The sequence below is a fragment of the Cydia pomonella genome, chromosome 9 (assembly GCF_033807575.1).
Source record: "Cydia pomonella isolate Wapato2018A chromosome 9, ilCydPomo1, whole genome shotgun sequence".
Taxonomy (NCBI): Eukaryota; Metazoa; Arthropoda; class Insecta; order Lepidoptera; family Tortricidae; genus Cydia; species Cydia pomonella.
This window is the reverse complement of record NC_084711.1, coordinates 12,240,756-12,346,651: the sequence shown is the minus strand read 5'-3', so window position 1 is coordinate 12,346,651 and position 105,896 is coordinate 12,240,756. Positions and strand designations below refer to the sequence as shown.

General features: G+C 38.0%; 4 protein-coding genes and 1 long non-coding RNA gene across 8 annotated transcripts; 1 reads left to right on the top strand and 4 right to left on the bottom strand.

The window, feature by feature from the left end:
* Window positions 1-6,972: 6,972 nt before the first annotated feature.
* On the bottom strand, window positions 6,973-10,006 carry LOC133521403 (serine/threonine-protein kinase PLK4). Of its 3 annotated transcripts, none has more exons than XM_061856346.1 (3): window positions 9,724-10,006; window positions 9,329-9,421; window positions 6,973-9,255 (listed from the first exon to the last, which is right to left on the bottom strand). In XM_061856346.1, the coding sequence occupies exon 3, from the start codon at window positions 9,162-9,164 to the stop codon at window positions 7,128-7,130; it is 2,037 nt and encodes a 678-aa protein (XP_061712330.1). In that variant the 5' UTR covers window positions 9,165-9,255; window positions 9,329-9,421; window positions 9,724-10,006; the 3' UTR covers window positions 6,973-7,127. The 3 variants fall into 3 exon arrangements, with proteins under 3 accessions (XP_061712330.1, XP_061712331.1, XP_061712332.1); XM_061856347.1 differs by having other exon boundaries at window positions 9,753-10,006; XM_061856348.1 differs by having other exon boundaries at window positions 9,823-10,006.
* Window positions 10,007-13,965: 3,959 nt separating this feature from the next.
* On the bottom strand, window positions 13,966-15,444 carry LOC133521410 (uncharacterized). Its single transcript, XR_009799898.1, has 2 exons — window positions 14,567-15,444; window positions 13,966-14,402 (listed from the first exon to the last, which is right to left on the bottom strand). It is a non-coding gene; the product is annotated as an uncharacterized LOC133521410 (long non-coding RNA).
* Window positions 15,445-17,503: 2,059 nt separating this feature from the next.
* Window positions 17,504-66,460, top strand: LOC133521402 (protein phosphatase Slingshot). The gene is given in 9 exon segments (XM_061856345.1): window positions 17,504-17,922; window positions 28,568-28,629; window positions 50,791-50,962; window positions 53,150-53,313; window positions 54,066-54,131; window positions 61,636-61,830; window positions 63,465-63,734; window positions 63,963-64,795; window positions 64,798-66,460. Coding segments are annotated over 9 exon segments (2,973 nt in total). The 5' UTR covers window positions 17,504-17,868; the 3' UTR covers window positions 65,955-66,460.
* LOC133521407 (uncharacterized WD repeat-containing protein alr3466-like) lies at window positions 66,452-72,607 on the bottom strand. The gene is made up of 6 exons (XM_061856355.1): window positions 70,630-72,607; window positions 69,291-69,514; window positions 68,777-68,966; window positions 67,950-68,151; window positions 67,082-67,279; window positions 66,452-66,744 (listed from the first exon to the last, which is right to left on the bottom strand). Exons 1-6 carry the CDS (start codon window positions 70,845-70,847, stop codon window positions 66,562-66,564), a joined length of 1,215 nt encoding a protein of 404 aa, XP_061712339.1. The 5' UTR covers window positions 70,848-72,607; the 3' UTR covers window positions 66,452-66,561.
* Window positions 72,608-81,798: 9,191 nt separating this feature from the next.
* Window positions 81,799-99,383, bottom strand: LOC133521395 (protein nanos-like). 2 transcript variants are annotated; one of them, XM_061856335.1, is made up of 8 exons: window positions 99,002-99,383; window positions 94,866-94,968; window positions 92,604-92,708; window positions 91,953-92,111; window positions 88,975-89,127; window positions 88,108-88,262; window positions 85,139-85,319; window positions 81,799-83,913 (listed from the first exon to the last, which is right to left on the bottom strand). In XM_061856335.1, exons 1-8 carry the CDS (start codon window positions 99,056-99,058, stop codon window positions 83,726-83,728), a joined length of 1,101 nt encoding a protein of 366 aa, XP_061712319.1. In that variant the 5' UTR covers window positions 99,059-99,383; the 3' UTR covers window positions 81,799-83,725. The 2 variants fall into 2 exon arrangements, with proteins under 2 accessions (XP_061712319.1, XP_061712320.1); XM_061856336.1 differs by having other exon boundaries at window positions 85,139-85,316; window positions 99,002-99,382.
* Window positions 99,384-105,896: the final 6,513 nt, after the last annotated feature.

Sequence of the window (105,896 nt, the reverse complement as noted above, 5' to 3'; positions counted from 1 at the left end):
CGATTGTCATGTCTAATTCCGTCACTGTCTTAACTATGGCCCGCTTGAGGGAGTTAAGATTTGTGTGGGGTTTAGCACAGGCTTTCTCCTCAATAACCTGCTATATGGCATAATCCAGGGGGTTAAGGTCCGGGCTGGAGGACGGCCAGTCTTCGTGGGCAATAAAGTCAATTTTGTTCCTTCGAAACCAGGCTTGAGTTGTTTTTGCCTTATGTGCAGGAGCTGAGTCTTGTTCAAAGATCCATGGCTGGTTTTGAAATAGGGTGTGGCTTAAGGGCTTCACTATTGGTTCGAGAACGGTTTCCAGTTTCCGGTTTTCACACCTTTTTCACAGAAATGAATCTGTGTTAGCCCTGAGTATGACACACCCAAAATCATGTTTGGCGGGTGCCCACATTTGTGCAACGCAATAGGGTTGTTTCCATCTACAAATCTTAGGGCATAATTGTATCCCAATAAATTCTTTTGGATTATAAGAACACGTTAAACTACTTTTAGGGGACCTGTAATGACCATATTTTTGTAAATATTGAATTTAAAATATCTTTTGGCACACGTCACGTGACCAAACTCGAAACGTCATTGAAGATTCTGATGACGTCACAACTCTCGGATTGACACTGTTGACAGTTAGGCGATTAACAACAAATGACAAATATCAGTTGACAGTTCGTATCTTCTACGTGTGTATGTATAAACTGTGACGTCACACAATTTTCAAAGAGCGTTTTGGGCGCGAAAGCATCTATCAAAATATATTTTGTTAATTTAACATATTTAAAGCCGTTTTTAGTATAAAAGCTGAATTTTAAGGCAACTTTTAGTTAATATAGAAAGTAATACAAGCGTTTCAAAAAATTGGAATACGATTCTCTTTTAGGCCCCAATTCATTATAGATACGACGAGATAAGCGTTATGTGTGGTATATAATTATAGCTCACAAATCCACCACATTATTTCATTTTTTATTTTTTCGGTAGCATTTGTTTTAACGGGAATAAAGAGGTTGCAAATCGAGTAACAGAACTTCAGAACAGATATCATTTGATATTTACCAGTCGCTTTTCGGTGAAGGAAAACATCGTGAGGAAACTGGACTAATCCCAACAAGGCTTAGTTTTACCCTCTGGGTTGGAAGGTCAGATGGCAGTGGCTTTCGTAAAAACTAGTGCCTACGCCAAATCTTGGGATTAGTTGTCAAAGCGGACCCCAGGCTCCATTGAGCCGTGGCAATATGCTGGGACAACGCTAGGAAGAAAGAAAGAAATCGAGTAACAGAACTTCGTAACCAACTAGGTATAATAGTTATGATGTAAATGTCCATATATTAGTCAGTCATAGAGTCATATATTAGCCAACTAATTATTCAAGATCAATACACTTAGCTCCCTTAGGTATTCGCCTAAGTACAATCTCGGGCAAAATTGAGTTTTATAAGAATGAACTAGTTTCTAGGTCATATTTTCTATGAATTGGTCATTTTTGTAGACTCCAATTACAGTTACACTTTTCCTGGTTTTTCGCGGACCAGAATATCGATGATTTTTGTAACTTGATTTAGACGTTGCTATCATTTTCAATCCAAAAACACATAAAATCACAATTCAGAACATGCGGCAGCGTTGTTTTCTATCAAGTACGTCAAGCACCAGGGCGGCTACCGGGAAAATCGAAATTCGTCAATTTCGGGCATTTTTCTCTGTCACTCTAATTACGTCTTAGTGAGAGTAAAAGAGAAAGATCCCCGCAATTTGCGAATTTAGGTTTTCGCGGTAGGCCCCCAGGTCCTGTCAAGTTTCAGCAGTGTTGCCAGGTGAGCGGAAGAGAATTATCGTACTTGAGTGTCAATATTATTGTACCGTTGAAAAAAATATCGTACGCCAATCAAAAAGGCAGCCCCTAAAAATGTCTAGCAAAATAAGCTTAAATTTCCAATTAATAATAAAAAAAGACAATTTTCGTCTAAATTGCGCAAAAAATCTGTTTATGTTTGTGTATTTTTGGGATAGACTCAAACGGTATACAGGAAATTGAGACATTTTAAACTTTAAACTTACACCAAGGAGCCGAACACCCAAAATATACTAATTTTAGCCTATTTCTGAGAGAAAGTGTCATATTTTGCTTCAAATTACTAGACTTTTAAGGTGGCATCATCCAAGGGCTGAAATTATAGTACTTTAGTGTACGATAATGCTCTTTGGAACATTATGTCATACCGGGGCCCAAATTATCGTACATGTACGACAATTATCGTACGCCTGGTCACACTGAGTGTCAGTGTCGACAGAGTCAGCTAAAAACGCGTCAAACATCGCAACGTCGCGCCGATGGCCGTCCGAAGCATGGAGTGGCAACGCCGCAATGTATTTGTACACGACATTTGTCACACACACATGAGTAAAATTTATAAAAATATCACGTTGATTATTGCATGATTTCTGTACGAAACAAAGTTTATCTATTAATTTAGCGCAAATGAATATTCGAAAGTAGATAGATGCGCAACTATTTATGTAATAATATTGTGTAATTAATTAATAAATAGCGATTGTTTTTTGTATGAAAATCGAACCACCTTAAGGTAAATAATTATGTAGGAATCACAAACGTTGATACTGTAAACATAATTTTTTTATCCGGAGATAGTATGTCTGATTCTCATCTCACGGAAATATATGTCGGTCAGTTCCTAATATTGTTTCTGGGCAATCAATATTCAATAAATTAAGGATGTCTATTTTAAGGTGGTTCGATTTTCATACAAAAAACAATCGCTATTTATTAATTAATTACACAATATTATTACATAAATAGTTGCGCATCTATCTACTTTCGAATATTCATTTGCGCTAAATTAATAGATAAACTTTGTTTCATACAGAAATCATGCAATAATCAACGTGATATTTTTATAAATTTTACTCATGTGTGTGTGACAAATGTCGTGTACAAATACATTGCGGCGTTGCCACTCCATGCTTCGGACGGCCATCGGCGCGACGTTGCGATGTTTGACGCGTTTTTAGCTGACTCTGTCGACACTGACACTCAGTGTGACCAGGCGTACGATAATTGTCGTACATGTACGATAATTTGGGCCCCGGTATGACATAATGTTCCAAAGAGCATTATCGTACACTAAAGTACTATAATTTCAGCCCTTGGATGATGCCACCTTAAAAGTCTAGTAATTTGAAGCAAAATATGACACTTTCTCTCAGAAATAGGCTAAAATTAGTATATTTTGGGTGTTCGGCTCCTTGGTGTAAGTTTAAAGTTTAAAATGTCTCAATTTCCTGTATACCGTTTGAGTCTATCCCAAAAATACACAAACATAAACAGATTTTTTGCGCAATTTAGACGAAAATTGTCTTTTTTTATTATTAATTGGAAATTTAAGCTTATTTTGCTAGACATTTTTAGGGGCTGCCTTTTTGATTGGCGTACGATATTTTTTTCAACGGTACAATAATATTGACACTCAAGTACGATAATTCTCTTCCGCTCACCTGGCAACACTGCTGAAACTTGACAGGACCTGGGGGCCTACCGCGAAAACCTAAATTCGCAAATTGCGGGGATCTTTCTCTTTTACTCTCACTAAGACGTAATTAGAGTGACAGAGAAAAATGCCCGAAATTGACGAATTTCGATTTTCCCGGTAGCCGCCCTGGTGCTTGACGTACTTGATAGAAAACAACGCTGCCGCATGTTCTGAATTGTGATTTTATGTGTTTTTGGATTGAAAATGATAGCAACGTCTAAATCAAGTTACAAAAATCATCGATATTCTGGTCCGCGAAAAACCAGGAAAAGTGTAACTGTAATTGGAGTCTACAAAAATGACCAATTCATAGAAAATATGACCTAGAAACTAGTTCATTCTTATAAAACTCAATTTTGCCCGAGATTGTACTTAGGCGAATACCTAAGGGAGCTAAGTGTATTGATCTTGAATAATTAGTTGGCTAATATATGACTCTATGACTGACTAATATATGGACATTTACATCATAACTATTATACCTAGTTGGTTACGAAGTTCTGTTACTCGATTTCTTTCTTTCTTCCTAGCGTTGTCCCAGCATATTGCCACGGCTCAATGGAGCCTGGGGTCCGCTTTGACAACTAATCCCAAGATTTGGCGTAGGCACTAGTTTTTACGAAAGCCACTGCCATCTGACCTTCCAACCCAGAGGGTAAAACTAAGCCTTGTTGGGATTAGTCCAGTTTCCTCACGATGTTTTCCTTCACCGAAAAGCGACTGGTAAATATCAAATGATATCTGTTCTGAAGTTCTGTTACTCGATTTGCAACCTCTTTATTCCCGTTAAAACAAATGCTACCGAAAAAATAAAAAATGAAATAATGTGGTGGATTTGTGAGCTATAATTATATACCACACATAACGCTTATCTCGTCGTATCTATAATGAATTGGGGCCTAAAAGAGAATCGTATTCCAATTTTTTGAAACGCTTGTATTACTTTCTATATTAACTAAAAGTTGCCTTAAAATTCAGCTTTTATACTAAAAACGGCTTTAAATATGTTAAATTAACAAAATATATTTTGATAGATGCTTTCGCGCCCAAAACGCTCTTTGAAAATTGTGTGACGTCACAGTTTATACATACACACGTAGAAGATACGAACTGTCAACTGATATTTGTCATTTGTTGTTAATCGCCTAACTGTCAACAGTGTCAATCCGAGAGTTGTGACGTCATCAGAATCTTCAATGACGTTTCGAGTTTGGTCACGTGACGTGTGCCAAAAGATATTTTAAATTCAATATTTACAAAAATATGGTCATTACAGGTCCCCTAAAAGTAGTTTAACGTGTTCTTATAATCCAAAAGAATTTATTGGGATACAATTATGCCCTAAGATTTGTAGATGGAAACAACCCTATTGCGTTGCACAAATGTGGGCACCCGCCAAACATGATTTTGGGTGTGTCATACTCAGGGCTAACACAGATTCATTTCTGTGAAAAAGGTGTGAAAACCGGAAACTGGAAACCGTTCTCGAACCAATAGTGAAGCCCTTAAGCCACACCCTATTTCAAAACCAGCCATGGATCTTTGAACAAGACTCAGCTCCTGCACATAAGGCAAAAACAACTCAAGCCTGGTTTCGAAGGAACAAAATTGACTTTATTGCCCACGAAGACTGGCCATCCTCCAGCCCGGACCTTAACCCCCTGGATTATGCCATATAGCAGGTTATTGAGGAGAAAGCCTGTGCTAAACCCCACACAAATCTTAACTCCCTCAAGCGGGCCATAGTTAAGACAGTGACGGAATTAGACATGACAATCGTGCGTGCCGCTATTGATGACTGGCCTCGTCGTTTCAGGGCCTGTGTCAAAGCCAGAGGAGGCGATTTTGATGATATTGTCATATGTGATTCCTGATTTTGTGTACTTCATTTTACTTATTATTTTATAATATATACTTTATTAAACTTTCGTTGGTATATTTTATGTAGATAAATATTATTGCAGTAACAGAATTTAATAACCAACTAGGTAGAAAACAATGCAATACATAAACACATAAATTGGATATGATGTGATCCGTTGAATGAAATTGACAATAAATAAATAATTTTCTATCCCTAGGCATTGTGTGAAACTTCTAGTTGTGTCAAAATATCGGGAAATCAATAATATAAACAAACATGGTAAATATCTCATTTCTTTTTATAATGGTTATAAATAGAAGGCCATGCAATTTTGTAACTCACTGTAATTTAATTAAATGTATCGTAAAAAAAGTTTTAATTCTAACTGTAAAATAGTACCTATTTTTTTAAAGGCTGGGCAGTAAGGGAAAACAGCGTTTTTTTTTTGAAAAAAATACCGGAAAATCTGACTTACAAATTTGGACTTTCTTAGGTTCATTCTACTTAGAATCTTCTCCACCCTAGCATTAAAAAAAGATATCCTAAAATATCCATACCATTACGTCACATTTTAGTGTGAAAGAAATTTCAGTGTAAAACTAAAATTTCAATACAAATTTTCGGGTTTTTATAGCACGAGGATTGATTATGCTAGTGATTCTGAGTTGGAAGAACCCAAAAATATCATGATGTGTGAGAATCAGATTTTTAATATTTTTATGGAAAAACGCTCATATTTCTCATAAAATAATTTATTAATAATAGGTACTTGATAATACTGATAACAAAAAAAAAAAAAGAGTCTCGAACCCACATCCTCTTGCATGTATTTCCACGTACATACCGCAACGCTATTGAAGCCTACTTACGCTGTGCCAAATTGTCTACTACAAGGATCCCAGTACGACTGTTTGAATGTGTGAGTGATAGTTAGAAATAGAGTCAAGAAACATTCTGTCGACATTAAGGGGTAGTTTTTGTACAATGAAGTGTTCAATGTTTGTTTTAATAGTTCAATATTTATTTAAAGAGTGCGCTAAACATAATTTACAGTATAGAAATACCAAAGACTACTCCCCAAAAAAATTAAAACTCAAAATTTGCAATTGTGGCGCCATCTAGTGAGGTTTAAGCTTTGGGTAACCTAGTCGAACCACCTTAAAAATAATTAGTAGGTATAGGTACAAAAACTTGTCAAGTGACAACCCTGTGCCGGCACAGCTGGGTCATAAAACTGCGGTGCGCAAAGAAGATTCACGGTTCGTGCGCTGTTATAAGTTTCAATTTTGCTTGCAGGCGGCGAGTATAGGTATAATTTTATACCTAAATCTGACTTTTGTGAAGGAGTGAACTTTCTGTACGGTAGTACTATTAGTTATTCTGTGCCCCCACCATGCACTTCGCACGGTCCCAATAAAGAGGGCTTGTCACGAACCACGAAGTTTTGCCTCTCTGTGGCACTTACGTACGAATGTCCAAGTGCGATAGAGAGGTAAAACTTCGCTCGCGGTTCGTGATTGGTGTAATAATAAAGTAGATAACACAAAAATAATAACAATGTTACAGTCTAATATAGTAACTATATTTGTCGTACTAAAAATATATTGTTACAAAGGTGACATATTACGTGCAGTAAACTTATAAGTAAAAAAATTACGATCCAACTATGACATTATCAACATAAAAAAATTGGTTAGTTGTGTTCACTTGTCTAGTCATTTAATGTTGTAGTCACTTGGGGCTTGAGTTGTGCTAGTTCCAGTGCGGTGAAAAGACCCAAAGTTCCAAACCGGAGTGCTATAGGCATTAACCGAGCCTTGGCATGGAGATGCTACATTAGTGGCAGACTGGATTGGTCTTTTACCAATGATCAAAGGGAAACATTCGTCTGAAATGCAAGATAGAGCTTCCTGTATACGCTTCATCCTATTAGAGCACTCCTCGAAATGATCAGTTAAATGTTTAAGTTCTGGAGCTGAGCAGTGATGTGTTTTAAGATTTTTGTCAATAATTTTAAGACCGTCAGCAGAGTTATATGTTAATTTTTCCCCATTATAAAAAAATAGCTCAATATCTGCTCCATTTTCCATAAGCTGACATTTGGCTAATGCTGAATACAGTGTGATCTTTGGTGTTTTTGCCTTTACAAGATCTACAAAGCGCGAGGCATACAAATACTTCTTCCAATGTTTTTGAGGCAAATTGTGGTATGTGAATATTTCATCAGGCTTTGGGTCATGTTCCAGATCAAGTTTAGGTTTATCCTTATTATTGTCCACACTATAAATTACTATTTTCATACCATCCTTGGAAATTTTACATATTTCTACAACTTTTTCTTCTCTATCCTTTCCTTTCTTTTTTATAAATTCTACTATTACACCACCAGGCTCAATTTTCAGGATAGCATTTCGGGTTTTGTGTGAAATGATTGGCAGTCTATCTGCACATAGTGGCGGTACACTTAAAACATTGGAATTCATGTTGCATGGTTTTGATACATTTTCTTTATTCTCATCATTAGTTATGTGTTTGAGTTCATTTTCAACTTTTTTGCAATTAGTATCATGCTTCTTTATATTATCTAGAAAAGATGTACTATTCACAGCAGCAATTCCCAGTTTCTGGGCAAAATCATTATTTAATTGGATTTGGTTCCTAGCACCAATATGATTTACCAATATATTTTCATTTCCTTTATCAATGGCAAACTTATAACTATTGCTCTGAGTGGACACATTATCTTGCATTCCAGAAAATACATTCATCAGTGGCACTCTTGCTTCTCTGCTCATTGACGAGGCAGCATTATGATCTCTGCAAATGCCTATATAGTCTAATCCAGTTTTGTCTTCACTTCTTAACTTACTGCTATGTTGAGTACTGTGCAAAGTTGTAATGAAGCCAGAATCCCTTGACAAGTCCTGTCTGGCCATAGAAGGCACCATGACCATATTATTTACAAATGGATGTTCAGCAACAGATTTAAGAGTTATTCTTTTTGTAGGGTCTTTGCACAACAGTTTTTGTAGAATATCCTGAGCTTGGATTGACAGTTCTGTTGGTATTTTGTAATCAGCTTGAATAACTTTGTTGAGCGTGGTTTTAACATGCTGGGTGTGAAATGGTGGACTCCCTACTAATAGTGTGTACAACAGGCAACCCAAGCCCCAGACATCTGCGGGCAAACCATGAACTTCTCTGGAAGCTACCTCAGGAGAAATGTAGTTTGGTGTTCCACACATAGTAACATGTTTTTCATCTGGTCCATTGAGCTGTGTTGCTAACCCAAAGTCAGCAATTTTCACACTTTGGTCTTTAGTCAAGAGCAAGTTGTTTAGAGATAAATCTCTATGTATAATATTGTGGGAGTGTAAATAGAGCACCCCACTCACCACTTGCCTGAATATGTCAGCAGCAGCTTTTTCACCAATGCCACAGCTCCCTAACTTAAAATGTCTGGCTAATTCTCCATTATGTGCTAATTCTAATACTAAATAAACATAATGCACATCTTCAAAGAAAGTGTACAATTCTAAAATAGCTGGATGTTTTAAGCGAGAGTGTATGGTGACCTCTTGTCTCACTCTTCCAATCATCCCAGCACTTGCCATTAAAGCTTTGTCTATCATTTTGATAGCAACAAATATATTTGATTTGCGGCATCTTGCTCTGTAAACATGTGCAAATCCTCCTTTACCTAGGTGTTCAAATATTTCATAATCTTCAATCTTTTCGCCAAACACACTCATACTTAGTAGATTCTTTTATCATACACAAAATTAAATTGTTTGTCAATTCTATAAAGTGAATGGTTTTTAACATCCATTATTTCTGAGTGTACTGGAACAAAAATGTTTGTTATTGAAACTATACAGAATTAATCTTATACATACTAAAATGTGTGTACACTTACTTTATTGACTATCCATTTGGCGTCCTCAATACTTTTAGTTATCATTTGCTTTACCCTTTCTGGGTCCGGTTCCACTCTGTGTTGTTTATAACTCTGAAATAAATAAACATTGTGTGATAACATTGTCCGTGAACATATGTCCATTTCCACTTGCTATTCTTTAGTCTTCTTATTACAGGTAACATGGGTTGCACTGTACAAAAGGGGGCTGTAGGTAGTGTAGTATACCCGGTTTTATAAGGCACCACTTAGGTCAAGTGTAAACTTAGACTTTTCATAGGATCTCTTTGCAAGTAATAAATAAGTAAATACTGACATAGAATAGAAAGGGATTTATAAACATACATAAAAATATATTTTTTGAATGCATATATTAAATATATAGTGTAGTATACCTGTTTGATGGCAAATTTGTAATATTTACCAGCATCAGGCGGTAACTTCTCACATTGACGTAATAAATATTTGTATAGCTGTAAAGATGTCATAACAACCTTTGGATCGCCACAAAATTGTGAGTAACGACACAACATTTGAGTTGAATTTATGCGTGCATATGCACAGATTTATGTGAACTACAAATCCACTTTATAATAGCGTGACAAGTTAGTAACGAAAACTTCTAAAAGAACGCCAAGCTAAAAATATATTCCGATTCGGAACTGTCCAGTGTTGCCAGCGCATAACTCCAATTTCGGACGGTGTGTAATCTGAAAAGGGACGGTTTTTATGACAATGGGACGAAAACGAACTTGGAATATTTTATCATAGTGTATCTCAATATATGTTTAAAACAAATGTGTATTACTGAATTTGTATGTGTGTTAAAGTGTGATACTTATGATTTTATGCATTTGTAGATGTGCAGAGCCATAGATGGTAGGATCCTACAGATGTGCTATACGCGTGCGTCCGTGAGGGACAGAACATACGCAACACAGCATGATGATTGATCGGATATGGTGGGCAACAAATAATCCGACCAATCATCTTGCTCAATTTAAAGTGGGGAATTTAAAAAATTGTGAGAATGTGACAAGGACAAACAATATTATCGCTTTTTTCATACATTTTCATAAAAAACGAAAACAACATTAAATATAGACCATATTTAATGTTGTTTTCGTTTTTTTTTTCTCAGATTTTTATTTAAGTTTTTGGATATATAGAGTTCCGTTATCTGTACAACTCGAGCGCCACCGTGTCCTCAAAAATATTCTAGCGAAAACGTATAGAATTTCCGTAAATAAAAGGAAAATTACATACATATTTTTTGTCCTTAATTGAGATTTCGTGTTTATTCTGATCAGAATGGGAAGCCTAAACCTACCAATTTTCATATCAATCGAAACCTGAGAAGAAAATAAAAACTGACACATTTACTTACTCATTTTATACACGTACCTAGTTTCGACGGCGCTATTTGGGCTATGTATTTGATTCAGGAGGCCTACCGCGAACCACGTTCGACGTGTTGCCTCTCTGTCGCATTTGTAAATTCGTACGTAAGTCTGATAGGGAGGTAACACGTCGAACTTGGTTCGCGGTAGGCCCTCAGATACTATTAGTTAACTTTGTTTTCTCGCAAAATAATCTAGATATGTTCCTCTGAGATAATGTCACAGATTATCACCTCCTCTGTAAGACTAAAAGATTATATGCCCAATGCAAATGAAATTATAGCAGTTGTACCCAAATAATTACGAAGAAATAGACAATTATTTAATTTAATACTTACACAAATACAATAGGATTCACCACGTTACCGAAATTTGCCGTTTCTTTGACCGACCGATCAAATGGTTGTAGGAGAGTTTCTATACTTTCAACTGAATGAACGCTTTAAAACAAAATAATTTTGGAAAAGTTTAAACTTAAGAACGCTCCAAGGAATGAGGGCTCTTAAGTACCTAGATCACAGTGTTTCTCTTTGACTCTCACTTGTCGCTTTTCAAGTTTACAGTCCTCGACGTTACCACAGATAATAGCTATAACAAAACAAACTAAAACTAAACTAAGGCGAGATGTAGATTAGATACAAACGCGTATTGGTACACCTGTCAAACACTATAGGCTACTACAAAGTGAGATATGAAGCTTTATAAAACTATATATAAGCGAATGCTACACATTCGATATTCGCCGTGGATGGAAGATATTTATCGACCATGTAGCAAAGTAAATTGTCATTCGTCACTTTGAAATTAATTATTCTAGGCACTTGATGCCCAAAAGGGACGGTAGCTTGGAAGGGGCAGGAAAGGGACGGTGTGGCATTAAAAGGGACGGAAAACCGTCCCTTTTAGGACGATCTGGCAACGCTGGAACTGTCATACAAGTGTCAGTGCATTTGTGTACATAGCGTAAAAAAAAACCATAAAATTGCCAGAGGTAAAAAGACTTTTAGTTCAGCACAACTTACATTCTGGAAAAAAGGGCGGGAAACTTCGACCTGTGCGCTTGTCTTTTTTTACATTTAACAAATTTTAAATAATTTTTGTGTTAATAGTGGTCCACTCTGTGTAAATACTTTGTAAATATCATTAGTAGTTAGTTTATTATATTTTGTATATATACATTCATCACCTAGGTAAGTTATTTGTACATTTTTCACCGCCATGAGCGGTGACGACGATGATCCGCATGACCCAGGGGGAGGTTGTCCTCCGGTTTCCCATACAATCACGATCGACTACAATAATAAATCTGATAAAGAAATGATGGAATATCACAGCGTGGATACAGATAGCTCTATATCCTCTGTGGCTAGGAAACGAAGGACAGCATCAAGGAAGATATGTCGTCATTGCAATAAAAAAAAGCGACATAATAAAGATAAAAATAGGGATAGGGAATCTATCAAAGATGATTGCGATTGTCAGGTTTCCATAAACCATAATAATGATAGTAGACATTCTCACGCTCCACTTACAGCTCCTGCCCCTGCTCCTGCTCCGGCCCCGGCCCCGGCCCCAGCCGCGATTCCTGCTGATGTTATCACCTCACAGCCCACAGCTAGGAAACAATATATTAATTCAGATTGTTCACCATACATTGTACATGTACAGAAGCAACAAGAATCTCCCAGCGATGGCACTTCTATACATTCAGTTGCTTTTGGCAACTTTTTAAAACGCAATCATTTTAAAAACATTGTAAATGGCAGTGTTAAGCGTATAGGTCGCAATAGAGTCTCACTATCATTTTCCAAATATGAGGATGCCAACCAATTTCTGCAAGACAGTTGACTGAATGAGAATAGATATAAAGCATTCATTCCATCCTTTAATGTTATTAAAATGGGTGTAGTTAAAGGTGTTCCATCTGAAATGTCTTTGGATGAGGTGAAGGAAAACATCAGTGTTCCAGTAGGTTGTGGTGAAGTCTTAAAGTTGAGGAGGATTAATTATAAAGTCATGGTGGATGGTTCTCCAGTCTGGAAGCCATCACAAACAGTTGTTCTAACATTTGATGGCCAGGTTCTCCCAAAACGCATTTTTATGTGTTATAACGCTCTGCCAGTAGATTTATATGTATATCCAACCATCCAGTGCTTCAACTGTTGCCGGTTTGGTCACACACAGGCTCAATGCAGATCTAAACCCCGGTGTTACAAGTGTGGACAGAGTCATACCGGGTCCTCTTGCACTATTGAAGAGGATTGTGCTTCTTGTTGCCTATGCTCTGGCCTTCACTTTGCTACAAATAAGTCTCGCTGTCCGGAGTATGAAAGACAGAAAAATATAAAGCTTACTATGGCCACAAGTGCTATTTCATATACAGAAGCGATAAAATTGCATCCTCCTGTGACGAAACCTTATGCAGATGTGGTTATAACCACTCCAACATCTCTACCGACCCAGACAACTAGAAATAATAATAATACAGGCACAACTACTCATTCATATAAAAAAACAGTCTTTCTGAAGCCTCGCAGCTTGCCAAAATCCCAAAAAGGTTTTGACACTGCCTCACATTACAATTTAGCTAAAGATTATAACATGCCATCTCCCTCCGGAAATGGTTGTGCCATTGTGCCACAATCTAACAATAAAACTACCAATGACCTCATATTAGAACTTATTCAACTATTAAGCATTAATCTTCATAAAAATCATTCAGAACCGTCCAACGCTGCACACATTACCAGTCCTTCTCATGTTTCCTCCAATAATGGCCAACAATTCCAAAATCCTGCAATGGAATTGTCGCAGTATCAACAATAAAAAAAGTGATTTAATACATTTAATTAAGAAATATGATCCATTTGTTATTACCTTATCTGAAACATGGCTTCGGTCTGAGTCATGTTTCAGAATTCCTGGCTATGCATGCCTCCGTGAAGATAGGTCGGATGGGCACGGTGGTGTAGCCATACTTGTTAAAAAATCATTTCATTTCACTCATGTTCCATTAGCACATAATCATGATTTTTCCATAATTTCGGCACTTGTAGATAACATTTGCATAGTTTCAGTGTACATACCTCATCCCTCACTCACCATACTTAGTGAAGTAAGAAATATCATATCATCTCTTCCTACTCCATGTTTAATATTAGGAGATTTTAATTGCCATCACCCTGCTTGGGGGTGTTACAACTCAAGCAGTTTAGGAGAGGAAATAATAGACATAGCTGATTATTATAATTTATGCATATTGAATACTGGTGTTCCTACTCGTCGGTCTGCTCCCAATGAGAATCCTAGTGCCTTAGATTTATCCATTTGTAGCTCTTCCATTGCACACTCTTTACTGTGGGAGGTACTTCCACTCTCCTATGGTAGTGATCATTTTCCAATTGTCATATCTTTTCCTTTCAAAAACAAACCATTACTTAAAAGATCTCCACTGTTGGCATATAAACTTCAAAATGCAGATTGGGATAAGTTTCGCAAACATATGGATGAGAGGTTGGGAGAATTGCCCAATGTATCTCGGCAACATTTGTTCAAATCTTCTGATGCTTTTGCTAAATTTATAATTAATGTAGCTGATGAAGTATTTCCACGTAAGAAGCCCTCTAAATTTAACATTCCCAGTCCTCCATGGTGGGATTCCGAATGTTCAGAAGCTGTTAAAAAGAGAAAACAAATTGAGTTAATGTATAATAATAACATGAGCGAAGAGAACTTTAATTCCTTCTTAGTTACTTCAAAAGAAACAAAGCAGTTTTTGAAGAAGAAGAAAGTTGACAGTTGGAGGTCTTTTTGTGCATCCTTAAGCCCCAGTACTCACCCGTCAGAAGTTTGGAGGAAAGTTAGAATGTTTAGAGGAGCTTTTGTAGAAAATAGTGGCATCAAACTTGATCATGCAGTAGCTGAATTTTTTTTAGATAGACTAGCTCCTCCATTTGCCCCATTTCCCGTGTGTCTGGAACCGTCTCCCTCGTCTAATACTGATAACGATAACTTGCAGCGTTTTAACAGTCCGTTCTCAATGTCGGAACTAAAGAATGTGCTATCTTATGTGAAGGATTCTGCACCAGGATGCGACGGTATTCCATATTCCTTTTTGACCCATTCTAGTGACAATATTCTAGGTTACTTTCTTAATATTATCAACTCAATATTTTTGACAGGCGACATTCCACCAAATTGGAAAATACAGTTAGTGTTACCCTTTCTCAAACCGAATAAACCCCGTAATGATCCAAACTCTTATCGTCCAATTGCGTTATCTTCCGTTTTAATTAAGATTTTAGAACATTTAGTTAAAAATAGGTTGGAGTGGTTTATTGAAAGTAAGAAATTATTACCTGATATTCAATATGGTTTTCGCAAAAGTAGAAGCACATTAGACTGTGTTAGTTTATTAGTTTCTGATATTCTTTTAGCCTTTTCAAAACGCGAATATGTAGTAGCTTGTTTTATAGATATCAATTCTGCCTACGATAATGTAAATATATCAATTCTTGTAAATAAATTGTTCCTCTTGGGAGTGCCTGAACGCTTATGCAATATTATTGCTGCTATGTTTTATGAACGGTCGATCAAGTTAGATTTAGATGATAAAGTATTATACAGGACAGTTTGGAAAGGACTACCACAGGGCTCTGTGTTAAGCCCCTTACTTTTTAATGTATATACATACGACCTTAGTTCTAATTTGCCAGATTATATATCTATCTACAATACGCCGATGACATAGTTCTTTACTCTAGAAATAGATCAGTACAGAAGGCCTGCGAGCATATAAATGCTAGTTTAAAGGAACTAAATGTATTTTTAAATAATAATGGGTTAGACCTTTCAGTTCCGAAAACCTCGGCGATTCTATTTTCTCCAAGAAAAAAAACTGTTCATGAAAATTTATCTTATGGTGGATCTGCAATCTCCTTTTGCGAAGAAGTTAAATACTTAGGAATTGTTTTAGACTACAATTTGTCCACCAAGGGTCATTCCAATTATGTTAAAGGTAGATGCGAACGCTCATTAAACATATTGAGATGCTTAGCTGGTGTATGGTGGGGTAGCCATCCTTTCTATTTGAAGCTTATTTATAATTCAGTTATAAGAAGCGTTGTTGATTACGGTTCTTTTCTTTTAACACCGGGTACAGAAGAAGCCTTTAAAGCATTCAATGTCATACAGAATAAGTCACTTAGGACAATCCTTGGTGCTATGCGAACTAGTCCTGCTAATGCTATGCAAGTGGAGTGTGTTGACCCACCTACGCATTTAAGACGTCAATTTTTATCTGACAGATTCATTTTTAGGACTATGCAATTTTCATCACATCCTCTGATCACAAAATTATTGACTCTTTATGATCACATACAGACATCTCCATATTGGCGTAATAGAACTCCTCCTTGTATAATTAATAGCTACCTTAAATTTAAGTCTCTGTCTTCTCCTACTGTCAGATATATTTCCCTTCCTATATACGAGAAAGACTTTGACTCTTTGACTATCTCTCCACAAGTTATTCTAGACTCCAATATTATTAAGCATATAATAAGTGCAAAACCTGTATTTAACAACTTAGTGGGCGAAAATTGGTCTGGTTGGCATCACATATACACAGATGCATCAAAACTTTCTACAAATAGTTGTGTTGGGGTTGGTGTATTTCATCACCAGTATAATGTTGTAGAAAAAATTAAACTCCCTCCAGAGTCTTCGGTATTTACTGGAGAACTATTTGGTATTTATAAAGCTGTTGAGTACGTTTGCATGTTTAATTTAAATAAATGTGTAATTTTTTCAGATTCTAAAAGTTGCCTCCAACTTATATTAAAGTCACCTTTTAAAATGGCATATAATTTCCCTTTGTTATATGATATCCGAGAACTCTTGTTAAAATGCGAAAAGAAAGGGCTTACTGTAAACTTTGTATGGGTGCCAAGTCATTGTGGAATTCCCGGAAATGAGAAGGCTGATCGTCTGGCCGTAGATGCTGTTGCTTCTGGTGATATATTTCCGTATAAAAACTATTGCCATGATCTTCTGTTGCTCCCCAAAAGATATCTCAGGCTAGCCTGGGAGTTCTTTTGGTTTTGGAGCAGCCTGGAATCAGGAAGTTATTACTTTAAGATTCAAAGCGACATCCCTATAAAGCCGTGGTTTTACAATAAAAACTTTAAAAGACGTGAAATATCATGTTTAACACGCATGAGATTGGGCCATACATCTGCTCCTTCTGATCTTGCTAGATTTCAATTTATAAATGTGACTGTGGTGCTGATGAGGCTGATATTAACCATATATTCTTTTTTTGTCCCTTATACGATCGCACTGTTTTTATGGAAACTTTACAATCTAAACATATTCCCTTTCCAATAGACATTCCTTCCTTGCTTATTAACCCCGATTTATATAACATCTTAGCTTGGTTCATCTTCCATAATAACATTAAAGTATAGTATTTTATAATATTAAGTATATTTATCACATTGTATTTTTTTTTATTGAGCATACCTGACCTGACCACTTTTTCCAAATTCCGAATATCCTTTATTCCTTTCCGCGTTTATTTCCCACCCTTTTACTTGACGTTGGCTATGGGCAACACCGCCTTCAAGTCCATACATAGAAAAAAAAAAAAAAAAAACTTACATTCTATTTATTGGTATTTTTTTTAGTCTCATACACTAAATTGGTTTTTCTACAATGTATTTTACTCTGTTATTATCATACTAATAGTATATCTCTGATCATAAGTTGCGTCGATATTATGCTTATGCGACTGTTGCGGACGAAGCATAAGCAAGTTTGCGTTTAAGCAGAAACGAAAAAACGCTCTAGGTTTCTGTCTGTATCACGGATATTGCAGAAGGAAGTTAGTTCTTATTTTCAACATCGTATCATTAAATGACTCCTTGTCCTGCGCTAAACAATAGAACAAAATGTGCTGAAACAAGTCTCTTCTTTCTGTCGTGTTAATTTATCCAAGTGTATGTGCAAAATGTGACACATGTTTGGTTGTTATAGCATTTAGTGTTTCAAGTAAAGATTACTAAAAATTATGAGATGTAATTTACCTTTTATGTACATGATTGTGTTACTCTGATAATGATTCGTTAGCACTAATGTGCTATGGCACTGGTTACGATTCGACGTTCTACGAGTGTACAAACACCAAGAAAAACGGTAAGCAACAAAGACTAATACTGCACAACTTGAAGTGCACTCAATATGTTATTCAGTAACCCGCAAGTGTATGGCTATCTGAATATTCTTTTCAATTTGACAGTTGGGAAGCTTTCTTTCGTCCTTGATCTATATTTTGATTCATACTTAAAAAAGTATCCAGTGATCACCCTGTTCACTGTTGCAATCTGTACACAGCTGTACCTGGTATGTAATATCTATGTATATGTTTCAGTTAAAATGTTGTATTTATTTTTCGTGGTTTAACGAAATTGTAGGCCCTACCTTAAGTAACTGAAATCTATGTATTATTAAGTATTAATGTCAGTCTTTCATGGACCTGCAATTTAGTTACAAAAAATAGTATAAAACAATGGACAAACAAACAATTGCTCACAAGAATAGATCTTAAAATGATTTAAGATGTATTTAGCTATTTTCTGTATAATCCAAAATAGAACTGAATTTATTGGGCTATGTTCTTATGTTACAGTCAGACAAGTAATTCATGAAATAATTAACTGAATGTTTTTGCAACCTGTGGGTCGCAACGCCTGGGGTGGTTACAAAGCCCCCTCTCAAACGGGTAATGGAGGCTCAAAAAGCCAAAGTAAACAGGTTATAAACAGTGACAGTGTCATAAAAAGGTTTATTTTAGTACAGTTGGATTTTGAATGAGAATTTATACAGAGTACCTTCAAAAGTTACATTTCTATAAAAACAATTGAAAACAGTTTAGGGCCACTTGCATCAATTACTAACCTGGGGTTAACCGTTTAAACCTGAGTTACCATGGTTACTAGTACAATTTGACACTGGTGCAAGTAGCCCTTTGCAGTTTAACCAGTTAACCTTAGTACGGTCGCCAAATGTCAAAAGCCCTCTAGAAACACGATTTAATTGACTCGGCTCGGCCTTACCCACAACCGGTATCAATGTGTTCGGACAGTTCTCCTGATCACCGTACATGCGGTAGTAAAGCGGAAAAATGGTGGAGGGGATAGTAATGACGTCACAAAGATGGCGGCCGGACCTATTCTTTTTGGCGGTGTATCTCGAAAACCACTTAACCGATTTTAATCATCGAGGTGTCAAATAATAGCTTATATTATGGAGATTATTTCCTTTTCTACAAACATTTACGTGAAACCTATAGGAAAAAAAATAATCACAAAAAACAGTTTTTTTATAAAATTATTTTTTTTATTTTGTAAAAATCTCCGTAAATATTAGCATTTCGCAAATTTTGTTTAATATAAAACATATTGCTTCATTATCAAGGAATATAATGAGCCTTAAAACATACAGATCGAGTAATAAACAATGAAGCTACACTCATTTATTTGCGCATGGGTAACGATAACTGGCTTTTACCGGTCGAAACTGTGGTGACTGTTACGATACGTATTGAATGGAATTTATAGAGTATCGGTTTTAATTACTGAAATTATAATGACAATTATAAAAACCAGACACAATAATGTTACCTTACTTCGACGTTTAGTCTCTTTTTTGAACAACTTTTACTATTAGTAGTCCCCAAGCCGCTCCGAGGCCAGATTTCATTGACTCAGCTCGGCCTTACCCACAACCGGTATCAATGTGTTCGGGCGTTTCTCCTGATCACCGTACATGCGGTAGTAAAGCGGAAAAATGGTGGGAGGGGATAGTAATGACGTCACAAAGATGGCGTCCGGACCTATTCTTTTTGGCGATGTATCTCGAAAACCACTTAACCGATTGTATTCATCGAGGTGTCAACTAATAGCTTATATTATGGAGATTATTTCCTTTTTACAAACATTTACGTGAAACCTATAGGAAAATAATAATCACAAAAAACATTTTTTTTATACATTTGGTTGGTAGGTTTGTCTTATGTTTTAAAGCAGTAAAATCTTTCAAGTCGAAACACAGTATAAATATACATTTTGTTGTCTAATCTAAAAGTATGATGTTCATTGTTTAAGACTGATTAGTGATTACTGAATTAAATAACATGCTATTTGTTATTTTTGTTTTATTTTTTAAATCAGGTATTAATTTATTCACTATGTATCACTATACAGGCAAAATGTGTATCATAGTTGGTCTGTAAGTACATACTACTTGTGTCGAATATAGGTATAAGATGAAATTTTAACCACCAGCCATACTCTGCGCAGTGACTTTACAGGTCATACTGAACAACTTTTATTATGGGACCAATGCCGAATCACGCAAGAAAATTTGGATCTGGAATGACACCCACTGGCTGTGCCCTACCACACAAAGCGAGATGACATTCACAATGCCCATACCTCTCTTTTGGACGTAGTTTAAGGACGTACCCGGGTCCATGACGCATGCTCGCCACACCGCTGCTTAAAATAAGCTGACGCACCGTAAATTGAACTGCGCAAAAATCGCAAAAAATATTACACGGAGATCTTATGGCAGACACCGTACCGGTGACGTAAAAGACGCAACTGTTTTGCGAACAAAAAAGATTCGCGTGAAGCACGTCACTGCGATTCCGTACAGTCACCGTTTTTTAAACAGCGGTGTGGGGAGCATGCGTCAAAAACGGTACGCATACGACGCGTCACTGCGATTCCGTATCGTGACCGTTTTTTAAGCTGCGGTCTGGTCGCACCTTGTATTGTATTGTATTGTATTCGGGCGATTTTTCCGCAACTCGACGACTTGCGCCTATTTTGCGTGATATGTTGGGGGTGGGCTATTCCTGCCAGCCCAGCTCCTCGAGGAATCCTATCAAACCTTTGATGTTGAGTAGGACCTCGGGGAGGTCTCTCGGAGATCCGAGATGTTTAGCCCTGTATGGAGTCACTCCGCTGCATTCCAGCACCACGTGAGAGGCTGTTTCTTCTGTCTCCATGCAACCTCGGCACAGGGGACTGTCTGTGACACCTGTTGTGAAAAGATGTTTGTTAAATAGTCCATGACCTGTTATGACACTGGTTACCATACTCAGTCGGACCTTCCCTAGTTGCAGGAGCGCCCTTGTGAGTTTTCCGTTGATGCCAGGCATGGCTTCTTTTGCCTGTCTGCATCCAGTCTGGTTCAGCCAGTGTTCTGTGTGTAGTTTCCCTGTACGTGCCAGCAGCATTGAGCGTACCTTGCTAAATGGTATCGGAAGAATCGGTTCCGGACCAATCGCCCCCGCATTCGATCCTTGCCTGGCAAGCTCGTCCGCAGCATCGTTACCTCGGGATCCACTGTGTCCCTTGATCCATTGTAGGGTGATCTTGTTATTATGACATACCTCCATTATGTTAGAACATATGTAAACTACATGCGTCATAGACTTATACGTTTTACTGGTTGTTTACTATAGCAACGCTTTTATAATTTGCCTGTTGTCATCCACGAAAATTAAACACACTTATATTTAAATCAAGTGGTTTTTTTTTCTCTATTATGGTAGCAGAGCTTATGGTAACAGTCGCTTAATGTGAAGTGAGCGTCTGCGGAGTGCTGTGTGCGTTATTCTTTATGTCGTGAAAATTCTGCGCACGAAATTCCAAAATCGAAATGGCGACGTCCAGTTCGGGGGCGGCTATTGTTCCAGCTATTGAGAAATTAAATGGCATGGGGAACTACGGATCATGGAAATTCATGGCGAAGATGATCCTGATCCAAGAAGATTTGTGGGAGTGCGTCGAGAGCAATGATGGTGTGAAACCTATTTGCGACGATAAAAAGAAGCAACAGAAAGCACTGGCTCGCATTTGTCTGAGCATAAACCCTGTGGCCATCACGCACGTGCGTAACGCAACTACCGCACGGGAGGCGTGGGTAAGTCTTCAGACTGCATATGAAGACAGGGATCTTTGCCGAAGACTGGGCTTAATGCGGCAGTTGTTTGGGATGAAGCTCCAGGAGTATCCCGATATGGAATCGTATCTTACGAAGATATGTGATGTCGCACAACAATTAACCGACATCGAAGCTCCGCTGAACGACGAGTTTCTAGCTGTGATAATGTTAAGTGGACTCACATCTGACTATGACCCACTGATAATGGCGCTAGAAAACTGCAGTGTCAAAGTGTCGAGCGAGCTGGTAAAGCAAAAGTTATTACAAGAACATCAGCGCCGGGCTAACGGAACGGACACGAGTAGTGGTTCCGTGATGGTGGCGAAGCGACGTGACGAAAAGCCGGTCAAATGTTTCCGCTGCAAAAGGCTGGGCCACATTTCCAAGAATTGTCCAGAGAACAGGAAGGTGAAGGGACCCGTTGCCAAAGAAATGGCACAAATGCTGAGCGCACTGTCGGTAGATGTGCAGAAGGATTTCTGGTACGTCGATTCGGGTGCATCGAGCCATTTCTGCAACCGGAGGGACATCCTTGACGACTTCGTTCCAGACACGAGCTTGGAAGTCACCGTGGCGAACGGCGAAAGGCTTTGTAGTGCGGGTCGTGGCAGTACCGAACTGCATGTTAAAGACGGTATAAAAACTCTTTGTAACGTAGTTAATATTCCGAACTTGTCATGTAATTTGCTATCTGTCAGCGCTTTGACGTCAAAAGGTTTTAAAATCGTATTTGTTTCTGATGTTTGTAATATTTATTTTGGAAATGTTTTATATGCTATTGCAAAATGTGAGAATGGTCTTTACAAATTACAAACCGTCTCGAACACGCGTAATAGTAAACCGAGATCGTCTGAGTCTGTGTCCGCTGAACATGTCGCAGCGAACGTGGGGACTGGACGTAGTGTTATCTCTCAAGATGTGTGGCATCGTCGTCTATGTCATCTGAATTCAAGAAGCATGAACCTACTGAAATCAGGTATGGCCAACGGCATTGACTTTAATAACTCCGAGTTTAAACAATGTATTTCTTGCATAGAAGGGAAAACGCCTAAGTTACCGATTCCAAAGAAATCGTTTACGAGAGCGACTGAAGTCTTAGGGCTCATACATACTGACGTTTGCGGGCCTATGCCGCAAACATCGTACGGTGGTTCGAGATATATGCTACTTTTTATAGATGATTTTTCGCGTAAAACGTTTAGTTATTTTATTAAAACGAAAGACGAAGTTTTTGGTAAGTTTAAAGAATTCAAAACCCTAGTCGAGAATCAAACAAACAAAACTATAAAGATTCTGCGTAGTGACCGGGGAGGCGAGTTCGTAAATAAAAAGTTTGATGAATTTCTGAAGCAGCATGGCATCAGACACCAGCTGACAGTTCCTCATTGCCCAGAACAGAACTCTGTCGTCGAAAGGGCGAATCGCACGATTGTTGAGGCTGCGAGGTGTATGTTGCAGGGAGCTGGCTTGAATCAGAAATACTGGGCAGAAGCAATTAATACCGCGGTTTATGTGAAGAACAGATCGCCAACCAAGGCCGTGTTGGGCGCAACTCCAGAGGAGAAGTGGTCGGGATCTAAGGTAAATCTGAACCATTTACGAATTTTTGGTTGTGTTGCTTGCTCTGTCGTAGAGGATCGTAAGAAACTGGATCCGAAATGTAGATCGTACATTTTTGTTGGTTACTGCGAGAACACGAAAGGATATCGGCTCGTAGATCCCACTCATCCTACGAAATGTATATTCTCGCGTAACGTTGTGTTTGTAGAGGACAAATTCTACAAGGACCCGGTTCAGCAACCTGTGGTCAACGAGCCGACTCCGTACATGGTCATTACTAATGAATCTGAAAATGTAGGAGTGCAGACGGCGGAATGCGTTGACGTCGCGGACGAGTCGGAGCCTGCAAGTGAGAACCAGGACGCTGATGATACCGAAAACGATGAAACCAGTACTTCAGATGAAGAGTACGCTCCTGGGTTGTCTTCTTGGGATTCGGAGGAATCGAGAGGACGGAGCGATTTCGAGGAGGCATTTTGTTCAGTATTCACCACCAGCTCGAGTTGTGGCGCGGAAACCCCCACTACCGTGCGCGAGGCACTCGACGGTCCTGAGTCTGTGCAGTGGAAGGGAGCGATGCAAGATGAGTATCAGTCTTTCTTAGATAACAAATGTCTGGAACTTGTGGACTTGCCGAAGGGGAAGAAACCTGTCAAGTGCAAGTGGATATTTAAGAAAAAGAGAGGCATGAATGGAGAGCTCCTGCAATACAAGGCTCGGTTGGTTGCGAAGGGATTCACACAAAAGTATGGAGTAGATTACTTCGAAACTTTCTCACCCGTCGTGAGATACTCCACAATAAGACTACTCTTGGCACTGGCGGCGGAATATGATATGGAAGTTGATCATATGGACGTCAAGACAGCTTTTCTAAACGGTGACTTGAAAGAAGAGGTTTATATGGAAATTCCTGAAGGCTTTGGAGTAGAGAGCGGCAAAGGGAAAGTATTTCGCTTGCTGAAAGCTGTCTATGGGTTAAAACAGGCTAGTAGATCATGGAATGAGAAGATAAACGACGTTCTTGTGAAAAAGTTGAAGTTCAAGAGACTGGCGTCCGAGCCGTGTGTCTATGTTAGATCGAATAACAATGGAATTGTCATTCTCGGCCTTTATGTTGATGACATTTTGATATTCAGCAATAATCAAACTGAGAAAAAGGCAGTAAAAGAGGAGATGATGAAACAGTTTGTTATGAAGGATCTTGGGCCTGCGAAATGTGTATTGGGAATACACGTCAGCCGGAAAGATGGAAAAATCATTCTGGATCAGTCTGGTTATATCAGCAAAGTATTGGAAAGGTTTAAGATGACTGACTGTAAACCTGCCAAAACACCGATGGAAGTTGGTTTGAAACTTGAGAAAGCTGAGAAGACTGGAGACTACGAGTACAGAAACTTGATCGGTTGCCTTATGTATATCGCGGTCTGTACGCGTCCTGACATCGCGCATGCTGTAAGTATGTTAAGTCAGTTTAACGATTGCTACTCGGAAGCTCATTGGAAAGCCGCGAAGCGCGTGCTTCGGTACTTGAAGGGTACGATGAACTACAGCATCAAGTATGAGAAGAGTGGGTTGAATGTGACAGGGTCAGCGGACGCAGACTGGGCGGCTTGTGTAGTCGATCGTCGATCTTACACTGGTTATGTATTTAAGTTAGGCAATTCTTTAGTTTCTTGGGAGAGTCGTAAACAACGTACAATTGCCCTTAGCAGTACGGAAAGTGAATATATGGCATTATCTGATGCGTGTAAAGAGGCATTGTTTATTAGGGCATTCATGTCGGAATGTTTGAAGTTAGATGTCAAAGTGGTGGTTTACAATGACAATCAATCTGCAATTAAATTGTCTGAGAACCACATGTTTCATGCAAGGACTAAGCATATTGATGTTAGACATCATTTTATTCGCGAGATAGTTGAAAATGGTGTGCTGGTAATAAAGTATATGTGTACTGGCGACATGCTGGCCGATGCTTTAACAAAGCCTTTATGTATTGAAAGGTTCCAGCGTTTCGTTAGAGATTTTTATATGCTTAGTGCTTAGTAGATAATAGTAATTTGTATTTGATGTGTACTATGAACATATAGTTTAAGGGGTGCTGTTAGAACATATGTAAACTACATGCGTCATAGACTTATACGTTTTACTGGTTGTTTACTATAGCAACGCTTTTATAATTTGCTCGTTGTCATCCACGAAAATTAAACACACTTATATTTAAATCAAGTGGTTTTTTTTTCTATTACATTAGTCGTTCGTGGCATTCGTGTATAAGTTTGGATGTAACTATATGGCTATTTAGAGCCATATTAAGACTGCTCTACTGTCGGAGAGTATGCGGATGGAGGATCCTACTACCTTCCTTGCAGTGATGGCAGCCGCCGCGTTTATGATGCCCATGCACTCAGCTTGGAATACCGAGTTATGGGCTCCTAGCGGAGTGGTGATCGACATGTTCAGGTCTTCTGAGAAGGTTCGAGAGCCCGATCCGCTGTCTGTTTTGGACCCATCAGTGAAGATTCTCAGCTCCCGGGGATTGAGTCCTTCATGATTGTCGTCCTCATATAACTGTATTTTGTACCTTTTATCGATGATAGCTTGTTTGTGAATCCGGTCCGTGCCTGACCTAAGCACTGGAAATTCGTCATACACCTTTTCCAGGCATTTTGTGTGAAGAGCTCCTGTGATGTTAGACCATATCTTGAGGGTTCGCAACCTTACCGCTGAGAGACTGGCCTCTTGCTGTATGTGTAGGTGCAGCGGTGGAAGGTTTAGCATGACCTCCATGGCTGCAGTCGGGGTAGACCTCGTGCAGCCAGTGGTGGCCGCGCATGCGAGCCTTTGAAGTCTTTGTAGTTTGTCTCGTACGTTGCCTAGGTTTGTTCTTGGCCACCAAACCAGAGCACCGTAACAGAGTAAGGGGCGGATTATCGTCTTATAGAGCCAGAGGGTAATTTTCGGGTTGAGTCCCCACCTCTTACCAATCATCCTTCTGCACTGCCAGAAGACAACTCCCGCCTTGTCTATCCGTTTGTTGATGTGGTTGTTCCAATTGAGTTTATTGTCGAGAGTTAGTCCTAAGTACTTAACTTCATCGGACAGCTGTAGCTCAGTTTGGAAAAGTGTTGGTCTGGTAAAGTTGGTCGCACCTTTATATGGGACAGTCAAAATTTTTTTCGCGATTTCGGAATTGGTCCCATAGTAAAAGTTGTTAAGTATGACCTATAAAGTCGCTGCGCAGAGTATGACTGGTGGTTAAAAGTACACCCTGTATAAAAATTTTAAGTAAAAAGAAATATGTACCTACCTATGATTAAGACGAAAAAAGAGACTAAACGTCGAAGTAAGGTAACATTATTGTGTCTGGTTTTTATAATTGTCATTATAATTTCAGTAATTAAAACCGATACTCTATAAATTCCACTCAATACGTATCGTAACAGTCACCACAGTTTCGACCGGTAAAAGCCAGTTATCGTTACCCATGCGCAAATAAATGAGTGTAGCTTCATTGTTTATTACTCGATCTGTATGTTTTAAGGCTCATTATATTCCTTGATAATGAAGCAATATGTTTTATATTAAACAAAATTTGCGAAATGCTAATATTTACGGAGATTTTTACAAAATAAAAAAAATTTTTTTTTATAAAAAAACTGTTTTTTGTGATTATTTTTTTTCCTATAGGTTTCACGTAAATGTTTGTAGAAAAGGAAATAATCTCCATAATATAAGCTATTATTTGACACCTCGATGATTAAAATCGGTTAAGTGGTTTTCGAGATACACCGCCAAAAAGAATAGGTCCGGCCGCCATCTTTGTGACGTCATTACTATCCCCTCCACCATTTTTCCGCTTTACTACCGCATGTACGGTGATCAGGAGAACTGTCCGAACACATTGATACCGGTTGTGGGTAAGGCCGAGCTGAGTCAATTAAATCTGGCCTCGGAGCGGCTTGGCGACCGTACTACCTCGGGTTATTAGGATGGTGCAAATGGCCTTTAGTGTAATTAAATATCTAAAAACTCCACTATTTCATGATATGCCTCAGTAATTTGGACTAATGTCCAGGCATATCACAATGTGCCTTATAAATAATATGGCAGATTGATGAGAGCAATGTATTCATTTGTTAATATTCCTATTATGTGTATAGCATACACATCATAAAGTTGTTGCATGATGATGATATTAGCTGAGTTTTCAGCATGAAAAGTGTCACCAATAATTCTGTTTGTAAAATACTGAAATTATTGAAGAAAAGTGCATTTCCTGTAAAATAAACTATTGAGTATTGTTTCACAATTTAGTTTCATGATTTTTTTGGTATAATTACATAAATTAAATATTTTACCTAATTCTTATGAGTCTCTAATCATGAAATGGTGGTGTTTCATGATTTGGCTGATTTCACCTGGGATCTGACATTTATATAAAAAAATTAATATTCACCACTCATCTACACAAAACATAAAGGAAGACATTCCCTATAGGCATTATTACTCCATTGTATCTTAATTTCTGTTAAATTGCTCCTTGACCTATAGTGTGAAAAAAAAGTAATTACTACTACATGTGATCATCAAAGAAAATAGTAAAGGTTACCATTGTTGAATATGGCATAGGCCTCCATGTATAAAATCTGTAACAAACCAAAACATTCTTCGTTTTTTTGTTTAAGCAATTCTATTTATTATCAAGGGGTGAATTTTATTATTGATTATAATAAAATTCACCCCATGGTTTGTTTGATTAGTCACTTTGGCTTTTATTAGCTCTACACTAGCCTCTCCAATCTCCATTATCTGCAATTGTGACAATTGATCACCAATAAATTAGATATTTATTTTAATCTTGACAAATTAATGATCATGTTGCAGCTCCCTTAAGATATAGCTTGTTGGTTTTGTAGATACTCTAGGGTGTTTATTTAGTCACCTGCAATAATTTACGGGGTGAATATATAAGTCACACTGAGCAACTTTTACTATGGGACCAACTCTGAAATCGCAAAAAAAATTGGCTGTTTCATACGTTTTGGCTGTCTGACCTTGACATTTTCTATGGGAGAGTAATTTTTTTTGTGATTTCGGGGTTGGTCCCATAGTAAAAGTTGCTTAGTATGTTTTAGCTAGTTGATTGATGATAAGAACAAAATTGGTATTGTATAGCACACTACTTATTACTTTTTAGAGCTCCATACAAACAATTTATTTTACTTTTCATAACTTTACCTGATTAATTATATTTTATTTTCTATAGGATGAGGCAGCCAAGTCAAGCGAAAGCCCTGAGGACGATGTCGGAAACCATGTCAGCAAGAGGTAGGTAATAACAATTTTAATAATATTTTGGTGGTTGGTATCTAACTAATCTTATTTATTATCAAATGTTTTTATTCCATTTACTACCCTAAGTTAGTTTCAATGACATTGTTTACAATTTCATTCAAAAAACATTAAAGCAAATTAATGTCATCCATTATCTAAAAGTTGTAATTTGTTTAAATATGAGTTTATTGCTTATAGCTAGGGGATCCAATGAAACTGGTAAATAATTGCGTAGAAATATATTACCATTGGTAAATTACCGGTTTTTCTTATACTTAAATATTCGGTTGCATTCGCTACTTATAGCCCTTTCTTTAGCTATCTACCTCTACCTACCTATCTATCTAGTTATCATAACCATTATAGCAAAAATACCGGTCGAGTTTTTTTTATTGAATTCCGTGAACTTCGTTTAAATACTTTAAATGTTGCATTATATAGCGTTGTTGTAACACGGGCATTATCCACCAAACCATACTGTGATATATCAATGTCATTTCTAACATCGATCGTCCGAGATAGTACTTACGTTTAGTAGCAAATGTATAAACTCGTACTAAACACGAATCAATATGTAAACAGGTCCTAAGGCAAGTGTACACGTTCGTAGGGGAGGGGCATTATCAGATAAAAAATAATCTTTGAGAAAGAAACTTAATTTAAGGTCAGCATGCATAATTTAATTTAAGCTTAAATATAAATATCCGTATAACGGGGTATGCCCTGTATCTTTAAAACAATAATTTGATCTTTATTATTAGACTCGTACAATGACAATACTGTAGCATTTAGCATTTCATTTACATACCGCATTTTCGTATACAAAATCTCAGCTTAACCGGACACAAAAAGTGTTAAATTTTAAATTCAAACAGCACACAGACGGGCAGACACACCGGAGCGTGTGGAACTCTGGGGGCCTACCGCGAAAACCGAAATTCGCAAATTGCGGGGATCTTTCTCTTTTGCTCTCACTAAGACGTAATTAGAGTGACAGAGAAAAATCCCCGCAATTGACGAACTTTGATTTTCGCGGTTATAGCCCTGAAACTAAATAAAATTCAAAATGGACACAATTTGATAGGTATCACTTTGGACGTGTTTATGTGTCCTGGGTACACATATCTTTCGACAAAAAAATGTAGCATAGCAACTGTTATCTTGAACTACTTAACAATTAGCATTTGAAAGTTATGTAGCATTTAGTCAAGTGTATTTTTTGTTCTATCTCAAGGCGAATGTTTATCTACTTAGTTACTCGAAAGATGCGGTTCGTTGATCAGTGTTCAAAGCATGAGCTGACCTTTATCTGGCTGAAAAGGTGAAGGTATAAACTTTACCTATTTGCAAAGCTGCTCTAGTACTCTAGTGAGTTATTTTGAATTCTGTCGAGGCTTGTTTCACCTTAAGCTAAAGCGATTGTACGTTCAATTTAGTCAGGTATGTGTTCACTGTTCTTCATAGTTTCGTTCGATTTGCTACATCCGTTTTACCCGGAGCAAATTGGCTGTGAGACATTCAGAGATCCTATACATATAAACGTAAAAATAACAAATAGCCTTAAATGTAGCCATTTCGACATGGCCCTGGGAAAAAAATAGGTATACAATTTTGAGAGCAATGAAACCCTCTATTTAAAAAAAAAACGGCCAAGTGCCAAGACCAAGCATAATGGAGGGCTCCGAGTCCGACCTTCACATAATACAAAAAGCCGTACAAGTAAAAGGGCGTATCTTCACGGCAATTCCGTCGTTTTAATAAGAAGACATTTTTTTGGAAAATACCTACTCATTAATGGCTTATCCAGTCATGTGCATATTAATTTTCGTGGTAAAATTTGTATTTACTGATTTTTGTCTTTTTTAAGCACGCTCGGTTCAAAAATTAATACATACTCACAGACATACAATTTTGATCCGCACAGACACACAATTTATCCTGATTCGCCGCGCAGGATTCTTATTTCGTCGGATTCTTGATTCGTCGGATTCGTGTTTCGTCGGAATTTTTGTTCTATTGTGCAACAACAATAAGGTCAACTCGACAAAGAACGGATACTTTATTTAAAAAGAACTTAATTGACAAATTTTAGCTATCCTGTTGCCTGAAAGTAAAATCCCATCAAAAACAATACTTGTCAAAAAAACCAAGTCTCGCAACTCAGTTGTTCTGCGGTAAAAAGTTGTGAGATCCATGTAATACCAAGTCGGTTATTAATTTATTCAGTCTCTACTTAAGCGACTTTCTGTCTTAATACGTCCAGTCTCTCAGACCACGATCGTGGTCCATAACAATTGAAAATCAATTGTGTCTGGAATCTCCGTACTCGAAGCATTAAGTTGTTACGTAATAATTAACAGCATCTTATAGTGACGCATATCAATATTAAAATTCTTTAATGTTTTATATAAATATATTGAGACTAAACAGATATCGAGAATTAAACTTGCCAAATTCTCATTTAAGGCATCGGATAGTGAAATAAACACTCGTTTTTAAAACACGTCGCAATGGACGAACTCAGCGCCAATGTCGGCTAAGATCGTCTAATGGCGAATTTACCTACACATAGGCAACCTACGTAATTATAGATGTTTGTACGAGTGCGAACTCCAATAACAACTGAATGTAGACTCTAATATGTCAAGAATAGGGTTTATTATGGCTAATTTCATGCAAAGTTTCGTTTGTCGGGTAAGACCGGCATACATCGCCATACAGGGGTCGAAAACACGCAGGTAAGTATTAATAAAACAATGAGATCAAACATTGAGATCAATACAAATGTATTTTAATCAATACAATTCTTAAGTAAAATACTAAACGAGTATTGATTTAAGTACTCTTAAAAATTGAGGCCAAGAATACCACAAAAATAGCAAATGTATATTGCATTGAAATGGAAGTGATAACATTCATCAGTGAAATAAACTGCTGATTCATATAAACTATTTCGAGGTAGACAGACACAAAATGCTTAACAGCTGACCAAGGTTGGTCCCTTACTGTTTTCACCTTTAAGATATGGCATTTTTAGTCTCACGATCTTAAATTCCATGGCGACTGCTCTATCAAGAATTTTATAAGTATGTCCATTGTCCACGACCTTTTCTTGTCACATTTTGAGCAAGTATACTAGTTAACTATATATTATATACTAGTGGCTCTGTGAGCTGTTGACGCGTTAAGTTTAGAAAATGTAAAAATGAAAAATATCATTATCACAGTTAAACTCATAATAGTCATAAGCGCCATAGACATTAATGGCGCTTAAGTTCTTTATGAAATTCTACATTTAAAAAAATAAATCTAAAATTAGATCGACAAAAAAGTCTATTAAATCTTAAAATCTGGCCACAAAATTTCACGAGAGTCGGTTGAGAGTTGCGACCTGTAGAGGATGCAAAATGCCCGAGTCAAAACGTAGATCTTCGCTAACGCTACGGTCAATAATAAATGAAAAAAAACATATACAGAAAAGGTTGGTAACTTCTGACAACGGTGAAGACCAGCGGATTTTGAGGTTAGTTTTTTTCCACCAGAAATATCTTCGTGAAATAACCAGTTTAAGGTTATTGTAATATAATATTCATATAAATACATTAATAAAGAATAGACTTACCTGTATCGATCTTAAAAACACTTCAGTTTAATCACTTAAAAAATTTTTTTACGACAGCGTGTTGTACTCCCAATACGAGTTGCCAACCTGACTAAACTTGAAAGGCTGGTTTTTCTCTTCATGCTAGAGGTAGCGCCATCTGTGTAAATTTATAAGAACTAGAACTGTTTTATCATTACGTAAATTGTGTTGCCATCCTCGTAGCTGTACAGAATTTGCTGTATATTCTTGCCAGACGGCCTTCGCCGGCAGACGGTCTTCGCCGAGTTGACCTTACGGCATACAGTAATAAAATATAACCGAACGCTTAACGAACGAAAATATACCTAACTGATTTTATCATATTTTATGCCATACAATTATTTCCCACGAAACAAAAATCCGACGAAACAAGAATTCTGCGAAAAAATAATCCGGTGAAACGGGAACTAATCACTATTTTTATTTCTAAACTAAGTAGCGGCTTTAAATACACCTACGTTAATTAAAATATAAGTACCTCTACTTTCCAAGTGAAGAGGCTGTGACATACAGTATGAGTGTATGACGAAACAATAAGGGTTCCGTTTTTGCTGGCTACAGAACCCTAAAAACTGTACCTAGCCTATTTCATCCACACCGCAAAGGCGAATATTAGTTATAGTGGAACATAAGACAACTTACCCTGTTTGCGTGTATACTGTTAGTAGGTAATATTTTTTTCTATTGCCTTAGTCTTAGTAGGTACTTAAGTAGGGTAAAACTGAGGTAAACCTGGCGGTCTTTAAATTGCACACGTTCAATTGATTTTTCACGCCTTTACAGGCCTGCCACGCCGGACTCCACAGTTGTATAGCTGCCTAGTGTCTCGTAATGAAGATAGTATATTAGCAAATTAAATAAAGATGTTTCGTTGCTCTCACAATTGTAAACCTGCCTTTTTAACTGAATACGAAGGAAATGGATACAAGTTGCTCAAACAAAAATCACCTGCAGAACTTTTCTAAAACTCTTCCGGAAATTCGGCAGAGGCTTTATTCTTGAACTTTTTAAGTTATCTATATCTAGGCAAAATGCTTTGGTGGAAAGCTTCCTGTTTTAATTTTATATTCGTGTGGCGTGTTTATATTATGATGTTATTTATATGCTTATGCGATCCGTCGTATAAAAGCAATAATCGAGTCCCGAGGCGCGTCAAGCGCGGCGTTTTGTCGAGTGCGTCGTGTTCCTGTTCTGAGGCATCTGCGTCGAGTTTCTATATTTACGCGGCAGTTTGTACTCGAAGGGAAGGCATGAGGTCGTCCGTCGGGCGCGCAGTGCCGTGTCGCACACGCATCGGTACGCCCGGGACGCGAGCCTCCGGCTCCGTCCGTCTCATTTCGCTATGTTGTTGCAACGCTGTGTTTTGTGTTCATTGACAGTTTACTAGTGAATTGTGCCCTTCATTGTACTCTGGAGACGTAATGGTTGCATTCAGGTAATCAGTTCTTTAAAGTGTGTTTAAAAATTAGGTCTCTTTGTTTTTGTCATGAAAATATTACCTCTATTTTGTTATGTTTCTATATGGTTACGCTTGAAAAGACTAACGTGTTTTAGGTACTAGATAGAACTGTCTGACCGGTGGTGTTCGCAGTTTTCTAGGGAAGTTTTAACTTCCGTCCTGCAAGTTACTCATGGAGTTAAACCGTTTTGATTGCAACGTGCTGTGCTAACAGATATATTTCCTTAACTTAAACAAATCTTCCATACTTATCATACAGGGTGTGTTGCAAATGATAACAATGTTATTACAATACAATACAAATACTCTTTATTGCACACCTCAATACAGAAACAGTACACATAATACAACACATAAAGAAGATGTAAACAATAGGCGGTCTTATCGCTAAAAAGCGATCTCTTCCAGACAACCTTTAGGTAGCGGAATTAAAAAAAAAAAAAATGTTATGTCAGTAGGTGTTCCAGATGCAAAAAAAGAAGTCTAGCACAGAATAAACACAAAACAAAACAATATATCATATACAAATATAAATAAAAAAGATATATAAATAATGCATATCGTTTTTTTGCATGCGCTGGGAGCTCATGTTGTTATGTCAATTTGGTTTATTATTTATTTATTAGTATCCAAATCACCTGCCAAATATATTAATTATTTTGTGTATTTTTTCTAGAAACATATTTAAATAAAATTATGGGCGGGGTTAGGCACGTCATCCATACTGTATTTTACACGCTTTTACGATAAGTATAGTTCGTGTCATCCACGATGACTCGCGGATTTGTCAAATCTAACCTTTGTCGTCGTGAATGACACGATCTATATATAAATAAATATTATAGGACATTATTACACAAATTGACTAAGTCCCACAGTAAGCTCAATAAGGCTTGTGTTGAGGGTACTTAGACAATGATATATATAATATATAAATATTTATAAATACTTAAATACATAGAAAACACCCATGACTCAGGAACAAATATCCATGCTCATCACACGAATAAATGCCCTTACCAGGATATGAACCCGGGACCATCGGCTTCGTAGGCAGGGTCACTACCCACTAGGCCAGACCGGTCGTCAAACGTATATATATATATTAGGTACCTATCAATGCTTATTTAATCGATTACAATCTTTTGAGTTAAATTTGTAACACTTCTTGCTCTTGCAGCTGAAATTTGTTATACATCCGGTGTATTCCGTATTATTTCATTTAGAGCTGATCTGATTATACAATTGGCAGGGCCTAAGGAACTCCTTGACGAAAAAGGCAACCGCATCGAGTATAGGCTCACCCGAAAGGTCTCGATGTGGTGTTGCAAAGAACAAGTGTTACAGTCAGCAAAAAACATGTAGGTATAGAAAAACAAAAGGACAGGAAATTGTTAGTAAGTTTTGAAATGTTTAATAGAATACATTAAGGCGGGGCGAAATATGCCTATGGTATTTGGTGGTAGGTCCATAGAATACCATCGTATTTTCAATTGGATTTTCTAATGGCGAACTTAGTGTAAAGTGGGCTGGATAGATATCAGGCTGATAACGAAATTTCTATTTTCATTTTCCCGCTAGGGCCTCAGGTGCCTCAAAACTACGGCCCGAACAAAAAATAAGCAAAGGCCCTGACCGCGGCTCTCGGGTCAAAAAATTGGAGACTCCTGCACTCGATTAAGCTCTCATGGAACCTTACATGATTAGATGGGGATCGCTAGATAGAAATCGTATCGATAAATACCACAATTCGACCTAGGCATGTTGATGTGTTGCAGTCTGAAATTCAGACTGAATTCAGACTGTGACTCTGAATTGATTTTTATTAATTACAGGTAAAAATTGTATGCTGACTTAATGTTTGGCTGAATTTGGCTGTTGGTCTGGTAGCCAATTTTCATAACGACTTAACAAATATTTACTATAAAAAATAGCCACAACCGACTTCAATTTCATAGAAGGAGGAGGCCCTGCTATGAAATAGAAGTCGGTTAATAACGTGCGAAAACAACTCTAACGATACGAGTACATATAGTTTTCTAGGTTTGTAAGTTATGAAAATAATTTTGTTTAATATTATATAAAGGATGCATATCTAAAAATAATATGGGAACTAATATAATTTATACTTGAATACGTGTACTATACTTTGCTTGTTTACACTACAGCACGTTGCCGCGATCATGATCGCAGCAACCAGATCGAAACGTGATGGAAATTTAATCGCGTACATAGGTAGCCAACTAGCTTAGGTCCAGACAATTACGAAGTTCACGGGAGTTGTGTTGTGTTGCAAGGCGCTTGCGATGACGTGCAAACATATCGACTTTTACTTTGCGTGTAGGTTTTTAGCGCACATCATGCTAAGTAACCGACTGGGTAAACGTGACATTTGTATAAATGGAGAACTTGCATGAAATATTTTCATCATTTCTAAATAACAAAAATAGGTATCCAGTTTACCTATTTTCCTTTATTATCACACATAGTTTGGGGTTTATATTAGGTATGTTAATAATATACAATAAAATCAACAAAAAATAAGTTTGTTGTATACGCCCCTTGATGTATAATTGTTATTAATTGTTGTTGTACAAGCAACAAATAGACATACACTTATACACACATTATGTGTACATTTCCACCGTCTATCTATTTAATCGATTGCGGGTCATGCGATAGAGCAGGGGTCACCAAATAGCGGACCGCGGTCCGGATCCGGACCGCCGAGCTATATTATATTTATTACTTATTTAATAAACTCGAAGTAGAAGCGAACGGCGATGGTAATTTTATTTGAAAAACCGGACCCCTGAAGAAAGTAATTGGGGACCCCTGAGATAGAGCATGCTGACCGATAGTTCTTAAAAAAAAACAGACAAGTGCGAGTCGGACTCCCCCAACGAGGGTTCCGTACTTTTTAGTATTTGTTGTTATAGCGGCAACAGAAACATCATCTATGAACATTTCAACTGTCTAACTATCACGGTTCATGAGGTACAGCCTGGTGATAGACTGACGGACGGACGGACAGCGGAGTCTTAGTAATAGAGGGTCCCGTTTTACCCTTTGGGTTCGGAACCATGCCTAATGTTTTATTTCATTTTATGTTACGGAAATAGAAAAAAAAACAGATAATTTCAACTGCTTACCAGTTGTCGAGATCCTTGAAATTGAGACATACGGACAGACATCGAAAGTTTACTGATAGAGTTCCGTCACCCTTCGGGTACGGGTAAAAAGCTTTTCACTAGTCAATAAGTTTTATCATAAATTTTTATTGCCGACTTTACGCCGCCAAAGTATTAGACTTATCAGAAAAACCAAAATAATTTATTAAGTCCATGACAAAAGTGTAAAGCCGTTCGGTTGGCCATCCAAAATAGAAGACTAGCCGAGACCTTGTAAAGAGTTGCGAATTGCGTTATAATTGTACGTAAGCAGGAAGCGAACTTTAAGAATTTCTGGGACAAGTTTATAATTAAATGCTGATTATTAGGTATTATCTTACCCACTTCAAATCTGTTTATTTTGATTAAATGCTTTTTTAGTTCCTACAAGTAAAATGGTTATTGCATCGTATACATACACTGAGTTCCATATTCAATAGTCAAAAATAAAATAGTACTTAATTATAGTTTCGCCATGTCCGATTGTCCGTTCGTTATAACATACATTGTGGGAAATGTAACATGTATTTAACTCGTCAACTATCAAAACATAATAGGTAATGTAATATATGGCATTGTGAATGTAGGCGTACATTCTATAAGAGCGCTTACATACTTTTGCTGTTTAATTAAAAAAAAATACGCTTTGCAAAATGTTGGTACAGTCACGTCTGAAAATATCGATACGAAAAATGTGCCAAAAATATGTATACACTACCTTAATATATGGACAATAAAGACGTGTAATACATATTTTTGGCTTTTTTTGTATCGATATTTTCAGACGTGGCCGGTCCACCAGAGGGCAGGGGTACACTTTCTTAGGTAAAGGGGGATGTCTCTTTGGTATGCGCAAAAATCTAAGCATATCGCAAATCCAAACGCTGGCTGAGAAATCTTCTGGCAGGTTTCAGTTTAATTTTAAATATTCATGTCCTTTTATATTTTAATGGTGTCTATTGGTCCGAGAGCTACTAGACTTTTTAGAGTAGGTATTTGAGGCAAGCTGAAGATTGATCTCATCAGTCATACTTCTCCTATGACCTATCATACCCTAACTCAGAACTGCAGGTCTGGCTGCACGTTAGCGGGGCTAAATCAACCCTTATATTGTTAAATAATTTTTATAAAATATAATATCTTACGAGTAATAAAAAGAAAATACCAGAACATTTCTCAAGTCTTTAATCTTGCTAGACGATTGGTCAATTATTCAAAGTAAATGTATTAGAGAATTTTTGAGCAACTTGAAATTTTTACAGGGTTATTATTTATAATACTTATTGAAAGATATCCTCAAAAAGACAGCTCATTTTGATGGGTTTTTCTACCCGCCAGACGATCTAGAAAGTTACGTAATTATACGTATGGCACTTACATGCACGCATAATAAAGTTAGCAAAGGAAATCTGTAATTTATACAGATTTCCTCAGATTTCCTCTTTCGGGCAAATAAACAAAAACTTTAAAAATATAAGGGTTGATTTTGCCTCGCTACCCAGCAACCAGACCTGCAGTTCTCACTTCTCAGTTATGCCCGGTTCACAATATCTATTCCAGTGGCATTCCAGTCCTGTGATCGAATCCAGCGCTGGAATGTTACTGGAATAATGTGAACAGATTTTTGAAGGGTCGGCAACGCGCATGTAACCTCGCTGGAGTTGCAGGCGTCCCTAGGCTACGGTGACTGCTTACCATCAGGCCGTATGCTTGTTTGCCACCGTCGTGGTATAAAACAAAAATCATTGCAGTGACTGAAATGATGGTCTACTTTTGATTCCAGCTCGCCCAATCCAATGCCACTGGAGTAATGTAGACCAACAATCCAGTGCTGAATTAAACGTTAACGTTTTTGATAACAGTCTCCATAAATTCACTGGATGATGAAAATGCCTGGAATTAATGTAAACGATTCGATCCAGTTCAGTTCTGGATTCGATCACTGGACTGGAAAGCTACTGGAATAGATGTGAACGAGGCATCAGGGTATGATAGAAGAGGCATGAGAGAAATTTTTAGCTTGCCTCAAATATTTACTCTAAAATGTCTACCAGCTCTCCAGCTATTATAATTCAGATTCACTTCGCTGTGCAAATGCGACGTAAGCAGAAGCACCAATCGCCCCAAGGGCCTTTTTTACGAATCGACGCATATGAATTCACATTGTAGGTACACTGATTAATCATTATAGGAGTGTGTCTGCGTTATCTGCATCAAAAATATATTAGTCACTACTGGATTACCCAGCAAACGATTGTTTTATTTTTTAAATGTATTGCATTGTTTTTGGAATGTAACGTTTTATCTACTTTTCATTCATAGTTTTAATTTACGCACAACTACAGTGGCTCTGTGAGCTGTAGGCCTCGCGATAAGCTTAAAAATGCAAATTTCAAAATACTTTCTTCGTTGAGTCCTTATCACAGCGGACTTACAATGGCCTTAAATGCCATGGACCTACTGGCGCATAAGGCCTTTATGCCAATTTCCGCCATTTTGAACTAGTAATCTGTATACATGGCGTCGACTTCACAGCCCCCATCCATGGCAGTCAATATGTGATCCAGAAATTTACACAAATTTGTTTCAGTGGATCGTTTGTTAATAAAACCGTGCTGAGTTATCAATAAAGATCTCATCTTTAGGTATAGAGTATCATTAATAATATTATTAAAATAATTTGGGTAAAACTCCTGATTTCACAACACATATACAAATTACAATAGAGTTATCGGTAATGCTAAAGAGCTACTACAACGGTTGAGAAATACAGGATGAATACCATCGGGCTCACTAACTACCCTTTGACTCATTTAACGTTTTCTGATGCTTCTCGACTAATGGCGTAATGGCACAGTGATGTCAACGTTGTTGACACCTTACTTACTGGCAGATATTTTTCGGAATCAAGTGAGCACGACAAATTTACAATTTGTTCAAACAATGATAGTCAAAAGTCATTAAATAAGTTATATGTAGAGATTTTATAACAATAACTGAGTTAGCTATGTATTTTTGTATAAAATAACCTTCTTTTCAGTAGTCGGGTAAAGAAATGGCCATACAAAAGGATCTTGTAGAGGGAAAGTCCGAGTTTGATGTTATATACAATATATATCAATGCAAAATGGACATCAATGGACCTTACTACGTTCAAAAAAGTTTAATTTGAATAGGTACATTCAAATTGTTTATTAGTGTGTACCTTTCGAAATTCCTTCATTAGGTATTAGCGGCAAAGAGATGATTTTTAATTTCTATTATTTTACTGTAGAATTAAACCATTCGTCCTTATATCTAGGTATCTACTTTGCAAGTAATTAATATTACCTATAATCAGTGGATTTGATGCCGATTTGCATAATAAATATCAAAACCTCGCTTATTATTAATTTATTAGCAACTCATTCTCATTACTTATATTAACACCTTAGATTGTTTAGTATACCTAATATACTCGTACATATATTATTAAAAAAACAAGTAAGCGCTTAACAGTACGAGCGCTAGCTATATTAAGGTGAACAAAAATAACTCTGACTTCGAGATCTATAATAATTATGATTTTCGGCCACCACGCTTTGAGTTGTGGTCGATGATCATATTTCATTTATTCGTTGCAACCATGACGACGTTGACGTTGACCAGGACGTTGTTTTGGAGATTCCCACGCCATCACGTTCTAACTAAACGATCTGTTTCGGAGGGCGCTTGTTTCGGCAAATGTCCCAATCGTGCTCGAGCCCCCATTTAGCCCGTCGGATGGTAAGAGGCCTGACGTTTTGACGCTAGTGCCTTGGCAGAAAGGAAAGTGTCTAATCTAAATCTACTCAATCTTGCTTTGGGACGCTACATGCGTAAGCACTTTTGCTGCATCACACATTGACCGCACCGTGAGGGCAGCAGGAGCAGCTGCTGAGGTGGCGGCGCTGAGAAAACGAGAGAAGTACGCGGTGTTAGACGGCTAATATTTGTTTGTGCCTCTGGCGGTTGAAACGGTTGGCTGTTGGTGCTCAGAGCAGAGGCTAGAGAGTTCTTTAAGGAGGTTGACAACCGTTTGCGAAATAGAGGCCTGCATCCGCGCTCCGGGTCATTCTTGGTGCAGAGGTTATCCGTCGCGATTCAACGCGGTACTTCGGCGAGCGTTTTGCGAGCGTTGCGCCTGGGATGACGCGGGGTGGGATTTACGACTGACTGCTTTGTTTTGGATTTGTATTATAATCATAATCATAATACTTTATTGCGACCATGGTAATATAGATGTTACACAATATTATAAATAGTTTCACATGGGCCCTGTTAGGGCAAAGCAAGAACTTATGTACATATTAACACTAATAATATATAATATATTATATAATTATTATATATTAAGGGTTTTTTTATACACTTTATTTATGTAAAGTAATTTTTAGTATTGTAGTAATCGTGATTTTAATCATTTTATTCAATGTACTGTTTTAATTGTAATATCGTTAATTATGATTTTGTGTATTCGATGATCACACTTCCAGTGGCGTCAGATCCAACAGACGTAATTATTTCAGATAAACTTTCTTAAAAAAAAAAAACATTATTTTAATTTGAATAGTCGAAGTCGTACACGGAAAAAAAAATCTGGTTGTTGTAACGAGAATTCGGTAGACCCTACAATTTTTATCGTAGTATATGTGACAACTCTACAGATAGTAAACTCAACTATTCTCTTCTCGTAAAAGTTATATGGTATGAATAAGTATGTTACATAGTAAGCAGTAGGGCTTAAATTGTTAACAATGCTGGATGTGTATTGTTGAAATAACTACAGCCTTTTGTATCCGTTACCAATAATATGTTGTGGTATATACTATATTGCTTGGTAGTAACCACTATGTTACTTTGTAGTATCTACCATGTTACTTGGTAGTAAGCACTATGTTACTTGGTAGTAAGCACTATGTTACTTGGTAGTAGCCACTATGTTACTTGGTATTAACCACTATGTTACTTTGTAGTATCTACTATGTTACTTTGTAGTATCTACTACGTAACTTTGTAGTATCTACTACGTAACTTTGTAGTATCTACTACGTAACTTTGTAGTATCTACTGTATTACTTATCCCTTGGCATCTGCACAATAAATGAAATGCCTGATTATACTACTTCCCAAAACTGCTGTAAACTGTACTTATTGTTTGAATTAAAAAACAGAAACAACTTTTTCGACTTCTTTCGAAAACGTTGATTTTTTAAATAAAAACATAAAACCACTTAATAGCACTTTTTCATGGGAAGTAGTAAATATCTGGCATTTCATTTATTATATATTGTGCAGAGGCTGGGGACAAGTCGTGTCAGTCGTAAGTTGCAATCAAATTGTGAAATATTATAAGTAGACATAATTATGTACATATTATTATTATTATTATTATTTGGAGCCTGTCGTGTCCCACTGCTGGGCAAAGGCCTCCCCCCAATCTCTCCACTGATCTCTGTCGAGTGCTATGTCTGGCCACTCCTTCAAGAAGGAGTCCAGTTCATCCCGCCATCGCCGGTGAGGTCTGCCAGATCCCCGATTCGAGTTTTCGGGCTCCCACTCTGTAGTGACTTTGCCCCACAACTCATTCGGCATTCGGCAGACGTGACCAGCCAAATCCCATTTTATGTACATATATTAATTATTATGCGTTATAATAAATGCGATGTAGTTCTATACCTTTTAACTGTAGACTATTTTCTATACAATATTAATTTTATGTTATGAAAAGCTTAAATAGGTAATTATAATGTAGTCACCTTAACCTATTTCACAATTTGAACAAAACAGTGCCCCTAGTGTAAATTTAGTCGATAGCGAAACGTGACGTACGCGTTTGCGTTAAGTCTCATTTTGTATGGGTTTTTGAACAGCGCGCCAAGCGGGACGTTTTGGAAAGTCAAAAATCTCATACAAAATGACACTTAACGCAAACGCGTACGTAACGTTTCGCTGTCGAAAATATTTACACTAGGGGTACAGGTTCCTAAAGTTGGGAAACGTCTAGTTTAAAAAAAAACTTCAAATGAAATCAATCATTATTTTATATTAATAGGCAACAAAACTGATTGTGAGTCACATTTATAGAAAAAAGGTTTTACATTGTACAGTTGCCATCAAATATATCGGAGCGGCCAAGGTACCCATAAATATCTGGACGTGCACTCTATCGCTTTGACAATAAAGACGTTGTTTTGTGATCAACTTGGCCGCTCCGATATATCTGTTGGCGACTGTAATATAATATAACACCTCACTTGTCAACTGTTCGATTTCGTTGGTAACGTCCTTTACTGGTGGTAGATTAATTGGTGTTGACGCTACTGTCAGAAGGGGATCCATCTTGACTGCTTTGGAAGTTGGTAATATCCTTTATTGGTGGTACGTTTCTGTGTTTCTCACTCAACACATCGTCATTAATGTCCGATTTGCTCCCCTAAAAAAACACAAGTTAATTAGCCCCTTGTATAAAAAACATATTTACCTCAACCCTTTCATACCTAACCGTAATGTACCTAGGGAACTCACGGATCTTAGGTCGTTTTGTATAAAGATAGCATTGTTACGTTCATAAAATAATTCCAAGAATCTTTATTTATTTATTTATTTAATCTTTATTGCACAATACATGAAGGTACAAATGGCGGACTTAATGCCTTAAGGCATTCTCTACCAGTCAACCAATCTTTGATCTATACTGTTTAAAAAAAATTCACCACTCCACCTCGGAACGTTCTTTATCCCTTAGAAAGCGGAGGAGAAAAACGCATTTTATCCGCATGATGTGGGGAAAGTAAGTTTTGACTTGTTTCTTTACATTATCTGGTAGGATGGACTTTAAAGAGATGATTTTGAATTATATAATTTTGAAAGCATGAATTTGGCTTATATTTTTAATATTTTATAACTTGTATTTTTCGCGGTGGCGCGGTGAAAAATGTTGTATTATATACTCGGCAGTAAAATTTGTTCCTGAGTTATGGTTGTTTTCTATGTATTTAAGTATTTATTTAGGCATATCTATCTATTATAGATAGATTAATAAATGCTGGTGGCCTGGCGGTAAGACATCAAACTTTCAATCTGGAGGTCTTGGGTTCAAACCCCGACTCGTACCAATGAGTTTTCATTTGATATTTACCAGTCGCTTTTCAGTGACGGAAAACATCGTGAGGAAACCTGACCTAATCCCAACAAGTCCTAGTTTCCTGTCTGGGTTGGACGATCAGATGGCAGTCACTTTCGTAAAAATAGTGCCTACGCCAATTACTGGGATTAGGTTGCCGAGCGGACCCCAGGCTCAATAGACCTATGGCAAAAATCCGAGACAAACGCTAATCGGCCTCCGTGGGGTGAGGTAATTCAGATTGGGGCGGGCATAGCATGGCCATTCCGTATGAAATACTATTATTTATTCTGTGCTGTGGGACTAGGTCTGTTTGTGTAAGACTGTCCCATAATAATTATTTATTTCAATAATGCAACGTCATATTATTAAATTATCTAAATATTGAAGCAGATAGGTACCTGACTGAGACTAAGAGCGAAAACATCATCATCATCATTTGATATTTGTTTCCAAAGATTTAAGTTGCTTATGAATGTGGCTCTGTCTCCAATTGGTTTAATTAGTTCTTGTATCATTCCCTGATCCAATATGTTGAATGTTTTGAGGGTGATCTTATTTTCTGTAAATACAAACAAAACTTAACCCTTTCTTTCTTTAAGCTTTTGGAAAGTACTTGAATATAAATATATAAATAAGGAAAACTGACACATGTGGACGAAAACTACCCTACCTATGCAACGGCAACGGTGCCGATGCGGTTGATTTGACAAGGTGCTGGGAATATTACTTACTACCCAGTAGGACTAGTAGGAGGCATATTATTATACCTACTAGCTTTTGCCCACGACTTAATCTACGTGGAATAAGTCATTTCTCATACAAACTTCCACCCCCTTAAATCACGATTTCAGGATAAAAACTCCCCGTCATCCTATTCTCTTCCCCGGGACTCAAACTATCTCCATACCAAATGTCATCTAAATCGGTTCAGCGTTAAAGCGTGAAGTAACAGACAAACAGACACACGGGCCATATTATAACTTAAGTCCAGTCCCCAATTATTATTCCATGATGCCAGCCCTCACCTTAATACATGCTTTTTAAGGAACAAGCAAAGAGGGCCTAAATTAAAAAAAAAAAAAAAAAAAAAAAAATTTATGCACCATTTTTTGTGTAAATATGACATTATAGTTCTGAAAAATGTTATCAAGGTGACTACATTTTTTACGATTTTCGATGTATTCCTTCTCTTAATACAGATCTAAGGAAGCGACAGATGTAGGTAGCAAAGTGCTACAAGATTATCATCTCGTGTATTTCACGGTTTTGTGAGTAGATCCAGATAAAAGGTTAACTGAGCCCAATTTGTGCAAAAAAGTGATCCATTTTAGTGAATACACTTGCCAGAGTGTAATAAAATACCGTATCAGGGGCTTAAATTTAACCTATTTGCAACACCATATTCCAGGATAAAAGATTGATCTTTTGTCAAAGCTCATACCTAGAGGACGTAACTCCTACTCCCCAAACCTGGACATGAATTAATTTTCCAAAGTTATTGAGGCAACTTACAGACTCTCGGCCAGTCAATGTTTGATCATGTGGATAGAAAACAAGTTATGTATCTTAGATAACAAGGCCTGCTCTACGCGACACATAAAAATAGTTTGTTATACTCGTAGAATATTATAAATGCTACGGGGACAAATATCCTGACGGAGGTGGTGAGGTGATAAAGTCCTGCGTATTTCTGAGGCACGTCGCTGCTTCATTAAATATCACGTTTTTACCAAAGAGATGACAAATTCGATTAATCATTGAGCATTTTAAATTCGTGATAAGTTTGACGATATAATATATAAAATATGTTTCAATAATTTTTAATTTATAGTAGTTATGTATAAATAACTTTGTAACAGAAATTATGGCTAGACTAGGTATTACTCAAGGTACCTACTATTACCTACCTATTTATGTCGATACAGTTCAGTCGAAAAATGTAAACACATCTTCGACGTCGACTGTACCTTGTACTAACATTACTATACCTAATTGATTTTTATTTCCCGGCCTCTCTTGTTCCGCAAAAAGGAAGTTTATTTTGGGAAATCTTGAATTCTGACTCAAACGACTTCTCCAAAACAAGCTACACAAATGCAGTCTTCGTCCGTTCGCAGCCAAGGACTTTCTACCAATTTGTTTAACCGTAATGTTGCTTGTAATCTCTGATTCGTAACGTAAACCTTGTCCCTAAAACGGTACAAGGTAATTTCATTAACATTATGAACTTTAGATTGCGAAAATGGCTACTGTTTTACAACTTTTATAAGTGACACGTCCCTGACTAAGAGTAATATAGGTGTTAACAAAGTGTATGACAAATAAAAATGTTCTAACAATCGCAATTAAGCTACAGAAAGATGCTAATAACCACTCACGTTGCTTTATTGAATTACTGACAAAGCATGTTTAATATGAACTTGTCTAAAAAATCCTATAAGACAGGACTATTCACATATTTATAAATGTAGGAGTTGGTCATCGACTCTCTGAACTGTAGATGTGGGAGTGATTGTTGAGTGACGAGACGAGCCATGTGGTAGCGGGAGCTTCGCCTAAAGCGGCCGCGTGTGGCGTGTGCCATGGTGCCGCGAACCAGCGCCGAATTGGGTAAAGCAAAGCGATGAAATGAGCGAAGCGCGCCGCGCTCCCGCGGGGCTATATGAGGGCGCAACGCTGCTTTGGCAACACGCCGCTGCTATTTATAATGAACCTTGAAAGCGACCGCCCTTGCCGCTTTATTACAACTAGGCATTTGAAAAATATAACAATTTACGCGATAGTAGCGTATCTACATATGGTATATCTACACACTAGACTTGTGCGGCTTGTTCCTCCCACTCTATTTTGAGCCTTCATCACCTCACATTTCCATGCTTCACCCTCCTAAAATATTTTCGGCATGTATTTTCAGATTCTCTCTCATAATAAAGTTCGCTACGGTTCACTTGGTTCCCTTCTTAAATAAAGATTAAAACCGGCCAGGAGCATGTCGGGCCATGCTCGGTGTAGGGTTCCGCAGTTACAGTTCCGTAGTACAATAGGCTGCCTCGAATGGGGACTATTAGTATCATGTCCATAACAAGCAGAAGGGACTACCTTCGCAGCGCTTTGTACGCCTTTTTACTAAGAGAAGAATTTATGTGATAACTCAAATCCTTTTTCATATTTTTCGGGCCGATTATTTCAAAAATATGCACTTTATCAAAAAATTGTTGTTGCAGATGTAGACCCATTTCATTCATTCATTCATATTTAAAAGACCTATCTAACGGCATTCCATACAATTGAGTTGAAACAAAAAAAATATCCCCACTTTACGTGTAGGGAAGGTACCCTAAATCCCTTTTTTTCTAGTTTTTATTGTACCACTTTGTCGACATGATTGATTTTATATATCCATGCCAAATTGCAGCTTTCTTGATTTATAGCACTAAACCAAGCATCACGGAACCAAGCCTCGGACAGACAGACAGACGGACATAGCGAAACTATAAGAGTGCCTAGTTAACAATGACAACGGAACCCTAAAAAGAAATGTCGGTCATCAGTAAATCCACACCATATTAGGACCACGTTTGTCTCCATTACATGTCATTTTCCACCGACACACTGGCCTGTTTTCATTAATTTTCCCGGTCAAATCGCTTTTCCGTTCAAGATGTTTTTTCGCGATCCTTTCAGACTGTACTCGTTAAAGATCAATAACCACGAGGCATGCCTTATACGTCTCGGTGATAAAGCAACAATGGCGACTTGCATATCGGTATACCGGGGAAGCTCGTGAGTCACCGGGCGGAGGCGTCGACGAGCGGGCCCAGCCAGCGCGTCGGCCCTCTACCGCCGAGTCGGAGTCGGTGAAAGGGAGGTTAAATGCCGACGATTGCCGCCTCAAGACGGATTGCCGCAACTTTACTAAAAATGGCGTCATTCATACAGCTCGCGGTATCATTAAAATATATGAATAAATTTTGAGTTCGTGTCGTTTCGTATCAAAAGGGAAAATAGGGCGATTTGCACTGCATTTATTATCATTTGCGATATAAAGTATAATATTAGTTAGGGCATAATAATGTCGTAAGCGCCAACAGACCTCAGGTCTCTTCGATCCCTAGCGCATCATTTTAGCGCAGTAAACAATATTCACGTATTGCCAATGAGTGAATCACAATTTAAATTTAACAGATGCTTATCAAATTGTAGGACATCCCCTTTGTTATCTTCGAATTACCTTAAAGTGCAGCTTATCTCAACTCAACAATCAGTAACGTTTTAGCTTTAATTTTCAACATAAATTAGTCCAAGAGTTCCGTAGTCTAAAGGGACCGATTATTTAAATAATAAAATAATTCTACTGGGCTTGATTGCGACAAAGGTATTTGTAACAAAAAGTTTAGCGCCTTCAACCAATCGCAGGTGGATAGGTCAAGGATGCTATTGAATCACTACCTTTGTGCGCTAATTTAATCTTTCGCGAGCAAAGTCACGGTGAATTGTAGCGAAGAGTACCTACTAAAACAAAAAGAAGTATGAAAAATTCCTTATATTTATAGGCTCGTATATTTTGAGACATATTCTTAGATTCGTATATAGGTACAGTGGGCTGCAAACTTGCATGGAGAAATTATGAATGAATTCATTGAAAAAGTCGCCATGAACTTTTACGGGTAATGCTACCTACATCATAATTATTATGATGGGTCAACCAGACAACTTTGAATCTGTCGTAATTACGACTTAATAGGTTAGTGATTAGGTTAGGTTAATTAGCAAACATCGTTAACTACCCTTTTACGATTCACCATAATCGCTGAGCGTAGACAGATTAGATAGAGTCAATAGAATAGTCCACTTTAATTCGAAAGGTATTGTAAATATTGTAATATAAGATAGGTAGGTACACATTACAAATACCTGACGAAAATATCATGCCTAGAGTTTGCCGCGAATTCGGATGATGACACATGTTGAATTTTATGTAAAAATCTAGTAAAGTACATAGCAAATGAGCAATTTATCATAATAATGTGGATATTTAAATAATACATATATGGAAATAATAAAAAAATACAGGCCCTGAAAGTTTCAAACTTTACGTTTTTTTTAACTCCCATTAGATAATAAAGAAAGGGTCCATTCGATTATTTACATTTTATCCCAAAAAAAGATTCTACGGCAACATACAGCGTGTATTTTGCGATACGACCACATAATCAAAGGGTAGTTAGTTTAGTCTGTAATTAACACACTTTCAATAGGTTTTATAAAAAATGGACGACTTTTAATTTATCATACAAAGTAATTCAGCAAGCAATGTATAACTACTTTGTTTTAACTCAAAACGTCTCATTAATGACGCGTCGTCACAACTGTCACAGGTGATCACTGATCATGATGTACGAAATACATTGCCGCTCGAAAAAAAAAAATGTTCTGGTAGTGAAGACTAAACTAAAAAAATCTTTCAAAATTGTTTTATAGCACTAAAACCTACGTTTAGTTTAAGCTTGAGGTTATATCAAAAATACACATTGTATACATAAACGCAATATTTCACCGACAAAATCGCGATTTTCTTGTTTTCCATACTTCAAGATGGGCTCTTAGTGACCGTGACGTCACGATCACTTATCGATTTGTTAGGAGCGTGTGAGCGTGTCGCGAGTGAAGTGAAGTACGACTGTCGGACTTGTGAGCGTCAGGAAGAAATCATGAAAGGCATAAAATAGGTACTAAATCTTTGCCAAATGATGTATGGATTCGATATAACGCCTACAACTACCAAATCAGTCAGTCAGGTACCACATAGTACAACAGTACTAAAACTTGGAGTAACTCTCGTTATAAATAGCTATCATAGTCTTATCATCCGACGCTCACGTCGGACTTTGACTATAATTTCTGACTTTCGTATTTGTTTAATATGCAATGGGTCCCGTCCCATATCCCATATACATGGTGTAACACGAGGAACCCGAAAGATTTTAACCTCGCACTTCTGAGGCCAAAAGAAGGAAAAAATGTTCTTTTTTTTATGTATTTCTACATAAAAAGTTAATGTTATGGTAAAACTGGCACTGAAAATGATTTCTTAAGATTGTTTTTGTAAAACCTAGTTTTCGCAAACTTGTCACTTTTTGACATCTTCTGACATAAGGATATTTATGGCATCATCGCCATCAAAAAGGCGTTTTCCACTAAGTTACAATAATAAGATGATATATATAAAGATGATATTAACTCTGAAACTAGGCGAAATTCAGAAAATTTTATGTCTATTTAAGTCTCTAAATGTGTTGCGGAATACACTGTTAAAATCTTTCGGTTTCCTCATGTTACATCGTGTATATAGACACAAACCTGATCGAGTGTGACCATTTATATAGGTATTCTGCAGCGGTATTGATATACGGGACAAAAACGGGATGGGAAAAAATACGGAACGCGATACTTAAATACGGTGACACTCCCGTATTTACGGGACGAATGGCAACCCTATCTATCGGCAATTTGGCCAACTAATTTGCGCGACCTGTATGCATGTTGGTTGGTTGGTTGGGAAAAATAATTCTATAAATTCGCAGATAACTTTAGGCGTATCAACGGTCTCCCGGTGGTCCGTTGACAGTTTTTATAAGTGTGCTTGCAATAAAAGTTGCATTAGGGAATAAGTAATATAAAAAAAAAAAAAAATTATTACTTTACTATTACTTGACGCTATTTTCCTTCTTTCCAGCCTCAATGAGTGCTACTTCGCGAACAAGGGCGCGGCGCTGGTGCTCGCGGGCTGCGAGCGGCGGCGGTCGCCGGCGCACACGCTCGCGCCGCCGCCGCAGCCGCAGCCCGACATCCAGCACCACCTGCAGGCCATGTTCTACCTGCTGCGCCCCGAGGAGACGCTCAAAATGGTAAACATATTGACTATTCTATTTTAACGGCCTAGTCTGTGATTCTGCCTTTGAAGCAGGGCTCGAATCCTTGTAAGGACATTTATTTGTGTGTTCATCGCGAATATTATTCCTGAGTTATGGATGTCATCTATGTATCTATATGTATGTATTTATCTCTATAAGTATGTATATCGTCGCCTTGTACAGTCAGCGTCAAAAGTAACGGATCAAATAACGCTTCATAAGTATTAAGTAAACCATTCTGTAACAGCTTAACAAAAAGTGATGTATTTAATATATAACAACTAAGATTGTAACATATATACTGTTGAATATGAATTTTAGAAATTTATCCATATTTGGAACCGTTATCTGGGATGTCAGATACTTTTGGCGCGTTGTTTCATCCGCTACTATTGATGCTGACTGTACCCATGTTACCTACCTACAAGCTTTGCCTAGTTTGGGGTTAGGTCGATTTGTACCTTACCCATCAAATATGTACCTATTAATATTATTTTCCTCTAGTTGAGCCTGACGGCTGTGCTTGGTGCTGCCGCGACTTCCCTACGGCCTACGGCCAACATCATTAGCAGGCCGTTTTTTAACTGATGCTATATGCTGCTGAAAATAGGAACTATAGAACCCGACCAGACTGTCCAGACTAGTCGCATCGAGATGACTCTCGTGTTTGTCGTTGTCGAAATTATCTTAATACGTAGGTAGGTAACTAATACTCAGTGGCTGGAATTTTCGTGGCATTTTTGAATGGTCATAATGACTTCTCATTTATCGACTTCCGATGTACATATACACAGCATATTAAAAGTAGTGACAAACAACAGACGGCCTTATCGCTAAAATAAATAAATAAAATTATTTTATTTCAGGCCGAAAAAAAAGCGATCTCTTCCAGGTACAGTCAGCTGCAGAGAGAAGTGACACCCCTGCATAGAAGTTTCTATACAAAGGTGCTAAGCGAATAGTATTGCCGACTGTACATTTTGAGTAGTTGAAAATGTCACATTTAATCAGTTTAATTCATTGTTTTTATTTTACTTTATTAAATTTCATGTTTAAAGTCTGTTTTAGTGCTAACAAGTGAAAAGTAGTGATACTTTTTTTCATACTATCTGATTTTAAATTACTTCTTTTACAGTCAAAAATGCCGTGTGTAGAAAAATAATGCTCTACGTATATGTATATATATATATATATATATATATATATATATATATATATATATATATATATATATATATATATATATATATATATCGCTATAATTTAGGTGAGATCGATAAATGAAAAGTCACTATCGCAATTGAAAAATGCCACGAAAATTTCGGCGCCTGCTTATAATGGTTAAAATAAGGAAACTAGGAAAGATAAATACTTGGTAAGGTTTCAAACTACAACCTATAGTTTATTACGAATGTTGTACGATAATTCTGCAAATACCAGTGTATCTAACGTAATGTAATTTAAATGCCTACTCCAGTGACGTGCCTGCACTGAATACTGATAAGTTTCCGTCGTGTACCTCAGGGAATATTCCGCCCCGATATATGATAGACACTAAACCATTAGGAATTTATTCAGAAATTCATCAGTGCCGGTAAAACCGCAATTACTCATCATAGATTCATAATTAACATTTAATCGGAGGCAGCTGATTTTCGCCGAACCTAATTGAAGCGTACTAAATAAAATGAACGGTTCCGTTTGAAGCGAACTTGCTCCTTCGTCCAGTGACCGTGTTACAGGTTACAGACACAGTACAAATAGCTTGCGTGTTTCAGTCGTTAAAAGGTTAACTGTTAATAAAGAAACATTACCACGGAATTACCAATTTGCGAGTCGACAGACGTTAGTTCTACATACTGATGCGATGCTATTAGCCTGTTTCTTAATATTGAGCTGTAAGGGTAACAATAAAAAAAATCTTTCATAAATTAACGGAATGAGGGATTAAAGTTTTGAGCTTATAAATGTAGGTATTTATTGCCCCAAAATTTTGATGAAAAACATTTTGTATAATTTGTGTATACGTAAGGTCGAGAACACATTTTGTATAATTTGTGTATACGTAAGGTCGAGAACACCAGCTGCCACGATCAGATCAAGATACAGCGAGTATTCTTGAGGAGTTCTAGTTGTAGACGTCTTTCGGTTAAAATAATAATGCATGTAATTTGTCGTCAGGCGGTGAAGTTGGAGTCGGCGCACGGCGGTCGCACGCGGTACTTGGTGGTGGTGTGCCACAACGATGAGGCCGCGCTGCTGGGCATCGACTGCAACGAGCGCACCACCGTTGGCCTCGTGCTGCGCGTGCTCGCCGACACCTCCATCAAGCTGGACGGAGATGGGTAAGTCGGTACTTGCTGATGTGTGCCGCAACGACGAGGCCGCACTGCTGGGCGTCGCCTGCTATCAGCCTATTCTTCGACTTTGTGAAAGGAAGGCCTAGGTCCTGGAGTTGGCGCTTTTCAATTGATATGATGAAGAAAATTCGATGATGAGTTAAAATGACTACCAATCTATTCCAACCCTGAGTTGGTAGTTTAAAGGATAAATAATTTTACTACCGAATCATTGGTGAGCACATGTTGTTTCTATATTATAATAAGGATGTTTCTATATTATAATATTACTATAAGGAAAATAATTAATGAATGTTATCCCTGGCCGTAATTTGCGTTCGTAATAACTAACGGAGAGCTACGGTAGTAACTCGTTTTCGTAGACAATAAATACAGTAATATATTGCATTTGTTTAATTAAGTCGATATGGCTCCGATACTACCGTATGTGGCCTAGTAACTATAAAAGTTGAATACATTTAAATTGACATGTTATTTAACCCATCTTGACCTATTAATATTGGTTGTAAATAATATTCTGTCACATTCAATTGAGCCAGACAAATCACTAAAACATTTGTTATCGTCGCAGCTGCATTTTTCATTGACACTAAAAATGGTTTGCGACTATTCAAGCGATACCGAAAAAGACCCACTGTGCCGTATTTGTCGAACAGTGGGCATTTTAACTTGAAGTGCTGTGCTTACTGCGTTTTAAGTGTCAGGACAATAACTAATTAAGCATTCATTGTCCGCAGGGGTTTCAGCGTGTGTGTGTGTAATCAACAGCACATATTCAAGCCGGTGTCTGTGCAGGCCATGTGGTGAGTACGGGCGTAGATTATGATAAACGTATATAAATAATACAAATATAACGTGACGCGTGGACACTGTCAATGTTGACCTCATTAGATGAGAAAATAATAAACGTGCCATTTAACAATACTGTCCCTTGATACTTAGATAGTGCTATATATTTATTCTATCAAGTCACGTTTTAATGCAGTTGATTACGTATAATATTAAGTACAATTTAACTTATACATGTTACCGAATTCATTATTGCCAAAGATATGTATGCAACGTGTCTCTACCCTCTGGACATAGATGAATAGGACGTATCGATTAGGGTATTTCTAACCTATGTACAAAGTCTCATTCCAAACGCCACAGTAATAACGGAGAAATTGATGATTTAATACTTCGGAACAGCCTGTATGTAGATACACGGTAATTAAAGAGTATACAGAATACAGAATTTTATTGGTAAAATAAAAGTACGTCTTACAAGTCAAAATAAAATACAATTTTACAATTAATAATGAAACAAATCAGGAATAGAAAAATAATAACATTTCGTTTCACGATGTTGGGTCAATGATCTTTGGTTAAGGTTATACACATGAAGTCATCAATTGAGTAGCATGCGTGTTGAATAAGTAATAATTTCAGAGTTTTTTTAAAAATTGAGTCAGTTTTCGAGTCCTTTAATGTAGATGGGAGTGAATTATATAATTTTGGTCCGATTACACTAAGCGACCGTCTCGACTTAGCGAGTCGGCAACTCGGAGCAACCAGTTTGGGAGTCCTGCGGGGCGGCCGGTCACAGGTACGTATAGATGCATTCGTTTTATACGTATGCATATTTGCTCTGACGTACATACAAGCCGACAGTACAAATATACAAGGCAAAGTTAATATTTTATGCTTTTTAAATAGCGGTTGTGCTGGGTGGTCAGAGGGTTTACCGTCGATTATGCGGAGAGCACGTTTTTGCATTCTAAACACCCTATCACGTTCAGCGGCTGTGGCCCAGAGATCTACACCATGTGTAAGGATCGAATGGAAATATCCGTAATACGCTCTTTTGAGATTATCCGAAGTTAGGCTGGGTGCTAACCTGGACAGTGCATAGCAGGCTGAAGCTAGCCTGTCGCAGGTCGACTGGATATGTGGACCCCAAGTCAGCCCGGCATCAATTTCGAACCCAAGATATTTAACTGTATCAACCTGTCACATAGCGCCATCTAGTGGTGTTAGCGTAATAACTTCGTTGTTTCTTTTTATTTCTCTTAGTGTTATATATTTTTTTAGAAATATGAAACATGATTTAATTTAATTAGTTTAGTTACAAATATAAATAGTTGTATTTCAGCATTTTTTTCTGGATATTGTGTCGTTAGGTAATGAAACCTACATGTTTTAAAAGGTAGCACAATTGGACTGACAACACACAGTTCTGGCTGAAAAGAGCACTAAATTTGAAATGTAGGGAAAAAAAGAAGGAGAAGAAAAGACGGCATGGGTTAGTGTCAGAATACTGATTTGTTACAAAATTAAAATAGATATTTATAAAACTCAGCGTGGAAATTTATTGTCGCCATACGAGTATAGTATATAGTTCCGGAGATTCAGATTTTGGTTTCTGGATTTTAATAGGTCGAGGCAAATGTTGCTTTCCTTTGCCAAGTTGCTGAGGAAAGAGGAGCGTGCCCTTGAGCGTGGCAGGCTGATGTAAGAGACGGGTCTTCTCTTCGTCCAGTTCGGGACGCCTTCACGGCCATTGTTACGAGTTCCAACCCAAATGCTATTTTTGACTGCAGCAGACTTTTTCTGTCGTCTGTCTTGTTCGTCAGGCGGAATGCAGAGGAGTTAATTCGGAGGAATAAACATCGTCTGTGGCAGCAGGTATGTGTTGGCCCTTTGAAAACCTTAGGAAATCCTTAGGAAATCCTTTGGAAACCCTTAGAAAACTCTTAGGTAGCCCTTAAGAAGCTCATAGTTTACTTGTAGAACAAGTTTTGTCATTGTCATAGATCGGTAACCTTTTGCTTTTGTCACATTTATAATGAATAATTTTAATATCATAATCAAGGTTTACTAAGGTCTGATGGACAGTGTTGCTCGCCAAATTTAATGCTTAGGTGTAACTTTTCATATAATATTTACCAGAATAAAATTTAATTAAACAACTAGTTTGTTGGTGATTTATCCTATAGTGTAAGAATACAGATATGAATGAATCAACAGCTCTACCGTTAGCAGTCTGAGCTAGAAGTTGAATTTTTAGGGTATGTAGGAGTTTTGAAAGAAGAAATAAAACAACTATCAAGTGAACTCTTGTGTTTTCTTTCCTTTAGTACATCCCTAGGTATTATGTAATCAGCCGGGTACATTTCATAGATTTACAGGTTACAAACCTGAGGGATTTGGGTGTTGTTAAGAACTATATTTAATTTTGTTTTAATCGTGTTTCTTAACTGGAAGTGGATAATATTCGTTTTATCCAAGTTTAATACCGTACCATTAGCATTAAACCATTTGACGAGTTGATTTATTACATAATTAAGTTTCGTTTTTAAAGTTTCAAAATCATCCGCATGCACAATCACACAAGTATCATCAGCGACCATGATATATTCAGAGCCCGGGCAGGCGCTCGTGATGTCATTTACGAGGATCAGAAAAAGGTTGTTACCAGCAATTGATCCCTGAGGAACTGCACAATCGCCTACTGCTTCTAAGTTTGACCTTGAGTTATGTACATACGTGCATTGTTTACGATTATTTAGAAAGGATGCAATCATTTTATGAAATACACCGCTAACCCCATACTGAGCTAATTTCGTTAAGAGAAGAGGATGATCAATCATCTCGAAGGCGCGCGACAGGTCGCAGTATGTCATGTCACTAGTGTCACTTTAATCTTATCGTCATTGTGAACCACTACTGCGGCGGCATCATGGTTCCATTTTTATCACTTGTCACTATGCCTGTCACTTTCGCACTTACATACTTGTTAGAACGGGACAGGTATGGTGACAAATGATAAAGAGCCGACCATCTTAGCCCTACTGGTTGATGACTGACATTGTGGATGTCTGGTTGACTGGTAGAGAATGCCTTAAGGCATTAAGTCCGCCATTTGTACCTTAATTTATTGTGAACTAAAGATTAACCCCCTTATTCATTAAACTTTACGGGCCTCATTTTGTTAAATTATGTTCTATCCCTTTCTTACAAATACATAAGTCAAAATGACAGATAAAGACAAAAGATTCATAGCTAATTCAGGCCGGTAACGCGTTTATGAATAACGCCATAAATAAATAAATAACGACTAACTAATACAGTATGCTCCTATTTATTGATGATTTATTCGAATTAATTAAACTATTAAATTATTATTTTTTTTTCTAATCAAAAATGTTACCATATTAGAACGTTCCTGAGAAGGAACTCTACTCGGGATCTTGGTAAATGTCCAGAGAGTATAGACACGTTGTATATATATAACTCCGTATTAGATAATAAAGTCTAAGAAAAAAACGTGTCTGGAAAAATCGAGACAAATACCTAATTTTATGCTCGAATAGATGGCGATATACCTCTAATACATATTAACTAGCAGCAAAGCTATCTATCTTACAAACAGGTCGCAGAGACATGATTATGGTTATTTTACACCGGTATTGATATACGAGACAATAACGGGACAGGTAAACATACGGGACGCGTTACTTAAATACGGTGCAGTCCCGTATATACGGGACGTATGGCAACCCTCGTTATAGTGGTTAAGCTTATAACTAGTTAATAGTACATTGTGCGACGAGGGGGGTAAGTGAAATTTTGGATACGAGGGTGGTAATTAAAGACCCGAGTTTGCAATATTCTTACCCCCGGAGTTACACACAATGTTTTTCATCACACATGCGAAGAAAAAACTAAATTTTAAGCGAAATAATTCTTAAATGCGGTGACATATCAAACATTCTTCCGCTATTTTGTAATTTCTTGGCAGGTGAGGCATCGAAGGCACAGACCTATTCGGCATTCAGCCACGATTGAATATTATGTAAAAATATTTTAAACGGCTGTTAAATTAATCAAATTATTTAATTTTAAACATAATCAAAAATATTAAATTATAAACGTCAGTATTTTAAAAGTAAAACTCATTTATGCTACTTGGTTTGTATGAATAAGGGACATAATTTAAATGAAAAACTATTAAAACTAAACTCCCTAGGTAGTTATAGCTTTTTTTTTTCACAGTCCATAACTCCCGGGGAAACAAAATAGGCCTTTATCCTTCAGCACACCTGCATGAAATAAGATCTTTTACGAGCAAGTGTGATGAAAAGTTAGTAAAGTGGCTGCTAACATTTATTCATTCAAAAAACATTACACTGATAATGATCCTACATGTTCTTGGCAGGTTTTGATTTTCTTGCATCTGATTATTTTTTTTTTTTTTTTTTTTTTTTTTTTTTATTCAGAAACAAACAGTCATTCAATAACATTGAACAGTAGATTAAGCAGCAGTAAATTGACCTATAGTTTCCTTAATTTACATATCAAAATACGAAGCTAATGCACTTTTTGAATACAAAAATATCGTATATAAATGCAAACAATTTTTACAATACTTTAAACAAATATCTACAGCTTGCCTATATACAGTACAAGTTGATTAACACCTAAAAATAAAAGTGAACATCAAAGTCATGTGAAATTTAAGCTAAATAACAACCAAAGATGCATATATCTCAATTATTAGAAAAAATATGCTTATTTAGGTATTCTTAATACATATCATGTGAATGCTTTTTTCAGTAAAGTAGTAGTACAGTTAAATATATCCACATCTGTGAGTTTTTCATTATTATTAAACAATTTACAAACACGCTTAATAAATGCATTACTAGCATAACGAGTCCGACTGCGAGGAATAGAGAAAAGGTCTTTTTTGCGACACTGGCGCTCTCGTCTACGCGGAACTCTGAAACTTATTTTATGAAGCAATTTAGGGGCATCTAGTACTGAGTGAATAATTTTGAAAAGCAAGACAGAGTCTACAGCATCACGGCGGTCACTTAGTTTTTGCATCTTAAAACGTGTACATGTATCCGTATAGTTAGTGTAAATTTGCCCAGTCCTAAACGCGAGTGATTTGATAAATTTCTTTTGTAACCTTTCAATTCTATTAATATGAATAGCGTGAGATGGTTTCCAGACAGAACATGCAAACTCTAGATGACTGCGGACAAAGCTATTGTATAAGATTTTGTATGTTAAAGGATTTTTAAAAGGTTTTCCTACCCGCAAAATGAAACCCAATTGTTTAAATGACTTATTTAAGATGTTGTCGAGATGTGGGACAAATGTAAGGTTACTATCCATTAGAATGCCAAGATCACGGATCTCTGTAACCCTTTTCAATGTTTTACCTAAAAGGCTATAATTAAATTCAATTTTCTTTTTCTTTTTTGTGAAAGTTATAACGTTACATTTGTCCAAATTCAGAAATAAGTGATTATCTCTACAGTAGGTGACAAGGTTATTAAGATCGTACGATAAGATTATACGACGGTTGCTGATGGCATCTACCAGAATAGCTTTCTATTATTATAAATTTTATTAATAGGTACATTATTTGTTTTGGCAATTTGAATGCCAGGAGCCGCCTTAGGCATTAGCCAGATATGTAGATTAGAAGTCGATGGCTAGTCATACGATCTTAAATTAAATTAAAAAGAAACCCATCTCTTGAATCATAGTTACTTTAAACAAAATCCGGTCAAGTGCGAGTTCGTTTTAATCGCGCACCGAGGGATCCTTACAAACTTTGAATTATCTCGTGTAAACTATAAAGGCGAAATACTTTTGAACAGAAGTACCTATACTATGTATATTTGTGTACAGTGCCATCTATGCGTATGCTGCTGTAAGAGTTTTTCCGTATTTTAAATTGTCTAACTAATTTGCGCGATGTAATGCACGTATGTTGAGTTGCAGACATTTTTCGAGGATAATTCTCTATCATGTGAACCGATTTCATAAATTGATCTTTTATTTGAAAAAAAGGTGTATTTAATTTAATCTCATATCAATTTCAGGTGTAATAAACCCACGTAAAGTTGGTTAAAGGGTCTCCCGTCATGGGACTATAATATATAGATACCCAAATTTATATGTAATAAATAAATTATTAAGTATGTACATAAAAATATTATGGGACAGTTTTACACAAACTTTTTTTTATACTACGTCGGTGGCAAACAAGCATACGGCCCGCCTGATGGTAAGCAGTCTCCGTAGCCTATGTACGCCTGCAACTCCAGAGGAGTTACATGCGCGTTGCCGACCCAAACCCCCCGTCCCCCTCGTTGAGCTCTGGCAACCTTACTCACCGACAGGAACACAACACTGAGTAGGGTCTAGTGTTATTTGGCTGCGGTTTTCTGTAAGGTGGAGGTACTTCCCCAGTTGGGCTCTGCTCTAGATCTGGAATGACATCTGCTGTGCTATGCCCTACCACACAAAGCGAGATGATATTCACAATGCCCATACCTCTCTTTTGGACGTAGTTTGAATGATAGTCAAACGATGAAGGCGCGCCAACAACGGCTGAACATCCGATGTTTTCGGCGCGTATGAGTACGTCATAGATTCACGTAGTTCCGAAAGAGGTCATCAGTCATCACTCTCTTGCAATACCTTGGCACGGTTTATGCACTGATAATGATTCATCCATCTATCCGTCCGAGTCGTTATTTTTACTGCTAAAGGTTGAGACCGTCTTGAATTGTTTTGATGACTTCTGTGACCAGTTGTGTCTGTTGTATCGCATTCCGTCTTCGGGTTTAATGGTCGTAACAGCAGTACCTGTAACAGCAGTTACCTGATCTGTCCACCGGCTAGTTGTGATATGGATGGACATTTAAAAACTGAACGTGCTAATAAAAGGTGCAGACTTGCTGAGTAAGTTGTACTATAGGTACTGCCATTGCCAAATTCACTGGACATAAGTTAAATATGTATGTCATATGGTGTTTGTACCTACTACTTAATCTTATTATGGTAAAGCAAAAAGATTCCCGATAAGAATGGCTGGCATTTCTAAGGTTGAATGTAAAACTTCGTTTATATCTGTCAGTAGAATAGTGAGAGTTATAATAATAGAGGTATTCGAATTTCCGATTTCCCAGTTATAGCCTGACGTCACGGCGCATGGCTAGACCACGCGCTTGGTTTAAAGATTTGCGTTGTATTAAAATACGGAAAAACTCTTACAGCAGCATACGCGCGAGGTTACGAAATTAACAAATAATACACGTGGCTAGCGTGCGTTTTGGGGTCGGTTGCACCAAAGCGTCAGAACACTGTCGAAGCGTTCTCAATTTTATTAAATGGGAAGGTCCATGTTCCATAGCTCACTGCTGAGTGACGTCGATCAGTCCGCTAACTGTGGTTATCGCAACCGGCCTTTTACCACGCCATATTAACGTTGAGACATTCCTAATGTAAATTGTTATCTTGCAGGTCAGCGCTGCAGACGCTGCACCGCGCCAGCGGGCGAGCGCGGGCGCTCAACCACTTCGCGGGCGGCGCCTCGCACGCCTGGTGCGCGCACTATGAGGCCCGCGTCGACTCCGACCGCTCCTGCCTCAACGAGTGGCATGCCATGGACTGCATCGAGTCCCGCCGACCCCCTTCGCCAGATTCGCTGCGGCTTAAGTGAGTTGAAAACCTTTGGTGTGGTAAAATATGGATGTAGTCAATTGTTGGAATTAGTCGGTCGAGGTGCGCGCACTATAAAGCCTGCGGTGGTTCTTACCGCACCAAATTCAATTAACATGTCAAGGACTGCATCGAGTCGCATCGCTTCCTTAGCTAGACATGGCTAAGATTATTTGGATAAGATATGTATATATAATATGTGCACACACACTTTTGTCGGTAGAAAAAGGCAGCAAATAAAAAAAATATAGGTGTGAAGAGTTGACTTCTTATATAAAATTTGAATTTCGCGTCTTTTCTACTGAAAAAGTCGATGTGTTTGAGTATATCTATTCCTATCACAGAAATGTATAGATATCTATGATTCCAATAGATGCATCAAACTTCTAGTCTCGCAAGTCTAGTATAGGTCTGGTCTGATGCAATTGAACTATTCTTTAAATTTTACTTCTTGTGAAAATCGTTTGTGCAAAATAAGCCACTGATGCTACAATTGAGTAAAAGATGGCAGCTAAGATGCCAGAACTGATTGTGGAATACCGATATCATTGCGGTAGTGCACAAAGTGCGCTGTTGCACATATGATTTATTGCTGCACGTGCCCAACCCATTTACATTGACATTGTACAGCATAGTTATATTCGAAGTCTATAAACATAGTTGAAGCGTTATATAAGAATTATACAAAGAAGTTAACGCTTCCTGTGTGTTGCGTGTTTTGTAGTAAACCTGCATGTAATAGATCATCGCGCATGCGAGCGCCTAGACCTCATTTCTCGGCCTCGAATCTGATCGGACGTCGGCCAAAGTGTTAATTAAACGTGTTTGCATTTACCGCCAATTATTTAGATGATTGAAACAATTGTGATTTTGTTCGCTTACATCTTTATGAATGTAATGTGCGTATAAAATACCCATAAATTTATAAACTTTTATGCATTAATTTAGGATATACATAATAATCTGGCGGATGATCGTCAACAAAATTTAAATCCTTACATTACTATATGAAGTTGCTTTGCTAACTAAAAAAAGGTTGTTATTAGTCTTTTTAAATGAAAAACTTATGGTGAATACGTAATACTCTGTTTAACATCGTGTTTTACATCTGTAATTTATTATTAACCTCTAGCTGCCCATGGGCCTATAAAAATATTGAATTTGTCTTTGCAAGTTTTGATTTCTTGCCAGTTAGAGTCTAAGATATATATTTGATAAATCGCTTTTTAGGTGAAAAAATATAGTAGCGAATAACTCATATTTTAGAAAATCTAAGTTGAGGTGTTACTTATGTATTACTTTCCTGTAGAGTCTAACCCGGGAATCATAAAACTTAGCAACCTCTGACGAACCTCTGTTAAATTTTGTCTCTTTCAAACAAACAGAATGGTCATTATGACGGATAGAGACACTCGATTAAAGAAAGGACGCTTAAAACTAGGAATTTCGTACACTGACCCATCTGTTCCTATCTCTATCGCACGCGCGCAATTGCTGTCCCGCCCGTGATGCCGGCTGTCAATGTCAGTGTGCGAGCGGGACAGCAATATAATGGTAAGCGTCCTTTCTTTATCAAAGGTTTGTTAGACTCGACACACGTTTATGAATAACGCTATAACCCGATTCCACAGGCCACGCGAGCGCGATGAAACGGAACGCGTGATCCGATGCACCCTCAAAGAAATTATGATGAGCGTGGATCTAGACGAAGTGACGAGCAAAGCCATCCGCGGCCGGCTCGAGGACGAGCTCGACATGGACCTGGCCGAGTACAAGTCGTTCATCGACCAGGAGATGCTGACGATCCTGGGCCAGATGGACGCGCCCACCGAGATCTTCGACCATGTGTACCTCGGCTCCGAGTGGAACGCGAGCAATTTGGAGGAATTGCAGAGAAATGGGTATGGTTCAATTTAACTAGTTAGTGATCACCAATTGTTAATAAAAAAGTTTTTCTTACATTTGGCAATAAAATAACACATTATTTATACAGAATGGCGTTGAAACCCATGTCAGCTTTTATAAAAAAAAAATAACAAAAATTGAAGTTAAGTGTATTTTGCAGTATTATGTTTATGCATCTGCTGTAGACATGTTTGTATTAAATTGTTTTTTTCTTTACATTTCAGAGTAAGACACATATTGAATGTGACTCGAGAAATAGATAATTTTTTCCCTGGTGTGTTCGATTACCTAAATATAAGAGTGTACGACGACGAAAAGACTGACCTACTGAAGCACTGGGATAACACATTCAAATACATAAACAAAGCCAGGAACGAAGGTTCAAAAGTATTAGTCCATTGCAAAATGGGCATCAGCAGATCCGCGTCCGTCGTAATCGCGTACGCAATGAAGGCGTACAACTGGAACTTCGACAAGGCTCTCAAACACGTCAAGGCGAAGCGGGGCTGCATCAAACCCAACACCAACTTCCTCAACCAGCTGGAAACTTATCAGGGAATACTCGATGCCATGAAGAATAAGGAGAAGCTGCAAAGGTCCAAGTCGGAAACTAATCTCAAGTCGCCAAAGTCTATTTCAAAGAGCGAGAACAAAGTGACGGATCCGACGCCGCTGGTGCTGGCGCTGACGGGCTCGTACTCGGGCCGACCGCGCTCCTGGTCGCCCGACACCAAACTGGCCTCCGAGCTGCTGCCGCCCACCTCCGTCTCCCTCGAGAACCTCGCGCGCGAGACGCGCCACATGCTCATGCCCTACGGCGACGGCTCCTACAGCGTCTCGCCCAACCAGATCATCCGCCTCAAGGAGGAGGGCGCGCCTTCGGTCAAACACATCGTGCACGAAATCGAGACCGCCGCCTCCGGCGACCGGCGCGAGAGCAAGAGGTACCAGCGACTAAACTTTGGCACCAGCGAGTCCTCCAGCAACAGATCCTCCGACGCGTCCGTCGTCGGCGTGGCCGCGGCCGAGCCGCCGGGCAAACCTCCGCAGGTGTCCCCCTGCGAAACTTAAGTCACAAATATCCCCCCTCAAATCTAGACTCTGAAAAAATACATACGTGGGACCCCGGGGAGCCCGCCTGGCAGAAGCTCGAAGAGAACAGAAACGATAATATAGTGAAAAGTGACAGTGGTATCATAGACGTAAAGACGAAACTGAGTGACGTTTTATCTAATTTAGTCGACCGGAACGACTGCGACGAGAGGAGAGCCGTCGACGAGGAGGTCCCCCCGAGCCGGCAGAGCTCGTGGAGCTCGTTCGACAGCGCCGTCGTGCCCGACCTGTCGCGCCACTCGTCCTGGGGCTCGTACGACACGCGGCCGCGCGCCGAGCGCGACAAGCGGCCCAAGGACGAGCGGCCCGCCGAGCCCGCGCCCGCGCCCGCCGCCAGGCCCGACCTCGGCAGCATCCGCGAGCACGCCGAGCCGCGCCGCCGCGCCACTGACGTCTCCGACAACGAACGCAAGTTCAACGAAACCTGTGCCATACTGAAGGAGTTCGTGACGGCGGCGGCGCGCATGGAGCGCGCGCGGGACCGCGGCGCCTCCACGTGGAGCGGCCGCCTGTCCGCCTCCGCGCCCGCCGACACGTGGCTGCGCTCGGGGCCGCGCCGCCGCCGCCTGGCCGCCGCCTCGTACGGCGACCTGCCGCGCGCCGCCGCCGCCGCCGCGCCGCAGCCGCAGGGCCTCGTCAGCAACCTCAAGAAGGAGTTCGAGGCTCGGTCCGAGACGGACTCGCTGCGGCGCTCCAAGTCGCGCACGCGCGACGGGCGGGAGCGAGTGCCCAGCTCGCCGCCGGCCGGCGAGGACGTGTCGGTGAGGGTGCTGGTGGACCGGTGGGACCAGCCGAGCCGGGCGCGCTGCGAGTCGGCGTCGGCGCCGGCGGAGGCGGAGCGGCGGCCGGCGGCGCTGCGCAACTCGTTCTGCGGCGCGCTGCGCGGCGCCGGCGCCGGCGCGGGCGCGGAGCGCCCGCCGATCGCGCCCACCGTGGTGTCCATCCCGCCGTTCGACTACTCCAATGTGGTGGTATCAACTGTGATGTCGAAAGCTCAAAACAAAAAACAATTGCAACACGGGAAGACCCACCCGTTGACGAGGCTCAACTTGAATCGGTCGAACAATAATAGATGTTCAAATCCTGTATATAATACTATGTAGAAGTATTTATGTTTTTTATTTTATTTATTATGAATGTAGACCGGTGATTTGGGTGCGCGAATGGTCCGACGGAATTAATTTTAATGATGTCGTTAAGAATTTGTCTACAAATTGTTTCAATGTATATTTATTATAGTATGTTTTAGGCCGCTTGTATTTGTAATGTTTACAATGTAACAGGAAATGACCAAGTGTTTTGACATCCGTTTAACTTTAAGATAACAAGGAAAACCGCCGACCGGCCCGTTTTAGAGGCAAAACATTAAGCATTTACGCTTTGCGCTTCGGCGGCCGTCGGACCATTGGTGCGCCAGCGCAACCGATCTAGTCGTATATTATGAATTCTTGCCAAACTCGATATTTTATCTTTGTAGAGTTTTATATACTGTTTACAAAATGAAATCACAGTGTATTTGTCTATCACGTAAAATTGTATTAAACGGCTGTTTGTGCGTAGAAAAATGTTAAAAGAGAGAATAAATTCAATACAACTGATGTACAACTTTCCAGGGAAGTTTCTGTTCATCTCGCCCTTTATTAGAGTATAAAGTAAAAAAAATATATAAAAAAATAAAATAAACGTATAACAATGTGGCTGCTGAAATAATCATGATTGGCCGAAGTCTACAATCTGCAACCTCTTCCCGCTTACGTAGGCGACACGCGGTATGCTGCCAATTTCACTGATCTTTTTATACCCACCTCCTGTATCGACAGTAATTTTTCTTCGTACCCTTCCAAAATCAAAACCATATATACCGCCTGGGTTATTACGTATACAACACTCCGTCTGTAAAGAAATGTATAAAATGTCTTCATAAAACCTATAAAACATATGAATATGACTGTAGGAAAGTAAGACTGGAGTTAAATTATTTGAGACGGTATTTATTGACAGAATAGTATATTTAAAACACGCCGCCCAATATAATTATGATGGTCATAAAGTGTGTCATCTGTTAATGGCAAACTAGCAAGATATAGTATAGTATCATAATTGTTATTTTGTGTCTTTCGAAATGGCCGCTACCGGCTGTTACAATTTTAAATACCGGATTATGTATGTTTTAGGCACCTGTTAATGTTTCAAATTCAGTTAAAATTTTCAAATATTATATTCAACTTACTATTTTCAGATTGATATCAACGACACGCAGCATATTAATTTCGGATCCACCGCAAACTATGAGACTCGTTTTCGGCACCATCCTTCCACAGTACAGTTTCGATTGATAAGTATCCGGGACAATAGTTTCTATCACTTTGCAGGAGCCGTAATCCCACAACTGAATACAGTCCTTCTCTTGCCAAGAACAGGTTAGGATCTAAAAAAATGGAATCAACGAGAACAAATTCAGGGGCAACTAAAATTTGCTTGCTTGCTACCATCTTTTTGTAAAAAAAGATATAATATTACTAGACACGATATATTTATTTATATACAGCAAGCTGAGAATCGTTTTAATACCTTCTTTTGGTCCTAAATGCGTGATGTAATCCGATTTTGCGCAATCCCAAGAGGTGTGCATACATTTTGAAAGGTACATTTTTCTTACGATTGCCAAACCACTCGATGTAGAAGAAAACCACCATAAACGCGGTTTTTGGATCTAATTTGATTGGCCTATATATACTTATATAAAAGCAAAAGTAAACTGTTTTTATCGTTGATGCTTTATGTGTCGAATAACAAAAAAAACTACTCGGCAAAGGGCGATGTCTAAACTAACTCTGCAGTGACTTTGACAGAACAGATCAGTGTGCAAGTGTAATTATAAATATCATATTTACGTAAAAATTTGACCTTTATGATACGCCATTATCGACCACAGCATCTTGACAGATGATTGTTGCATCGATAGTTTATGAACAAGATGAAAAAGAAGAATATTTTGCCTCAGAACTGCGTTAAGTATTCAAATATTGATCACATTTGAGTTACTTTTGGATCATAGTTGAGAGGTGTTGCAATATAATTGGGTGATTTTACGACACCTGTTTTCCCGGCTTGTCAAAGTCCAGCCCCTCCCCGCACATGTGCACGCCCGCGAAGTGCCGCGTGGCGTACGGCACGCGGTCGTCCCAACACATGACGGTGTCGTCCCAGCCGCCCGACACCAACTCGTGATTCGACTTAGGGTGGAACGCGCAAGCGAATATCCTTGACGAGTGGCCGTCTATAACGCCCCTTGCACCGCTGTTGAAATATTAAGATTTTATTTTTAGGTAAACTGTATCGAGATAAGAATGATTGAATAGTTCATTCTTCTAGGGTGGCCTCTATGTTGCGATACTTTTAGAGTCCGACCAAGATAAGATGGCTGCGATTTTGATAGCAGAAGGTGCAAGTGTCAAGTAAACGTCATAATTTCATAGAAGTTTGACGTTTAAAATAAGCCGTGCACCGCCTGGACTATCAAAATAGCTGCCAACATATCTTGGTTTGACTAGCCAGGGGGGGAAACTGCAGCGTTCGGGCATTCTCAGCTCCATTCGGCTCGGCATTGCTCCGAGCAATTATTAGGGTTGGCTCAAATTGACGTCCCTTTACATGCACAACCACAGATAAGATAATGACTTGAATTTTGACAACCCTGAATAGCCGAAAGGGATAGTGCCATACATTAGAAAGGGACAGATTGATTCGTCACTGAATCGCTGTCAAACTTCGGTTTAGTAGGAAGTTTATTTTCTGTACTATAGTACTATTACTTATTCTGTGCTCTAGCCTAGAACGTTTGATGGTCATTGCAGTGTCTCATTCTATATATACTTAAGAATCTGTTTTTTATGGACTACCGAAAGAAAATTAAGTTGGGTACCTTGAGTAAAATGCTCTTTCTTGTGTCTGTGCCTCTTCATCATACATGTTGATTCTACGGTCGTCCCCGTAGGTGACGAACTTGCAAAAACGAGGGTGGTACGTGAGACCCAGCGTCTGTCTCTTCTCCCTAATTGTGTACAGACATTGGTCGTATTTGGACATCCAGCATTTTATACAACCGTTAACATCTAAAGAACAATAATCGGTTTCAACTGCTTGTTTTTAGTGTTTTCTATTTTAAAGTAATAAAGTGGATTTAATCAACGGGAAGACATAGAGTGTAGAAAGAGATACTATGCGATAATTCTGCTGTCAATCGTTTGGTGCATCTTATCTTAAAAAAACTTCGAGCTAAAAGAACGGAGCTTCTGTGTGTCTTTACTAATCACGCACCTTAGCGTCGTACAGCGCAATCTGCTGTCAAACCTACGTCTACAATCTTTTGTAAGTAATAGTATTTATACCTAATATTTCTTCGTCTATCGTGCTGTAAGTATGGTTAATGTTCTTACATGTGGATATGAGTGTGTTAGAATTGGGATGTGCATCGCTGATGGGTCTGTGCTTGATGGACGTGACGGGGCCGGGATAGGAGCGGCACTCATCGTCCACCAGGCTATGTGTGCATTCCCCCGTGCTGCAGTCAAACAGCCTTATCGTGCCGTCCGCGAACCCCACTGCTATCTCTCTGACATCTTCTGAATACTTGCAGCACCTTATGTCCTTATCTAAGTCACTGGAATAAAGGGTTATGGGTTAGTTAGAATAGACAGAGATTTTGAGGGATAAGTATGGATAGGAGTAAAAGACGGTAACACCATTCATCGGTTCAAGTGCAGACATCCAGGGATCGGAAACCGGTATTTTTTGTATGGGAACGAAAACGGTATTTTTTCGTTCTTTGTTAATTACTTCATTTCTAATTAGGCAATCTAATAATACGAAGTCGTTATCTGAAAACACAAATGTAGGACATTTAGAGTATAAAATAAACCGAAATATATGGTTATTTCGATGTTTTTGCAAAAAACCGGTTCCGATCCCTGCAGACATCACTACGCGATTGTTGTTGTGTACCTAGCTGGTGTTTTTACTATAAGATACGGTTAAAAGATAGCGCGCGTCCAGTCATATATTCTACCGGCTGCGCCATGTAAAATATGTATTGTGACGGAGGAATAAATAACATACGTAAGCTGTTGTAAAGCTGAATCTTTAATCATCTAACCACGAAACTTTATTAATTTATTCTGCGAAATTAAATTCAAGCGCTCTTATGTTTATTGTGTGAAAGCCAGACCAGAATATGAGCTTGTGCGTTCGCAAGGGTCCACCACAGCAAGCTCGGTTCACCATACAAACATAGTTACGCTCTCATTTTAAAACGGCTAGCTAGATTGCTCTGAAACTTTATACTTACAATAGGATAAAGTATATCTATGCCTGTAATTCGTTTACGTAGTTTCATATAACATAGTTAAAAAAGTACAGCGAATTAAGGTTATTCATACAAAACTTTTTTTTGCTCTATTTCGTTTGTTTTATAAGCTGGAGTTACTCAACTAATTACAAGCATAGATATACCTCATGTCATTGTATGTGCAAAATTTCATTACAATCCAACAGGCAGTTTTAAAATGAGAACGAAATTTCTTTCGTATGGGAAGGTAAACTTAGGCTGAGCTATAAGCTCAGCCGGACTCCTCCAAAATCCATACACAAATCATACCTTTTTCACGCTGAAGCGAAACCGATTACTTAGCCGATCAAATGGAACAAAGATAAAAGACGAAAGAAGATAGAAGAAGAAAGAAGCTTATTCCCATTATAACTGCCTAGGTTCAAACTTACATGATAGACAGCACATTCACTTGCCCGCCGTAGATCTGGTTTTCTTCACTAGGGAAAGAGCGGTGCTCAACGGTGGGAGTGCTAGTGTGTGCTGTTTTAATTTCCTTATTCGGCGCGACAGGCTTAAGGTAAGTGTTCATGACACCAGTGTTTTTACGCGACGACTTTAAACTCGTTTTAGCCATGGGCCCGGGTACTGCTTTCCTTTGAGGGTCCATGAATTTAATTAGTGATTATAAGCCTACATGTCATTCATAATTGCCATTGTATATTAAGTAAAACCCTGTTTAACTAAAAGTATTTCTCCCTATATATTCTAGACTGTGACATCATCTGTCTTGGCATGGTCTTGACAATGGTCTGACAGTGCCAAAATCTCATCGCTCCAAAGAGTAAAGTATGCGTCAATCGTTGTCGTTGCGAGAGATTACATAATGAAGAGGTAGAGGAACAATAAAGAAATGTTCCTGATTATTTTCATTTTCTAAGAAGTGCTAAGAAGTTAAGAACCCCTGAAACTAAGTATTTCATTCCAGATAGAAGATCACAGAATCAGATATTCTAAACTTTTCTGTGAAGTTGTAGCGGCAGATTTCAACTAACACCTACGATTTCGATACAACGTGAACGAATAGTTTCATAGCATTATGTCATATGGTATTTTACTATGGGGTAGTGCTTCAGAGATAAATACTATTTTTGTTCTGCAGAAGAGAGCTATTCGTGCAATGTATAAAATGAACCATAGAGACTCACTTAGAGATAAGTTTAAGGACATCAAAATAATGACAGTGCACTGTCAATATATTTATGAGAATATTCTGTATGTACGGTCAACCAATTTGATTCCTAGGCCACTATAGAACCATGTCATAATGTCTGTCTACGACAGTGCTTATTGAGTGATGCATGTCATGTATAGAGTAGTTAAAGCGACAAGGTTCTATAGTGGCCTAGGATTCAAATTGGTTGACTGTACATAAAAACATTGCCAGTTTTAAGAAAAACTGTGAAATACATAAGATTAATACTAGAAATAAACATAAGCTCGCAGTGCCCTTCACTAGGCTCCATAAAATTAAAAAATCATTCATGGGTAATTGTGTAAGATTTTACAATAAACTTCCTAATATTATAACTGAATTGTCTGGTAGTAAATTTAAAAATTATGTAAAACGTAAGCTTATCTCTAAAGCCTATTAAAGCACACAAGACTACATGAAGGATGAAACACCGTGGGAGTAAGTGTGATTGTAAATAATGAATTATTTATTGTTATGTTAATAATGATGAAATTGATAATTCAATGTATATTATATACCGTATTTTTTGACATTTAGATTTTATTCTAGAAAGTTTCTAGACTAGTATTATACAATTTTGCGTGTTTGACGATATTTTTTTATTTTGACCATATTTGGCATAGTTATTAAGTTTAGTATAATGTAGTATACATTAGATTAATTTTATTTATGAATATAAGATTTGTATGCCCGTTAGCTGGCTGAATACACTATTCTTTGAAATGTATTTGATAACAACCACTTGACTGTATTCTAACAAATAAATGATTTGATTGATTGAAATTCTTATTATTAAGTTTGACATATCTATAATAATTCAATGTTTTTTGAGAACAATAATAACTGCATCAATAAATTGCTCTGATATTTAGATTAAGATGATATTTGTAAAATTTGACGATTTAAAAGTGCTTGTTGCTAGGCCTATTTGAATAAATAATGTATTGACTTTGATGTTTTATGGTTGCATTTAACAAAAACGGACTTGAGATCATTCCGAAAGGAACACTAGTAAATCTGTATTGTATAAGGTTTTCTTCAGTGACAGGTTTTCTGAGTCCTTCACCCATATAAATCTAGTTACATCTCTATCAATATATCCCCTTTGGTACATAATTTTTGGTGGAGGTGCTGGGATTAGTTCAGTACACAATTTATTTATAATGATTAATATTGGAATCCAAGATCCCTTTAACCAGTGCCGGATTAAGACATTTTGGTGCCCTAAGCATTTCTAGACCATGGTGCCCCCTCATCAAGATTACATTGAATTTTCTTGGTAAATTGAGTGACGTTTATTGCCGCATTACTTCTGAGAATAGAATTTTCAATCCGTCACATCATTTTATCACGGAAATTGACAGAACTGCAGCATGTTCCAAGAGTAGGTAAGGTCAAGTGTAAGCAAATTCGAAGACCGTGCTTCGCATAAGTCCGGAGGCCAAGCCAACCATGGTCCAAGTGTAAGCGAAGACGTAAGACATAGGCAGTATTCCGCACAGGATTTTGGAACCTCTAGAGCTTTCCTGCGAAGCTCATTCATGTGAGGGCAAAGGCCGAGCTTCAGTAGGGGCTTAGCTATTGGCCATTGGTTTTTGTCAGAACAAGTACCAATGGCCACAAATGTTTTAAATAGCAAATTATTGTTTACGAAAACGGAACTTAATAGGGTAAGTTTTAAAATTACCTCTGACCCGACGTTTCAAGGACGGCGTTGTCCCCATGGTCTCGGAGAAGACTGGGTAAAGTCGACATCATTATCTTGACGTTGGAGGTAATTTTAGAACTTAATCAAACGCGAATAAGTCCCGTTTTCTGAAATAATAATGTGTCACAATTAGGCCAATACAATTAGATTTTTTCGACCTAAAAATACGTGTAATCCGAGTTTGCTCCACTCCAGGAGGTGTGCATAAATGTTTCCTCTTTTTCAGTTTTTTTGCTTGTAAATCGAAAACGGTACGGCCGACGGAAAATTTGTTCTAATTACAAGTATTATTAAAATTGATAGGTATCTGAGGATCCGAAATGTAATTTAACTATGTTCTTGCAATAAAATATATTGATTGATTTAAGGTACCTTAATATGTATTCGTAGTACCTAAATTGTAAATTAGGTCGACATTTTTTATTTTTGGTAAAATCATGTTAATAATCCGAAAACGCTTTCTTACCAGTGTCTGATCCACCAAGTGCTATTGTAATTGATAGTGGGTTCCTTCTACATCGAGTGGTTTGGCAATCCAAAGGAAAAAATTATCTCCTAAGGATCCCAAAATGTATGCACACCTCCTAGGATAGAGCAAACTGGTATTACACGCATTTAGGACCAAATGGAAATTGTTTTAATACATTTATTAAAACAATTTCCAGCTTGCTGGGAATTAATTCCTCAAAACGCAATTTTTGGATCTAATTTGATTGGCCTAAATCGTGAAGGTGTTTTTAAAGGCAAAGTCTAAGGCTGAATGCGCGGAGCGTTCGATCAGCGCTTACGGATGAGGCCAAAGGTCGAGCTGGAAGAAAGCAAGGCTTGAATTTGACCAATGGCGAGGTATGAATAGCTGGACGTCCGCAGTGCCGGATTAACCATTAAGCAAAATAAGCACTTGCTTAGGGCACCACGTCTAGGGGGGCACCAAAATCGTAGGAAAAAAACGCGCAGGCTGCATCGCAGTCGTAGTACTTATGTACACGAAACTTTTTGTCGACTTTGACGTGTGCAAGTACCCATCTAATAACGAAGGGTCGTAATAGAGTGAGGACACGTAAGCACATCACCAACCCTTCGCGGAGGCCCTCAAAGCTAATAGCCAAAATATCTTACCGTCGGGCTTGTGGCCAACCGATTTTCTCGACGTAGATTACCGATTTTGTAGCGAATTTTGCTCTCTTGCACGCCAGATGTGTCGGCCTGGCAGAGTTGCTGCAGAACCACGATCCTGCGACCTAATTGTCAAACTGTTTAAAGGGCCCCGCGAAGGCACAAAACCAAAAGCAACTTATTAAGTTTCGGTTTCCACTTAAGCCAAAGGCCGAGCAGTAGGAGAACCGTGATTACATAGGTTCGATTTCAAGCCAGAGTGGCTTGAAATCGAACCTATGTAATCACGGTTTGCAGTTCGGCGTTAGGTCTTATGCGACGCTAGGCCTTCTACTTTGTGCAAACTGCCTTACTTTCACTTAACATGGATCCAAATCTAAGCTGTCCTCTCTCGAAGCTGGGCCTTCTGCCTTGCTCACACCTCGCCATCAGTTGTATTGTATGATAACCCACCGCGATCGGACGCTCCGGACGTTCAGCCATTCATACCTCGCCAGTGGTCAAATTCAAATGCTTTCTTCCAGCTCGACCTTTGGCCTCATCCATGCCTCATCCGTAAGCGCCGATCGAACGCTCCGCGCGTTCAGCCTTATGAAAACTCAGCCTTAGACTTTGCCTTTAAAACACTGATTTAAACTTTCACGATTTAGGCCAATCAAATTAGATCCAAAAATAGCGTTTTGAGGAATTAATTCCCAGCAAGCTGGAAAATGTTTTAATACTTTCATTTCATTCTAAATGCGTGTAATCCAAGTTTGCTCCATCCCAGGGGGCATACATTTTGGGATCCTTAGGAGATATTTTTTTCCTTTCGAAACCACTTGATTTTGAAGGACAGTTCGTGGATTAGACACTGGTAAGAACGAGTTTTTGGATTTTTAACATGATTTTACCAAAAATAAAAAATGTCGACCTTTTTATACAATTTAGACTAGGAATACATATTAGGGTACCTTCAATAAATCAATATGTTTTATTGCAAGAACATAATTAAATTACATTTCGGATCCTCAGATATCAGTTTTAATCATAATTAGAACAAATTTTACGCCGGACGTACCGTTTTCGATTTTCAAGCAAAAAAACTGAAAAAGAGGAAACATTTATGCACACCTCCAGGAATGGAGCAAACTCGGATTACACGCATTTTAGGACCAAATTCGAAAAAAACTGATTTTATTGGCCTAATTGTGACATATTATTATTTATTTATTTATACAAGGAATTCCAACAGCTATAAAAAATACATTAAACTTTTTAGGTAGTAGTACAGAGCCAATTACAGGAACTCGCAAATAGAAACTGTATATATAATAACAAAATACACACTAGATACAAAAGCACATGTGACACAAGATATTACAATATGAAATATATCAAGGTTACAATTAATAAAAAAAGAGAGACCAAGAAATAGATATGAGCAATAAGCAAGAACACTTATAACTTATGAAATTACACTAAGATAAACAACTTATATTCGCATTTAGATGAACAACATGGACCGGGCTCAAATACATTAAAGTTACAGATCACACTCCATAGCATATCACTACCTGCAACATGTTATTTAGAAGCATTGATTGACTAGATTGCGCCTTACACTAGGGATTGAGCAATTAAAAACGTTAAGAAAACGGGACTTAATCGCGTTTGATTAAGTTCTAAAATTACCTCCAACGTCAAGATACTGATGTCAACTTTACCCAGTCTTTTCCGAGACCATGGGGACAACGCAGTTTTTGAAACATCGGGTCAGTGGTAATTTTAAATCTTACCCTATTAAGTCCCCTAATGGCTAAGCTCCTACTTTGCTCTGCCTTTGCTCTCACATGAATGAGCTTCGCAGGAAAGCTCTAGGGGTTGCAAAACCCTGTGCGGAGAACGGCCTATGCCTTTTATGTCTTCTCACACTTGGACATTGGTTGGCTCGCCTCCGGCCTTATGCGAAGCACGATCTTCAATTTGCTAACACTTGACCTTACATACTGTTGGAACATTACTGCTGCAGTACTGTCAATTTCCGTGATAAAATGATGTGTTGGATTGAAAATTCTATTCTCAGCAGTAATGCGGCAATAAACGTACCAAGAAAATTCAATGTACTCTTGATGAGGGGGCACCATGGTCTAGAAATGCTTAGGGCATCAAAATGTCTTAATCCGGCACTGGACGTCCGCAGTGTCAGATCGCGGCGCGTTATCATATACTACAACTAATGGCGAGGTGTGAGCAAGGCAGCCCAGCTGCGAAAGAGGACAGCATGGATTTGGATTCATGACCAAGCGAAAGTGGGGCAGTTTGCATAAAGTAGAAGGCCTGGCGTCGCATGAGACCTAACGCCGAACTGCAAAAGAGTGGCTTGAAATCGAACCTATGTAATCACGGTCCTCCTACTGCTCGGCCTTTGCCTTAACTCGAAAGCGCAACTTGATAAGATACTTTTGTTTTTCGGCCTTCGCATGGCCCTTTATTACACTTTGACAATTAGGTCGCAGGATCGCGGCTCTGCAGCAACTCGGCCTGGCCGACACATCTGGTGTGCAAGAGACCAAAATACGCTACAAAATCGGTAATCTACGTCGAGAAAATCGGTTGGCCACAAGCCCGACGGTAAGATTTTTTGGCCATGAGCTTTGATGGCCTCCGCGTAAGGTTGGAGATGTGCTTACGTGTACTCTCTCTCTTACGATCCTTCTTTATTAGATGGGTACTTGCACACGTATCAAAAAGTTTCGTGTACATAAGTGTAGTACACTACGACTGCGATGCTGATGCAGCCTGCGCGTTTTTTTTTTCCTATGATTTTGGTGCCCCCCTAGACGTGGTGCCCTAAGCAAGTGCTTATTTTGCTTAATGGTTAATCCGGCACTGCCTTTAACACTCCGGTCTTGGTTTAACAATGACTATGACCCAGTAGGATTTAATTATCTGCTTCGCTTTATGATTTAGTTATTGATAGACATAATATAGCATTATTGTAATAAAGAGGCTAAGGCTTCAGTATTATGGGAGAAATATTGTCATCCTTTCCTTAGTAAAGTTGGACTCGACGTGAGTTAAGATCTCCAGAATTCTCCGACACCTGCGGCCGACACGGACCACGCTATATGCCAAACCTGTTTAAAGATTGTTAAAATTGATTCTTTTGGAATCACTAAATATTTACCTAGTTGCCCCCTCATTCATAAACGTGTACTAAAGTTACGATGCCGCTAATAATCGTTTGTCTCTTTCCAACGTATTGGTATGATGGAAAGGGCCAAACGATTATTAGCGGCATCGTAACTTTAGTACACGTTTATGAATAAGGGGGTTAGTCTTTAAGGATTGTTTACTTGAATGATAGTCAGTATAGTCTTAACCTATAATATAATACGGAGTAATCTCATAGTGAAGGTTTATAACACCACACCATTATAGAAGAAACTTTAAACATAGAACATAGTTAATGAATTCAAATTTTCTTTTATTCTAAATACCGAGCAGGAATCAGGAAATCTTGAGTCACTATTACTGATATGAACTTTTATTTGAACAAGTTAGATATCCACCAGCCATTTTACATTTACATATAACGAGAAAAGAGCGTCACTTACCACAGACTATATTTCATGTTCTTTATATTCCGGTTCCGGATTTAAGTGTTGCTACATGTGTCATTTACAATCATCGCGTTCTTCACGACAGCCCATTCTCAAAATGTGCGCAACGAGCTTTTTGTTGGAGAGGGTGTATTCAAGGGTAAAAATTTACAATATGGACGATGTGGTGAGGGGTGAGGGGACCGGGACGCAACTGCGGCAGGGTAAAGCTGTTGGATCTGGGTAGCTCCGGCGCTTCGGAAGAGCAGCCCTACCACCCTCGCGTGACGAAGCCCGGTCACTACACTCGGCTCCGCAGCTTCGGCTTGCTTGAGGGCTGCCCTCCCTCCGCGCCTCCGTTTTCGCAATTGCTCTCTAGGTGTAGGACATACAAGACCACATAGATAGTGAGGTGCTCTGATTCGGTTTTAGATGACCTTTTGGTAACCTTGAGATTTTGGCAGCGGCGTAGCGTGTGTGTTTGCCGCCCGGGGCCGATCAGAATTTTGCCGCCCCAATTTACGACCAACATCACTTGGACAAGTCATAAGTTCAGTCACAAAGATTTTTAGTGATAAAAAAGTCATAGGTACAGTTTCGCATTATTCTATGTAATATTCGAAGGAAATGGTATTAAATTTATTATTTTACTTTATTAGGTACACTAAACAGATATCGTACAATATCATGAAAAACATACAATTGCATATGATGGCTTAAAAATTAGCACGAGATTCAAAACAAGTGTACACAGCATGCTTTACAAGTAAGCGCAAATGTATAAAAAATCATGAAAAAAATACGCAGCCTCTTTAAGGTGATTTTGATCCCTATTTATTTATTTTTCTGTTTTACATGGTTGAATCGTACATAAAAGAAATGTAGGGTCTTTTATCTTTCATTAGATACTTAAATCATGTGTATTGGACGGGCAAAATTGCAACTGTACATGTTTTACCAAACCTACTCGTTGAATGGCAGTCAAAAATAAGCATGTTACTGAAAAGTAGCCTAAGTATGAAGGTATTAGCTGAAGTATAAACTTGTCGAAGAACTAAATGCTGGTGAGAAAATAGCGTTATAATAAAGTAGGTTCATATAAATAAACAATTGTACCTATTTTATATATGTGACACTGATTTTTACTCCCTTTTGTGAAGTATATTTTTTCACAATCCAGCCGCGTATTCGCGTCTAACGACAATCCCAAAGTAAACAAGTAGTAAATAAAATCGCGATCTAAATTTTAAAACAATTATAATACGTTTTGATCATATAAAACAAGCTTTTAAATCATGGCTAACTTTTCTTATCAAAAACTTTGTATTACATATTATCAGTCAAAACCTTTGTGACATAATCTTATGAACTTGACAAAGTTGGGTAAATGTGGTAAAATACAAAAATATGATCAAAAACCAAAACTCGACTACTGAAAATCTGGCTCATAAAAGCATGAAAAAAGAAAAAAATCTCTGAAGTAATCACAGAGAAAATATTTTATATTTACATCTTTTAAATAAAGAAATACAATTTAACATACATACTTTACTAATTTTTGAATATACTGTGGGGACGAGTAACCCGACAGATTTTAACCACGTATTTCTGACGTCATAAGGAGCAAAAAAAATTTGACTTTTGATCAAATTTGACAAAAATGTGGGTGTTTTCTGCACACGACACGTTATTTATTTTCACATCTTGGTAAAAAAAACATTACAGCGAATATGTAATAGTTATTTGTTTTACAAGGGGGCAACGTTGTTGTTTAACCGCTCGTGCTAATATTGATACCCGAGTAAGCGAAAGATTCCAAAATTGAAGTTCGAGCAGTGGAATCGTGACCGTTGCGAGGGTTTCAAGGCACGAGGGTTAAACAGACTTTGCCTCCGAGTAAACACAACATTTTTCACCACACCAATGCGAGGAAAATACTAACTATGAAATTAAATACCAATTAAAAACCAAATCAAATTCAAATGAACGTAATAATACATTTATCATTGGAAATCATAATTTAAAAGTAAATTCGACAAGTTAACACTAGGTAACAACTCACAATTTGCATCTGATTACTTTGCCTCACATGGATGTGGATAAAATGCAACTTTCTCATTCGTTTTTGAACAATCAAGAGAGCCTTTACCCGTTGGTGAAGTGAAAAGTTTTTTTTATTATTTATAGATAATTTTTAAGGTAGGTAAATGATTATATCAGATGAGAATGTTTTTTGTTTCATACGTTTTAGAGCGCAATTTTCAGTAGTCTGCTTTTATATTTGAAAGTTTTGTATTTAATTAATTTTGGGGCTATAATTTCATAATCAATTATTTAAAATCTTTTACATTATTTTTGTGCCATGGTGCCTTAAGCACAGCAGCGCACGCAAAGCGCCCAATGCTTTTACATGAGAGTGCAAAAGACGTCAGGCTATGCTCGACTCTTTTAATATGAGGGCACCGGAGCCACCGGCATTTAATGGCCCGTATCGCACCACGTTCATTGGGCTACGCCCGACTATTTTTGCGAATGATGGCGCCCAGATTGCGCGCAGAGGGCACCGTGTTCAATTTGGTGTGATGTCATATAGGGCTATAGGTTATACCTATAACCGGGGGGCCTACCGCAAAAACCGAAATTCGCAAATTGCGGGTATCTTTCTCTTTTACTCTCACTAAGACGTAATTAGAGTGAGAGATAAAAATGCCCGCAATTGACGAACTTCGATTTTCGCGGTTGTAGCCCAGCGAACAATCGTGTATGCTCGGCATCGCTCCCGCGGTGCATTAGTTCGTTTCGTGGCACGATTTGAAAATATTGATTTCTTAATTTTATATTTTTTATATACCGTATTTTGCCGCCCCCTCTCATGTGCCGCCCGGGGCCATGGCCCCCCTAGCCCCCCCCTCGCTACGCCTCTGGATTTTGGTGACGTGATATCGTGTCACGTGGGCTGATTTCGTTCCGTCTGCAACTCTGCCGATTTTTCTCCAAATCAAACCCTAGCCACCTTATTATATCAGATTACCATTACTTTAATATGCATAATACGTCTCAATTAAACTGCTTTGAGAAGTTTTTTCTACCAACCAATTTTTAAATCTTGCTGATCAAATAATTATTTTGCAGCACGACTCATTATTAAGCAGATAAATTATAGCAGAAGCGGCTCTATTTTGTTTATAATGTTGACCGTTTGTGAATTATTTGCTGAACAAGAGTTATAGCTCGATTTTATTTATTGCCAGCATGCTGTCCAAATGATTTAATGGCAATTTTTTTCAGATTATTTTTATAAACGGCTGATCATTTAATTACTTCCTCTTAATAATAATAGGGTCCTGTTTTACGCTTTGGGTACGGAACCCTAAAAAGTATTATTTTAGATGACTTGTTGAAAAAGTATTGATTACAATAGTGATATGATACGATTGTATTAAATACTATTATGTAGATATTGTAAACTATAATTAGAATATTGTATTATAACTAAATTGTGATATTGAGGGTCATTAAGAAAGTTGCACTATAAAGAACCATTTTCCTTCTGTCTAATCCTATCTGGGTAGCTAGTCAAGATCAATCGTTTGCAGAAAAAGAAACAAAACGCTATTTTCTCTCTATCACTCGTATACATTAGTGCGTTAGAGACAGATAAAGTTTCGTTTCGTGTTCTGCGAACGTTATTTATCTTGGCTAGGCCCCCTGAAAAGAATTATAACGGCGAGCCATTTATAAAATTAAATCCGTTACAGCAAATTAGAATGCTTGAATAATTATGACAACATTACCTATAAAAGTACACCGAGCAACTAATAATAATTTTTTTCAAGTCCCTGTTATTAATGACGTAAAAGTTGCGGGCTGGGCAATGTAACCTAGTAAATTGAAAACTTATAAGGGCAACTTTGCCCACCACCAATCACAATCAACACATATTAAATAAAATATACACCCCATTTTTCTTATGATTTATTGGACCCATAAAGACACCAACACCATTATCAAAAATATAGTATTTCACTGATGTGGCAAATGATTAACCATAATTAATCAACAAGATAGAAACATTTGTATAAGAAATTGCAAACGCATTAACAACTTTATTAAATAGGTAGTTACGTAACAAATGTTGTGAACAAATAAACTCTGCAATTCTAACAAAAATTACTGTTTTTTTCCAATACACGCGGTAACTGCATACTTAAGAGTCCGCAGCAAGCTCGGCCGAATTTCACCTTCCGATACAAACGGAGTTTCGTTGTTATTTTAAAACTACGTGTTGAATTGTAATGAAATTAACTTTACAAATACAATGACATGAGGTATATCTATGCCTGTAATTAATTTACATAGCTCCAGCTTATACAACAAACGAAATAGAGCAAATACAAGTTTTGTATAAAAATTTAAATTCGCTATATTTTTTTAACTATGGTATCTGAAGCTACATAAACTATTTTAAGGAGATAAGGAGTATCTATATACTCCTTATCCTATTGTAAGTAAAATGTTTCAGAGCAATCTAACTAGTCGTTTTAAAATGAAAGCGTAACTACGTTTGTAAGGGGAACCGAGCTTGCTTCGGACCCTAATTGATAAATTACATTTCCGGTACATCATTCCTCAACTAGGTAATACTTATACTGGTAACTATTTGGTAAAAATACATTTACTAGCATAATGAAACGCCTCAAGATTCTATCGTGGTAATAAAATAAACTATATGAAATGTATACTTTTCATTTAAAACAACAGATTTGATTTCGAAATATATTGCTGTCAATACAATATTGAAACATGATATATTAAAAAAATATGTTGCCTTAAATATATAACAAAATTGTTTCTTGTTTGTTAGTGTATAAGAAAATTGATTATATTTCGCCATTTCAGGGCTATGTGCATGTACCCTCTATAAAATATTTATTTAATTAGGTATTAAAGTGATGTCTGCTCATTATTTTCGTTATTGGGGACGTAAGAGATGAGATGAGTGCCTAACCTTACACTAAGTTAATCTTATATTATTTTGTCTTCATTTAAAACTAATCAACGTTCTAAATAATTATAACATTAAATGTCACTTTATAAACGGATCCGAGAATTATCTTATATTAGTTATAAATGATGTGACACATAAAATATTAAATTTTGGCATAAGCCAAGCAACATAATTAATACACTTATACCTCCATACTCCATCTTTATCAGACTTTGTATCACATATAATACTAACATTACATCTAGTTTAATTCAACAGAAACTCCTAATCAACAGTTAAATTTAGATGATACTACATACCACTTTATATGGTTTCTAACAAGTCTACATAAATCTAAAATAACTTGTAGCAATAAAATCTGAGTATCAATGTACGTACCTAGTAACTAGTAAGCCAGTGTGGTAAGTCTGGCCAGTGCACAATGTGCACATAATCAACTTTAGTTGAAGATAAAAAGCAGTGAGCCTACTTTTATAAGTACTTATGCATTGCAATTGCTTTAAGTTAGCCACACATACCAGGGTATGCCTGCGCAGTTTTGCCTGTACAGTTCAACTGCACAGGTAAAGCTGTATAGGAAACTGCACAGTCGAATGCCATACACGCTTCGTTTTACCTGTGCAGTTGATAAAACTGCGCAGGCATAGCCCAGTGTGTATGGCCAGCTTTAGTAGTGCATATACATTGTAGCAGCTAAGATGGCACCGTTTTTCATGATTGTGTTATTAAGTACAATATTTTTAGTGCCTACAATACGGTTACATCTCAAAACATTTAGTAAGGAGAAGTGGCCGCACTGGCAAAAAGTAATTTAGTGGTATAAATCAACTCGTTTCAGGCTCCAGGCAGAACCGGGTCACCTAATCTACTGATATCTTTATAAAGTCAACTTTTGCTCTAATTCGGCCCACACGGGATCAAGCGGGGCGCAGGAGCGGTAGTCGCGCAGGAAGGAGGGCGTGGTCTCGCCGAACATGACGTAGTCACCCGCGGGCTCCATCTGCCCACGGCGGCGCCCCGATGCCAACCGCACGCTGCGCATCATGGCTGTAGATTTTACGCGTTCTGAAAATTATTGAGATATTTTATAATTGGTGATGTCTAGGCGATAAAGTCAATATGGTATTTTGCTTTTTTGGAGGTGAAGCTACTTATGAACATTTTTTCTACAGATACTACGCTTTAGTCCTTGCTAAATTGCTAATCAGCCATCAGTGCTAGCTAAGTAATAGGCAACATTATCTCAAGGATACACAATTTAAGTCCCTTTCGATTTATTGCACCGCCGTATGTTTGTTCTCGCTTCGCCACAATCGCCACCGGCATGGTATAAAAAAGCGGCCAAGAGCATGTCGGGCCACGCTCAGTGTAGGGTTCCGTAGTTACTTTTCCGTCACAATAAGCTAAACTGGAGCTTAAAGTATAGTAAATTGTTAACCAAGGGATGAAACGGTATCTTTCACCCGAGTTAAACAAATAGGCAAATTTGCATAATCAGTACCTAATTAAAGTAAGTCTTTTTACTATGAAGGGAAAACTTTTTGCGATAACTCAAAAATAGCTAAACTGATCATGTCCGCTATAGTTTTCATTTAATGTCTTTCTTAAGCTCTACTTCCACGATTTTTTTCATATTTTTTGGACCTATGGTTCAAAAGTTAGAGGGGGGGGGGGGGACACATTTTTTTTTCTTTCAGAGCGATTATCTCCGAATATATTCACTTTATCAAAAAATGTTTCTTAAAAACTCCTATTAGTTTTGAAAGACCTTTCCAACGATACCCTACACTCTAGGGTTGAAGCGAAAAAAATTTTTCACCCCCACTTTACGTGTAGGGGAGGTACCCTAAAAAAAATTTAATTTATAGATTTTATTGTACGACTTTGTCGGCTTTATTGATTTATATATCCATGCCAAATTTCAGCTTTCTAGCACTAATGACAACGGAGCAAAGCCTCGGACAGACAGACAGACAGACAGATGGACATGGCGATACTATAAGGGTTCCTAGTTGACTACGGAACCCTAAAAAGAGTACTTCTGCATATGCGAGCGGTAGTACGATTCACAGTTGCAGTTGTGTGCAGAGCTGTAATTACGCTCAGTGGCGGATGCAGGATTTTGGTTTGGGAGGAAATTTACCCAATTCCTAAACCTACCTTGTTTTAGTAGGGACCCTTAAATTTTTCATGGAGAGTCTCTGATGCTTTTTTCCTTGAACCCCTTAGCCACCCTCTAAATCCGCTACTGATTCCATTCATCTATTCTCAAAATTAAGTAACTATTTACCCTCTTCCGTGCTGAGCGGGCAGTACTTGACGGTGTGCGCGTGGTCGCCGCGCGCGCCGCAGCGCTTGCACACGAACTTGCGCAGCACGGGGCACGTCACGCGCCCGCCAGAGTCCTTCAGGACGTGCGAGCGGTAGTACGATTCACGTTCGCCGTTGTTCTTGCAGAATCGGCATTCCTGCTAACCAAAATGTTAATCTAGATGTTATTTTAGTAAAATATTATTGCCTGATAACTTATCTAGTGTGTCATCAACTGTTGGAATTGTTTGTTTTCTTATAATAAATTAATCATCATCGTAGATAAGATACACGTCCAAGCTGGATTCGTCCTTATTGACAAACGACAATGTGCAAAGTAAAATAAAGTAAATTTTATTTGTGGTACCTTTTGTCTGATAAAGTCAAAAATGAGTAAAACCGGGGTCCGCTTCAATTTCGTATAACTATGTGGCCCTCTGCTGCTAAACGGTTGTCGACCGCTGGAACTCATTTTCTGCCTTATGCAAAACGATTTCACTGTCACACCCAAGTGCTTACATAATATCAAAAATTGCAACTTTGCCTCATTTACTTTTAGCTTTGCCCATTCCCGAGAAAATCCTGAAACGGGTGGATCGTTGACTGCGAAGGTCAAGGCTAACATAGAAACCTTCTCATGTCAATCGTGGTATCCCGGTCAATCCCTCTCAGCAGGACAATTGAAGCCAAGGTTTATGAGGGTGATTTGAGGAGTGTCGACCGTCCGGATTCTTATGAGCGACACAATCGCTCCGGCAGGACCAGACACTTTCGCAGCATTACAGTCTAAGCATCCGAGTCCGTACCGTCCTCTCAATTTCCCAACAGAGCCAGACCGGAACTATCCTACCTTATGGGTTAAAGTCAAGGATGTGTCTCTGGCAATTAGCTCTTACCACAGTGGGTCAGCAGCGGGGCTAGATAGAATCCGTCGGACATCAGGCACGGCTGGTGACAGTGGATTGCGCTTGATGGAAGCACTGACTAAACTGTGCAATTTTTTGCTTAGCGGAAAGTTGAACCCGCAGGTATGTCCCCACTTGTATGGGGCTTTGAGACCGATAGCGATAGATAGGGAACACTTTCCGTCGACTTGTGGCCAAGCTTGGGTGAGGAGATGGCCTCTTATCTTCAGACATACCAGTTGGGTTTTGGGACACACTTGAGGGGCGAAGCGGTGATATATGCTGTGCGTGCTTTTGCATTGACCCTGGAGAATGCCAGTCGCGTCTTTATAAAACTCGATCTAAAGTTCGAACTTTTTGAATAAACGTCTTTATTATTATTATCTCTTCATTTATTTTTGATCTCCTTGGATTTCACGGGCCTATAAATCCCGGTCTTTTGATAGGCTTGCGTGGGGATATAGATCCAACACGTAGAGGCCCCTTGGAGAGCTTTAATGTCATGTAGAACGCCTGCTGGAACCCGTTCACAGGCGCAACAATAGACACCGATGAACCGGTCGCAGCAGGCATTGGGACTATTGTAGTAAAAGTGAACAGTATAACGGTCTATGGATTGAAGTTTGGGAGGACAATGAGACTGGGTTATTGCAAAGACGTCCGGACACCTGCCATAACAATGTTTTCACTAGTTATCGAGGCAGGCGGTGACTCGCCGTCCACTAGATGGGCCCCTGAAAATGCCGTCGTGAAGACGACCAGGAGCAACACCGGTGTGAGCGGCTCAGGGGTGTCGAGAGGTGTACGCCGCTTTCTACCCAGTGGCTGATAACAGCCACTGTGCCAACTCGCGTCTTATGCAAGTTTTCACTTCCACCCCTGGAGCATTTAGCTCTAACGACTCCTCTCTGGACGGCCAATGAAGGTAAGCCAGAGCTGAGAGTCCTGCGGGTCCCCTTGGGGTCCACTCTGACCGACGAAGACACGCCGGAGACGGAGACCCTGACCGACTCTCGGGAGTACTCGGGTCCGTAGGGTCGTAACTCCCCAACAGCTCGTCACAAGCTGCCCTGCGGATATATATTTATTATTATTATTATTATCTGAAAAATGCGTGTTATCACAGTGGAGAGGGACGTGTTGCTGGGTGAGGTTAAGGAGAATATTCATACGCTGTTTCCATTCCATCACCAGGTTTATCATTTGCCTTCCAACCTTTTTCTTTTTCACAAGTGGGGGCTCAGCATGGGGATCCACTGGGTCCACTCACTTTCAGCCTCGCAATTCAGAAGGTTATCATCGAGCCTTCTCTGCTATTAACGTCTGGTACCTCGATGATGGTACCATATTGGAATAGCCTCCTCCAATTGAGGGAGAATTTAAATCTTCTCGGGTCAGAGGTGTAGGGTTGGAGCCGGTGTAGCTTTATTTGACATTCATAACAGCATTGTAATATGCCTACTTGAATAATAAAGTATCTTTATCTTTATTGGGGGCAAACCAGAAGAGGTGAAGCAATAACTGCTTATTTCGCTGCCGCGCCTGTAGGATTTGGGGCTGGAAGTGAATTCCTCCAAATGTGAGGTTTTCCCCTGCGGACCCCAGTCGTCGTCTTTCTTCTGGGCTTTACATCCCGGCTTCACGGAACTTAGTACTAACTCTTTTCGTCTACTTGAGGCACCGCTTTTTCCTTACGCAGTTCCTGAGGCCCTCAAAATTTGTAGGGATCTTCTTCTTGCCAACGCTCGTCTCAAGAGTTTCAGTCCTCATGTGGCTTTAGTTTTAATGCAAAAGTGTCTGGTGGTTGCAAAGATCACCTATCTGTTTGCAACGGAAGCGACAAGGAAAAAGGCTGTCCATTGCCATGCAGCGTGGTAATGCCGCGAGCATTACGGGTACTTTGCACCGGAAGCGACAAGGAACGGTCTTGACTAGTTACACTATGTACTTAATTATTTTATATTTTTAACTCTAATTATATTTTTGGCAACATTAACATATCGATTGAATCGTATTAAATTTAAGACAGAAACATGTCACTTACATCTGGTACTCGTTTGTTCCTGGCTGTCTCGTTCCTTTTCTGCTCTAGGTCCCGGAGCAGTCCGTACAACACGGCGTTCGGCAGCGAGTTCAGCACTCGCACTTGCTCCGCCGAAATAGTTTCCAGCTGTTTCACAGGCAATGCCAGGTCCAGGTCTAAAATTTAAAATAATTGAAATACATTTTTAAAGCACGTGGTCCAGTCGATAGTTTATTTTCATTGATGCTTACAATCCTTCTCCAGGATGTTGGTGTACATATAGATGAACAATATTTACGTTTACTTTTCAATCGCAAACGTGGCTGTGCTTCTGTCTTTAAAGGGATTAGGCACATTCCCTATTTATTTTTGTCTATATAGTAGATTGTTGACCATTCAGGGATGAAAAGTACTCATTTCAGCCGAGGTAGTTTGGCGCTCGAACGCAGTGAGGAGGAAATGGTGCCTTTCATCCGAGTTAAACACTACTTACTTTTCATTTCGAATACTTACGAGGAATGCAACATACATGTGTATTAAAAAAAAAACAAGGCTAAATATAAGCCTTCATGTTACTTCTTAAGCTTAAGGGTACTTTCAATTAAAAATTTAGGTAAATGTATCTCTATTTATGGCATGGGGAGTTAAGTTAAATTAGGATAGAAATTGTTCAAGAAATCCATTTAAAGGCAAATTTTTATTGTTTATCGTAAAAAATGAAAAAAAAACCTACTTGGAATAAAATATGCTTTATCTAGTCCAGAAATCCGTATCCGTATTACTTTCTGTACACTTCATACAACAACAATGAACCACTTTCAGAGCATGTGAAATGAAAAAGTACATATTCTCTGCATGTGGTGGTGTGGAGGACGACTATATACATACCATCGAAGAATTTGTTAGCCTGTGTAATATCTGGCGCAGTGGTGGATTTAATCCATTCCGACTTTGGACGTGGCACCTGCTGTGACGTCATCATTTCTTGCTCAGACCACTTCTCCCGCAGGTACCAATTCGAAGGAGCCTTGCCGACGTCATCTAAAAAGTCGCCTTGGTAAGTATCGAACTGTATTGAAGGCCGTTAGAATATGATATTATGGTCGACTTAACTGGTGACCGAAGAGCTGGCGGCTTCCTCGCACAACGTATCAGTATTTGCGATACAACGAGGAAATGCCGCCAGCATCCTTGGCACAATGCCTCAGGGGCCTATTTTAGATTTAAGCTAGTTATAGTAATCTTCTGTATATATCCATTATGCATATTGTTAATACAAATTATATAGTACCTGGGCGACCGGTTATAACTATTTATTGTAATATGGTGGTGTATAGGTGATAATCTTAACTACATTTTTTTACTAAATTAAACTAGTCTAAAACAATAAAAATTAAAAAAAATATATATAAACTTGAACATATAAAAAAACAACAAAAGATAGTCACCGGGCGAGATTCGAACCCGTAACACTCGTTTAGCAGTCCGTGTCTTAACCCGCTGTACCAGACGGACAGTGGCCGGCAACACGAAATTAGCGACCATATTCTGCGTCGAAAGAAAAACGCATGAAAACCCGAAAACACGCGTTTTCCCAAACATAAGACTAATTTAGATTTACCCCCAAAAACCCCCATATACCAAATTTCAGCAAAATCGTTAGAGCCGTTTCCGAGATCCCGGAAATATATATATATATATAAGAAACCATGAAAGTATAAGTACGAGTCTACCGCGATACTTTCATGGTTTCTTCTTAAATCCGACGTTTCAGCTGAGTTGCACCAGCTTTAATGAATAAAAGTAGGTATATCGCGGTAGACTCGTTCATATAATTAATATTTTTTAAGAAAAAAATACCGATGTCAACTTCAACCGGTGAAAGAAATATTAAGTATTGTTGATATTGGATTTCATACAATGAAAATAAAAAGACAGCGTCCTACGCGTAATTATGTAGAAAAGGAGGTAAAAGGAGGTTTGTCACTGCACCCACCTTGACACATTTCAGATTTGCAGGTTGACTGGTAATACCCGCAATAGGGTATTCAACTGTATTTAAAATAAATTATTTCACACCATGCATGAAATAATAATAAAAAAGGCTATAAGTTTGCTTAAAGGAGTTGAGAAGTACCCTCAATTCCTCATGGAATCCATCATCAGAACTCAAGCTTGACTAGAATGTGCCTTGAAAACCCAACTGCTTCACAAACATGCGAAGAGAACAAAACAAATTGCCAAACGTGAACTATGCAGCGTTGAAGAGTTCTATTCTGTTCATCATCAGCAGTTCCGCTTCATCAAATGTCACTTCTACAAATGTAAATGCTTGATTTGATGATGAAAATACTAAAATCGCTATATATATATGCTTTTAACATTTGAGGAGTTCCCTAGATTCCTCCTGGACTGCATCAACTTGACAAAAAATTGTTTAAAAAATTTAATTTGCTTCACAAACACAGCGAAGACGACAAATCGCCAAACGTGGACTATGCGTCGTTGAAGAGTTTCATTCTCATCATCATCAGCAGTTCCACTTCATCAAATGTTACTTTTTAAATGTAGGTAAATGCTTGATTTGTTGATGAAAATACAAAAATCGCTATATGTATGCTCTTCACATTTGAAGAGTTCCCTCGATTCCTCATGGATCCCATCATCAGAACTGAGTTTTGACAAAAAAGGGTCAAATCTGTATATATATAAATACAATCAAAAAAAATATTTTAAAATCGGTATAGAAATGACGAAGTTATGAAGTAACAAACATTAAAAAAAAAACATACCAACCGACTTGATAACCTCCTCCTTTTGAAATCTTGAAATCGGTTAAAAATGTGTACAAAACGCGGGAGTTTTAAGTGTCGTAATATGGAATATTGACGAAGGATCTCTAGAACTGTGTCGTATGCCTAATTATTAGACCGCAATGTGACTTCAGAGGGCCTACCGCGAACCATGTTCGACGTGTTGCCTCACTGTCAGACTTACGTACGAATTTACAAGTGCAACAGAGAGCCAACACGTCGAACGTGGTTCGCGGTAGGCCCTCTGATCCTTGTAGTGGTGTTCCTAGTGTTCTAGAAACCTGATGTTGCCAGGCTGGAATGTGGTGCAGTTAGTCCCACCAGGCTGTCGAAGTTTCCCCTTACAATTCACATACATTCGCCATCGAAAAAGTCACAATATCTTTGCCACAAATCGGACTTCAGTGGTTTTAGCTCTTAGCGTAATTGCACTACCTTATTAAATTATTAATATTGGTAAAATTTAACGAGCATTTATTTACCTTTACATGACATACCTATTTTGTATTTGCAAAAATATTATTTATTTGAGTTTTAGACTAACTAAAAGTTTGAAGGACTAATGTTATGCATGTTTACAAAAGTACAGTCGCCTCTAAGAAATGTGCAACATAGGAATCTTCTTAGGGGTTCCGTAGTCAACTACCATCTGTCCGTCCGCGGCTTTGCTCCATGATCGTTAGTGCTAGAAAGCTGCATAAATTATGCATGGCGACAGAACGATAAAATAAAAACTTTCTAGCAGTTCAGTTCTAGCAGATAGGTATGCTTCTACAGTACGGGCGGATATAATAGTCATAATATTCTACGTGACAGCTTGATAAAGACATTATCCATATTTCAATCACGTGGTGTTAAAAACTGACACTTAAATTTTCACATGGACAAAGCCATCCATAGTTCACCTATAGCCCTATACCAACCTTTGATTAGCGTTATAAATAAAGAGAAGTATTTTATGCGTGAAGTTACTTATCGTCAGAAATTATTGTAGGTTACCATACATAAACAAACGTCTAATATAAAGAAGCTGGGTATGTACAATGAACTCACCATTAAAAAAAATTGGAGGCTTTATGAGATCGGGCGTGGTTGTAGAGTGGATCCACTCAGACCTGGGACGCGGCAAGCGCTGCACGGGCGTAGCCTCTGGTTCGGGCCAAGACTTCTGTCGCAGGTATACGCTCGATGGACCCATGCCAATATGGTCTCCTGTAACAGTAGTCAAGTGAATTAGAAATATCTTGGGTTGGTTATTTTAGTTATTTTAGCTGGATTAAGTATAAAGTAAATTTCTATTACTTTTTAAATGTATGCAACACAAGTAACGCATTTAGAGTAATTTAGACATAGACATAGAGGAAGTATTATTCATTTAAGTATTTATTTCGGGTTATACCCTCTAGTTACCACCGAATTGTTTCCAGTGGTAATTACCTACCGGGAAATGTTTTATCCACCTTATACCAGTTTTTTACCTATTAAGTTTTAAAAATAGTTGAATAACTTTCTTTATTTTAATTTGGCACATACATTCCAGTATGATGAAATTTTGTTGATTTATTGGGGCTCACTCTGTGTACGGTCTGTGCATTATGGAATAAGCAGATTTAAGTAACAAAGTATTAAACCATATGACCCATTGACGCATTCCCTGTCCGCCTGTCTCGACACAAACTCAAACCCTTGATTATCAGCACTAACCTGGCGGGTTGGATCTTTTATCTTCATCGGGGTTGTACGGACTGTCGTACCCGTTCATTTTGAATTCGCTCATCATTTCTTGCAGCGTGCTTCTTTGCACCATCACTGAAACAGCAATAAGCAAGTATAATAAGTAAATAAAACGCTTTAAATATACACACGAGTTGTTAAAATATTTTCTATAAAGGATTTGAAAAATGTAAATATTATTTCACCACCCCACTGGTAAAGGCCCTCTGATCGTTCAAAACCGAATGTGAAAGTTACATTTTATCCACATGTGGGGCAAAGTAATCAATCAGATGCAAATTTTGAGTTGTTTCCTTATGTTAGCTGGTAGAATTAACTTTTAAATTATGATTTTGAATGATATTTTTTTTATTTCGTTCATTTGGATTTAATTTGTTTTGATTTTTTTGGTATTTCATAGTTATTAATGTTATTATTTTCCTCGCATAGGTGTGGTGAAAACTTGTGTGTTTCACTCGGAGGCAAAGTTTATTTAACCCTCGTGCCTTGAAACCCTCGCATCGCTCAAGATTCCAGTTCTCGAACCAATCGCTACGCTCGGAGTTCAATTTTGGGATCTTTCGCTTGCTCGGGTATCAATATTAGCACGAGCGGTTAAACAACAACTTTACCCTCTTGTGAAACTAATAACTATTGTTTAAACAAAGGTCATCAAAATTGATATATACTTTCCGGAAATGTTTTTCGTTTGTTTTCGAATTTTATTTAGCGTTTTATATTAAATGTATAAATCGATTCACACACCTTACTCAATTCAGTAACTGTCGGCAGGGATGCAGCAATACGTAGCAGATATCTTTACCGTGTCAAGGTATGTAAAGCGTTTTAAGGTGGTTTAAGACTAAGACTGACTTTCGTTTGACATTTTAGAAACAGGGCTATAACCGCAAACACCGAAGTTTCCAAATTGCGGGCATTTTTCTCTGCCACTCTAATTATGCTTTAATTGGTGTAAAAAGGAAAGATGCCCTTTGCGAACTTCGGTGTTCGCGGTAGGCCCTCACCCTTAGATTCTGCCGGGATAAGTATTAAAAATAAGATGAACCTGCTAGTAATTTTTTTGATATTCTGCTTTTACTGCATGGATATGACACGGTGGGCAAAGCTATGTCGAAAAGGTAAAGTTACCAGTTTTGATAGTAGGTACCTATTTTAATTACATAGTATCTATTTTCAGTCTTCCTGATCAATTGATCACTCCCTGCCCTTACCTTCTCAGCGTCGACTGTCATTACTCATACTCATACTCATACTCATTATTTATTGGTAATAGGTGATTACATGTCAACTTACATAACTAGTACAAATAACATAAAAAAAAGGAATTGAAATTACAACATATTAATTAAAATACATTAGGTACTTGCAAAAATAATTACTACTTGCTTGTAATTAGGTTTTTATTATTGTAGAAGAGTTGTAACATGGATGTACATGATAAAAGGGGTTAGGGGACCGTACGTGAACTGAAGAGAGAAGTTCAGGAGCCGCCTGATTATTGATGCGAAAAAGTATCGTTCGGTTTTAATTTAAGTTTCCGATTGACTTATGCTTCAAGGTAAAATAGCATATCCGGCAATAAGCAAATGAGAGTGCGTCCCTTCTCAAAGAATAAACCGCCAAGCATTGTCTGGTCATGCTCAGTGTAGGGTTCCGTAGTTATCCATCCGTCACAATGATGCTTTGAACGGGCGATAGTAGTAATTAATAATCATCTTATAACAAGTAAAAGGGAGTACAGTCACCTGCAATAATTTAAATTTATTCTTCGAAGGCCGCATAAATATGTGTCCCGCTCTTATGGCTGTTTTAAGATTTTTTTTTTCATATTTTTTGGACCCATAAGTTAGAGCGGATTAGGGGAGGGACACATATTTTTTTTCTTTCAGAGCGATAATTTCCGAATATATTCACTTTATTAAAAAATGGTCGTAGGAGACCCTTATTCGCTTTGAAAGACCCATCCAACTACCCCGCACCATTGGGTTCTGATTGGGTTAAAGCAAAAAAAAAATGTATAGGAGGTACCCTAAAAATATTTTTTTGTAGGTTTATTTTATCGTTCTGTCGCCATGCATGATTTATGTACTTACCCATACCAAATTGCAGCTTTCTAGCACTGACGATCATGAAGGAAAGCCGAGGACGGACAGACAGACAGACAAACGGACATGGCGAAACTATAAGGATTCTTAGTTGCCAATAGAACCCTAAAAATGCTGGAATACTTACAATCTAGCAGATCTGCGGATTGATACTGGCGCTGTTTGTCCGCAATACCCAACTGCGTTTGTTTCAGAGCTGCGGAAGGCCACGAATCCAAGCTCGCCCATGACTAAAAGCACAGATTAATAGTTCTTACGAACAGATACTTATCTCTCAAAGAAAACGCAAATACCTACTGTTTTAATACCTACACAAAAATACAATGGCGCAACGCTAGGGTTGCCGGCGCTTAGAAATGATTTTACAAATAAGTATATACTTTAACTATAGATTCTATAGAAGATATCTACCTACTTAAGTAGGTACAAATAAAAGTTTTAATGGTCAAACTAGCATTAGAACTTGCCAGTATCTGTATGAAAGGGAAGCGTAAAATAACTATGTGCAAGATAAGTAAGTAAGTAAGTAAGTATGTAAATATTCTTTATTGTGCACCATACAGTTAAAAAAAACACCGAAAGCGAAATACAAGCTTAACACTACCTACTCTTACCTAAGAACAGGCGGCCTTATCGCTAAAAAGCGATAAGAGATATGCATAATTATAATATTCCGTTTATGCGTTTCATTCCGACGAGTGACTGCGAAACATTTTAAAGGTCATATCTTCGTGCAGTAACCGCAGTGTTTACGCCGTTTTATAAATCGCACAATGAACCTAGCAAAAATTAATTGTAAAACTTCGTTTAAAGTTTGAAAACTTAATAGTTTTTTATGTTACACAAAAAAGAAAATATTATATAAAACATAAATAGACATACACCGTATATCGTAATTAAAAATAATAGCAATAGGTGTACTTATATTGACAATTTCTACTTACTTTTCCTATCTATCGGAAGAGCAAAAACGAAACCAACAACATTATTCAAAAAGTATTTAGATTATTACCTACTCAAGCATTGTTTTTATAGTGTTAACGACTTTCTGGACCATAGTGATTAGTTTTATAGTTTATTTGTTTGATTGTTCCTAGTTTTGATTTCATAGGTATTTTGTGTAAACCAAAGATACTTATAGATGTAAGAATAAGATATAAGTAAAAATATTTGTACACCGCCTTCACGGTAGAATATGAAATCACTACCTAATTCTAATTTAAGACCAAATCAATGTACCATATTCTGACAAATAAATACATTTCTATTTCGATATTTTTTATTAGTTTTGTTGTTTTTTGTTTCCATCCACAATAAAAGCTGTGTTATTTATTCGTGACGAAGATATTTCTTTCGCATATATTTTGGCATATTAAGCGGGCCACTCACACACCTGCCGCAGGGACAATATTGGAATTGGACCCTTAATTGCCTCCTTAATAGTGATGTGTGTAGAGAAGCAGGGGCAATTTTTAGATTGGGCCTGCAGCAGGGCGGCAGGGGCGCAAGACCTTCATAGATCCCTAGATTGTATCTACCGCCCTACTAGGTTGCTACATGTGTAGTACGATTGGGGCAATTCCAGTCAGTTCATTGGCGACTACTGAACCAAACGGAGGTCACTTGTCACAATGAATAAAGAACGTGAAATTTTGACACGGAAAGTGCACGGTAGCACAGAAAGTGCCAAGGCGATACCAATCCTTTGGTGCTTTGATAACACAGGAGTCATTCTCGTCAAAGTGCGTTCAGCGGGACTATCACTTACACACTGAGTGGCAGGCTAGTGTGTAGAAAACAGTCTAAAATTGCTCCGACCGCCGTGCGACCGGTCAAATTAAGTCAAATTTCACTAAAGTCAGGAACTAATTCTAAGGACTAATAAAATCACTACGGATTGTTTTGTATGGGCTATAAAGCGCGTATGTAGGCAGAAAATGAACAGTTGTCATAACAGTTTCGCCTCTGGCTAGGTAAGTACGCTTATTCTTTAGCTTAGTGACAGACGTCAAACGCCGAAAATTGAAAATGAAAATGGTGGACACAATTTGTTCTCGATAGCCTGTCTAGTATATCTATGACAGTGATTATTATTTATTAATCACTGATTAAATCATACCGTACCATTCTGGACTTATTGCAATCCTTAGGGCTGATTTAGACGGCACGCTAACTCGCATGCGATTTTAGTTACATTGCGGACTATTGAGGTTACAACCAATTCGGCCGACCGATCAAATACCGCAATGTAATGAAACTCGCATGCGAGCTCTCGCGCCGTCTAAATGAGCCCTTAATGTCTAAACAATAGATCTATATATATAAAAATAATATAGCGAATAGTAGCGCAAAGCGCAAGTAGCGAATTAAAAATAATAGTACATTACGAAACCAGCGCGAAAAATAGGAAATACGAACCGAGTGGCGATCAATTAAAACACGACCGAAGGGAGTGTTTTAAATCGACTCGAGTTGCGAATTACCTATTCGCACATGTATCGTACAACGTTTTACAGTACATATGGCCCTTTAAATGTTCGACACAGTAACGTAATATGCAAATTTTCGCACTAGTGCGGTAAAGTAGCACCATATGTACTGTATAGTTGCAGGTTCGCATCCGTGCCTTTCAGAGGTCATAAAACCAAGAAAAAAAGTGCAGACTGGAAATGATCAAAGAAAGTTTGATTACTATTCTAGCTATTTTAAGTAATATTTTTAGCACGTATGTATACTTAGAAGTATAATTAAATTATCAGTTTTATAAAGTTTTTAAAATAAATCTTAGAGAAATTTAGTGGACGAGAACTAACATACTTACCAATTTTATGAAAAATTTAGTTTTCGACCACGAACGGACGGAAACCCAAATAGTATAGGCGAATATTTAGAATGGTGATTTTAAATATATCTAATAAATACATTTGTTTTTTCTTTCAGTATGACCTGTATCGCCTATTAAAGCAAGCATTTAGTTGACGTCAACTCATTTGTCAATGGGTGTGAATAAAATGGAATTGTGTACGACTGATTCAGTGATTCTGGACCGATTTAAATTAAGGGTTGTTGTATATGGTATGAAAATAGCTGAAGTCCAAGAAAGGACATAGGTTAGGTTTATCACGAAAATAATCATTATACGCGGTTGAAGTCGCAGGCAGAAGCTATATAAGCTTAGAAAGGGATAGCATGATTCGTCTGAATCGCTGTCAAACTTCGATTTTGTAGGAAGTGTCATTTCTGTATGTTAGTACTATTATTTATTCTGTGCTCTGTGCTAGTACTAGCATCGCACCCAAAATGAAGAGATGCCAATAGCTTTTGGTTCTTATTTTTCCAGACTGTATAGTATAGGTATCTCCAGCAGGTACTTACTTGAGCATGTTAGAAAGAGTTGGCTGTGTTTAGTCTTTATTTATGTATAAATAAATATTATAGGACATTATTACACAAATTGAGTAAGCCCCACAGTAAGCTCAATAAGGCTTGTGTTGAGGGTACTTAGACAACGATATATATAATATAAAAATATCCATAAATACTTTAATACATAGAAAACACACATGACATGAGGAATAAATATCCCTGCTCATCACACGAATAAATGCCCTTATCAAGAGACCCGGGACCATCAGCTTCGTAGGTAGGGTCACTACCCACTAGGCCAAACCGGTCGTCAAATAATAATAAAAATTGTAATTGTAAAATTGTAAATTGTGTTTGTGTTGTTGTTGTATAATTATAAAAGTTGTAAACGTTCTACTCGACATTACCCACATTCTGGAAATATGAGGGGTAACTAAGTAGAGTCCTGCCTACCGACTCAATTATGTTGAAAATTTACGCAACGCTAAAATGAACAAATATAGGCAGTATAGGCACTTATAGTTACTCGCCGTACTCGGGTACGTACCTATCAAACGTATTTCTTAGATATTACATGTAAATCATGTTATTTAAGTTCTAATTACAGGTAGGTATAATGTAGCATCTAAGAAAAAAGAGTAAGAGTGGGCTTTGCGGGTCTGTATTTTATAAGATTTCCGCGGTGTGGTACAAATTGTAGGTACTTTTATTTTCAACACATTACATAATTATACCTACCTATCATTTAGTTTGTGTTTTTACAAAAAAAATAACGGAATCCATTATTTATTAAAGTGCAATTTACTCCATCTAATTATGACTGTATGTACATACATAGTACATGTTTACCAATAAACATAGGTATTTTATTATTAACAAAATTAAATCCAAACTTACCGATCTTGCCGAACTGCCGCTGCCAGTACCATAATCACTAAAGACATTCTTCTCCATTCGTTCTAAATTAAAAAAATATTAAAATTACGATCAAGATCAGCCACTTCAGCCAGATACCGCGCGCGTCCTGACCCGTCCACCGTTAAAACGTGAATGGGCTCTCTATTGGTCCATTCGAACACGGTTTCAATTTACCGAGACGATTCGTTTTGGCGTCGGCAAATCACAAAGGTAGGTAGGTTTTTCTCGATAAAAGACGACGCTACAGGTGGCGAGAAAGTACCGGCAAGTGAGGTTAGCTGATATTGTTTAATTTATTCGATTAACGTAAACAGGGATGTAATGGATGAGGTATGGGAACTGAAAGCGGAACCAGATGTTTTCAATTTAGTAACCAGAAACAGAATCGGAACCAGAATTGGAGTCTGAGTGAGAAGTGGACGAGATGTTAGTGTAGGATTGCCACCCTTTTTCTACAAAAAAAAAGTATTTTTGTCAAAATATTGAAAAAATATAGTATTTCATGGGAAAATGGGAAAAAATAGAACGCCAATTTGAGGCGAATTGCGGTATTTAAACATGCAAGTCGCATACCATGTGATGACCGTGACATTTGTATTCCCCTTTCTTTAGTGATGAAAATATAGTATTTTTCATACTATATTAATTTTTGTATAATATATAGTACAGTTGACTAAAATATAGTACGAAAAAATGTACGAGTAAATGTAGTGTAGTAGTAGTAAATGTAGTAATCAGTCTTGCAGCACTTGCTTGACTTGCTTGCCGTACAGCACGTGGCAAGCGGGGAGATGAGCGAATGGCAGGTATTAACCTGTTTGTTGTGATGTACGCGGGGCTACGCCGCACATGTCCTGCTGCCATGCTGAGCTTTGAACCGGAACCGAAGCGGATTGCAGCCGGGGCTTGTAAAATTTTCGGAGTCGCGAAATTTATGTTAACTTAATTTTATTGATTGCCGCCGAAATTGCCAACGCCGTCAGACTCTGCCTTAGCTGCGGGTGCTGCGGGAAGTGCAGCCCTCGCCCGCTGTGACAAAGCTCGGGAGTCGAAGCTGCGGATGAGTATTCGTATTCAACAAACTCCATATTCGGCCCACCTCTACTAAAAACTTAAGCTACCTCTTCTATTGCTGTAAACAGTGTTGGCCGAACGTTAATTGCAATTGACCATTATTGTAAATACGTAGGTACTCGTATAGATTTATAAGGCCAGTGGTTACTCCCTCTAGTCCCTCTGGTTCGGATAGAAATACCGTATTCATTTGAAATTTGTAAGTGGTAATACAAATTAAATCGTAGTGGTTATATTCTCTGATACAAATAATTATGGGTGTACCTAATAAACAGCCGATACCGGGATTTTCGTACGGCCTGGCTCGGCTAATAAATCCTTGAGTGTGCCGCGCCACAAAAGTAGAACTTTATTGCTAGGCAAGAGGTGTCATAATCGTATAAAATGTACTAGTAAGATTGTTTACGTAGGTAGGTAGTACCTATTCATTTCGGCTCGGTTCTCTTGAAGTATGACCCTAGTGCGATGTGGTACTATTAGGGTTTTGTTTTCAGTTAGTGTAGTAGTATATAATAGAGTTGATTTTAACCTAAGTGTAAGAATAAGAATTTCCAATATTTATTTATATTGTTGGTGGTTATTATAGGTACTAACATTTACTTTCAATAGGGATTGTTAGTGAACCTTATCAATATTGAAATTATAGAATACCTAGTTCGAAGCGCTGTGTTGAGCGGTAGGCTTGCGGCTTCCAAGTCGGAGGGAGGACGGACGTAGGGTAGAATGAAGGTTAAAAGGTTAAGGTTTAATATCATTTAATCTCATTAAGAATTTTTACAATTCACTTGCACGAGATAAAACATTAATAATGAAAAGATTATAAAAAGATAGATATTATAAAGAAGATAGAAGTTCATGATATTTATGCAATGTGTTTATTATTGTTTGATCACCTAATTTACAAGTTGCGTTTCCGTACTTAAACGTAATCATCGTGTGGAAACTCGCATAGAGTTAGGCCAAGCTAAGTTGGCAGCGATTTTAATAGTCCAGATCTAGACTGACCAATGTATTCATTTTAAACGTCTAACTCTACATCACCGAAAATATTCTAAGGTGTGAATAAAGTCCCCAACCCGCATTGTGCCGACGTGGAGACTGTAGCCCTGCTGTAGCCTTAAGCAGGCGGTCATCGTGAAATCTGCAGCTCACAGAGCCATTACTATTTTATATGCCTGATTTTTTCATAGCTTGTCCTAAGGTTCGGCAGTTTCGGACGTTTTAAGGTGGGTTGAGATGATATTGGATTTTTTACTCAGCTAGTACAGACATAATTCAAATACAGAATTGATAATAATGAAATTATCTTTATCATTTTATTTTATTATCTTTCTAAATGTCATAGTGAGCGTGTAATGAGTGTTTAAATATTGGAAACCAACTAAATTGACAGCAATATTTTTGTACCTGACGGTATAAGCACGGGCGAGCCTTTAAGGCCGGCCTTACACAGTCTAAATTTGGTCTGAATCTAAATCTGAATTCATAATCTGATTTCATATTAATAATTCAGAACGCACGAAATTGCGTACAATTTAACTATTCCCCACACACCTGTTTTTTTTTTCAGATTATGAATTTCTCAGATTGATCTGTCAGAATGATACTGACGTGCGTTATGAATTACGGACGCAACTCTTTTTCCATGTTTTATGTATGGATAAGCGGTGGTGGCCGAGTGGATATCACGTCCGACTTTCAATCCGGAGGTTGCGGGTTCAAATCCTGGCTCGTACCAATGAGTTTTTCGGAATTTATGTACGAAATATCATTTGATATTTACCACTAGCTTTTCGGTGAAGGGAAACATCGTTTCAGATTCCACAAATGGGTTCCCATTTGTGGAATCTGAAATACATAATGTTCATGTTGTTATTTAACTCCCCATTCCATAAATCATGATACTTTTACCTAAATTGTTAATTGAAAGTACCCTCAAGAAATACTACCTACTTATAAAAGTTTAAGGGTTGTAGGGGTACTAAAAAGTTACAAAAGGAACCCTTATGGTGCGACTCTAGGAAAATGTGAAAAAAAAAACAAAGTCCCCCACGCCCTAAGTTTACCGTTTGAAATAGAGGTGGACTGATTAAAACTTTTAGAACGCCATTTGAAAGAATCCTTATTCTTTCACTGATATGTGTTACATTTGTTAAATATCAAAAAGTGCCAGTGGCAGGCTCATATGCATATCTGCCACCAGTTTTCCCTTAGTCGCCTTATTATACGACACCCACGGGACGAGATGGAGTGAGTGGTGCTATTCTTTTCGATTCGGGCTTAATGCGAGTACCATAGTTTACTACTGCAAAATAACCGGTTTAACCCCCTATGTAATTAATATATAGAAGAATTTGGCCTTGTAGTAATACGAGCTATAATATCCGATTTTTATATATATTCATCCCAGTGCCGTAGCTAGCATGGGTGGCACCCAGTGCGGAAATTCTGGGTGTCACCCCAAAATTCTATCAAAATTGTAGAATATATAAAAGAAGCTCAGAATTTCCTCCATCGCTTCCATAAACTCTCAACAGTCCGTACCCTGGCGGGTGTTGCCTCTGCGTGCGTTTTATGTAGGGCTTGCAATTTAATTATTCGAATTCTATCCTGACCTGTTTTGATATTCGAATATTTCCGCTCAGTTTTCAAATATTCGAATATTTTTAATTACTCGAAAAAAAAAAACCGCTTTCGTTACAGTTTCTGTGTTTTGCCGGGTATTTACAGTGAATGAGGAACGGTAGAAGTAATGAACGAGAGGAAAATTGATCCAGTTAATTAAACTCAACATAAATAACATCTATTTCTGACAGAAGGATGATAAAGACAGATGAATGATCTTTTACCCAACTTTTTCCCTTCAATGAAACTGGTATTTTAAAAAAAAAGCTGAAAATATACATAGATATATATATCGGATGACAATGCAATATTATGGTCCCATCAAGCTGATCTTATGATGGAGACAGTAAGAGGTGGCCCTAGGAACTCTGTGATAAAACAACGCAACCTAATTGTGTTTGGGGTTTTTAGAATCGTCTCGATGAGTATTAGTTGCCTGTGGAAAGAAAAGTACAGTCAGCGATAAAAGCTTGTACCAAAAATGCACATTTTGCCAAAAACTTATTTTACAAACTGTCTCAGTGTGAGCTGTCCAATTTAAATGATTGTCAATCAGTACCCCTAGTGTAAATATTTTCGACAGCGAAACGTTACGTACGCGTTTGCGTTAAGTGTCATTTTGTATGAGATTTTTGACTTTCCAAAACGTCCCGCTTGGCGCGCTGTTCAAAAACCCATACAAAATGAGACTTAACGCAAACGCGTACGTCACGTTTCGCTATCGACTAAATTTACACTAGGGGCACTGGACTCTTAAAAAAATTGTTTTGCTTACTGTTTCTATAAACGTTCCTTCATAATTCCAATCAATGGGTCTCATTACTTTCGTTTTATTTAGATTTATCGTTAAATTCATAGACCTAGAATACGTTCCTCTGTTTAAATTATTTGTACTTATTTATACATAAAATGAAAATGCGATTTGTAAAAATGTCACTCAAAAATTATTTAAACTTTTTTTGGAAGAATCTAGTTTTTATAAAGTGTTACTTGTCATTTTTGACATCTATCAATAAGGATATTTTGACTTGATTTTGACTAGGTCCCTTAGTGGCAACATCGCCATCAAAAAGGCGTTTGCACTTACGTAACAATAAAATTAACTCCCCTTAGCTACGCCACTGATTAATCCGATCTTACGTCAAGCTTTTAGATATGGGGTCAATAATGAACCCATGTAGGGCCATTGAACCCACCATAAGTTCAGTAGGTTGAAAGATGATATAATTTTTAAGAAAAAAAAACCGACTTCCATGAGGGAGACCGGTGAAAGAAAGATTATTGTTGATTTTGGATTTCATACAATGAAATTAAAAAGACTGGTAAAATACCCGCTATAGGGTATTCGACTACATTTAAAATAAATTATTTCACACCATGTATGCAATAATATTAATAACCGGCCAAGAGCATGTCGGGCCACGCTCAGTGTAGGGTTCCGTAGTTACTCTTCCGTCACAATAAGCTAAACTGGAGCTTAAAGTATAGTAAATTGTTAACCAAGGGATGAAACGGTACCTTTCACCCGAGTTAAACAAATAGGCAAATTTGCATAATCAGTACCTAATTAAAGTAAGTCTTTTTACTATGAAGGGAAAACTTTTTGCGATAACTCAAAAACAGCTAAACTGATAATATCCGCTATAGTTTTCATTTAATGTCTTTCTTAAGCTCTACTTCCACGATTTTTTTCATATTTTTTGGACCTATGGTTCAAAAGTTAGAGGGGGGGGGACACATTTTTTTTTCTTTCGGAGCGATTATCTCCGAATATATTCACTTTAACAAAAAATGTTTCTTTAAAACCCCTATTAGTTTTGAAAGACCTTTCCAACGATACCCCACACTCTAGGGTTGAAACGAAAAAAAAATTCACCCCCACTTTACGTGTAGGGGAAATTTTTTTAGATTTTATTGTACGACTTTGTCGGCTTTATTAATTTATATATCCATGCCAAATTTCAGCTTTCTAGCACTAACGACCACGGAGCAAAGCCTCGGACAGACAGACAGACAGACAGACGGACATGGCGAAACTATAAGGGTGCCGTTTTAAGCCATTTGGCTACGGAACCCTAAAAATGGCCTTAAGTTTGCTTAAAAGAGTTGAGAAGTACCCTCAATTCCTCATGGAATCCATCATCAAAACTCAAGCTTGACAAAAATGTACCTTGAAAACCTAACTGCTTCCCAAACATGCGAAGAGAACAAATTGCCAAACGTGAACTATGCGGCGTTGAAGAGTTCCTTTCTGTTCATTATCAGCAGTCCCACTTCATCAAATGTCACTTCTACAAATGGAAATGCTTGATTTGATGATGAAAATACTAAGATCACTATATATTAAAAACATAATATATATATATTATATATATATATATATATATATATATATATATATATATATATATATATATATATATATATATATATGCTTTTAATATTCGAGGAGTTCCCTCGATGTATCATGGACCCCATCGTTAGAACTCACAACTTGACAAAAAATTGTCTTAAAAATCTAATTTGCGTCACAAACACAGCGAAGAGGACAAATCGCCAAACCTGAACTATGCGTCGTTGAAGAGGTCCATTCTGATCATCAAATGTCACTTTTTAGGCTTCCGTAGCCAAATGGCAAAAAACGGAACCCTTATAGATTCGTCATGTCCGTCTGTGTGTCCGATTATGTCACCGCCACTTTTTTCCGAAACTATAAGAGCTATACTGTTCAAACTTGGTAAGTAGATGTATTCTATGAACCGCATTAGGATGTTTACACAAAAATAGAAAAAAAAAACAATAAATTTTGGGGGTTCCCCATACTTAGAACTGAAACTCAAAAAATCTTTTTCCAAAGTGAAAAAAATTGTGCCCCCCCCCCTGTAACTTCTAAAATAACAGAATGAAAAATCTAAAAAAAATATATATATTATATACATTACCATGCAAACTTCCACCGAAAATTGGTTTGAACGAGAACACACATTTTACCACTTTGGAAGTGTCTCTCGCGGAAACTATTCAGTTTAGAAAAAAAAATGATATTAGAAACCTCAATATCATTTTTGAAGACCTATCCGGAGATATCCCACACGTATGGGTTTGATGAAAAAAAAAAATATTTTTATTTTATGACTTATTAAAAAAACTACTTACTAGATCTCGTTCAAACCAA

Bases quoted from the DNA above. Each gene is read 5' to 3' on its own strand.
- LOC133521395 (XM_061856335.1), bottom strand. From the start codon at position 99,058: ATGGAGAAGAATGTCTTTAGTGATTATGGTACTGGCAGCGGCAGTTCG. The intron at 89,128-91,952 runs GTGAGTTCATTG...GCGACTTTTTAG, and splicing joins GCCTCCAATTTTTTTTAATG to ATGACGTCGGCAAGGCTCCT. The intron at 85,320-88,107 runs GTAAGTGACATG...CATTTTGGTTAG, and splicing joins GGAACAAACGAGTACCAGAT to CAGGAATGCCGATTCTGCAA.
- LOC133521407 (XM_061856355.1), bottom strand. From the start codon at position 70,847: ATGGACCCTCAAAGGAAAGCAGTACCCGGGCCCATGGCTAAAACGAGT. The intron at 68,152-68,776 runs GTACCCAACTTA...ATATTTCAACAG, and splicing joins GAAAGAGCATTTTACTCAAG to CGGTGCAAGGGGCGTTATAG. The intron at 66,745-67,081 runs GTAAGTTGAATA...ATTTCTTTACAG, and splicing joins TTGATATCAATCTGAAAATA to ACGGAGTGTTGTATACGTAA.
- LOC133521403 (XM_061856346.1), bottom strand. From the start codon at position 9,164: ATGAGTGTGTTTGGCGAAAAGATTGAAGATTATGAAATATTTGAACAC.